General features: G+C 45.0%; 1 protein-coding gene, 1 long non-coding RNA gene, 1 other non-coding gene and 2 pseudogenes across 11 annotated transcripts; 4 read left to right on the forward strand and 1 right to left on the reverse strand.

Annotated features, from left to right (window-relative positions):
* Nucleotides 1-9,569: 9,569 nt before the first annotated feature.
* LOC101275321 (spliceosome-associated protein CWC15 homolog) lies at nucleotides 9,570-10,394 on the forward strand (annotated as a pseudogene).
* A 15,830-nt stretch (nucleotides 10,395-26,224) lies between these two features.
* ELOVL5 (ELOVL fatty acid elongase 5) lies at nucleotides 26,225-97,442 on the reverse strand. 9 transcript variants are annotated; one of them, XM_004285616.4, is made up of 9 exons: nucleotides 97,263-97,442; nucleotides 52,867-52,932; nucleotides 49,543-49,730; nucleotides 35,715-35,792; nucleotides 34,747-34,918; nucleotides 32,750-32,874; nucleotides 30,437-30,571; nucleotides 29,008-29,179; nucleotides 26,225-26,455 (listed from the first exon to the last, which is right to left on the reverse strand). In XM_004285616.4, the coding sequence occupies exons 2-8, from the start codon at nucleotides 52,922-52,924 to the stop codon at nucleotides 29,048-29,050; spliced, it is 888 nt and encodes a 295-aa protein (XP_004285664.1). In that variant the 5' UTR covers nucleotides 52,925-52,932; nucleotides 97,263-97,442; the 3' UTR covers nucleotides 26,225-26,455; nucleotides 29,008-29,047. The 9 variants fall into 9 exon arrangements, with proteins under 9 accessions (XP_004285664.1, XP_033272153.1, XP_033272150.1 ...); XM_033416262.2 differs by lacking the exons at nucleotides 26,225-26,455; nucleotides 97,263-97,442 and adding an exon at nucleotides 97,048-97,187 and having other exon boundaries at nucleotides 27,326-29,179; XM_033416259.2 differs by lacking the exons at nucleotides 26,225-26,455; nucleotides 97,263-97,442 and adding an exon at nucleotides 95,283-95,703 and having other exon boundaries at nucleotides 27,326-29,179.
* LOC117198704 (60S ribosomal protein L22-like) lies at nucleotides 87,312-88,609 on the forward strand (annotated as a pseudogene).
* Nucleotides 97,443-97,475: 33 nt separating the features above from the next.
* LOC125965528 (uncharacterized) lies at nucleotides 97,476-108,444 on the forward strand. Its single transcript, XR_007479513.1, has 3 exons — nucleotides 97,476-97,910; nucleotides 103,968-104,103; nucleotides 106,900-108,444. It is a non-coding gene; the product is annotated as an uncharacterized LOC125965528 (long non-coding RNA).
* A 26,128-nt stretch (nucleotides 108,445-134,572) lies between these two features.
* LOC117198705 (U1 spliceosomal RNA) lies at nucleotides 134,573-134,736 on the forward strand. Its single transcript, XR_004479926.1, has one exon. It is a non-coding gene; the product is annotated as a U1 spliceosomal RNA (small nuclear RNA).
* The last annotated feature ends 9,443 nt before the right edge of the window (nucleotides 134,737-144,179 follow it).

Below are 144,179 nucleotides of genomic sequence, written 5' to 3' on the forward strand. Positions count from 1 at the left end.
GCTTACTCGTGTGCCTAAATGGGTGAGGACAAATAAATCTTAAATAGTTTGCTTGACTAACATATATGTATATATGTGTGTGTGTGTATATATATATATGCTTTTTGGTCGCACTGCGTGGCATGTGAGATCTTCGTTCCCTGACCAGGGATTGAACCCGTGCCCCCTGCAGTGGAAGTGCGGAGTCTTAACCTCTGGACTGCCAGGGAAGTCCTTAAAACTATTTTCCTGATAGTCATTTGGCAACCTGAAAATTAGTGGGGGAAGTAATGATAGTTACCGAACAGACTGCCTTTGTTTATCTTCTGTGGATCATTTATTTAACCTGTGAATTGAATGCTTTAAATTATTTTTCTTGGGATAATAATAACTTAAAATAATGAAGACCACATTTATTATGGGTATATGCTAAACATCCTTTTTTGTTCCAAGGGCTACAATTGCAACTCCAAAATGTATCTTCTTCCCCCACCCTGTCCACCCCCAACACACCACACACACACACACACACACACACACACACACACACACACACACACACGCAGAGTCCCCTAGAGCCACTTACCAGATTTCATCTTTATTAAATAGAGTCCCTTAAGACAGATGTTAGCACATTTCCAAAGTCATAATGAATCTTGTAAAGGAAAGCGACAGAAAATGATGATAAAGAGACCCATTCAGTTGGCATATGAGGCTCCCCTTTGACCCCTTCAAACAAACCGAGAAACCAAGAATGAAAAATCCTCTAAGAAGCCAAAACTTGGAATATTCTCCCAGGACCACTAAGTCCATCGCACCCAGTCATGTGGATCCGAGTACAAACTCAGTTCTGCACGTCAGCTGTTAGAAGAGTTATTTTAGAAAGATAATCCCAGGAAGCTTATCTCTACTCTCTTTGAAGTAATGAGTCCAATGAACTCTTGAACTGGAGACTTGAAGTCCCTAATTGTTCTGGTCACTTGGAAAATTGAGAATTACTCTCAATAATTTTCTATGTAATTTACTGGAGAGCAACAAAAGTGGCTGACAATATTATTAGCTGGACTTTTGGCCTGTTTTGATAAATACCAGATAAAACGTTTTAAGGATGGAGCTTGAAAGCCTAATTAAACAACATTAAAAATAAATGTCTCGGGCTTCCCTGGTGGCGCAGTGGTTGAGAGTCCGCCTGCCGATGCAGGGGACACAGGTTCGTGCCCCGGTCCGGGTCCCACATGCCGCGGAGCGGCTGCACCCGTGAGCCGTGGCCGCTAAGCCTGCGCGTGTGGAGCCTGTGCTCCTCAATGGGAGAGGCCACAGCAGTGAGAGGTCCGCATACCACAAAAAAACAAACAAAAAAACCCAAATAAAACAAACAAAAAAAAACACCAAGCATGTATTATCTCTCAGTTTCTGTGGGCTGCAAATTTGTGATTGGCTTGGATGGGCAGCTCTGGCTTAGATTTCTTCCTCTCAGGAGACTGTAAACAGGTATTGACCAGGGCTGCTGTTCATCTGAAGGCTCACCTGGGGCTGGAGGGAACCCTCAGCCCCTCTCACCTGGGCTACTTCCCGGGGCTGCTTGAGTGGCCTTGGTTTTAAATAAAGGTTTTATTATTGCTTAGGTATGGCAAGGCCAACAGATCAGGAGATGACTGCCAATGAAAAGATAGCTTGTTATACTTACAGATTCTGAGGAGGGGTATTTCCACTACATGGGAAAGCACTGGGTCAGTCAGGAGGCAGAGGTTATAAGGGAAACACGTGGGCAAGAGTCTTTATTGTGGTTTCCACAGGAAGGAACAGGCAGGTGGGGTGAGCAGGCTTACCTGTGTCATACTCTACACATCAGTCTTGATTCAGTGTGGGAGGAGACTACACAAAGATGTGAACACCCAAGAGGAGAGGATCATTGGGGACCATCTTGGAGGCTGGTTACCACATGTTTCAGAAGTTGCTTAACCTCCAGGTCTTGGTTTCTTCATCTGAAAAAGATGGTAATGATATTGCGTTAGTCACACTTCTTGGTTGCAAGCAATAGAAAATGACTCTGGCTTACTTAGGCAAAAGGGGAACTTATTGGATGAATTTGGGGCAACTCACATAATAGAAAGGAGGGCCATATACTGAGGCTCATAAGGTGCGTAGGAATCAAGGGAGGCCTGGGAGCAAGAAAGGTCACGCAAGGTTGAAGCCTCAGGATGGGTTTGGTTGGGAAACTGGTATTGACATCACGTCTACTGGACACTGGATATTGTTGCCAGAGCTGAATTCTCAGCACCACGCTGTCACTCTGAGTAACTCTCAACTGCTTCTGTGCCCTGAAAGTTCCACAGCAGAGGGACCTCCTGTCCCCTCTGCTTCCAAGAATTCAACAAATGTCCACTACAAAGACCAGCCTCCTGGGGACTCTCGTGAAACAAGAGTATAAGTCTTTGGAAAACTGAGAGTGATCAGTATTGTTGGTTGTTTAACTGAAGGAGGAAAGTAGGCACCTTGGGACGGCACAGAGTGGGTTTAGAGATCTCAAGTTGAAAGTGATCTCACTTAGACCCTGAAGCATCCTCATAACATTTCCAAACACACTGATCATTTCCAATCACACACTCATCCCAACCCTGCTCTTAAATGCATTTACACATTTTAGGGAATTCCCTGGCGGTCCAGTGGTTAAGACTCCATGCTTCCACTGCAGGGCGTGAGGGTTCCATCCTTGGTTGGGGAACTAGGATCCCACATGCAGCGCAGTGTGGCCCAAAAAAAAAAAAATTTTTTTTTAAATTGCTGAGCTTTATGTAAATCCTATCTCTGCTCTGATCTGGTTGCAATCAGAGTTGGAGGCAAGAGAATAATCTGTAACCAAAGAAAAGTAGAGTGAACGGGGGAGGGATAAATTGGGAGATTGGGACTGACATATACACACTACTGTATATAAAATAGATAACTAATAAGAACCTACTGTATAGCACAGGGAACTCTACTCAGTACTCTGTAATGACCTATATGGGAAAAGAATCTAAAAAAGAAAAAAAGAGTGGAGATATATATGTATAACTGCATCACTTTGCTGTACACCTGAAACTAACACAACATTGTAAATCAACTATACTCCAATAAAAATTTAAGAAAAATAAAAGTGAAGGTTTCCTGTCAAAATTGCAACCGTGGCCCCTTTGTACCCTGACATGAGCCACGATTAACGCTGCTGTCAAGTGGTGGTGCTTCTTTGTGTCGTTACCTTTACTGCTATCTCAGTTTGAGTTGTCAGGGCACGGCAGGACACCTCTTCCCAGAGAGCCTGTGATTTGTTAGATGTTGGCATGGGTCTTACTGTTCAGACGCAATTGTTTTGTTCAAAGTGTTTCCTGCCTTGGGTTTGAACTCACTGAAGGTAACATATTTAACTTGTCAGTGACTCTCAGACTTCAGTGTACCTGAGAATCACCAAGATGGCTTGCTAAAACACAGATTGCTGGACTCCACCCCCAGAGTCTCAGATTCAGCAGATCTGGGGTGGGGCCTGAGAATGTGAATTTCTTTCTTTTCTTCTTTTTTTAAAAATTTATTTATTTATTTATTTGGCTGCACTGGGTCTTAGTTGTGGCACGCGGGATCTTCATTGCCGCGTGCGGGATATTTAGTTGTGATTTGCGGGCTCTAGTTGCGGTATGTGGGATCTAGTTCTCTGACCAGGGATTGAACCCGGGCCCCGTGCATTGGGAGCGTGGAGTCCTAACCACTGGACCACCAGGGAAGTCCCAAGAATATGCATCTCTAGGAAGATGCCAAGTCTGGCTAATGCTGCTAGTCTGGGGTCAAACTTAGAGAACCACTGACTTGGGTGACTTGATGCTGGCGCTGGACTGCTCTGTAAATATCTTATACTCTCCCCAGTAATTGCCTTTCATAAAGAAAGCCAAGACTATACTCACAGAGCAAAATTCTATGAGCCTCAGAAGTAAATATTGAACCACGATTCAGTCAGAAAGATGTTCGATGGCACGGAACAGAAACTTGACCACAGAAGCTTAACCCGACAGCAGTTTATTATTTTCTCATATTCTCCAGTAGACCAGAAGCTGCCCAAAGCTGGTGAGATGATTCCACACGTCCAGGGGCTCAGGCTTTTGCTAGCTTTCTTCTCTGCCACCCTTGGTAAATGGCTATTGACCTCACAGTCACAAGATGGCTGCTGCACCTCCAGGTATTGCCTCTGTACTCTAGGCAGGAAGAAGATGAAAGATGAAGAGCATATGCATGTGGGAGCTTTTCTGGAAGTTCCTCTATAGACTTCTGTTCCCATCTCATTGGCCAGAACTATGTCTATGGCCACATATAACTTCGAAGGAGTCTGAGAGAAATCATAGTTTTAGCTCAACGCTTGTTGACCCAAATAAAATGGGATTCAGTTAATAAGGAAAAAAGGAAGAATGGGTGGTAACCAGCAGTCTGTCTCAGCATTCACCTGCTCAACTCCCAAAGATCCCACACTGTGTACTCAGGCCAAGTCCACATCCTGAACTAAACCAACTACACAATAGCTGAAGGGCCAAAGGAAGCACATGGAGAGACTTTCCACACCAGCATTTCTTGTTGAAGGCAAATGGGTATGATACGAAAAGGGTAAACTCTGGGTTAGAACTTGTTTCTTTTTTTTTTTTTTGTAGTTCGCGGGCCTCTCACTGTTGTGGCCTCTCCCGTTGCGGAGCACAGGCTCCAGACGCGCAGGCTCAGCGGCCATGGCTCACGGGCCCAGCCACTCCGCGGCATGTGGGATCTTCCTGGGGCACGAACCCGCGTCCCCTGCATCGGCAGGTGGCCTCTCAACCACTGCGCCACCAGGGAAGCCCCAGAACTTGTTTCTTTTTACGGGACTTTTGTGAAGTTTTATTATGCTTACGTATATAATGACTTTCCAAGACAAGCTTAAACATGCTGTGTTTCCCAAGTTATTTGACAGCAGAAGCTTTAAAACAATTTTCCTGGAGTATCTCCCTGAACTAATTTCCATGGGACTTTTGCCAGGAAACCCTGATCCATACAGTATCAATTAGGAGCATATTTTCAGAGCCCCCATAGTCAGAAAAAGTAAGTATGCTCTTCTCGAATCAATGAGATAGTCCAATTTTTTTTCCTATGGGGAAAGAAATGAAAATAGGAGGAGTTGGTGAGTCAGGACATGGGGTGTGGTTCTGGTCTGCTGTCTGATAACAGAGTGAACTTGACAAGGGCTTGCCCTCTCTGAAGTTCCTGCTCTCATTTGCTAAGTGAGATCTGTAGGCTATCACCAGGCTGCACCCCAACAAACTAGAAACCTGCCACTTCACAGCTCTTAGAAACATCAGGAAGGAATGTCTGGATAACTCTTTGCTAATGGGAGACAAGAAATAAAAAGGCTTAAGATAGAAAAGTCTTTTAGAAGTCAAGCATAGTTTTAAGAGGAAAGGAATACCTTAATGAATAAGAAGGATGGAAAATGTGGGATTGCCCTAGTTTCCTGTGGCTGCCTAACAATTGCCACAAACTCGGTGGCTTAAAACAACAACAAACTGAGTCCTGGAGATCAGAGCTCCGACTTGGGTCTTACTGGGCTCAACCAAGGTGTCAGCAAGGCTGTATCCTTTTCTGGAGGCCCTGGGAGAGAGTCCACTTCCATGCATCTTCCAGTTTCTAAAGGGCTGCCCACATCCCTTGGCTCATGGCTCCCGCCCACCCCCCCACCGGCCCATCTTCAAAACCAGCAACACTGCATCTCAGTGACCACCCTCCCCTGTCACATCTGCCTCTCTGATCACAGCTGGGAGGTCTCCCTTTTTAAGGAAACATGTGATTGGGTTGGGCATTGGTTGGGCATAATCCAGGATTACCACCCCCCCAAGGTCCCTAACTTAACCACATCTGCTGCTCTGCCATGTAAGGTAACACATCACAAGTTCTGGGGATTAGGGTGTGGACATCTTTGGGAGTCGGGGTGGGCACTATTCTGCCTGCCATATGGATGAAATCTAGTGTTTAAAGAAGTGCAGGGGTTGAGAAACTAAAGGATGTTACGAAAAATTGAAATTAGGCTTAATAATTTGCGGGGTACAAAGAGGTAGGGAGAGTTGATACGAAAAAAAATCCAAGAAAGGAGATAAGTGACAACATGAACAAAAATAGGACAACACTAGTTAACCGTGTTAGAAGCACTGAGCAGAATGGAGGCTTAGCGTGGGATTGCTTTTTTCTGTTACGTATCATCCCTTCACAAAACAGAACTAAACATCTACAACTCACATCATTTAAAAAGCAAGACTGTATTAGCATTAACTAAGTCAGTGCTGCAGGGCCTTGCTTGGCTTTCAGGGGTGGAAGGCTGTAGGGGGAGCCCCAAGCATGGTCTGAAATCATCACAGAGCCCCAGACAGCGTTTGGAAGAATTTACAGGAACCCGGTGAGGTGAGGGCAGCCTTGCCTTTGTTCAGTGGTTTCGGGCTGTGGAGTGGAAAGGTACTTGGTATTTACATCCAAGGTGAGAGTGGGCTTGGGACCACGGGTGGCCGAAGCATCAGTCCAAGGGTCAATAATGATGCCGAAAACGTGACCTCTGTGCGCCAGTGCCGAATGGAATCTCAGAGACAGAGTTTTGGGTAAAGTAGAAAAGAATAGCCTTACTGCTTTTCCAGGCAAAGGGGGCCACAGCGGGCTCCTGTGGGAAGATTTGATGAGTTTTATAGCAATAGTTCAAGGGTGGGATTGCTGACAGGATTAGGGTGTGTGCAGGGCCTGCACTCCTCTAATCTGGTCACAGGTAATCTTCTTGGTGAGCTTCTCTGGTTCCTGGCCTCAGGTGGTTCCTGCCTGCTCTCCCCTTGATTAGCAACTGTTCGAATCGCCCTTTGGAGCTCAGGGAAGGTCGTGGAGGCTGGATTCTGTTCCCTACAAACAAGAAAATGGAGAACAGAAAGGCTTCCTCGCCCAGGAGCCCCACAGGGTCCTGCTCGGTTTCCATAAGACAGGAAGAACCAAATTCCAGTAAACAGATCCAAGTGCAGGTATACACGGAGTCTCTCTCAGCCTCAGCTCTGTTGGCGTTTGGGACCAGATAACTCTTTGTTATCCTGCGACTGTCCTGTGTGTTGTAGGAAGATTAGCTGCATCCCCGCATTATACCCATCTGATGCTGGGAGCACCCTTCCTCAGGTTGTCACAACCAAAACTGTCCCCAGGCATTGCCAAATGTCCCTTGAGGGGCAACATCCCTAGTTGAGAACCACTGGTGTAGACTGGAAACCAGCGAGGAGAAGCAGCGAGCCAGTAGGCGAAGCCCGAGAACGTGCAGAGTTTCTCAGCCTGCCAGGACCCTCAGTGAGGGAGCCTTTGCCAGGTCCTTTGGCTGGAGCTTTCGGGCTATTAAGGAGCCACCAGGAGAGTCCAGCTGGTTTGCATGTTGGTCTCTAACTTGGCCTCCAGGTCAGCAGAGCTCAGGATCATTTGTTCAGGGGTTACAAGCACAGGCTTCAAAAGGCAATTCGCCTGGGCAGGTGGCAGGCTTGTCTGCAGTATAAACAGCTTAGGATCTATTACCTCATTTCACTGCCAGCTCTTCTGACCCCTGGTTTGTAAAGGAGGGAGAAAAGGGGGACGGTGGAGATTCTGGCACCCAAGCAGGGCCACGTCAAGCCCACGCAGATTAGCTGGTTTAGATCGGGAAGAGTGCATCTTTGGTGGGTGAATTAGAATAGCGAGTCCCTCTGGGCGGGTCAGGAGCAGGGCTGGGAGAGCAGATGGCATGTGATCTGCAGCCCTGGGCCCACCCAGCAGGGAGCCCAGCGAGCAGCTGCCCAGCCCAGGGAGGCCAATCTCCACCTCCCACTCTGCATCCCACGTATTCCAGGAGACAGACGTTCACACGTGAAAACCTCGGGACTCAGATGCGGCACTGGGGAGTCCCTAACTATGAGAGATCCTAAACTTTCTTATTTTTTAAAAAATATTTATTTATTTATTTGACTGCACCAGGTCTTAGTTGAGGCACGCGGGATCTTCGTTGCTGTGGGCAGGAACTTCGTTGCGGCATGTGGGATCTAGTTCCCTGACCAGGGATCAAACCCGGGCCCCCTGCATTGGAAGCGTGGAGTCTTAGCCACTGGACCACCAGGTGAGTCCCAAGAGATACTAAACTTTATACCAGCAGAATCAGAATTTCATACAACACATGGTCGAAAACAAAGGCAATGATTCTGTAGGAATGAGTGAAAGGTAGTTTAGAAATATTCTAAGTGAGGAAAGGAAGGAGTAAAATGGGCAGTTAGACGAGGTCGTACCTAGCTGCCTCTGTGCATCCTGCTGGACGAGCCTGTTCATTTATAACTTTAGGACCTAGATGATGAGGGGGCCGCAGAGGTGAACCAAAGCTGTGCGCTTTTACGAGTGAGGGCAGACCTCTGAGGGCTCTGCTGAGCTTCAAGCACCAATGGCCCAAGGCTGCTAGTTTAGGAGATGCCGTTCCCCAAAGCTACCCATGGTCTGCTGCATGCATTTCTGTGAACTTCCTTCGAGGACCCTGGAAGACCAACAGTGCTAATCCTTTTCCTGATGGGCAAGGTGTCATCCTGCCAAAGGGACAAAGAAAGACATTCTATAATTTTTTAAAAAAAAAATATTTGATTTATTTATTTGGTTGCGCTGGGTCTTAGCTGCGGCAGGCGGGCTCCTTAGTTGTGGCATGCAAACTCTTAGTTGTGGCATGCACGTGGGACCTAGTTCCCTGACCAGGAATTGAACCCAGGCTCCCTCCATTGTGAGCTCAGAGTCTTAACCACTGCGCCACCAGGGAGGTCCCAAGAAAGACATTCTAAATCAAGAAAACTCTCATTAAGCGCAGAGGTTTCCCTCTGTTATAGATGGAGACCCAGAAGCACAGTCAGGCAAGCTGCTGACACTTGCAGGGCCTGGGGTGAGAGAGGAGAAGTGTCCTTATAAGACAAACAGAGGAGAGACAGAGGGAGGAGAAGGGGAGGCCATGTGACCAGGGGCAGACATTGGAGTGATGCAGCCCCAAGCCGAGGAATGCTGGCAGCCACCCGGAGCTGGAGGAGAAAGAAAGGAGTCTCCCCTGGAGCCTTCGGAGGCAGCACTGCCCTGCCAACATCTGACTCCAGACTTCTGGCCCCCAGAACTGTGAGAGAATAATTTCCATTGTCTTTAGTCACCACATTTGTGGTAATTTGTTATGGCAGCCCTAGGAAATTAGGACTCATCTCAATGATTACTAATATGTTGAGCATTTATTAGGCCTGATTATGTGCCAGGCACTCTGCTAAGGTCCCCCCACTTTTTTTTTCCAGCATTATCTCATTTAAGCCTCACAACAGTCCCATAAGATACGTACTTTTATTATCCCCATATTACAGATGAGCAAAGTGAGGTTAAAACAGGCAAAGTAGCTTGCATGTCTTGTAAGCTGGGGTTGGACCCAGGTCTTTCTGACTACAAAGACCTCCTTTAAGCACTCATGGAAGCCTCCCTGCCTGATTCATCCAGGCGGGTGGCTTCTGGCTGAGTGTCACGTGCTCTTTGTCCCCATACTTTAAAAGAGGCCCGGCGCAGAGGTTTCTGGGAGCCAAGAGTTATAATGGCGTCTGTATGATCTCCTGAGGCAACTGCAGCGGAGCTCGGCCAAAGTGAGCGGCAGCAGGAAAGCAGACTCGTAGAAGATGACAACAGCAGCTAGGCCAACTTTTCAACCTGCAAGAGGGGGGAGAGGAAAAGGAGAAGGTGATTTGAGCCAACTCTTAAAGCAATATTCAAGCAGAGACCTACCCTCTCATGCAAAGATAAAATATAGACAGACCACTCAGGATGCCCCTGGAGAAGTTCGGAACCGTGATTTCAGGAGCGAGTTTGAAGAGAGAGAGAGCTGCTGCAAGAGAAAAAAACAGAGACCGGCCAACCCGAGAACATACAACCTCCTCTTCAGTGTCAAAGAAGCCTTGGTTGGACCAGATTCCCGCTGCCAACCTCGATGCACACGACCCTCCAACAGGTGAGGAAGATGAAGATTTTGAAGAGGAGAGTGATGATGATGATACTGCAGCTCTTCTTGCGGAGCTGGAAAAAATTAAAAAAGAAGGAGCTGATGAGCAGGCCAGGAAGGAAGGAGAACAAAAGGCTGAAGAAGGAAGGATTCGTATGGAAAACATTCTCAGGGGAAACCCTCTCCTTGATCTCACTGGCCCATCCCAGCCTCAGGCCAACTTCAAAGTTAAAAGAAGGTGGGATGATGATGTCGTTTTCAAGAACTGTGCAAAAGGTGTAGATGATCAGAAGAAAGACGAAAGATTTGTAAATGATACGCTGCGATCTGAATTTCACAAAATGTTCATGGAGAAATATATTAAATAGTACAGTTTTATGTGCTTAATGAAAGGATGTAAAATGTAAAAAAAAAAAAAAAAAAAAGAGGCCCAATTCTTTTAGCACCCTCTCCCCCAACCTTCAGCTCCTTATCACCACCTCAGAAGTGAGGTATAAATTACAACTGCCTATTCTTCTAACTCAGTGGATCATGGGAACACCCTTTCCTGCTATAAAGAAACATTTTAGGCACACACAGTCACACATAGTTCTTTGTACCTCTTTAGCCTCTAGGTCATTGGGGTTTCTTTGCAGATGTTGCCAAGATGAATCAGAGATCTGGGGAAACTATCTGTCCTTGGAGAAAGAGAGCCGTCAGGATGTTTTTATGTTAGTTTCTTTTTGCTGATTTTGAATTTGTGTGAAGACTATCTCCCTGTCCCAGGAGAAATAGTTAGAAAAGTTTATTTTCTTAAGACTTAAACTATATTCTCCAAGCTCACTAAACTATTGAAACATCAACACTGGACTCTGCTGATGGCCTGATCTAGGAAGTAAGCATTTCTTTCCTTCTCTGCTTTTGTCCTATCTTTTGGGGACTAGATGGGATGTTTTTCTCTATCTGCTGATGACCCTAATAACCGTGTGTGTATATGTGTATGTGTGTGTGAGTGTATATGTGAGTGTGAGTTTGTGTGTGTGTATATATGTGTGAGTTTCTGTGTGAGTCTGAGTGCATATGTGAGTGTGAGTTTGTGAATGTGTGTATGTATATGTGAGTGTGAATTTCTGTGTGAGTGTGTATATGTGTGTGACTGTGTATGTGTGAGTTTGTGTGTGTATATGTGTGTGGATGTGTGTTTGTGTGTGTATGTGTGTGAGTTTGTGTGTGTATATGTGTGAGTTTGTGTGTGAGTATATGTGTATGTGAGTGTACATGTGAGTGTGAGTTTGTGTGTATATGAGTTTGTGTGTGTGAGTGTATATGTGTGAGTTTGTGAGTGTATATGTGTGAATTTCTGTGTGAGTGTGTATATGTGTGTGTGTGTTTGTGTGTGTATATGTATGAGTGTGTGTGTATATGTGTATGTGTGTGAGTCTGTGTGTGTATATGTGTATGTATGTGAGTGTATTTGTGTGTGTGTATATGTGTATGTGAGTGTATATGTGAGTGTGTGTGTGAGTGTGTGTGTATATATGTGTGTGTGTGTGTGTGTGTGTGTGTGTGTGTATGTGGTGGTGGTGGTTGGGGGAAGGGGGTCTGGATGAAGTGGTTACTCTTGTTGCCCTTTCTTTTCTTTCACACAAAGCTACCCCGTTTTACAGGTGGAAACGTTGAGTCCTGGTACACTGAAAGGGTTTGCTCCAAGATAACTCCACCAGACAGACTTAATTACAAATGCTGGCTTATCCTCCCAGGAAGCCTTCCGTTTAGTGACAATGGGAGCTGTTATACAATGAATTTTGAGGCTAATTTTAAAGTAAGTCATGTGCCCCTCCCGTTGCTCTGACCCAAATATGAAGCACGGATTCTAAGTTGCACACAAAGGAAACTACAATCAGTCTGGAGGCCCCACAGGAGCAGTTTGGTTGATTACAGGAATGCGAGCCTTGTGTCTCAGCCCCTGAAAGGCTCCATCCCTTGGGATTCACGTGGCGTCCAGTTAGGGCCCTGCCTTGGGGACAGGGCAGAGGGGACCCCAGTCCAGTGCCAGGCCCCGGGACTGACCCTGGGTCATTATCTCTGCCAGATACCCAGAGCCATAAAGAGATGCTCCTCTAACCTCTCCTGTGCCTACCAACAGCAGCTGATAGAGGTTTGAAACCAGTACCAAAATGTCCTCTTGCCCCCTTTGGGGGGCTGATAGTGAAAGGGAAGGACAGAGCCGGGACTGCCCACAATCCTTAAGGCAGCCGGGAGCTGAGAAGCGTTAGTGCAGACAGAGGGCTCTGGTTTAATAAAATGAAAACTTACCCCTGATCTCACCTTTCTGAACCACTTTTTTCTGTTCAAGGCTCCTGTACACAATCACCGGCTCCGGGAGCTTCCCTCCTCTTTCATTTCTCTAAACCAAAACCTGCTTCCAGAAAAGCATCTGATAAATTTATTTGCATCAAGAAGAATGGACAAATGTTATCTTCTGGGGTGCATTTGCATTGTGAAGACTTAAAGCAAAAGTGATTGGTCTCTGTGCAATGTCAGAGTCAAAGAAATTAGCTAAGAGGGGAGGGACCTGCTTAGGGGCAGGCAGTGCAGCAGGGGAAGGTGGGCAGGAAAATGAGTGGGAAAGCAGGACGTCATTTTCAGAAAGGAAGGCGAAGTCAGGAGAAGGGGTCTAGCAGCAGATAAAAGAGGTGATGGGAGCTGAGATGTGAGCATCAAACACCTTGAACTGAAAACTCATGTTGGAAGTTATCTGCTTTTCCCTTCAAATAAAACATTCAAGAAAAGCAAGTGTGTATGTAAAACTCAACTCATTTACTCTTTGATCCATTCACTCATCCAAATGCAATTGTATTTACTATGTTCCATGTATCAGAGGCAGCCAGAAACAAGATACTTGAGGTCTCTCTACACAAGGAACCATGGAACATTCTCTCTAACTAGTGGGTGAGGCTAACAATAAACATAATTTCATGTGGTTGTAAGTGCTTTGAAGAAAATAAAACAGGTAAGGAGATGCAAGGGTGTTGGATCTGAAGGGCAGTTGCCCGGGGGAGGGGTATCTAGATGAGGGGTAAGGAGAGACTTCTATTTAGGGTGGCCGGATTTAGCAAATAAAAATACAAGACAGACAGCTAAGTCTGAGTTTCAGATAGATGATGAAAACTTTTCCAGGATAAGTATGCCCCATGCAATATTTGGAGGCATGCATGTACTACATGTACTAAAGTATTTGTCCTTATTCTGAAATTCAGTTGTAACTGAGTATCCTGCATTTTATCCTGTAATACCTCTCCTCCTCTGGGATCCCCATGGAGAAGTGTTCCAGGATAGAAAACAAGGAGTGCAAAGATTCCCAGGCAGGAATGAGCTTGGCTTGCTCAGGACGCCCTCCGTGGTCAGATTCGAGGGAGCAGGGAGGACAGTGGTAGAGATGACCTCATGCAGGGGAGCAGGGGCCAGATCATGTGGGCCCCAGGCCAGTGTGAAAGGTTTGCATTTTATTCTGATCTGTGGAAGTTTGAGGAGAGCTCTCAGCACTGCAATTATGCATTTTCACGAATACTCCAATTTAGTATTGTGTTTTCCAAAACAGGTGCCACTCACTTCGCTCTAAGACCAGATTTTAGGACTGGAGAGTAGTTGAAACTGAGCAGGATTCTGCAGGGCCTTCTTGGGGACAGACCCCCATGTCCCCTGCCTCTTGTTTGTAGAAAAGCTTTAGCCTCCTTGTCCTTCCCTGAGTTCCAAAGAGCAAATTTAATCAGAGAAATGAGAAAACACAGAAACAAAAGAAAACGATGAAGCAGGACAAAATAAAAATAGTTGAGTCATAAAACAAAGTCAAGGACATTCAGTTCCTCCTCAAGGGTTATAGATAATATCTTGAGCCATATTCTTGAGTTGTTTTACAGATACTAAAACCCTCACCAGGTGGAAGAAATCAATTGCTGACCACCAGCATGTAGACCCCAGACCAGCTGGAACCAGAAGGTTGATAATGTTAACTCCTGAAATACCACCCTGTTACCTCACTACCAACCAGTCAGAAGGATGCCCACGAGCTGATCAGGGATCTGGCAACCTTCGCCCCTAATATTACCTTTAAAAACTCTTCCCCAGGGAATTCCCTTGTAGTCCAGTGGTTAGGACTCCACGCTTCTACTGCAGGGGGCATGGGTTCGATCCCTGGTCGGGGAACTAAGATCCCACGTGCCATGTGGTGTGGCCAAAAATAAAAAAAAAATTTTAAAAACAACCAAAAAAACCCTCCTCCAAAAGCCATGTGGGTGTTCAGGTCTTTCTAGCATGAGCTGCCAGTCCTCCTTTCTTGGTCCCACACTGGGTGCCTTGCAATAAACGCGGTACTTTCCTTCATCACAACCTGGTGTCAGTAGATTCGCTTTACTGCACATCAGGCAAGAGGACTTAAGTTGGGTTCAGTAACATAGGTGACCCTGGCCTGAGGGAAAGTGAGCAATATCTCCCCTAAATTCACTTGACCTCCCCCATCTCCTTCCACCCATTCACTACTGTCTTCAGTTTTCCTAGCACTGGATAGTCTTTTATTATACCATAAGAAATGAGCTTAACATGCTATTGGGAGAAGAGATTTGGGGATTCAAATTCTTACTAGTGTGTAAATGACTACTAGAAAGTGTTTTGAAAGTGAGGATGGAGAGAGCATGTAGGTCAAGGGAAGATGGGGAAAGAATAAAGAAGGGAAATTTGAGGGTGCTGATGTCAAGTGCCGGAGGCTTGACCAGTTTGCCTAGCTGTGACCCTGAAGCTGAGTGTTGGCTGAGTAGAAATACAAAGCAATTCGCCCCCCATCTCTGTTGAGATGGCCAAGAATCTCTTGGAAGAACGAGGCTGGCTGTGAACTGCCAGATGGCAGAGCAGTCAAAATATTTACTGTGAAGCCCACACTGTTTGGGAAAAGGCTGAACTTGCATTCCTGCCGCAGACCTTGGCGGTCTCCTGCCTCCTCTGCCATTGGCCTCTGTGACTCACCGAGTGAATCATGGCTCATCTCCGCAGGGATTTATCGATCTGAACCAGCCTCCCCTCTGGCCTTCCAGTAAAAGTTGCCCTGTGTCGAAAGGAGTCCTGACAGCATTTCTGTGAGAATGGCCCTGCCTTACTTTCCATGTAATGTCGGGGTTTAGGACTCAAAAATATTCTTGTGAGGTGAACAGAAAAGCAAGCAGACTCTACATTTATACATGGGGAAACTGACTACAAACGGACCGTCTTGCCCCAGGTTTCAAGGGGATGAGCAGGAACTTGGACCTTGGACTTGGGTCTTTTCTAACACAGTAGGGGCTCTCAATTCACCTGGAAATTATCTAACAACTCATGCAAGATCGCATAACTTCTTGCTGCCTCTAAAACAAAATGTTTTTCTATTAAACCACAGTTTAGACATCAAGAGCAGTATCCTCAAGGGGAAAGAGGATGTCTTCAATTTTTTGCAAAGCACTCATTTCAGATAGGTTGAATCTCTGGGTAATGGACTGACTGATTCTGTCAAAAAAAATTAATGACTCTCCCATTATACAAATAATAAGTATTTATTGCAGAAACTTTGGAAATTTTAGAAAAACACAAAGGAGAAAATAAAGATCACCTGTAATCTTCCCACTCAGATACAATCGCTGTTGACATTTTGATATGTATCCTTCTTGTCTTTTTACATACACATAGAACCATATTTTAACAAATTGGAAAAAATGTGGTATAAACTGATTAATAACTCACTTTTTCATTTAATATTTCCATGACCATTTTTCTCACACGATTCAAGTTTTTTCAAAGCATGATTTTTTAAATATAACTTTATTTATTTATTCATTTATTTAATTTTTGGCTGCTTTGGGTCTTCGCTGCTGCACGCAGGTTTTCTCTAGTTGCTGAGAGCGGGGCTACTCTTTGTTGTGATGTGCGGGCTTCTCACTGCGGTGGCTTCTCTTGTCGCGGAGCACGGGCTCTAGGAGCGTGGGCTTCAGTAGTGTGGCACGCGGGCTCAAGAGCGCAGGCTCAGTAGTTGTGGCGCACGGGCTTTGTTGCTGCGCGGCATGTGGGATCTTCCCGGACCAGGACTCGAACCCGTGTCCCCTGCATTGGCAGGCGGATTCTTAACCACTGTGCCACAAGGGAAGCCCTTCAAAGCATGTTTGATCCATTGCATACTATCCTATGAATGATGTACCTAATTTACTTAACCCACGCGGACTTTTAGGTTGTTACCTTTTTTTTTTTGGCCTCACTGCAAGGCATGTGGGATCTTAGTTTCCCAACCAAGGATTGAACCCTTGCCCCCTGCATTGGAAAGATGGATTCTTAACCACTGGACTGCCAGGGAAGCCCCACAATTTTTTTTTTTTTTAACTATAAACACCACCACAATGGGCATCCTTGGTCTTATAAAAAGTTACTGATGTAAAGTCACCCAGTGATCCTGTCTGGGCGTTGGCTTGCAAAAAATTTAAAATGAGGGCAGACATAGTTAATAGGGTATGATTTTTGTCAGTTGGAGAAGGGAGAAAAGTGAGGCCACAGGTTTCAGGTGTCTCCTCTATAAAGGTCCCCTCCTTCCCCTGTGCTCTCAGTTCTGCTCCGCTTTCACACTATGTATCATCTCGGCCTCCGCTGCAGCTGCCACTGCTCTCAGCTGTCATCCTCTGCTCCCCTCCTGTCCCCACCTGTGGGTGTGCTCTCATCACAGACCCTCTGGTCGCCCTGGCTGTTGATGAATGTTTTCTGTGTCTCGACTCAGTGCCCCAAAAGTTATTTCTGAGGTCAGCATGTCCTTGAGGGATCCTTGTCACGAGTCATGCCCACAAAGCTCTTTGGCAAATCACTGCACGGTTCTCCTGTGGTTGCAGCCCACGGCCAGCCAGAGCTGCCCTGGCCAGTGGCGGGAAGCTCAGGGGTAACTAACAACGGGGCCACCTCTGGGTTTCTCTCGTTCCCTCACTGGGCCTAACATCCTTCCATTCTCTTCTCATCAGGCACCATGAGTTTGTTAGTTCTAATAACAAGTAGAACAATTGGGATGATCATTATTTCCAAGCTGTAATTCAAGAAAACAGATGAAGAGAGGTCATAAAATCAAATAAGGCCCAACTGAGGCCTCTTTAAATAAAATCTCGTTGGTTGCAGGCTTCTAAAAATAGTTCCCAGCCCCATCCCTCATCTTCACAATTATTTTCATCTTCACTTCTAGATCTGAAGGGCACAGAGCAGCAGAATTTATACATTAAGTTCATAAGAGAACAGACAGCTCGTTAATTCTTAACATTGGTGGGATATGACTCTTCACCATCATATGCTCGATTCCGAAATATATCTGGGCCCGCCTTGCTGACATGACTAAGATATCTTATTGATAACCATGGTGCTCTTCTTTTTTAAAAAATTTTTATTGAAATATAGTTGATTTAAAATGTTGTGTTACTTTCAGGTATACAGTAAAGTGATTCAGTTATACATATACGTATCAGTATAAATATATACATTCTTTTTTTACATTCTCTTCTACCAGGGTGCCCTTCTTATGAGAGACAAGGTCACAGCTCTCCACCCCCCCACCCCCGCTACCAGAGGGTGTGAGCGACGTCCACGATAATCATCTCCTGTCCATTCATTCACAAATTCATTTTTTCAAACATTTGAGGGCTTCCCTGGTGGCGCAGTGGTTGGGAGTCCGCCTGCCGATGCAGGGGACACGGGTTCGTGCCCCGGTCCGGGAAGATCCCACGTGCCGCGGAGCGGCTGGGCCCGTGAGCCATGGCCGCTGAGCCTGCGCGTCCGGAGCCTGTGCTCCGCAACGGGAGAGGCCACAACAGTGAGAGGCCCGTGTACCGCAAAAAAAACAAACAAAAATACCCAAACATTTGAGACTTTCCTATGTGTCAGGCAATAGAAAAAGCCCTTGTCTTCTAGGCGGGGGACAAACAAATAAATACATAAGAGAATGAAACTCTTACACAGGAAAACAAAGCCAAGTAAGAGAGAGGAGGGTGTGGGGAGGTATTTTAGACCTGCTACTTAGGGAGGCCTCTACATTTAGGGAGGTGGCATTTAAGTGCAGAACAAGTCACGGAAATAACTTATCTGGGGAGGAGCCGCACGGACGAGGCCTCAAGATGGGCAGAGCTCGGCTACAGGGAACCAGCGAAAAGGATTGTGGCTGAAGCCAGGAGCCGGGGGTGGGCGGGGAGGTCTGAGGGGGCCGCGACAGCTCCGGAAGAGCCTGCAGGCCACGGAAAGATCTAGGATTTTATTTGCTGCTGAGCAACTGTCCGGAGGCGGCCCTGAGGTGGGGGAAGCTGGTGACCCCGAGGGGACCTTGGGTCAGCTCTTCCATGCGCTATTCTAAATGCCAATTCACAGCTGACTCTCGAGTCCCTGAACGCAGGGGTTCCCACCTTGGGTCCCAACAAGCTGGGAACATTTAGGGATTTTTTGTTTTCAATTGAGGTATAGTTGATTTACAATGTTGTGTTGGTTTCTGGTGTACAGCAAAGTGATCCAGTTATACATGTATGTATCTATTCTTTTTCAGATTCTTTTCCATTATAGGTTATTACAAGGTATTGAATGTAGTTCCCTGTGCTGTACAGTAGGTCCTTGTGGGTTTTCTCCTTTATATATAGTAGTGTGTATCTGCTAATCCCAAACTCCTAATTTATCTTTCCCCTACCCCCTTTCCCCCTGGTAACCATAGGTTTGTTTTCTAGGTCTATGAGTCTGTTTCTGTTTTGTAAAGAAGTTCATTTGTATCAGAGTCCCCCCTGCAGACCCTGTGATCTATGTGTGTCTTCTCCAATCCTGGACAGCCACACTGAGTTATAGGAGGTTGGGTAATTTGACAAGGTCACATTGTGTCTTAGTTCAGGCTGCCATAACAGTACCATAGACTAGGTGGCTTATAAACAAATGTATTTCTCACAGTTCTGGAAGCTGGAAGTCTGAGATTAGATGCCAGCATGGTCAGGCTCTGGTGAGACCCTCCTTCGGGCTGCAGACTGCCGACTTCTTGCATCCTCATATGATGGAGAGAGAGAAGCAAGCTCTCCTGCCACTCTTAGAAGGGTGCTAATCCCATTCACGAGGACTCCACCCTCATGATCTCATCTAATCCTAATCACCTCCCAAAGCCCATCTCCTAATACCATCACACTGAGGGGTAGGGTTTCAATATATGAATTTTGGGGGTGCACAAACATTCAGTCCATGACACATGGTGAGATTTAAACTTGGATCTAATTGGCTGGAAAGCCTGTTTTTCTTACTGCACATCGTGTTGCCCAGCCCTTCCTGATTACTCCATTCATTCGTCAAAACATTTACTGAACATCTGCTGTGTCTGGTTCTGTGCTGGGCACACACTAGGGATTAGACACAAATAAGAGACAGTTCCTGCCCTCAAGTGTCTTAGAATCGAATGGGCTGTTTATAATCCATACTGGCATCTTCCAGAATGGAGTGAGATTATAACACACAGCCTCCACCACCCACCCACCCACACAGCTTTAGTCTTTCTGAAATGGAGATCTGTCTTATTCTTCTCATTAAAGGACACTGGCAACTGCTAGGCAGGATGCGCCACTGCCAGGCATGAAAAGCAGTGGTTGACCCATTGTGTCCTCGGATGACATTGGTACTACCGTTCACAGTTGGATTTTGCTTATATTTGAATCCTTAATTGTTGCTTAAAAAAATCTTCAAAGAGATCACCCTATGGTGCAGGGCTGAAATGACAAGATATCAGTGTACAAGCCTGCCCGTCACGTGGAGAGCAGCAGGAATCCCAGATACTCACAGAACTGTCAGAGCCCAGCATGGGGCTCACTCGTGCTTGGTGAAGGGCCACCGTTCAGGTGGAGAACAGACAGGTCTATCAAGACCTTCCTGACAGCTTCCTAGAGAAGGTGGGAAACTTCCAGTGATATCTTATTCAGCTCAAGAAAATAAGTACCAATTTAAACACATACACAGATACTCAGATATCCTTCCATATGCCTCAAAACCATCTCAAGTATAACAGTGCCTGAGATTATTCTCAATGTCAGTGTCCTGCTTATGTCCTTCAGAACAGTTATCATAATTTGTAATTATTTGGTTTGCTTGTTCTTGTCTTTCTTCCAGGATGAGGTTATCTTTTCATTGCTGTTTCCCCAGCAACTGGCAAAATGCCCAGAACAGAGCAGGAACCTCAGCAGGAGTTGGGGGAAACAGCAAGTTTCTGAGACGCCAGATACTTACCAGTGACCAAAGCAATTTGGAACTGTCTTCAGTGTCTGAGAGAAACTGACTCAAAAGTTTTATTGTAATGCAGATGCAATAAGTGCTATATTGATACCTAAGTAAATATATGCTACTGTCAGTTCTTTAAAAACAGAATAATGAATGCAAAATGGGATTATTTTTCCGACCATTTTTTTTTTTTTTGGCTGCGTCACACGGCACGTGGGATCTTAGTTCCCTGACCAGGGATCATACCTGCACCTCCTGCACTGGAAGGGCGGAGTCTTAACCACTGGACTACCAGGGAAGTCCCCTGACAAGAATTTTTATTAAATTTACAGATATGATTTGGCGTTACCTTTTACGACTTGGCGGTTTCTTTTACTCAGTGGCATCACAGAAGGAAGAGATAGTACATAAGTGTAAAAGTCCCTTAAATATGACAAAGCATTAAATCAGATGGTTTAATATTTGGGGACTTCTGTACAATTCTCCCAGCATCTCTAATCCATTAACTGAAACCCCTCATTAGATAATGTGTACTTTCCAAATAATTTAAAATCACACTGATGTTATCACCCTGGTTGGAAGGGAAGCAGCCAGCATGGGAATAATGGAGCTGTAATCCTGTGCTTTAGGAGCTGGTCTGAGGGGCTGCCTTCTGGGCGGCTCCCTGCAGGGTGAACTCATCAGATTGGAACAGGTGGGCCCATTTGAACTCTGGTGTCACACTCACCTGGGCAGGTCTCGCATGCTCTCTGGGTCTCAGCTTCCTCATCTGTAACGTGGAGACGATAGACGCTAATACCTGACGCGGGGAGGAAAGCACCTGTGTCTCGCGCTCAGTGGTCGCTCGGTACAAGGCACACGTCTCAGTCGGTTGGGGCTACTGTGATAGAACACCACAGACCAGGAGGCTTATAAACAACGAACATTTATTGCTCACAGTTCTGGAAGCTGGCAGGTCCAAAATGAAGGTGCAGATTCGGTGACTGGTGAGTCCCGGCTTCCTCACAGACGGTCATCTTCGCCCTATAAACTCACCTGGCAGAAGGGACTGGCTAGCTCTCTGGGGTCTCTTTCCTTTATTAAAGGCGCTAATCTCAATCACAAGGGCTTCACCCTCATGACCTCATCACCTCCCAAAGGCCCCACCTCCAAATCCCATCGCCTTGGGCATTACGTATCAACAGATGAACTTAACAGGGACACAAACATGCAGACCACGGCACTGCTCCACACCTGACTCCCTTCTGGAACACCTGAACCAAGCTGAGTCCCTTTAGCGATTTGTAAGGCTGGTGAGGGCACCGCAGCTGTTCAGCTCAGATCATAAGAGAAGCTGCTGCCAGATGTAAGCTATTATATAGAGAATGGATAAACAACAGCCTGCTGTATAGCACAGAGAACTATAATTCAATAGCCTATTCTAAACCATAACGGAAAAGAATACTTTAAAAATGTATATAATTGTATAACTGAGTCACTTTGCTGTACAGCAGAAACTAACACAACACTGTAGATCAACTAGACTCCAACAAAATAGAAAGGAGAAGAGAAGCCTCTAGAACAGCGCTCCTTCTCTGGTGCTTTTATTCCATCAGTGTTCCTGTCTTCTTGCTTTCATCTGAACATGGCACTTCCCTCTTTTCCTGCCTCTGCTTCTTCAGAAACTTCATCACAAATCCCACTACAGGTCCTGGGACACAGGCCATGTGCGCTTGGATCTTGGGCCAGTGTGGACACTTGAGAGGTTCTTGAATCCCTTGACCTCCTTTCATAAAGGGCCTTATTTCAATCACCTCCTACCCATTCTTTTCTGTATTGAGATACATTTAAAACATACTGTAAAAAACATAAAGTTCTTTCTCAAATATACTCCCCAAACATTAGGGATGAATCTAAAACAGGCCAAATAAAATTATGCTCTATTAAATCCAGACAAGAAGGTCTGAATTTCACACTGACTATTCCTCTTCAGGGCTGTATTTTCCAAGCAGCCCAGGGTCCCACAGAGCCGGAGAGGTTGACTGTGTGCAGGATTCTCTGCATTGTACACTGTGTGTTCAAAATCTCGCCTTAGAGATGCGTAGGAAGCATGTCAGTGTCCTGGAGAGGCAAGGGGCTCTGTCTGAGTTCTGTTTTGGAATCACAGAATGTTCCATGGAAGGGCCTAGAACACTCCTACAACCCTCTCATTTATAGATGAGACCCAGAGACTTATGATGTGTCCTACCAGAATTAGATACAGTTAGTGCTATAAAGGATAATTTTTGTTTTTGAGTGACCACTTATGATTAGACAAATTCTCCTACTTAAAATCATTTGGTGAGACAACTAAATTTAAGACATCCAATTTACTTCTTTTGAAATCTGATTAAAAAATACAGTACATCAACTATACTTTGATTTAAAAAGTGGAAAAAATACAACCAACTAGTGAATATAACGAAAAAAGAAGCAGATTCACAGATACAGAGAACTAGTGGTTCTCAGTGGGGGGGGGCAATATAGGAGTAGGGGGACTAAGAGGTACAAACTATTAGGTATAAAACAAGCTACAACATGGGGAATATAGCCAGTATTCTGTAAAAACTGTAAATGGAAAGTTACTTTTAAAAATTGTATAAAAAAAATCGAAAAAAGAAATTTGAGTTCCCTTACCAAAAGCTAGTATTAACTGAGCTTCAACCAAGGATAATCTAGTGGAAATAATTTGTGTTGAGCAACAGAATTTAAAATCTGATGAAAAACTGATGAATGTGCAACATTTCCTCGTTTCCTTACCTACATGGTCTTTCATCCTTGATAATAAATGGTGGCTGTTACTGTAAAGCCCTGTGCCAAACACTCTGAATCTCATCTCTGCCTTTAACCTCAGCCATCTGTCACACACCCACAGCGCTCTTCAGTTGAGGAAACTGAGGTTCCGGAAAGTGAGGTGACTTGTTTGCGGTCCCACAGCCAACAGCAAAGCCTGTATTCTAACATGTACTAGGTGCTGGACCACTTCCAGCAGACAGGGGCACTGCTTGTGGCCTAAGACACTGTGCCTGTACCCCATCACACCCAGTTCTAAAATAAGGATGGGATTCAGGACCTAGCTTGGGGTCATGACTTTCCTCTTCTGGAGTCCTGAGGAAAGCTAGACTTGGATCCCCTCTGCTCCCTTGTGTGGGCATGGCCCGACTTTGGGCCTTGGTCTTAAAATACGTTTTACCAGGGGTGCTGGCTCTGCGTGAGCGGCACTGCAGGGTGAGCAGGCAGGTGGGGTTTGGTCACCCCAAGTCACGTGGCCTTACAAAGGACGGACCACCTCGGCGCTTCACGAGGGGACACAGGAGACACGAGGCTGCTGGAGCCTGGTGTTGATGGTTTGCTACAAACAGGCAGCTGTTTCACTGGGAAGGTTGTCAAGGGGAAGGCACACAACTTGCTAAAAAGTGCTAGCTTGGTTGAAACATTGTGAAATTCAACCATCAAGGGAAATCCACATCTATACCCATTATCTGAATAAAGAATGCCGATAGTAATATGTATCGATATAGTCACTTAAGTATTTTTTGTTTACACGCTAACATGGAATCCTACCCACGATCCATACCCTTGGGTGCCCCAAGTTTGGTTTCGAGGAATTTTCAGAAGGGCTGAGGCCCCTTTGAGTCTGCCCCATCTGATAAATGACTCCCATCAGTTTATAACTAAGACACGAGTGCCAATTCTTGTTGCAGTCACCCTTGGAGAAGAGGAGGTCATCTGGGCAGGAGGCATAGCTACAGATGATTCTTTCAAGGCTAATTACTAGGAAGGAAGGAAGGGAGGGAGGAGGGAGGGAGGAGGGAGGGAGGGAGGGAGGAGGGAGGGAGGGAGGGAGGGAGGGAGGGAGGAAGGACTTTCCACTTTACCTCTTAATTTAAAAATAAGCAGTTTCTCCCACACATCCAATAGTTCAGTGAAATGTGCTGTGTCTCACTGTCCCAGCCTTCTACTCGTTTGCTGCATGTTTTCTGAACTTGGAATGCTGTCTCCCCGGCAACCTTCAGCCACCACCTATAGAAATCCAAGTCATCTCTGAAGGCTCAGATTGCAGGAACTCTCCTTCATCACCTTGCTAGAAGAATTCTCTCTCCCTGGACTCTTATGATTTGCGTCAATCTCATGCTCTCACCACAAACCACCCTGTGTGGGAGCCATCTGTGTGTATGTTTGATCCCAGTCTAACAAAGGCTCCTTTGGGGACTGAAGTCTTTTCTCATGGGTCCCTGTTTGCCCAATACACCTAACTCAGTCCTCTGCACCAGGCGCTCAGTGAACCAGGTGGTCAACACAAAGAACACACACGGGCAACAGAGGGGATGGTGAGCACGCTTGAGGAGAGTCTGAATGATCTGAGAAAGGGGACAGCCGCTGACCACCATGATGGGCTCTCTGCCACCACTACATCACCAGTTACTGGGTCCTACTCTGCCTGTTCCTACAACTTCTGCCCCGGAGCCCAAGCTGGGTGCAAACTATAGCAAACGTCAGCCTGGGAACTTTCTCGCTTTGGGTGAGTGCCATAAATATGTTGGAAAGGAGAGAAAATGAAGCTTATAAAAATGTCAAGGGCGACAAAGATGAGTCTTAAATCTATGTCTGGAATGAGACTTAGTGGCTGGTGACGCAATGCTGTGGAAGCAGAACGCAAACTAAGGCAACCACTATTCTGCTGCCATCTTCCTTCTCCACCGAAGACAATATTCTCCAAGTTAACACTGAAGAGGAGAAGCTGCTTAGTATTGAAATCTCCGACTGACGTGGGGATAGTGGGAGACACCTGTTTAAAATCAGTTCACATGAAATACACTGTGTCTGCGGATGCAATCGCAGAACTGCTGTCAAGGATCTGGAGGAATAATGCACCAGACCAGAGACTGATGAACCTGTCCTGTTTTCCCGAGAGGAAATAAAGCAGATTCCAGAAATTCTGAAACTCTGACAAAATCTGGAATAACATAGTCATACACGTTTTGACTCCCAACAATTGCTGGTTTCTTTGCAACTCATGCATTCATTTATTTAGGCTGCGTTGGGTCTTCGTTGCTGCGTGAGGGCTTTCTCTAGTAGCAGCGAGCGGGGGCTTCTCACTGCGGTGGCTTCTCTTGTTGCGGAGCACGGGCTCTAGGCGCGCGCGGGCTTCAGTAGTTGTGGCACGTGGGCTCAGTAGTAGTGGCTCGCGGGCTTTAGAGCACAGGCTCTGTAGTTGTGGCGCACGGGCTTAGCTGCTCCGCGGCATGTGGGATCTTCCCAGACCAGGGCCTGAACTTGTGTCCCCTGCATTGGCAGGCGGATTCTTAACCACTGCGCCACCAGGGAAGCCCCTTCTTTTCAACTCTTGATTTAACCCAAGTAACTTCCTCTCTTTTTTGATAGGATTGTTAGAGCAACTAATCAAGGAAGTAACAGTAAAACAACAGCTGCTCCTTTAAAGAGACCAGCTAGGCGGACTGAGGTGGCAGCTAACACCGAGTTCACTCTGTGCTGGATGTGGTTCCAAGAGCTTCGTATACATTAATCTATTTAACCCTCATAATGACCCCGTAATGTAGGTACTAACATTATTCCAAGTTGACAGGTGGGAACGCTGAGGCGAAGTTAAAGCAACGTGCCTAAAGATCATACAGATAGGATTCCAACCAGGCAGCGTGGCCCCCAAGCTGCGCTTCCCACATTAGGCTACACTGCCTTTCCTATAAATGGCAAGGCTGCTCAAGAGGGGAAGTGGGAAGCCTCCCTTTTCCACCGGGTGTGTGAACTTGCCCTTCCACTTCCGTACAGGAGAGAACACGTCTGGCCTCGCTCAGCCCTCTCACCCACTCATTGCTCTGAGGGGAGGAGGGCGTCTTTTTGGTTGCCAGGATTGGGAGATACTACCGAGCAGGTAAGGTCATCAGGGCAGAACCTGACACGGCAAGGGAGCTTGCAGTCGAAGTGGGTAAATTCCAGGACTGATACTCAAAATATTTTAATAATCAGTTCATCACCAGACCAACAGACTGGGGGCAGCCACAAACCACTGGTGTGCCAGTGCCGACCGTGGTACGTCAACAGGGTCAGTCAGCAACCAGGGTATTCTCAGAGCCCTACCGTGGTCTTCGTATCACCAACCAGTCTTCTCAGTGACAGATGAGCTATTCCGATTTCCACCAGTCTGGTTTTCTGACGTCTTTTCAATTCGTTCTGGACCCAGAGGGGAAGGACAAGGATATAAATAATCTTCACCACCAAACCCTAAAGTCCTCTGCATTTTTCAGGTGATATCCCTAATACTAAGTTCAGTTTCTGATGATATTTTTAAGGCGATATTGACAAACCAGAACACACTCAAAGCCAGGGTCATGCCTGCACTGGGGACTCTGTGGTATGAAGTGGAGGGAAGGAAGAGGGGCTGTCCGTGTCCTCATTTCCATCGTGGATGTGGACGGACCTGGTAAGTCAGAATGGGGGAGGCCTGGGGGGGGCAGGGCCTGGGACGTGAAATGGTCTTTGGCAAAGAATGTGACACAGGTGGGCCCTCATTACTCTAGAGTAGGGGTCAGGGAACTATGGCCACAGGCCTTCAGTTTTGCAAATAAAGTTCTACTGGAACACAGCCACGCCCACCCACTTACATATGACCTGTGACTGCTTTGGAGCTCTGTACGAAAGGCAGCTGAACAGTGTGGACAGAGACAGGGTGGACTGCAAAGCCTAAAGCATGTACTATCTGGCTCTCTACAGAAAGAATGTGCAGACCTCTGGTCTAGATCTAGGAAAGTAACTCTAATAGCCTGGGGCAGGGAGGGAGGAAGGAAAAAGGAGTGGACTTCGAGCTGGGGTCTTTAGTGGGGAAACTGGGAAAGGCTCAGAGGAAGGAAATTGGGGTTCAGCCACCACCATGTCTTACGATGTGGGGATCGATCCCTCCTCCTGTGAGCTGAGCCACAACATAACCTTCCAAACTGAATTATTTACATCTGTTGGGGTGAGTTCCTAGATGGTGAAGAAAGCGGATTTTTCTCCAGTCATTCAGAATTAGCAGCGCATAAACAATGTAAAACTAAGCACAGGTAATCAAAAACATTTTAATGATTAATGTTTAGACATTATTTAACATTGTGGGTATATCCAGATGAGCTAAAGCACACTTTGACAGCACACTATTGAATGTTATACTTTCTGTATTGAAATATGTAGACATTTGCAAACTAGTACCTAGGAAGACATACATTTACAAATATACACATTCTAGATCTGATAAGGTAAATGTAAACAGATGCTGTGACTCCTTCCAAACAGAAATCCCACAAGACTAATTAAGAGAACCAACTGGCTCCCTATAATATGAATGTGCAAAATTAAAGCATGATAAACTGATATTTACATAAATATCAAACCAACAATTCGTTCATACATTGTCATTGACCTTCTCAGATGTGTCACGAGTGGTTCAGTGAATGTTTTTTTCCTCCAGACGGAGAAGGTTATTCCGAGGCTAAATTCCAACACTTTAAGATGACACACACAACAGTCCTTATCTGTTTGACCACTGCCTCTAGGGTATGAGACATGATTTTATGATAAGCAGACTTATTTTTAAACAAGTATTTCTAAACAAATCTTTAGATTTGAAGCGGGATAAAAAAATTACAGGTGCTATTAGATTTACATTAAACAAACCATCTCTATCCAATCCCCCAGTTCTCTCATGCTGCAGCTATCTGTTTAATTTTACCTTAAATTTTTCTAAGGTCCTTTCCCCACCTTTAATTCATTTTGGTAAGCTAGGCACATTTTCAAAGGAAGTTTGTGTCAAAACAAATAGTACAGAAATCAACCCAAATTTGGACCCTGGCAACCAGTTCCCCACTGCTCATCTATGGGACTCTGTCAAATGGTAAACATTTAATCATCTCTCTTGAAAAGTATAAATCTTCTCTCACAAGTGGAAAGCAAAATGGGCTTTGTTTCCTGTATAAAAACACTTAAGCAATTCTGGAATTTAAAACGGCCTACTCATCCTACACACTTCCTAAAATCCTGAAGACAAAGAATATATATTTTAAGTTTCATCAAGACTGCTTTAGAACCCCCCCTCCCTTTTTACATTATTAATAGTGGCACTCAAAATAAAAAAATAAGATCTGTTAAAAAGTTAAACTGACTGTTCCACTAGATTTGAACCTGCCTGATTTAAAGCCGATATTACAAAACTGAAGGTGCCGATTTCACATGTACAAGTCACTTGAAACTACGTGTCACACGATAGTTTCATAAGTCATGGTCTTCGACTTTTCTGAACAGAGCTATTAGAAATGAATAAAAACTTGAAACATACCCTAATTTAAACGAATATGCTTTGGGCCCTGTTTTTTAACTTTTAAGGCATGTGTGTTTCTCTACTGTAACACCATTATTATACAAATTTACAATCACATGCATGGTCTACAGTTAAAAAAAAAAGTGTGGATTACAGTGTTATTAAATTGTGAATCACAATTCAGCACCTATCATGTTATAACTAATAAGGCAACAGCAGTGTTGTGTACTACAACAACACGCCCTCCACAGTCTAGCGCAGGGGTCGGTGAGAGCCCAGAAATGTTAAAAATCTTATGCCTACTTGGGTAATCTGTCTACATTTCCTAGGGGTTTGGAACTGATGGAAGAGGTCCTACGTGAGTCACATTATGGTAGGCCGACTAGTTACAGCAGCTGTTAACGAGCATTGGGCACAATTCATTTGTGCTTACAATCAGACGACGGGGTTCAGAGGCTGTCAACCCTTGGGCCTCAGTCCTTACGCTGCTTCCTCGGCTTCACACTGTTTTCCAGAGAAGAAAAGCTGCTGGTGTGGCCGTTCACGGCCGTCACGGAGCCGTTCTGGTGTTCTCTCCTCCGGGAGGCCCCCTTCTTGTTGTAGGTCTGCAAGGCATAAGGGCAGATGGCAACCACGGCGGGGGCCCAGCTGCATCCCTAACGTTAGAGCCTTTGGGGACCAGTGCTATCATATCAAGAAGCAACGTCTGTGGTCAAGCGACCAGGAAAATGTTTTTTTGCCACTGGTTTCAATCACTCTTCCATTTCTTTGAGGCTCAGCCTGGGTAAGTTCAGTGAGTCACAGGCTCACTGTATCAATGTTAGCTGAGAGTTAGACAGAAAACACAATTTACACTTCACTCAGCTCTGCCCTTCCACGCTCCCACTGCGGTACCTTCTGTCACTCACATCCTCTGCCTTCAAAACTGCCTCATGACTTCAGCAACTATTTCGGCCCTTTACGTACAAAGTGCTCTGCTACGAGGGCAGTCAGAACAGGTGTGGCTTCAGCTTCGTCGGGCCCTATCCTTTAACCTCCCTCATACCTGGTGACTGCCCCAAAGTGCAGCATGAACCACCAGCCCAGCAAGATGTGAATGCAACTCAAAGCCGCCACCCCAGGTGTGTCTGGGGAAAGGTGTCTGCCTGCATGGGGCGCAGGGAGGGGCAAACATGCTGCTCTGCCCCTCCCCGCCCCGGGGGGAGGGATGCTCAATGTGACCCGGCTTTACTCCCTCTGTCCTTGCTCCTGACCACCCCCTATCTGCCTGCCCAGAACCAGGCCCTGCCCGTGGAGCACGAACACACGAGCCCCAGGGGTGACGGGACACAGGGGAGTCAACTGTGGCCGCAAAAGGTCAGGCTCCCCTGCAGGTAACCTGCCCTAAACAGACCCTTCCACGAGCAAAAACCTACATCACATCATGCACTTGGGAACGACCCACACCCCCAAATCTGAGCAGCGGGGAGAGAAAGTGTAAGAAAACCAGGACGAAAGGCTGATTTCTGTCTATAACTGGGGTCTGTGATGGAAATTTCTTCAGACATTTAGTTAAGCCCCAAAGTTTAGGGCAGTGGGGCTGAGGGACATGGCGTTGAGACTCACCTATGGCGGGTCTGCAGTGGCCACGAGGGAGGCGGTACGGGGCCTGCTGGACAGCTCTGCTTTCCCACAGGGACCCCGAGCCTCCCTCATCGAAGACCTGGAACTCCAGAGGCCTGGACAGACTTCAGTACCTCCTCCTACATTGGCAGCGACCCCCACCCCAGCCCCACCAAGGCAGGGGCTCCCCATAGGGAACGAATGAGGGCCTTGGCTGCAAGGACCCCAAATCTCAACCGCCACAGAAGAGTGAGATTTACCTGAATATAGAAGTTTGTGAAGAGGGCAATCAGAGAAATCATGTATCCAATCTGGAAATACAACCAACCAAGGGGGAAGGCGCACGGCCAGATGACCCCGCAGCTGGTCTGGAGGATGGTCAGCACAAACTGTACCTGGTGGGGGAGGAGGCACAGCTGAGCACGCGGCCACGGCCCAGGGCCAAGGCATCCGCCAGATGGGCGCTCTACCCCGCACCCCCAAGATTGGGAAGGAACGCTTATTAACCTTTCTGTAGGTACAGAGGTCATTCCAAAAACACGGGGCCTACGCTAAACGTACCCAAACTCGTTATACATCTGAATGGGTCCTACGTATACACTCCTCCCCTTCCAACTACTGAAATCATCTTCTCTAAACCTTGGGGAACAGCCGGCAACACTGCCTTGTACATTCGGCAGTTGCTGAGGGTAGATTTCACAACAGATACATATATCAAGTCATTACGTTGTACACCCTAAACTTACACAATACTATATGTGAATTACATCTCAATGAAGCTGGAGAGAAAAATGGAAAACGCGTTTAAAAAACTTAATACACACACACACACACACACACACACACACACACACACACACACACACACACACTTCAGGAATACAGTATAGGAGATGCAAGAGTTTTGTTTTTTGTTTTCTTTGTAAAGGAAGGATGGGCGTGGGATGTATGTTTAGAGGGACCAGGGACCTCACCGCAGGACGTGCAATCCCACGGGACACTTTCCCCATCCTTATCCGTGGACCTTCTGGTTTGGTGAAGGCTGAGGCTGGCAGACAGACTTATACTCTGACTGGCATATAATGCTAATTCCCTAGATTATTTCTGACAAGTCAATCTTGAGAAGCAGGGGAAGGGCCGAGGGAAATGGGGAGAAGGGGCTAAGATAAGGCGTGGCTGCTGCTTCCTTTAAGGAGTTAACAGCGGAGGGCAGGGCTCTGCCCACTGGATTTCGGGCCCACCTTTCAGTCCTTCCATGTAGGGAACTGTTTTTTGCTGTTGTTTGTTTCCTTTTTTAAGGTTAAGTATTCTAGACTGAGAAAAAACTGTAAGTGGTGTGCAGAATAAATCTAGGCGAACTGGGTGCAATCTTCCACCTCAAAGGGCAGAGCCTAATGGGAAACCGACTCTCCAGGCTGCTCTAAATTCTGCTTCTGCAGAGCCACGCCGCGTGGAGCAAATCGATCTCTGCGTCGCTTCTCAAGTGTAACAGGGAGGCTGAAGAACAATTATCCTTCCTCACAGGTGGGTAAGGAGAAAATTAACAAGGCCTGTCCAGCCGCTGGCAAAGATGATAACGAAACGCCAAACACATAAGCAGCTCAGGTCTCCTCGGATTTTTTTTTCCCAGAAGGTTATCTTTCAACATTGAAAAATTGCAGTTGGCTTGGAGGGATCTGAATCAGCTTGGTTTCCTTAGAAAAAAATGTACCAATAAGGCAAGGCCAGGGCCAAGAGTTTAATACCTAATATCGACAGGTTAGCTAGCTCTGGCCTATTGCTCCCATGTCCTCGTCTATAAAACAGGGGTAATAACACGAAATCAGGCTACTGGGACAATCCATGTAAAACTGCTTAACTTGATGTCAGAGCCTGGCACGTAGTAAACTCAACAAATGTCAGGATTTTAACGTGAGTAGTAATAGTGTTAATAATTAGTTTATGAAAGAAATCAGGAAGGGAGAGGAATAGGGTATATAACATACTGACAGCTGAGGAAAGCTTTAAGAAGGACGGTGGGAAATAACCACCAAGTGCGAACAGCTGCTGGGTGGCCCTGGCACGTGGGCCCAGGAAGGGGGCCGCCACCTGAGGCACAGCAGTGCCACCCTCACCACCACACAGGCTGAGAGGTTGCCCGGCACCTGCATCCTTGCTGCCTAATAAGCTAGCGCCCTGGGCTCACGCTCCTCCCAGCAAATCCTGGAAACACATACACAGGTTTCACCTTGGATTTGGGTTCTGATTAGAAAACATGTGCACACACATATGCTCTGTGCACAAACTCAGAACAAATGGCTGAACTTGAAGTCAGAGAGTTCGATTTAATCCTTGCTCCGCAATCCAACTAGCTGCACCCTCACAGGCACGGTCTCTCCATCGACTGAAATGAACACGATGCCCTGCTCTGCCCACTTCAAGGAGTTTAACTGGACCGAGAGAGAGAGGGTGGGAAAGCCACATCTTAGGTGCTAGTAAACAACAAGGAAGCCAGGAGGGCAGCAAGAGCGCCCCGGGAAGAGCTTGGCATCCCCAGGTGGCAAGTCCTGGGGGAAAGAGGCCACGTCACTCACCAGCTGCCCCTGCGTGATGTACTTCTTCCACCAGAGGTACGGCCTCATGGAAGGGACGGACGACAGACCGTAGTACGAGTACATGAGGACGTGGATGAAGCTGTTAAGTGTGGCACCAAAATAAGCTGCAGGAACAGAGGGAATTGGGGAGGAGGATGCCTCAATGTTTTATATGTAACAGGTCACAAATAAAATCCAAGATTCCTTTTAAATCAAAAAAAAACACAAAGTGTTTTTGAACAGGGGCCAGCAGACACGGCGGCAGCAATCTGGCACTGCACGGGCATGCAATCAGAATTCAATTTCCACCCAGGGAAGGCAGTCGTCATGATGCTTTAAGCCCAGGGTCTGCTGCGCAGCTACCAGGTGGGCATCCAGCACAGGAGTCAGGAGACCACCTGCCCCACTCTGGCACCTAAAGGTTTTGCTGCCAGGCCCCCAGTGACTCCCAGAGGCAGCTGCCCAAGTGCCTCTGATTGCTGCGTTGAAGATGTGGGGAAGACAGCCGATGGGCGGTACGTTCAAAGCTGGCCGTCTCTACACATTTGCTGAGGTCTGGAGAGGTCTTTGAAATCACCTCCTAATTATTCCCCAGGACTGCAGTGCGGAGGCCATATATTCTTATCAATAATAGAGTCCAGAGCCTCGTTCCTTAGAGATGAGAGACCCATTATTTATGTCTTAATTTATAATTTCCAGTAGAACCAGCAGGTCTTTTTTCAGACTCTCCGCCCTCTGCCCCCACAGTGAGCAATCAAGCAAAGCTACCAGTTTTCCCCCTCGTGCCGTCAGACACACAAGGCTGGGTCGTGCCGTCAGACACACCAGGCTGGGTCGTGCCGTCAGACACACCAGGCTGGGTCGTGCCGTCAGACACACCAGGCTGGGTCGTGCCGTCAGACACACCAGGCTGGGTCGTGCCGTCAGACACACCAGGCTGGGTCGTGCCGTCAGACACACCAGGCTGGGTCGTGCCGTCAGACACACCAGGCTGGGCTATGACAGCAACTGGCCACGTGACCTTGGACAAGTCACGTCCATTCTCTGGCTGTTTCTCATCGGCCAGGTGGGGCTGGTGATGATCTGTCATCCTGTGGGATCTTTGACATTTAAAGTCCTCTTCTAATGTGGGGAGGTCCCGTTTCTATTAGAAAGTTAAGTCAGGTAACCCACGGCCATGAGGTGTGAGCTCTACCAACCCTTCTTTTGTCTCAGGGTTCTCCCAAACTGGAAGGAGCTGTACTTGGAAAGTCCCTTCTGGTTCTAAAATCCTCTATGTGAATCCTGGCGGGCCAAGTTAATCAAGGGTGGTGCTATCCTGGGGAAAAACATATTGTGAATAGACTCAAGGGGTCCTGGTCAAAATCTGTTGGTGATGGATGACAGAAATTTTGACTGGGACATGTTAGAACTCCTGGGCTGACACTGACGGGGACAACTTAAATCTCTGGAAATTACAGGACACTTCAGACTACAAGCCGTCCACATCCTTCTTAGAGAATTTACTTCAAACGTTGGTGCTTGTCACAGAAGCTGCTCAGCTAAACACGCTTCAGGAAGGCGAGGGTCACTATATCAGAGTAGGTGCAGACTCCCTGAGGTACTACAGCTAAAGCTTGTTCTCCGGTGCCCACTCCATGGTGTGATTCCATCTTCCTGGTCTGTCCCTGTCAGTCAAACGTCTTCCAAATTATAGGGGAACACGGATCAGGGACAATCTGGAATAGAGGACTCTGTCCTGATTTCTTCATGTGCCCCAGGCTGGGAATCTGGTCTTTCCCTCATCTTGCCAAATCAGCACAGAATGTGCACCAAACTAGAAAAAGGTTCTGTCAGCTTGCTGAGTGCACAGGCCACGCAGACTATCGTTAAAGGCAACCTGGACACCACGTTCAAAGGCTTGACCTAGATATCTACAGAAACAACACCTTTTCTCAAAGCCTTAGTTTCAACTCAGCCTTTCCACTCACACCTGTCCCCAAAGATGCCCGACTCACAGTGGCCACAGGGGACCCAGTTCATCACGAACCACCAGATGTTGAGCATGGAGGCGTGGTGGTACACATGCAGGACTGTGACCTGGTGGTTGTTCTTGCGCAGGATGAAGAAGAAGGTGTCCATGAACTCAATGAGCTTGGAGAAGTAGTACCACCAGAGCACGCGGATGATCTAGGAGGAAGGGTCCGTCAGCATCTTCCGGGTTCTGCGCTCAACCCCAGGATCCCACCGCCCCCGCTCCCCCCAACTGGCCCTGCCAAAGCGTCACTCTGCAGTGCCTTTAGCCAGAACACCAGGGGCTGGGTGGGGGGCTGGGGGGAGTGAAGGCAGGGAAAGCTCTCAAAGGTCCACCAACCCTTTTCAAGTCTCTAACAGATCCCCGCCGGCCTCCTGTTCCCTCTGGAAGGAGCCTACAGAGCCATCGGAGGAAGAAAACCACATGAAAGGCACTTCTGCTTTCAGGGGCTGGCGTGGGGCAGGTGACAGACACGAGGCAGAGGAAGAAAGGAATCAGGGTATCCAGTGCCAGGTTCTGCCCAATTAAACGTGCCACACGGGGTCTCTAAGGAAATGACTGCCACGCTGAGGGTAGACGGCAGCGTTTTGTTAAAAACAAAACCCAAAAAACACGCCAGAGTGGAAGCTGGAACCGGCAGACCACACTCAGAGGCCACTTAGAGGAATGATTAAAACACTTAAGACATCCTTCCGATCCCGTTTATATAAGTAGAGCACAAATACTGATAAACGCATGCACATCTTTTTCCCTGGAAGCTGTCAACAGGACTTACTTTTTGCAGAGAGGGAGATTTTAGTTTCCATTCTATACTTTTCATGCTGCTTAAGTTCTCGTACCATGTGCACATACTGCTTTTAAAGTTCTTTAAAAAATGTCCACAGGGATTACGTGGATGGCCATCTTGTCTTTTGAACAATTTAGTTATTAAAAAAAAAAAAAAGACAATACCTTCATGTCTGCTTCTCCTCCACTGCGTGTGCCCTGACAGAAGAAGTTGTACTGGCCTTCCCATACTCCCGTCACTAACTGGAAAAAAAAAAGAAAAAGGGAAAAAGCTAATCACCAACAAAATAAGAACCAGGAGAAGTCCTATTCAATTAAAGTTCATTAATTTGAGAATCTGTGCAGACTGACCTTGGGCTGTGCTGAGGCAAGTTTGGTCCGGGCAAAAAACCATAATGACAAGGGAGTGTGAACCAAGGGGGGTTTAAATGACTAGGGACTCAATTTCACAAGGGCAGGCCCTGCTTTGCCAGGCTGCCTCTCTCCAGAACCCTCAGTTCCCCTGGGCCCGTCACAGGCACCTCGCCAATTCCGAGGCCCAAGTTTTCCAATCATGGGCTTGGGTCCTGCCCTGCCACGGCCTCAGGGGAAACCACAGGCTTTCTCAAACCTGAGTGTGTAGGACCAGAACCACCTCAAGGGCACAGTGAAAGGCAGATTGCTGGGGAGTGTTTCTGGTCTGGCAGGTCTGGGGTGGGGCCCAAGAATTCCTACTTCTAGCAAGTTCCCAGGTGATCCTGATGCCGGTCTGGAGCCCCCCTGCTGCAAGCCTGGGGCAACCGAGTCCAGCCTGAGCCTCTTCACTGTTTTCCGCTGCTGTGTCGTCTCCGGATCCATGAATGAGACCTCTGCGAACTGAGGAACTGTGCCCATGCCTCGGAACTCACCTGCGGCAGAGTAGGCACTGTGGTGGCACAGTAAGGACCCCGGACTTGGGGTGCAGAGCTGCAGGGTCGCCAGTTCTCCACGAGGGCCTCAGCTGCCTCACCCGCACATGAGGGTGATGCCCGGCTAAGGGGAGACCTAAGGACCTGCTCCAACGGTCCAGAAGGAAGGTGTGATCTGACCACCCTGTGCGTGTCCACTATGTTCCAGCCAGCCAGACACCCACGAGATGCGCCTTTCTCCATGGAGACCGCAGCTCACCACCATCTCCTAAAACCTTGGCATCCTCAACTGTTCCCGGTGGCTCTCCCTCTGGTGGTCAAGTGGGGCCATGGGAGGAGAAACCTCAGGTGGTCTGTCTTGTCGTGCTTGAGCTCATCTGGGGAGCCAAGACAAGGAACCGGCCACTGGGCCCCCAAGTGTGGTTCTCAACGTGTCCCTAGTCCAGCTGCACCAGCATCATGTGGGAACTCAAAAGACATGCAAATACCTGAGCCCTGCCTGGAGCTTCAGAGCCAAAACCCTAGAGAATCCAATCCTGTGGTTTATAAAGTGTGGTCCCGATGCAGCAGCACCATCACCCAGGAGTTAGCTAGAAATATAAAATCTGAGGCCTAACCCCAGACCCACTGAATCAGAAATTTCTGGGTGTGAAGCTCCGTGGTGTGAAAACTGGTTGTTTCACAGGTGATTTTTGATGCCACTGATGTTTGAGAACTGTTAAGCTGTGGTTCCCATTCCAGCTGTAGGACAGGCTCACCGGGGGAGCTTTTAAAAATTGCTAATGGGGGCTTCCCTGGTGGTGCAGTGGTTGAGGGTCCGCCTGCCGATGCAGGGGACACGGGTTCGTGCCCCGGTCCGGGAGGATCCCACATGCCGCGGAGCGGATGGGCCCGTGAGCCATGGCCGCTGAGCCTGAGCGTCCGGAGCCTGTGCTCCGCAACGGGAGAGGCCACAACAGTGAGAGGCCCGCGTACCGCAAAAAAAAAAAAAAAAAAATTGCTAATGCCTGGCTTCCCCCAGACCATTAAACCAGAAGCTTGCAAGGCAATTCCAGTGTGAAACTAGGAGTGGGGACCACTGGTTTCATGCTACCTGATTCACGTAAGAAATGGTTCACCTACCAGCGCTGCACGAAAGATGTAACCGAGACACAGGACTTTAGAACCTCGCACTGACCACCTTCCCCTACACTGTCCTCCAACAGAGTTTGGCTGGGGGGGAGGGCAGCGGCGCACAGATACCCTCAGGGAACATCAGCTGATCACAAAGGTCTGAAGACAAACGGTTAAACTTCCACCCTCAGAGACAAAAGCCAGCACACTCAACACCCTGCTTCAATCTGGTTTTCCTTCTACTAACTCCTTTAAGAGCTAACATGGTTTTTGCGGCCAAAGACCAGCCCAACATTTTATGATGAAAAGAACCCAGGATTAGGGAGCAGAAGTACCAGGGCTAGTGAGCAACCTGGGACACGCCAGCTAATTCCCTTGGACCTTGGTCATTCTTTACTGTAAGCAGATGAGGCTGTATTAAATTATTTCCAAAGGTTCTGTTTTAATTTTCTACAGTTACTAAGATTTTTTTGAAAACAGACCACACATAAACTACACTATACTATCTTTGAAAAACCAGACCCACAGGTAATTTGCTGGAAGGTATATTATCTTTCTGGTCTTCCCCTTCCTAAAGTCATGCCAGTTAAGCACACCGCATGCAGACCTACCAGAAGTCCCAACGTTGCATCAAGATACAAAGCCTGAGTCTAAAGTGGGCTGCGTGTGTGCGTGTGTGCGCGCGCGCGTGTGTGCATGTGCGCGCGTGCGTGTGTGCGTGTGTGTGCGCGCGCTGGGGTGGAAACCTGAGGGAAGAGAGGTGTCATCTTGGCACAATGTTCTTTGCTGCCCTTCCTTCTACCCCATGAGGGCGCTGATAAATTTTCTTCTGTGGCTGGAGGGTACAGAGAAAGAACTTTTTGGAACTCCACTGGGTTAAAGGATGGAGATAAAGAAGCCTAGATCACAGGTGTGAGCCTCTCCCAGGTGAGATACATTCTCCAAGGGCAAAATCTGTTTCCCTTGTAGGAAGTCCCGCCCCTTGAGCCCAGCTGGCTGTTGCATGCTTCCGTGTTTCTGGTCACAGGAGCAACTAGGAGAGACAGTGTGAAGACTTCAAAGCAAACGCGTCACCACTTCTGGGCATCCCCTCTAAGCACATCTGCTTTTGCCCCTTGGCAGTAAAAAAGGGGAAACAACTTTCAAAAACACCAGAAGAGAATGTAAAATCTGTATTCACAGAAGCCTTTCCTTAGAAACAGAAACTTGCAGTTCTGTTACATCACCAATGGGAGGGAGGGAGCACAAAAAATACTATGAAACAGCAAACCATGCCTGTTCCTTTATTTACAAAAACAGATGGCAGCTCTTCAGGCCTCATTTTCCTCACTCTTCAAACAGGATAAAAATAATACTCTGGCCTGTTCAGGCTGCCGTGAGACGTTAACAAGATGTGTGTAATGCTTATCTCACCCAACCTGGTATAGAGGATAAGCACAGCAACTGTTAGAAATGACCATTACTTTATCCTTTTCAACTGCAGTGCTCTCTGCACCCATGGACCCCCACCTCCAGCTCTCAAAATCTTATTCATCCTTCAAAGGTCAGCTAAAATTTTATTGTTTTTCATGATTGCTCCCTTGAGCACTCCAGCTGAAGCCCGTCTCCTGCCTCTGAGCCGCCGTGACTTACACCTATGTGCTTACATGCTCCTTTAAGACCCGTCACCGGCTCTGTCTGAAGCTCCTCTGTAAGCTCTCAGAGGTTGTGTCTGCACATCTGCAGCCACAGAATCCATCACGGGGGTGGGGGGAGATGGAACGGGGACTCGTACATAAGGGATGTTGAACAAATATTTGCTCGATAACAACAAACAAAGTGTTCAAGGTGCTGCTTCTTGCCCCTTAAATCTAGGCCCAATGTTTTATTTGCAGGGGAAAATAAAAGTTTCCGTCCACAAGATGAAAACCAGTCCTCATTAAATGTCATACTGGTGACATGGAGTTTAATTCTTAAATATCCTTGGCTTCAAAAGGGATAGGATATTTAACACATGAGGATCAAGCGCCCGAGTTCAAGTTTATTCACCTAAGCTTCTCAGCCACCCTCCGTACAAGTGGCCAGTATCAGGGTCCTGCTCTCTCCATTCCCATCAGAAGAAAACGGCATGTCTGAGTACCAGACCCTGGAGGCTCTCAGCCAACGCCCGGCCTTCCCTCCAAGAGCTGCTCTGGGCAGCTCATCACACTGCAGCCCCAGGGAGGGCCCAGGAGGTGGGACCAAAGGGGAGGCACTGGAAGTGAGGGCAGGGCTCTACCCTGACTTCTGGAAGTCACCCCGACAGGGCAGGTCTGTGCTCCAGTGGAAAAGCAGGCCACAGCAAGCAGCTGGCCACCACCGCCCCAGCTCCGGATCCCACCGGCCACTCCAAGAACCACCGAGGGAGCACTAAGTACCCTACACCTGGCTTCTCCCCAGTAACCAAGACACACACAGCACCGCTGTGAACCACCACTCCTTCTCTGGAGTAAAGCAAACTTCAATTAGGCCATGGGCGTGTGCAGAGCTATAATTAAAGCCTAGCTAGAAGCTTTCTTCTCTCCTTATGAGACAAATTCAATAACCAAAAGTGGTTTCATGCATCTTTTCACTTAAAGAAGAAAACTGAGGTGAATATCACAGCTGGGTCTGGATGATGCAGTTCACGGAGTGATTCATCTCTAGTTGATTGTCTAGGTGAGAGTTGACTTTTCTCATCTAACACCACAATTTAACCACAAATGTATACCCTATAGCATGATAACCACTTCCAAGGCACTTTCTGTAATGCCACCAAAGCATCTCAAGAAACAAGATCATTTGAAACACTTTAAGCAGAAAAATGTCATCCTGTGTGGCCCTCATCAGTTCACTCAACCCAAGATGTCAGAGCAGTAAGGTGACCCCTTTCCAAAAGGGGCTAATGGATTTAGTGAAGAGGGTTTGATGAGCTGTGTGGTTATTTCCCCCTAAGCAGAAATGGAATGAAAGGTAACGGGAACAGACACTATCCACGCTGAAATTCAACCATCCCAGGACCCGAGGGACTTTGCTAAAATAAGCGCCACCACCAAAAGCGTGTGAGGTTGACATCTCCCTAGACTTGACTGTTCCTGTGGCATCTACAAGTGTGTACTTTTTAGAACCGGTACAAGGTCATGTTTTTTATTAAGGAAACAGAGACGAGTACTGATATGGCTGGTCCAAAGTCACACAGCTTCTCAGTGGCACTGCCGGGACCAGCACCTAGGAATCCTGACTCTTGGTCCAAATGCAATGTCTCTAACAGCACTTCCAAGCTCCTCTGACCTTCTTTGTCTGTTTTTGTGTCTTTAGTAAGAACACAATGGAGATACTCTATTCATGAAGAATTCTATGGAAAAGCAGACCTTTCGCTGCATCTTTATCTTCAGCAGATGTTTGGTTTCAAATGAACCATCAGCTACTCCCAAATTAAAAGCACCTCTTTCTCCAAGGTTTAGCTGGCCAATATTGGCAGTGCCATTATGGAACAGGGTCAAGTCAAAGCATGTGGTTTTGAATTTCAAATCTTTCCTGTCCAGAGCAGAAGGATGCCCATTAAGATAATTTCATACCTGTGGCCTCCCAAAGTGTTTTTTTCCACTGAGGCCCAGGAACCCCTTGGGTTACAGCTGACTGCAATACTCTTGGTTACGTCATAAGGCCAGGCTCTGTACACTAGAGAAGGCTTCAGAACAAAGCACAAAGAAACAGCTTGTCCTCAGCCCAGCCTGACACAGGTATGTCTGGCATTCTTCCCTCAACCCTGTCCACTTACGCTGGCAGTCCTTTTGTCTCACTATTCAGCCTCCTGAGAGGTGGTTTCTGGTAAATTGCTTCCACATACCCCACAAGAAACACTCATTTTATATTTTATGGGACTGGCTGGGAGAGAAAACCCAAGCTGAGGCTCAGTGTTCTGAGGCAGTGACGCACAATGGCCTGAAGCACAGACTCGAATCCCAGGTCCACCCGGGGCTTTGCCTCTGCAGAAAGGGGACAGTGACAGTGTGATGAACAGTGAGTGAACCCAGTACCTGGCATAAGGCAGGCACTGTATATGTAAGTCTTTGCTATGACTCTACACAAATGTCTGCTCTTTCTGCCCCAGCGCTTGAAGGCTCGTGACTAGGTCTGCACTGCTGCTGCTCCTATTGTATACAGAAGCCCCACCAGAGCATCCTCTGCGGAATTTAAAGAGAGACCTCCAGGGCTTCCCTGGTGGCGCAGTGGTTGAGAATCCGCCTGCCAATGCAGGGGACGCGGGTTCGTGCCCCGGTCCGGGAAGATCCCACATGCCGCGGAGCGGCTGGGCCTGTGAGCCATGGCCGCCAAGCCTGCACGTCCGGAGCCTGTGCTCCGCAACGGGAGAGGCCACAACAGTGAGAGGCCCGTGTACCGCAAAAAAAAAAAAAAAACAAAGAGAGACCTCCAGCTTACCTACTGACTCCTGCTTTACAAACTGAGTCTGCTTTAGTTGAGGATTTGTAGACTGGTTCCTTTTTACACCAGCTGTAAGGCTCAGTTACCAAGGTCTGTAGGGTCAGTTTAGAGGAGTCAGGCCTGGCTCTGGACCAAAGCCAAAGCTTCCTCTCTACTGGAAGGCATCCCTTCCCTGTCCCCTGGGAGTGTGGCTGAGGGGAAGGCTGTCTGTCAGAAGGCTGAATCCTTCTCTCCATCTTCCCACTGCAGGCATTCCCTCAGGGCAGTGCCAGGTAAATGGACAGGCAGGTAACTGAGGTGCTGCTTCTCCCTGAGAGAAGCTTCTTTCTGAGCAAGGAGTTTCAGTGGTAAGGGAACTGTGAGTGAGAAGTGTTTTAGGCAATAGTTGGGCCTTTCCTATAAGTATTAATCTCACCAGAGTTTCAACCTCTGTTCAATGCGGAAAGGCAGAATAGTACTAAATGTCTTTTTCAGAGTATTTTGGGAAACAAAATCATTTCTAAATAAAATTCAGTAATTACTTGCCAGGTCCTTTAAGTGTTTTTCCAAATCCTATTTTTTTCCACAATAACATATCTATTTTAAGAAAGCCTGAAGGGAAAGAAAAACAAGACCGTTTAGAATATAATGTCTCCAGAACAACTGCTCTGCAGCTCTATCGAGGACATTCAAAGCCAGAGCCAGGGAGGCAGCGCTGTCGGGGGCCTGGGGAGACGTGCTGACAGCACCCACGCCACAATTACAGAGGGGGCGGAAAGCACAAGCAAAACACCCTTCCCGTCAAATGCTCAACTTCTCTCATCCTCCGCATAAAGCAGCATCGGAAATCTTCAAGAGAAGATTCAAAGAAGAAAACCACTGATGTCTGGTCCTGGCAATGCAGCAAACGCGCGAAAGCTGAACCACCTCCCCACCGTTAACACAAGGCAGAAATGCTATATGAAATTCCAAAAAAAACTCCAACACCACTGATGCCTAACTGTAAGGTGAGGCTTCCCCTAAAAAAATAAGTTAGAAAAGAGGAAGTGAGCTTATATTCTAGTTCTTTTAAAAATCTCTTTTATTTGGGGCAGACACGTTTACCTGAGATGACCCCAGCAATACTAGCTTGGGATGCTTACACGGGACACCCTACAAACTGTCCTGTTTTTGTTTTTAAAAAAGGTAAAGAAATTTAACATAGGGTCTTCCCTGGCGGTCCAGTGGTTAAGACTCTGTGCTTCCAATGCAGGGGGCGTGGGTTTGATCTCTGGTCGGGAAACTAAGATCCCACATGCTGTGCAGTGTGGCCAAAAAAAAAAAAATTAACATTGATATAATAATTATTCCCAGAGGCATGACCTCACAGATATAGCTGGAAGAAAATTTTTTAAAGGATATTTTCAAACAGCAATACAGCAAATGGTTAAGTTTGAGATCACAGTTGTATCTAACTAGGAAAAAAACCAATGTTTCCATGTTATGAAGTGAAAAAAAGAACAAGCAGTGAATTTTTATAAAGAAATAAAAAATGTATAGTAACTGAAACTAAAAATGGCTGAAAGAGCAGATTAGACACAACTGAAAATACGAGTGAATTAGAGGAATGCAGGAGAGACATAAAGATGCAAAAAACACGAGAGAGAATACGTAGGGGTGAGAATGTCCAACACACGTCTAATAGGAGCTCCAGCCAGAGCTGGTGAAGGAGGAGGAAGCATCGAGGATATGATGCCTGACGACTTTCCCAAATTCAGAAACACAGAAATTCTCAGCTTGGATGCACACAATCCTGAGTGAGATAAATAAAAGTGGACTACTATCTAGGCACACTCTGTTTCATTCTTAAACAATTTTAGAAATATCTGGAAAGAAAAAGACTACCTACAAAATGAACAAAAATGGGAGTGCGGCAGACTTCTCTGATAAATCTGCAAAGTGCTGGGGGAAAATAACTGCTAATTTAGAATTCTACGCCCTGCTAAAATACTATTCAAGCATAAAGTCACATGAATGATGCTCAAACAGAGACTGAGTTTACCCTTCCCAGAAAAGGAACTACTTCAGAAGAAAACTGAATCTCAAAGGAAAGAATGGATTTCACAAATGAACAGTGTGCAAAGAAAATCAGTAAGCACAGACTGTATTGATGACTGTTTAGGACCTCAGAAAGAGGTGGAATGAAACACGTGCCAACAATAACATGGAAGATGGGGGATCAGAGCCCAGATCTTCTACGGTCCTTGTATTGTTCAGGAGTAGAAACAGTAATTCATTTTAGACTTCATTAAGTCAAGGGTGCATGTTAAAAACTTATAGGTAATTACTAAATAATAGAATTAGAATAACTTTTAAATCAGTAAAATGAAAAAAAATGCAACAGAAAGCAGGAAAGGAATAAAAAAAGAGCAAAGAAAACATACAAACACACAAAGGTGACAGAAATTATTCCAATATAACGATTATACTAAATGAAAATGGATTAAAATTTCCCCACTAAAAGACAAGAGAGTGTCAAGATTCAGTCATTAACTCCTAAGTGTATACCTGGCCTAAATAAATAAATAAATAAAATTTGCACACAGGGACATGTCCAATAACATTCAATGCAACATTGTTTCTGTTTGGGGAGGAAGGTTTCTGATCAAGAAAAAAACATACTTTTTAATTCCTTCTTAACTGCAAAAGCTTTTTACCTCAAATGCCAGCATACACATTTATTTCTAGCTAGTAAAGCACATGAGAATTGCTGCTTTGGAGAATAATTATGAAAATAATACAATTTTGTTTCTGTAATACATTAAAAAATGCAAAATGCAAAACAAGAGTGAAGTTTCTGCAAAGGAGAAAGATAGTGTTGGGAGATAATTCTCGAAGGATCTCAATGCAAAACTGTTACATTGGAAATAACGTACATGTCCATCCAAAGAAAAATGGATAAAATGGCATAATAAACTCTAACACTGAAATAATACAGAGAAGTTAAAACTAATGAAATGAAATCCATAAGATTCAACATATATTCTCAAAATATAATGCTGACTGAAAAAAGCTATTTGATAAAGAGTATAAACTGTACACCATTTATGTGTAAGTTAAAAAAATTGTCTCAGAATATTCTGTAAGTTGTCACATATACATACATGTTTAGTAAAAGTATAAAAACATATCCAGGGGCTTCCCTGGTGGCGCAGTGGTTGAGAGTCCGCCTGCCGATGCAGGGGACGCGGGTTCGTGCCCCGGTCCAGGAAGATCCCACATGCCGCGGAGCGGCTGGGCCCATGAACCATGGCCGCTGGGCCTGCGCATCCGGAGCCTGTGCTCCGCATCGGGAGAGGCCACAACAGTGAGAGGCCCGCGTACCACAAAAAAACAAAACAAAACACCCCAAACATATCCAGAAAAGAAGCGAACTTCAGAAGAGTCAAATCTGTGAAGGGGCTGTGCTTTAGATGCATTTTTGTCATTTCTTCTTTAAACAAAAAATTCAAACCAGTAATGTCAATATTTGTTAGGTACATAGATAAATATATTTCTATGATTTTATTTTCCATATTCTGAAGTAGTTTTGGACTTACAATTTTAAGTAAAAATTGCAAAGGGAAAGAAAAAATAAGTTTTGAATCTATGCCAATTCAGGTCACCTATCGAGTTAGCTCTCAATCATTCTCTAAAATTACATTTTAAATGTTCTGAATGTTTGAATCATTTCACTGAATTTTCTCACACTACTTCACAACACACAGTTCTAACTGCAATGGAATAAACAATCAAAATAATCTTGTTTGTAATCTGTGATTTATCTTTGTTAAATAAAGTAAAACGTCGTTCTGGCATTTGCTTTTTTATGTCTTAATGCTGAAGCCATGCTAACAAGGGGACGGAAAAGATGTGGAAGGAACATTGTAACTACAGCCAGTGAGGTGCGTGTGAGAGACGCAAGGCTGGGGGCACCGTGATGGGACAGAAGGCGTCAGGCTCCTCGGGACCACGGGAAGGCAGGAGAGGCTGGGATCACTGCTCTAGAGCCAAGCCCTCTCAAGGTGTCACAGAGCAACTGACCTTGAGAAGGGTCCTCAGAAACGAGACGGGGACTGTCAAACCGAGGCAGGCTTAGGTCTGAAGGAAGTGGAGTTTCTAGGTGGGGCAGAGACCCAAAGAAAGGAAGAACCTGGTCTTGGGGGTCTGAGTGGATGGGGCACTGGGGCAGGCTGCTAAGGAGGGCAGCCAGCAGTTCTCTCCATTCAAGTTCAAGGTTGACGTGCTGTGCGTGCTGACGCTGCTTCCTGCTGCTACTGCTGAGCCCCGCGATCCCTGCACAGGGATGCTCCCCTCCGGACCGTGACAAACCAAGCAACTGGATCCTCCCTGCTTTGCTGACGAGAGGCCAGAGGCCAGGAGCAGGGCGGATATACCAAAAAAGTTCCAGGTCAGGACAGAGCAGCCCCCTGAGTGTCTGACATGTTAACTAAGGAGTTATACTACTGGGTGAGCGAGGGGAAACCTGAGTCCAGCCCAGGTACACCCTGCACAATCAGGGAAAAGTCACAATCTGGCATCTGGTGGGTGGGGATTCTCAATCTTGGGGACAAAGGGAAAGATGTGTGGATAGTCTGAAAACACAGTGGGGCTTCCATTCAGATGAAACATGCCCTGGAGCTGGGAGGTGGGGGGGAGGGAGGGGGCTGGAGGAGTAGGGGTGTGGGTAGAACGGCACACAAGGTGTTTATGTTTGCTATGAGGACACCGTTTTACAAAGCTGAGTGAGTAATGCAAACTAAGTTGTTTCTCTTCTATAACTTGACATTTTATTTTCAAGGCTTTACCACTGACTGTGATCTTAGACAACACCTAATTTAATAAATGAAAAAATGCTTGCCGTGAAGTCCTCTACTCCTAAGCTAAAACATACCACTTTCAAACATACTTCTATTCAGGGATTATGACCTCTTTCCCAGAAATAAACACCAAGTTCATGAGGCAATCAGAAGTAAAGCCATGTCTCTCTTTTTAATTTTCTTTCTACCAAGTGCAGAAGCTATGACCAAGCTCTTTCTATACCTTAAACTCAGTTTCACAGTTACAAGACAGTCATTTGGTTACTTTTCTTCTTCTAGTCATTTTAAAACTTCCTGACTCCTCTCTCATTTCCTTTTTATCTCCCTCTTTCAAGATTTCTCTTATCTCCTTGCAACAGTTAATTTTCTTTATATTAACCTAGAACTTTGCCAAGGCAGCTGAGAATTCATACCACAGGATTAAACAAACAGAAATATCAATGGCTACATATTTATTTTTAAGATTCTTTACAGACCCAAATATGCAGATAAGCAGGTGGGTAAATAAAGACTAATCGTTGTGACCATGCCAATGGTGTGACCACAGGCAATGGCTCCAACTCTTGGGATGTTTCCCTGAAATGAGGGGCCCAGCTGGGCTCCATGGTCCCCTCAGTTTGTTCTGCTGTAAAATGCCATGACTGCCCCGTGTTTCAGTACTCATTGGACTATAAATGCTAAGCAAAAAAAGAGGAAAAACCAGTAGCTAAAATGAAATTTAAAACTTGACGAAAGATATGTTATAAGGGTATTCCTGAGGGGTTTATGTAAGTACAGGAAAAAAAAAAAAGTCAGACAAAATCAAAAAGAAATATCATCTACTGTGGGTACTAGGGTTTATTTTCAACTCGGGAATATCTGATTTGGGCCTATTTTTATAAACTTGATTTAATTTAAAGATTATTGCCCCCTTATCCATTACTTCCCTATGTACTCTAAATTGTGGGTTAAGCACGTTATTTTCCTCCGCTATTTCCTGAATCTCTCTATTCAGGGCTTAGATACTGCTCAACATCTTCCAATGTTTTCGCCAAGCTGTCTTGAAGGGAAATCTGTACTTCCTATTACAATGCTTTTAGAACCCCCCAAATTCAGCCACATGCACTTGGAAGCGATCTACCCAGCACTCTTCTTCCCCTCTTTACCAGGGAATTACCTGTTTGAGAGGTTAATTATGAAGTTGTAATTATATCTCTAGGGCTTGAGAAACATATAAGACAGATAGATACTTAAGTTCTGTAAGATTTAATAGTCTTAAATACTTTTTCTCTAGAATGTTGCCAGGCGTAATAATAAACTCTATAAGAGCCTTCTTAAGGAAATGGCTCTACCATCTATCAAGTAGGGGAAAGTAAACGGTTCGCTCTAAGACACCTGACAGCTTGCTGCGGCTTTGTCCCTGGAACACAGAGATGAGCACAGTGCTGGGCCCACTCCTGTGCACTGCCCTTGCCTCCAGGCCCGCAATCTCCACCTCGGAGGCTAATTAAACTGCTTTCGCTCTAGAACAGGCCAGAAAGGAAGCAAAATAAGAGTTGTGAGCATTTCACAGACTGTCAGGCATAAAAGCAATGATAGTAGCATCTACCAGCCTAGTCATAAAACCTTTACCTTGGCTTATGAAGCACATGTGGGGGGGGACCAGACCCAAACCTCTCCCAGTGGCAGTGCCTCTGACAATCAGACACACGCTTCCCACCAGCTCCTGCATCACGCGCACACCCCCGCACACACACGGGGAGACTCCCGTCACAGCCCGAGGCTGCTGGGGAATTCACTGCAAGATTCGTATTGATTTCTCCCCGTTTCTTCTCTTTTACTACTCCTTGGAGAAGAAGCCAAAATGAAAGGTTAAAAATCCAAACAGGAGTACTTGCAAGTGTTTGTTTTATGTATGGCTTGAGTCTCAGCCCCAGAGATTTAGCAGTAGTTTTGTGCTATAAACCTGAACATTGTAGTTCTGTCCCTAAAAATGCATACAAATCGTACTTATCACGGAGGGAGCTTTCCTCCCCTTCCAGCTTTAAAGGCTAAGTGACTATACTGTCAAAATAGGAGGCTTAAGTTTTGATTCCGATGGGTCTTTCACTCTTCCTTAAGCCTTCAAGATCATCAAATTTGGTTTTCAACATCCCTGTTTTATAGAAAAAATAATCTGGCCTGAACTTAGACCATTCCAACCCTAAACGCAGACCTCACTATCTACTCTTCTTAGCTTTGAAAAAAATAACCTCTCAAAGCTCCAAGCTGTCTACAGTGATCAGATCAGGATGGAGAGGGCTGACCAACCACAAACATACCAAATGCAGACTCCGCCCACTTCCTTCCCCAGCTGCCTCCAAACAAGAACCAGGCATTTATTAAATGCTTCATAATAAAATACTCACAGATCTGTTCTTTGCGTTCTGTTCATTTTCTACTCTGTGTTCTGCTTGCGTAAGAGTATTTCTGAAAATATTAATTTTAATTCTGAGTATAATACAGAACATAAATAACAAAAGAATCCATAGCAAAGCCTTCTACTTTAGATAGATGTGCCCAGAAGGCACATTTGTACAAATAACTCTGGCGTTTTGAAACGTCGATTTTATAACATCCTCAAAACGCATTACTGTACCTGCCCTCCCTGTTCTCTCCCCCCACGCAGCTGCCTTTCTCCACTTAGGAGCACAATTCAGGACGGTGACACGAGTACATTTAAGTGAGAAGAAGCTGTGTTAACCTCTGACCTACCTCACAGAACATATAGAGAGACAGCAGCGTGAGTCCAAGGTTATACAGCACTAAAATCCCCCGACAAGAGAACGGCGGCCTATTCTTCATGTATTTTGGTCCCAGCCACACAATTAGCAAGTATAGGATGGAGCAGAGCAAAGTAGGGATATAACTGTCCAGAAGAAACCATCCTTTTACTCTGGGATCTGGAAAATATTAAAAGAAACAACATTTAGTGATTAACAAAGTAGATACAAAAATAGTAACAATGTTTTTCAAACATTAAAACATTAATTAAAATTTCCCAAGCCAGCAAAGCAACTGGAAGAGGAACTGTGAGTCTTCAATATACAGCCTCGAGGTGAGGCTCACACTCATGTTCTGAGTAACGACACACGTTATTAGTCACAGGTTTTGCTAAATAATTTTAAAAAATCCTTTCCAAAGAATCTTAAAGAAACCAAGGAGAAAGCTCAATTTTCCATTAACTGGATTGATTAACCAGGCTTGCTGAATTATGCATGGGACAAGGAAACCCTAGACACGGCAGTCTTTGAGCTCCAAAGCCCTCCATCCCAGCCCAGTGTCAGCCAGTCTGCCCAGCATGCGCAGACTCAGAAGACGTGCCACTCAGCCAGCTCAGAGATCGTCTGATTCAACAGGCAGCGTCTGCCACGAGTGCCATGGGCAACAGCAGCGGGGATGATATTTTAAAAAGTGAGGGTGAAGCAGCAATGACCAGGTAAGTGAAGAACAGAAGCTTGAGAGGGAAGACCTATTCTGATTCAAGGAAATTACTGGCACAGGAGGGACCTCCCTGGCTCCCCTCCCCTCTCCTAGGCAGGAAGGAGGAGGAAAAGGAAAATGCACTCCAAGTGGCTGCCTGCGGCAACCTGACAGCCCTCCCGTGGCTGGGAACAAACTCCCTGGCAGCCGGATCCCTTGGGTGTTATATGTCCCCTGCAAGACTCAACTCCATCCTCTGGCTGACTCCTAGGAAGCCACCTCTGCAGCACGTCCCCCTCTGCATCCTGCTGCAGTGAGCCCCCAAACCTGTAGCCTGCCCTTCGCTCTACATACCCTCCAAGGCCCCCCCACTGTGGAGCTCAGAGGCACATGCTGGTTTCACTTCCGTATCCTCTAAGCAGCAGCAGCTAAGTGGGGACAGGGTCTCAGCCCCTTCTTTGAGCTCCTGGCTGGACCATCCTGCTACTCTCTCCAATGCTCTCTCCCTTGACCTTGTAGGACAAGCACAGGTTAAGTGGAGCATACATGCACTTGGGGAACCACTGTCAGTCTCCTTTCTTGCAGACACCCTAAATTCCCGCAGTGTTTCTTCTCTTGGTTTTAGAGGGAGATGCCCTCCACCCTCTCCCCACTAGTGATGCTAGGGTGGTGGCTGCCAGTTTCTGCCGAACTGTGCTTCTCAGAAGCCCTTCAGGGAAGCAGCCCCCCCAGTGAACTTAACAAGATGATTCTTAACCCCTTTTGTTCTCAGCTCTGGGCTGGAAGCGGTCAATTCTGAGAAAACAAGTTCCTCCGCAGCAACTAACATCAGACTGTGACAAATGTTGATGTGTACATAATCACAAACATAATAAATGCGCCCACAAAAACCTCCCATTTCCTTTTACTTAACGCTGTTTTGCACCATGCTTTTTAAATTTTATCACAGATCTTCATTCTTCTATATGACCAAGTATCCAAGTACTTCCTGGGTGGCTGGCCCCAACCCCAGGCGGTAAATCCTTAGGGATCTGGTCAACTGTGGAGACCTAACCTACTCCCTGGGGGCTGGCTCAGACATAAGCATGTGGAGCAACTGTGGCCACTGAACTCTGAGGAGATGACAGTTTGTGAAGAGCTCTGGGGAAGAATTTACTTGTTCTTAAAACTGTGCAAATGATCAGACTTCTCCCTCCTCCTCTGGAGGTGCAGCCTAGAGCTGCAGCAGCCACCTTGCAACCACGAAAGGTGGGAAAACCTATCCTGAGGACAGAGCTGCTGACATACCGAGGATGCAAGGTAGGAAATGACAAGAACGGGGTCCTTGGGTATCATCACGGAGCCCCTGAAGTGACTCAGATCACATCATGTAAGCTAATAATTTTTATTATTGTTTCAGCCATTTAAAATTGGATTTTTGATCCAGCAACACTCAAGGAAGGCATCGTCCCAACACCAGCACAGAGAGATACATCTGGCTCGTTCTTTTCCAAGGGCTGCACACTAATTTGACTTGTCCCCTATGGATGGGCTTCTAGATTATTTCCAGTTTTGACAAGCGATGCTGTTAAGGACCTTCCTTATACATACCTTTGCTGAGTCAAAGGACACGAGCATTTTAATTTCAACAGAAACCACAAGTACCTTCCAGAGAGGTCACCCCAAGTTAGACTCTTTCTCCACACCCTCACTATTATCACAGATGGTATCAGCCTTAATTCATCTCTGCCTTACTAACAGATGAAGTTCCTTTTATTGTTTTCTTTTGTATTTTAAAAACCACAAGTGAAACAGAATCTTTTCATCTGTTTAAAAGCCTCTTGTAGTTTTCCTAAGAATCTTCCTGGGAACTCCCAAAGTTCCTTCTTTACAACTAAGACATTATAGATGACATTAGAAGAAGGTGTAATATGGAGCTGACCTACTTCCTAAAAGGTAATGAAAGATGAAGAGCAAAAGAGCTCAGGTGTATATATCTAGCCATTGACGTGACACAACACCAAAGGACAATTAAAAAGCCCTTAGGGGCTTCCCTGGTGGCGCAGTGGTTGAGAGTCCGCCTGCCGATGCAGGGGACGCGGGTTCGTGCCCCGGTCTGGGAAGATCCCACGTGCCGCGGAGCGGCTGGGCTCGTGAGCCATGGCCGCTGAGCCTGCGCGTCCGGAGCCTGTGCTCCGCAACGGGAGAGGCCACAACAGTGAGAGGCCCGCGTACCGCAAAAAAAACAAAAAAAACCCCTTAGAATTGTAAAAGGGGAAGAGTTTTAAACTCCTATTGCAGCAGTGCATTTTGGAAGTCAGTTTCAGCTGAAGACTCACAAGAACTGAGGAAACCATGTCACCAGTAGTGGTGAAATCTGTGGCATTCTCAGGCTGCAAGCTTGACGGCAAAGCTGAGCTCCAGCCAAAGTCAGCAGAGGGTCACAGCACCTGTGTCTCTGCGCCAGCAGCCAGGGGACCTCAGAGGACTCCAAGCCCCTGGTATCCAGGACAAAGCGTTAGTCTAATCACTGGAAAATGCTCATGTTTTCTAGAATGTCTTCGTGCAATATTTACATGTGCCTGTAACAAGGAGCAGGGGGGAAGGAGGGGGGAGCAAAACCCAAAACCACCTTACCTCGGGGGCCGAGCAATGCCTGGAAATAGGTACTAAGTGATGCATCAAAGTGTTCCATTTTAAAACCTATTAAGAAAAAGAGACATTGATTAAATCTCTACTCAAAATGCTTTTTGTATTTTTTTCATAAAACAACAAGAACAAATTCTTTTCAGGGAACATGCTCTGGACAAGGTTAAGTTCCTCATGTTCAAACAATTTCTTTTTAAACTCACAAAAGTAACTTATGGGCTAAGTTCTAATTTGAAAATCAAAAGAAAGACACAATCCCGTGAATTCACTTTATAAATGAAGCACCAGTTTTCTGTGCTTCTTTTCTCAGCTCTGTAAAAACTCTCTCTGTGAAGCTGAAATCTCAGTGGGGAGAAGGATGGAACTGGATAGAAAGGAGGCAGACAAGGAAGAGCCCTTCGGGGCAAATAAGACCGCCACAGGGAGAAGACAGTTCCTCTGCTGGGTACTTTTATTACTTACTCTTACTTAACGTACTCACGTCCATAGTAAAAAAAATTCAAACATTTAAAATGAAAAGAGGAGGTAAGAAAAATCTCATCACTTTGCTCCAACATAATCCCTCCACCCCACTGTTAGAAGAAGCCTACCGGTACCATTTCTTGGGTATACTTCCAGAGATTTCTCTCTTTTGAGCACAAAAGAAGTCATGCCAAATGGGAGTTTTTACAATTGTTGGTCACAACCCATTAATAGATGATCAAGTCAACTTCGCATTAGAAATAATAAACTGATCATAATAATCACAGTGCTTTGCCCTTAGTGAGAATGAATACTGTCACGAATCTTCAGTGTTACTGTACCATACTTATGAGTATGATGTACTCAGCTGCGATGTGAAATATATTCTTACCGTGGTAACTGCAAAAAAAAAAGGCTTGGAAAAATATTGCTGATTGTTTTCACTGACAACATCTTGGAGATGATCTCCTATGACTGGTTACAGACCTACCTCCATCTTTAAGACTTTAAAACTCCCTATTTTCCCCCCATTTAAGATTTACATTTACAGGGTAGCGAAGCATCTTTTCATCTGTGTATTGACTAGATTTTCTATATTAAAGTTTGGAGGCATACGTTTAACTGTCTTGGTCATTACTCTCATAGAAATAACCACAAATATTTTTGCTTCCAAGGGCAAAGGCAAAATTGGTTTCAACAACTAGGCAGTTAATCATTTGCCGTCGATGACACCTTGAAAGCAGCAGCGACCAGGGTTCCGTTCCAGCATCTGTCTGCCCTGGGGGGAGACTTGCAGGGCGCGGACTCCCTCAGCCAAGAAGCCACCAGCTCCCACACACCAAGTGCCAGCAATTAGATACGCACCTTTGTCATTCAACAGTTACACAACTAGGTAGAAAAGCGGACAGGCTGGCAGGTGATTAAGAGGCTCCACGTTGGGCTCCTTATCAGACAATTTGGGTTTGAAACCCATTTTTTCCACCTAATAGTAATATGGCCTTGGACAACTTATTTAGCCTCCTACCTGTAACATGTGGGAAATAATAATTGCCCCTCAGGCTGTTAAGAAGAGCAAATGATCTAATACACCAATACGCCTAAGGTCCTTAGAGCAGTGCCTGGCGCGCAGAAAGCCCTCCCATAAAGGTTTCCTGCTGTGTGTCTGCCGCAGGGTCCACTCCACAGTGGATATCACCAGCGTCCGTGTGCCCTGCCCACTAAACTCCCACCAGTGAGCCCACAATGTCCAATGCAAGTCCTCACACCCGCAGGGGGCAGCAATGGAAGGTGGGACAGTTGACAACATCTCAGGAGACAGGCACCTGTCAGCGTGAAGCATTATCTGAGCATGAAAGGTGAGGCTGAAATGAACATACTAAACCTACTGTGTACAAAGGATTGCTGAATAGGGAAAAACACAAAGAGTTCGCCTGGAGGCCTAGAACAGACTAGATTTTCACGATGGGGGAGAAGGCACGTGCTGAACACCAAAACCAACCGAGTTTGCCAACAAGCAGATGTTGGAAATGATGCACATACGCATTAACAACAAGCTGTAAAAGTCCTAGCAAGTAACAGCATTCTGGGATCCAACGTCGGGAACACACCTGACGGAAACAGTAAGAACACCCTTCTCATTTTTATCTAAGAGCCCTTTCACGGGAGCCTGCAACCAGTTTTGGTTTCTATGTAGGGAGGATGTAGAAAAGCTGGAAACAGAAGTAAAGGAATGCTCAAAAATGACAGGAAACAGACCTGTGGGGTGGAGGTGGGGGGAGAACATTCGTGGACTTAGGGAAAAAATGAGGCCCAGGAATGGGTATAAATGACCCATCGTTACAAAGATGACAACGCTGACATCATGGCAACAGAAAAGCAGCCTGGCTAAACACAAGGTAAAATTTCAGTCCAATTGCACTGAACCCAGCAGCAGGCCCCCAGACGAGACTATGGGATCTAGTATGTGGTGCTACTGAAGACTTCTGTTACAGGCCATCTGTCCTGAACGATCCGAATCTGAACCTGTCCTGAGCCCTGCAGGGGGTGGCAGCACAGGGGCTCATTCTAAGACGGAACATCTCCACACGCTTCTGTCAGTAAGGGCCCAGCTGTTCTTAGACCACATTTCTTCTCAGCTTGAGAATTCTCTCAGGCTTGCAGAACTTTTCACCATCCAACTTAGGAACACGTGAAAAAGCTAGCCGAACAATCACGACAGCAGTAATTTTCAGAGAGAGTTGCTCATAATTCCTGAAACGTCTATGTTGACAAGGGGGAACATGAGGCCCTAACCAGCAGAGTCCCTGGCCGGGGAATCGGAGGCCTGGTTGTGGGCTGGACGCGGCCACGTTTGTGGCTTTCCCCATCCTCTCTCCGGGCCACGCCCACGACTGGACACGTCCCGTGACCTGCTCAGAAGGGGCTGTTTTTACACTGGTCACCAGGAGGCTTCTCCAGCAAAGGTTTGCTTTCATCATCTCAGCACAGTTCTGAGTTCCTGTCCAGCCGGCCACACGTCCAGATCCCTTAATACCACGGATTCATTTCTCATTCATACCACACGCTTACCAAGCACCTGCCCCGTGCCAGAAGCAGAGGCAGGACGGCCCTGATGGGTGCAGCAGGGAACAAAATTCCAGGCTGGGCAGGAACACACACGTAAAATATGGTACGTTAAGTGACTGTCAGCAAGAAAAAATAAAGCAGGGTAAAGGGGATGGGATCACGGAGCGAAAATTTACTTTGGAAAATGCAGTCGCCACTCGGAGAAGGTGACCACAGAGCGGAGAGAAAGGGCACTCCAGTTTGAGGGCCAGCTGGGGGCAGTGGCCTGGGGCCATCTCCCCTCTGTCCTCCCCTCCCCGCCCACTGGGGTTCACAGAAATCAACCCCACGGCGCGGGGAGCTCGTGGCCACCGGCTGGCAGGGGAGGCGGCTCCTTAGCTGCACTCACACCAGTCCCCACGTCCCCTTCGCAGCTCCCTGGCTGGCCCGCCTGGCAGGAACAGGACAAAAGGTCCCAGCAAGTGAACTCCTCCCGCCAGGCCGGCCCGCCCTGCTGGGCGAACTGCGCACTTGCTGAGCAGCCTGTGGGCTGAGCTGTACTCTTTTGTACTTTTCTAAAGGAACGGGAGAGGCACGGGGCCCTGCAAAGCCCTTGACACTCTGCCTGGCGATCTAGGATCACGGGAATGGCATGACCCACTTTGCACAAGGTGTCCAACTGCATGGCCAGGTCTGTGGCCTGCCTGACTGTGGCAGATCCCATCTTCCAAGCTGCACGTGGGCTGGGAACGTCACTTCTTAACAACCAGGCAACCTACTGGCAGCTTGGGCAAGCTGGGCCACTCAGGCACACAGCTGCTCTGGACAATTGTACTAGCAGGGACCAAGCCCATGTGCTGGGCCCATGCAAGAGGAGCTCTGGTCCTGAGTGCAGCCAAAGAATAAGCCATTCTTTGATGTGACTGGTTCCCCACACTCAGACAGGGAAAAGGGAGAGTCAGCACCTCCCAGGGGCCAGATCACGCTGACACCTAGCCAAGCACTGCCTCCCCACCCTCTTTAACCAGGAGTCTCTGGCACTCGCTCAACCTACGGGGCCTCCCAGAATGACAGGTCACGACAGGGAGTAATCAGATACATTAAGGAAAATTCCAACCACAACAGCATCCAAAAGCTCTTCACGAGTTCAAGGGCCACACACAGAAAATGACAACAATGAAAACAGGATAAGGGTAGAGAACACGGGCAGGTAAATCAGAATAGATTTTAAAGAACTCCTCTGTACGCACATTTCCCAAAAGACACTCTTAGTTGAAAGCCACTTCCCACTATCAAATTCTGGAGTGTTTCTGGTAACCATGCAGCTGTATTACAACTGCGCCTCATTGTAAGTATCTCACTAAAAGAAATGATTAACTAGGGCCAGTAATTACCCTGTATTAAAAGAGGATGAGAGAGCATTCAGTACACCTTCATCTAAATCAAGGATTAGTTCTGTGACGTGGCAAGTTCCTGGCACGTGTACTACGTATTTTAGGGTTGAGGTGAGCCTCAGGCCTAAATTCAAGAGAAACGTTCAAACTACCACAGCTCAGAATACACAAACCTGGAAATACTGATGAAAACAGGGCACAAAAGGGCAAAACCCGAATCCCCCAGAGAGCCGGGCTCCTGTGGAAGATCCATCTGTCCATGAGCTGGCTCTCCCCAGGAGCAGGCCCAGGTGAGTCATCTGCGTGAGGCCCAACGAGCATTCGTTTTCACTGTGATCTAGTATCACAGAGAATTTGCTGGAGGCTCGAAACAAGACACAACAAGCTCTGTGGCAAACCAGTGCCCCCCCTTTCCACGTGGCCCCCAAGAGAGACAACAAACTGTGAGCAAACGGGGTGGTGGGGTGACCACAGGGAAGGTCGCTGGGGTTAAGGAGAGCTGCTCCCACCGCGATTCTCAAGATGAAGTTATTGGTCTTGGTAAGAACACAAATGCTGAGCCTCTTGGCCATTTATACCTGGAGCAGAAGAAAGTGAGAAAGCTACTGAGCACGTGAAAAGTACTGAGATCTTAAGGCAAATTTGTTTTAAAGGATAGTAAGATTTAAAAAAATTATAAAGGAAGTTAATTACCTAAAGGAAGTTAATTACCTAAACCCACAACCAGGCTGTTTGCTGACTCTCAAGCTTAGCAGTGACGATTGATTTTCAGGGTCAAGCCCTGGTTTTTCTTGCTGCCAAGGCAATGGTGGCAGGGAGAAGTCAGCTTGCTCTGAAAGCCCCCTTTCCTGTGAAATCAGTCAAGTCACATTGCTTTTGGTTTAAAGATGTGTTTACTGCAGACATTTAACTACTGTTAGCTTCCTCATCGTGTCCCGTTTTATTTATTTATTCACTTAGAATTGTCACAGTTCATCTAAAAATGAGTCAGCTAAACTGAGCTTCCAGCTCCAAGGGGTCAGGAGGAAATCTCCCTCCACTTTCTATTCCCCAACCCATTCATCCCCTTAACAGTCAACTCCTGTTAAGCAGGCATGGGAACATTCCAAGTTGCTGCCAATAACACAAAACATTAAATGGTGCTTTAATTTGGTAGTCACAACACTGTTTCTTGAATTTAAAAAGGTTTTTCTTGGTTGGAGAAAATCAGCTTGGGAATAAGAGGAGGAAAATGACCACATCTGCTCAGAAATGTTAAAATATACAACTGTCATAGAGACCCTAAGGAGAAAAACATCTAAGCACTAACAAGCTTCCAGATATTAAAGCAAGTTGACAAGAGAATCCCTTTAGAGTGCTGGCACTTAAAAAGAAGATAACTCTGGGGCTTCCCTGGTGGCGCAGTGGTTGAGAGTCCGCCTGCCGATGCAGGGGACACAGGTTCGTGCCCTGGTCCGGGAAGATCCCACATGCCGCGGAGCGGCTGGGCCTGTGAGCCATGGCCGCTGGGCCTGCGCGTCCGGAGCCTGTCCTCCGCAACGGGAGAGGCCACAGCAGTGAGGGGCCCACGTACCGCAAAAAAAAAAAGATAACTCCGGATTAAATCTTGGCTCGGGAGAAATTATCTGCCACATCAACAGATAATTGATGTGGTCCTCTCATTCTGACAATCCAGGAATCTGTGCTTACTCTCATTCCCCCATAAGCTTCTCATACTTTCTTACCCTCATTCTAAGGGCACATCCCACTCTCGTTAATACTCTGATGGAGTCATTCTCTCCTACTGTACAGCAAGCACGTGAGAAAGGACACAGCTCTGGCTGGGCTTCAGGCCAGTCACTGCAAAGCTGGGGCAGCGCCAGGCACCACCAAGTCCTGCTATAGGTCAGTGCTGCGGTTAAAGGCTGAGCCCCTCGTTCTGGTGTAATGGACAACTGGGGCGTGGGGGGGGGGGGCGGGGACTGTAAATACTGCCACACTCAAGTTTTCCCTTATCCAAAAGTTAGATGAGACAGGTTGAAAGGGAAGCCCACGTCACCTCCAACTCCTTGGTCGCCACCAGTTAACTGAAAAGCACTATTCTAACCATTGCCGAAGGACATTCTATTCTTCTAAAGCGGTGGAGGGTCACACCCACTCTGTTCTTAAATGAATTATCTGTGGTCCTTCCTCCCTGTTCATTCTGTCTTCAACCTTTTCTCCAAGTCCCAGGTTAGGTGTCAAGTGACTCCCCCTTGGCCTCTAGTAGCTTCTAGGGGAATTCTTATTCAGAGCTAAGGAACAGAACATATCATCAAAGTTCTTCCCCAGTGAAGACCCCACACACCAACCCACTTACCCCACAAGCATCTGGAGAGGGGTTCACTGTAGAAAATTACTCTCGGACGACTCAATTCTCATTTGAAATCAGAAGAATAAAACCAGTGACACTTGGCTTCGGTTGAAGCACACTGTCATGTGGAAGAAGACGAAGCGAATATAGACACAGAAAGCCCCTTGCCGGTGGATGAAGGCCAGACTGCTGTGGACGGATGGAGAGCTCTGCTCCCACAAAGAGCTTTGCTGACAGTAACTCATCGATCCACACGAGGCGGTGAGACGAGGAGAAAGATCCGAGTGCCGGGATCAGGTCTTCCCATGACTGGCTTTCTCTCTGTGCTCCTGGTGATGCTGAGAGTGGCTGCCCTTCATGCTACCAGTCGTCGGAAAGGCAGCTGAATATTTAACAAGCGCCTGCTATGTGCCAAGCAGTATACAGTACTGCTCGTTAGGAAAACGACTGACAGAGACAGACATCACTCTGCCCTCCTGAAACACAGTGGTTGGCAGTGTGCGAAGACCCTGTGGCGAGCACTGGGCAGGAGCCCGACAGCCAGGGTTCCAGCCCCTGCTCCACCACTTACTAGCTGTGTGAGCTTGGGCCAGCTACTTAATTTCCTCACCTGTAAAAGAAGGGCCATTGACAGTGCCTTCTCTATGGGATTAAATGAGTCAATAATATACGTAAAATATTTACAATCATGCGTGCACACAATAGATGCAAACATATCTGTGTTATCATCATCATTACAAAGACCTCTGGCACTGACCAATTTCACATTCAATGTTCATGAGAGTTTTTGCTAAGCCATAGACTGGGGTCCCCTGCAAAGTCCATGGGCAAGGAAACCTGCCCACATCCACACCTCACAGCTCTGGCATTCTCTACTTTGGATGGGATGACATAATATGTGCAAATCCAGGAGACTTTTAAGTCTCTAGATGAATTCTCTGGAATGTTAAGGGGACACTGGTCACTGACTTCTGAGTGGAAGAGAAGATCAGTGTTCATACCATCAGCACAGAGCAGAAGTCAGTCTGTACCTGACATGCCTTTTGTACTCCTAGCAACTAGCACATGGTAGATGCCCAATGAGTTCATTCGTTTACTACAGCTGCAGAGGGGGCTGAGATGCCAAAGGTCACAGACTTTGGGTGGAGCCGAAGTTTGAAGCCAAGTCTCCCACCCCACAACCTACCTCTCTTAAAATACCCGGTATGGCCTTTCAAGGGGCATGTTCATAAGATCATTGTGAAGAGGATGGTGACAATATGTATGAGTGGTTTTGAGTTCACACAGCTTTATCCATGAGAATAAATGCAGAATTAATTTTAAATAACACTATCAAGTCAAAAAACAAAAACAAAACCAGTTGTATTCACAGTGGGATATTACTCAGCCATAAAAAAAGAATGAAATACTGCCATTTGCAGCAACATGGATGGATCCAGAGATTACCATACTAAGTGAAGTAAGTCCGACAGAGAAAGACAAATATCAGATATCACTTATATGTGGAATCTAAAACATAACAGCAATTAATTTATATACAAAACAGAAACAGACTCACGTAGAAAACAAACTTATGGTCACCAGAGGGGAAAGGGGGGCGGAGGAGGGATAAATTAGTACTATGGGGTTAACGGATTAACGCATTAACGGATACAAATTACTATATGTAAAATAGATATGCAACAAGGATTTACTATACAGCACAGGAAACAATACTCAGTATCTTATAATAACCTATAATGGCAAATAATCTGAAAATATATAACTGAATCACTTTGCTGTACACCTGAAACTAATACAATATTGTAAATCAACTATACTTCAATTAAAATTTTAAAAGATCAGTTGTAGGGACTTCCCTGGTGGCACAGTGGTTAAGAATCCGCCTGCCAATGCAGGGGACATGGGTTCAATCCCTGGCCCGGGAAGATCCCACATGCCGCAGAGCAACTGAGCCCGCGTGCCCTATAGCCCACGCGCTGCAACTACTGAAGCATGCTTACTTGAGGGCCTGAGTGCCACAACTACTGAGCCCGTGTGCTGCAACTAGTGAAGCCCATGTGCCTAGAGCCCGCGCTCTGCAACAAGGGAAGCCACCGCGATGAGAAGCCCGCGCACCACAAAGAAGAGTAGCCCCCACTTGCTGCAACTAGAGAAAGCCCTGCGCAGCAACGAAGACCCAATGCAGCCAAAAACAAACAAAATGAAAAAACACAAAAACCAAAACCAACCAGTTGTATTCACTCATGATGCTTGGTAAGAGAGACCTTAGGAATCTCCATATTAAGACCTATTTGGGAAGTCAATGGGAAAAGGGTGGCAATCCTCCTTGGCCTCATTTTCATACGCCCATCATCACTTCCACCATCTCCATCAGTGATAAAATTATAGGCTTATGTTTAAAGTGCTGTGATTGTCAGTTATACTGTAATTATCTGCTCATTTGTTCATAAGCCCCATTAAGCTCCAAGCCTTCAAGGGCAGCACCTCTGATGTTCCCATCTGTGCCTTCAGAGCCTGGATCTGTGCCCGACAGACTGCCGATTACTGGCTGAGACTGTGAATGAATGAATGAATGCCTTCACGTCGTTCAGTTTCACATCAGTGGGTCTTCCAATCTGTCCGCATCTCACAATCACCTAGAAGCTTTAAAAAACAGATTTCTGGGACCCACTCCTAGAAACTGATTCAGTAGTCAAGAGGCTGAGAAATTTGTTTTTTTGTTTTGAAAAGTTCCTCAGGTAATTTTGATGGGCAGCCAGGCTTCTTTGGGAATTACTGCTGTGTACATAGCTGGGCTTTGGGACTAATGAAATCTGTTGCAGACAGTATCCATGTATTGTATTACAATGACAAGAGTCTAGACTAGGACAGGGGTCAAGGACAAAATGTTTTTCATTCCTACAAATTAGGCTACAATTCCCTGTTTGCTCTAACTCCACCAGCCAGGGTAGGGAACAGGGGGTGGGGGGGGAATCATCTCTTAAGCTGAAATAAACCTCATTAAGTCAGAGATCAGTTCTCCTACCTTTTAAACACAGTGTTACATAGCACATATAACATAGAGCCAGCAGGCATTAAGTAGTGTAAGCCCTTCCTCCACTCTGGAATGTTGTTGTAAGGAATACAACATAATATAAGGAGGGACCCCTTACCCTCTGTCAGCGCTTCCCAGGCTGACAGGTGTCAATGGAGGCCAGGGCTGTAAAGCACAGCGAGGGAGGGTCTATCCTGCTCTGTGTCATCCCCAGCAGCTGTTCTCGGGACACAGGAGGGATTTAGTAACCGCAGGCTTGGTCATACCAAGCTGGGGACGTGTGAGGTACCACCAAGTGGCTGCCAACGCCAGAACTCACAGCACATACCTGCCCACAGCCAACTGGACGTGCTGCTTGGAAGGAGGCAAGGTGGACGACAGGAAGCATCCGGGCACTGGCCAAGAGGTGGGCTCTGGCTCAGGCCCCGTTATTATCAGTCCTACACTGAGCCACTTCCTATCAGCTTCAGTCCCTGGATTAGAGGACAGAGGTGTCTTCATGTGAACTTGGCATCTGTGGAAGGCAGCCTCTAAGGTGGTCCCCAGGGATCCTCTCCTGCACTGGACCAGGGCTGTGTGTAGGGCCAGTAGAACACAGCAGAAGGGATGGTGTGTCACTTCTGGGATGAGGTTATAAAAGCCACTGTGACTTCTTCCATCATGGTCAGTATGCTTCTCACATGACTAGCTTCGGCGGACACCAGCTGCCCTATCGTGAGCCATCCTATGGGGGGGCCAAGGCAGAAAGAAACCAAGGCCTCTGCCAACACCCGAGTGAGTGAGGAAGCAGCCTGCAGGCCCACCGGCACCTCAGCACAGACCCTGAGGCAGGACCACCCAGCTAAGCCTCTCTGGGTCTCCTGACCCTCAGGGACTGTGTGGGATAATACATGTTTGCTGTTTAAAGCTGGTGAATTTTGCAGTAATCTGTTACTTAGCAATAGACTAAATTAACAGGTTGCAGGCGGTTAGAGGGGGCTCTTCAAAGCCAACTCCCCTTTCCCTTGCTTCCTGCTGCTTACTACACTCAACCAAGGCACCAATTAGAAGCACGGCCCTAAAAAATAAAAAATAAACACACACACACCCTTGATTTAATTGGAACGGGGAAGGAAATGAAAAGGCTTGTAATCGAAAATATAGAATTTGGTTATAAAAAGAATATAACTTTCATCTATAGTCTGAAGCTTAAGACAAGGGAGCTAACATTTATTGAGCGTCTATTACATACCAGATTTTCAAAGACTCAGTAAGGAATTATCCCGATTTTCCGGATGAGGAAACTAAAGTTCAGAGACTTTAAGTAACCTGGTCAAACAACAAGCAGGTCCATTTCGTTATCTGCAGGTTTATATGACTTAGGGTGGCCAAGTGTCCTGATTTATTGGAACTTGGTTTCCTGGGATTCAATATCAGGGAAAAAAAAAAAGTCAGGCAAGTCCCAGGCACACTGGGAAGAGTTAGTTACCCTACTATGTACAAATCTTGTGCTCTCTGCTAACTACTACACAGAATTTTTTTTAAAGTACATTTTAAAGCTATCATTTTGGCAGCTTGTGATCTGCAATGACTTTTTTTTTTTTTTGCTGTACGCGGGCCTCTCACTGTCGTGGCATCTCCCGTTGCGGAGCACAGGCCCCGGACGCGCAGGCTCAGCGGCCATGGCTCACGGGCCCAGCCGCTCCGTGGCATGTGGGATCCTCCCGGACCGGGGCACGAACCCGCATCCCCTGCATCGGCAGGTGGACTCTCAACCACTGCGCCACCAGGGAAGCCCTGCAATGACTTTTGAAATGTCACCTATGAAAATGGAAACCACAAGCCTTTCTAGCCTTTACCCACAGTATCCAAGAAAGGGTGTTTTTTTTCCCCCCGAGAATGAGTAAAACAATTGCTGTTATGATAAAAGCTAGCAAGGAAATTTTTCAGCCTCAGAGTTTCTGCAATTGGGTCCCCAAAGGATGAGTAGGTAAACCCCCATCCCACCCAGCTTCCTGGGCCCTCGCTGAACTGCATCCAAGTCAGGGGCTCTGGCATGAGGCACAGGCAGGGCTACAATCTCCTCTTCCTCTACAGAAGCCCAGAGACAGCCCACTGACACCACTGGGAAACTCCATATTAGCAGTGCCCGAGGGCTTTCCGTAGCTGGTAGGTCAGGGTAGTGTTACCCCAACAGCTCTGGCCCTTTCTCTTTTAGAAAGATCCATATGACACCCACTAGGAATGCTATCATCATAAAGAAAGACACAGTTGTTGGCGAGGCTATGGAGAAATTGGAACACTCATACATCATTTGGGATTGTCAAATGGTACATCTGCTGTGGAAAATCGTTTGGTAGGTCCTAAAAAAGTGAAACGCAGAGCTATCATATGACCCAGCAATTCTACTCCTAGGTATATGCCCAGAAGAAATAAAAGCCTGTACCCAAGTATTCACAGCAGCATTATTTATATTAGCCCAAAAAAGGGGGGGAGGGGTAAAACCCCAAATGTCCACCAACTGATGAATAAATAAAAGGTACTACATTCACACGATGGAATGTTTTTCAGCCATAAAAAGGTATGAAGAACTGATACACGTTACAACATATTTGAACCTTGGAAACATCATGCTACGTTAGAGGAGTCAGACACAAAAGGTCACACATTACACGATTCTATTTTATAGGAAACGTCCAGAATAGGCAAATGCATACAGACACAAAGTACATTAGTGGTTTCCAGGGGCTGGGGGAGGGGAGGATGGGAAGTAACTGCTGAGGTGTATGGGGATTTTGAGGTAATGAAAATGTTCTGGAATCAGATGCACTTAAATTAAAAATAAACGTTAAAAAATGAGAGATACTTAAAAAAAAAACTTTTAAATTCTGCACACTCAAGCTCACTTGTAGAAATCCTTATACTAAGGAAATAAAAGCAGATGTGCATTAAGATTTAATGATAAGATTGTCATCAGTGATATAAGCAGCAGAAAAATACCCATCTGAAAGTAACTTGCTAAACAAATTATGGTACAGGCATACAAACAGTATGCCATCATTAAAATAAAGTTACTGGGCATTTATTCCAGAGAAAAGACTGACATGCACTCAAAAACCTATACATGAATATTCACAGCACCTTTATCTATTATAGCCCCAAACTGGAAACAACCAAGATACCCTTCAACAGGTGAATTATTAAACAAATAGTGGTACATCCACACCATGGAACACTTCTCCGCAACAAAAGGAACACACTTCTGATACATGTAACAACCTGGATGAATCTCTAGAGACTTAGTAGAAAAAAGCCAATCCCTTTATATAACACTTTTGAAATGACAAAATTATAGAGATGGAGAAGAGATGAGCAGTTACCAGGGGTTAGAGATGTAGTGAAGGCAGGAGGGAAGCAGATGTGGCTATAAAAGGGCAACATGTGCTGATGGAAACGTCCTGTATCTTTTCTGTAACAATGTCAGCAACCTCATTGTGGTACCAAACTACAGCTCTGCACCATGTTACCAGGGAGGGGGAACTGGGTAAAGGGTACTTGGGATCTCTGTGTTATTTCTTAGTTATGAACCTGAAATTACCTCAAAATAACAAGTTACATTAAAAAAAAATCCACAAAAGTGGAAAACAAACCAATAAACAAGACTAAGCATTTGACTTTTTAAAAAATTCAATCTCCTCATGCCCCCCTTGCACCTCCCACTAACACACAGTTGTGACTTTTTGGCATCTGTTAATGAATTCTGCTGGAAAGGAATAGTGTGAACTATAACCTCATTCATGAAAGCTTAACCCTTCACCTAAATGCTAGAGTTTTCACTACTTTAATTTTCAGAGTTGTCTGATTTAGCCTCCCAGTAAACGCTTATTTACCCAGACTACTCAGGCGACAGGAATACTGTTTGACCAGCCTAATGTTCTGATTGACTTCAAGGGACCATACCTCTCACATAGGCCAGTTTTCAGAGAGTAAGAAAATCATTAAACGTATCAAATAAAATCTTCCCGAATAAAATCAAAGCTTTGATGATTCAGGGGCATTCTGTGATCTTGAAGTGTTCCAGAGTCTGAACCAATCCCATTTTACAGAACCATGGATGGAGCAGGCATAGATAATTGGGATAAATCTGTAAATCTATTCCGCCTCTCTGGTTTAAATAAGAAGTTCCTGCCATCCGTTATCTCCGTGCCGCTTTTTATTCTACACAGAACATAGAAAACTTTAGGCATCATCAATAGTTTTGAGTTGTCAGATTCTAGATGTTTTTTTGATAAATGAAAAATATGAAGAAAAGCTTACTTCATTATGAAAAATAAAAACTGTTTTCTTCTACCTTTTGGGTCACTTTCTTGTCAATCCGATGAAAAACAAAGTGGCGAAGAAGCACTTTTATAAAGTGGAGGAGTCCTACCGTTCTGTGATTCCGGTTTCCTGGGTGTGTGCAGTGTCGGCACAAGTTGTGCCCTGCAGGGGGCCTTGCTGCCCTCAGGACGGGAAGGAGCCTTCCACGCCCACAGCTGCCCAGAGCACAGACACTGTCTAGCAAGGGCTGCGGGGACTTCTGTAACCCTCTCTCAAAATTCTCCAGTAAGATTAGATCTCTTCCTAGCAAAGCTTTTCTCCTTTTCACCTAGTGCTACTTTCAACAACTGTGCCACTGTGTTTAAAACCCCCTTGACAACCATTAAAGGTGAAATAACTGAGAATTAGGCCCTAAAGTGATTACATTTTAGTGGAACTCCAAGTAGTTTAGCAAGTCACATTAATGTAAATGAATATTCTGACTGGCTGATAACAAGAGTTTCCCTTCATTTCAATTCTCCCCAAGTACCACTATCCAACTCCAAGCTGTCATAAAAGCCATTTTGCCATAACAAAACGAAGAAAGGCAAGCCAGTGATCAAATTAGCATGAAAATTAGGTGCCCACCTACAGCTGGAACACCAAGGGAGAGACACCAACAGATCTGAAAATGAAAATTAAGGACACAGTTAGGAGGAGCAAAAATATTTACGTATAGAACTTGTAAGGCACTGCAAAGTAAAGGAGCTGTTACCGTGGAGGATTCCTGGACTGAATGTCAATGTTATGACACAGTATGAGTGTGTTTCGTGTTTGGTAATTGCAATTGTTGCTTTTGTTGTGGACATCCATTTACAATGCTTGGTGTCAGTCTATTTATCTCTTGTAAAAATAAAATACAGTGTGTGTGTGTGAAAAAAAAGAAAAAGAACTTGTAAGGTATCTTTCCTGAAGAAGTCAATCAGGTGAAAATTTTAGGAAAAGAATTGAGGCATATAAACCGGCATATACTGTTTAACAACATGCCTTTCGTGAGCAGCGAATGTGTTTTAAGGCATCGCGGTAGGTGGCAGAGATAGGGAATGTGGTCCTTCCCCCTAAACTCAGAAATCTATCACCCAGCTGGAACCCACGTTCTTAGCTCACTTAAAAACACAAATGTTCCGAAACTACGTATAAAATGGATAACCAATGAGAACCTACTGTATAGCACAGGGAACTCTACTTAATGCTCTGTGGTGACCTAAATGGGAAGGAAATCCTAAAAAGAGGGGAGATATGTACACAGATAGCTGATTCACTTTGCTATACAACAGAAACTAACAACACTGTAAAGCAATTATACTCCGATAAAAATAAATAACCCCCCGCAAAGAAACCCCACAAATGTTCCAAGACAAGAACATTTAATTGGGGGGTGACAGATATAAAAGGATACATAATACCCTACTTTGATTTGGAAAAGCTATCACATATTCCTAGGCAGAACCAAATAAACACACTTAACTTGAAGAAAACTAACGGGACTACAGAAGCAGGGACATGTTTAAAATGTATTACGGTTTTCCCCAATAATTTTCTTCATATACATGAACAATTTAATATATGCCCTCAGGTTGGAGAAGGAAAGGAAGAGTGTCTTGGTCAGCTTGGGCTGCTGTAACAGAATACTATAGACAGGTGGTTTAAACAACAGACATTTATTTCTCACAGTTCTGGGGGCTGGCAAGACCAAGGTCAAGGTTCATCTAACCCTTCCCAAAGGCCTCACCTCCAAACATCATCACACAGAGAGTTAAGGCTTCAGCATATGAAATGGGGGGTGAGGGCACACAAACGTTCAGTGTATAACGGAAGGGTGGTTTTGAGAGGGAAAGGGAATGACCGTAATTGCTACTTTTAGAAAACCTAGTCTCTAAGGTGAATCATTTTCATTCATTTACTCCCTCAAGTTATCAAAACATATAATCTCTACTTTACAAAAGGGTTGTGTTCCAGATGTTACATTGTAAACTAGTCATCTGGCCTTTGGAAAATTCTATTTTCTGTATTCTATTTTCCATAGAAATAATGTGAAATTAGCAGTTCTGGACCTTTTGGGGATCCCACTCCAATTGTAAAAATATGATGAAAGCAAAGGTTAAAAAAAAAAAAAAAGTGAAGATGACCCTCTTTCTATCCCCAGATGACAGAGAATTTGGATAAAATTGACAAACTCCCCCAAATCCTAAGGACCCTCAATCCCCAAATTAAGAACCCTAGCTATAAGTAGTTGACAGATCTCCAGATGGGCCCTAAACTACTTAACTCATAATGAAGTGCTGCCTATGAGTATAGATTCTCACTATTTCTACACGAAAATAATTTCATGTAATATGTATAATGTGAGCTACTACCCTCTGGGCTCTGACACTTAACACTGTAATATGATCTTTGGTAAGCTGTACAGACCCCGGTTCCCTGGACTTTAAACACGTGTGTAATGATGCCTACACCCCACGGGGTTGTTGTGAGATGATATGACACGCTTGGGGCAAAGCAGGGGCACTTCGATTCGCGGCAGCTGCTTTTATGATCCTGGAGCACAGTCACCGCACCGTGGGAGGCACTGGGACACAGAGCCACAGGACACACACCTGCCTCCGGAGAAGTCAGTCTCACTAGGGAGAAAGGATAACTAGCAAGCTGAGGGAGATGCCTCGACAAAGGACGTACCGATTCTACGTAGGGACCGGTGGGTCACAGTCACGTGTAAGGCTTGCCAGTGGGGGACGGGACAAAGGGGAGGGGAGAGAAAAGTGAAAACCCATGTTGGAGAAGCAGCTAAGGGCTCTACTGGTTGATTTTAGATTGGGGGTGGGGGGTGAGAGTGAGGGTGGGCGGGAGGCTGGAAAGAGAGTGATATCAAGGTCAAGTCAGAAGACTGCCACAATAGTCCACACAGGAGATGGAGGACACCGTGAGGCCACGGCAGGGGAGGGAACCAGGGGCCACAGGAGGGGTGGCAGGAAGGCGAGGGAAGTGAGAGGAGGAAGCCCCAATTCTGGTTCTGACTCTGCACCCTGCACGCAGTGCTATCCTATGAGTCACGGAGCACAGGGACAAGTAGGAGGGAAGAAGGGAATAGGGAAGGTTCTGACCATCTAGAAATGTACCGCCTGGCCACCGATTCTGTTCAGCATAGACGCATCGTGCCTGCTGAGTCAACAGGCAGGCCATGTGTTGTGAATTACTGGAGTGCAAATTAGTGAACATTCACTGTAGTGATGTGTTCCCTTATAGGGAAAAATCTGCAAGATGAACTGTGCACTGAGTGAGTAATGTTAAGTATAAGAAGTTCAAGCTTAAGCTAGGACCTAAGCCACGCATTTGTTTAGGGATTTATGCTCTTCTTGTCCTAAGAAAACACTAAGCCAGCTACACTCCAACATGAATTGCACACTTCAGGGGGTTGAATTATTTAGCAAATTGCTATTTCCCTTCACTAAATGGTCTGCTAATGACTGCCACAAAAAAGCTTTCCGAAGTCACCCTCCCATCAAACATCTCTGCGAGAATCTGAAAACCACTTAGGACAGCGCAGGCCACCATTTCAAATGATTTTTCTTATTTTCAAGTCCTTTTCTTTGAAGAGCATCATGATGATAGCAAGAGCAACTAACACTCAGTCCTCACTACGTGCCAGTCTTTCTGCTATGAATTTACAAGGATGATCTCACTTGACCCTCACACCAGCCCTTTCACACGTCCCCTTTTCACAGGTGAGCACACTGAGGCAGACAGCAGCTAAGTCCTTTATCCAAGGTCATGCCCGTAGCAGGCAGAGTGACTCCACAGCCTGCTCTTTTAACCACTGCACTCTAGTTCCTATGTTACCCTGAAAATAAAAAAGGGATGTTTATTGCAGGAACTTGAAAAAATAGAAGAGGTTTTTTTTTTTTGGTTTCATTTTAAGGTAAAAACAAAAAGCCTCTGAGAGTGTGGTAGAATCCATGTCCCTCCTCCTGCCATTTACAAGCAGAGTGATCTTGGGCAAGTTAACCTCTGAAAGCCTCAGTTGCCTCACCTGAAATATTCCCTTCAAATGGGAGTAAAAATAATACCTATGTACTCAGATGAAGTGGTTCGCGTACAGCATTTAGCACAGAGCTATGCTAGTATTATATAATAAATATACAAATAAAATATATTCCACTACTCTATATGCTTTTAAAAAGCATATACTTGTATAATCTTGCTTTTCAACACTGCAGCAATTACTATCTTCATGAACCTAATCTAAGTTTTGGAGCAATATTTATATAAATGCTTTAATTATTCCCCCATTATTAGTCATTTAGTCTGTTTCCAAGTTTTTACTATTCTTTTTAATAAATTAATAAATTTTAATAAATTAATAAATAAATTAATAAATTTATTTATTTATTTTTGGCCACGCTGGGGCTTCGTTGTTGCACACTGGCTTTCTCTAGTTGCGGCGAGCGGGGGCTACTCTTTGTTGCGGTGCGCGGGCTTCTCACTGTGGTGGCTTCTCTTGTTGCGGAGCACGGGCTCTAGGAGTGCGGGCTTCAGTAGTTACAGCATGCAGGCTCAGTAGTTGTGGCTTGCGGGTTCTAGAGCGCAGGTTTAGTAGTTGTGGCACTCGGGGTTAGTTGCTCCTCAGCATGTGGGATCTTCCCAGACCAGGGCTTGAACCTGCGTCACCTGCACTGGCAGGCGGATTGTTAACCACTGCGCCACCAGGGACGTCCAAGTTTTTACTACTCTTAAATAATACTGTGATGGCCATCTCTGCACGTAAAACTTTAGCTGTATATTAAATTACTTCCTTGAATGAGATTCCCAGAAATTGGCCAATCATGTCTAAGGGTCTTCATATAATATATATGGCAAAATTTCTTTCCAAAACATTTTCACCTATTAACATTCCTACCAGCAGGGACTATGTGAACGGCCTATATAGACTGCACCCTGGCCAGGACTGGGTAATGTCATGAAGGAAAAAGAGATTTTATTTTTTAGTCTAATACAAAATGCTCTATGTATATATTAGAAATATAAATCATACAGAAAGCCCAAGAGCTGAATAAACATTGAATAAATGTATAAAGAGTCATTTCTGGCTAATGGTCATAAAAGAAAAATGAATAATAAATTCTGTGTATCCTCTACTTAAGAATTGATTTGTGAATATAAGCTGCAATTTAATTGGTCACTTATGTTAAGAGTTTTTCCTTCTCTCAGGTTATTAGTAAATGGAATTGTCTGCATTCCACAAAGATCCCCCCTCAAACCCAGGAACTCAGTCTAGTTACCAATTTTTAAACCTCTAAGAGAAGCATTCGTCTTACATACACAGTAGTGATCCTTGAGGACAGCATGGATTTAAAAAGCACAGTCCAAGCATTTTTTTTTTTTTTTTTTTTTGCAGTACGCGGGCCTCTCACCGTTGTGGCCTCTCCCGTTGCGGAGCACAGGCTCCGGATGCGCAGGCTCAGCGGCCATGGCTCACGGGCCCAGCCGCTCCGCGGCATGTGGGATCTTCCCGGACCGGGGCACGAACCCGTGTCCCCTGCATCGGCAGGCGGACTCTCAACCACTGTGCCACCAGGGAAGCCCATGGACTGTTTTTTAAAAAGTGGACTCTACAAACCCAACCACAAAGGAAGGAGCCCCGCAAAGCAACAGTAAATCCGGGTCTAGTAACAGAGGCTCATAAAACTAGCTTTTAAAAAGCCAAATGTTTTCTGTATTTAAGAACTTGAATTAAGATGATGCTTCCAGGTGGTTTTTAACTGTGTACGTAACATTTTGCAGAAGACAGGGCATTGTTTGCTCTGCAGCAGCCAAATCCAGTTTATGTCATTAGTATTACTATCAATAAAGCAGCATAAAACAGTTTGGTTTTTCCAATTCCATGTGGAGGCACTGAGTGAGCAGTTAGAAAAATATTTTGACTTGTTCACAGAGAAAGTTCATATGCATTTCACAGGATACAAATAAGAAACCCCAAGGTGTCCTCTCGCCTGCACTTTTCAGCTCAGTCACCTGCATCCAGAACAAAAAAGGTTGAACCCAAAGCTTCGATTTAGAATCAACCAACTGCTACTTGGATCATAAAAATCCTCATAACGACAAGTGGTCCACCATCGGGGGAAAGGAAATTTTGATCAGCAAAATGTCAGGCAGGCAATGAGATAAGCTATACAAAGTCTAACAGGATGAAATGGCATTAACTCTGGCCCAATTTATCCCAGCATCAAACAAATCTCAGATCATTACAGACTGTAATGCCTCATTAATGAGTTAAGAAGACTTCGTTATGAAATCATAATATTCTTCCTTTAGAGAATCCCTGGCTTCAGGGTGGTAAGATCATTAAAAACCGAAAACACAATGATGATTATCTGAATAGTAACTAACACTGAACGCTCAGTGTGTGCTAAGTATCACTCCGAGCACCCTCACGTGCACCACTTAATTCAATCTTCTCAGTAACCTTGTAAAGGGTCTTTTCCCTACTTTACAGAGAAGGAAATGGAGGCTCGCATACTAGAAGGTACTGCACACGATGACAGAGCCTGTACTTGGTTCGGGGGTTCAAACAAACTAAGCTCTTAGCTGCCTCTCATGCTAAAATCTGACTAAGTTTAACTCTGCTAGGAAAAATGAAAGTACATCCAACTGGCCACCTACAAATACACACTACTGGGTTCTAAGTAACAATCTAAGGTTTTGTAAGGAACGATTCATGCCCAAGGCATCCTAACACCAAGACAATGGTATACAAAACAGAATGTCACTGGACCCATGGTTACTACTGGCTACAATGTTTATGGGACATACACTTGATTTGGTTTTTCTTCCCCCTTCAAATGAGTCCGAAAGAAGGTTGGTGTCCTGCTCACAGCATCAATGAAGTCATATTAAATCTCAGGTGGCAAGCCTGCTTAGAAATGACAGAAAAGCAAATAATGGTGATAATGTAATTTCAGTGAGGCTATAAGCTGAAAAGAATCTCAAGTGGAAACTTCTGGTTTAAGTGCCCTGGAGGACAACATGATACGGAACGAGAAATGTGTCCACCACGTAGAGCACTGGTCAGTTTCTAGAGCCAGGATGAGTAATGAAATGAGCTCCCAAATCCCTTTAAAATATGGATATGCAGCATATAATTAAATCAGTATGGATCTATCTCTATCTCTAGATATTACATCAACTGATGTGATTAAAAATACACAATTTTTTTTTAGAACATGGATATATAGTTAAAAGATTAAAAAAATAAAGAGACCCATGGCAATGAGTTTGGGATAACGATCTAGTCTTAAACCAAGACAGAAAGTTGAGGAATGGGCTATCATAAAATCAGAATGTCTCCAACTCCAAAGAGTATCAAGAAGGAGAAGCATTAGCTTGAGGTTTGACATAGAACTTTCAGAGAGTATGAACACCAGAGAGGGCCTGTGGGGATATTGCATAAATAAGCACCTCCCCTCACCCAACAGCTGGGAGTACAGATTAACCTGAGGCCAAGGACTTTTTTTGGACGCTGATAACCCCGTTCCCACACAGCCTGAAAAAGGTAGAAAGGCACTGTGCCAAAGGTCGCTGGGTCTCCTGACTCTGCCCCGCCCCTAGGCCCAGTTCCAAGGTGAGGATCCCATCCTGGGGTTAAGTTCCATCAGGAAGGTCAGTGCTCAGCTCACCCTCCAAAATGCCATTTGCTTCGCACTCTATTTACCACCGACCAACCTCCTCGGGGTTGGATGTCCTGTCCAAGAACAAAACAATGTATGGAAAGCTACAGCAGAGGAGAATCATGTGGGTATTTACTCTTCAATCCAAAACAAATTCTAGGTTAAGATACCCATTACTGTGTCATAAACCAGCATATGATACTTACATCCAAGTGTCACATCTATCCATTTCAGTACCCATATCTTATCTATCACTTACAGGAATTTAGGGTGGTTATAAGTCTGCTACGGATACTATGCACAAGTGCTCTTCTTGATGGAGGGGACAGGAAACAGTCCACAACTGTCTAACCTATCTGGAATCACACACACATAGAAAGTTAATACCACAAGAGCACCCAGTAAAAGAGAAGAAGCACCAAAGCACTGAGCACTGTGGGGAGGAGGGAGAGATCTGGGGCTGGGATGCCCAGAGAGACTCCCCAGAGGAGTGGGGCTTGGACCAACCCTTAAAAGAGCAGTAGGTATGGGTAGGCCAAGGGATTTGGGAAGGACAAATGAAGGACAGCATCCAAGGAGCAGAGGGGGAAGGGGGCCGCCACACTTTGGGAAGAATGAAGGGGTCACATGACTGACTGGCATGTGATATGATTCCGCCTTCACCAGAAAAGTGTCGGCAATGATTTAAAACACATTAAAACATGTGAATGCTCCATAAATGTTAAATGAATTTATTCCGAGCAGCGGATCAGGGCAGACTTCGCACAAGTGGCATGGGGCCAGGTTATTAAGGGTTTTTACCAGGTAGAAGGCCTAGGAGGCAGAATGCTGATGGGTGTTTCAAGCTGAAGCACAGCCTGAAAGGAGGCGTGGAAGCGTGGAAGGCTACGGCAGGTAGGGGGCAGCGCACCTGGGCAACAACATCATCTCTGAGCATGCCGATGCTCTCCCCTAGTACCTTATACACACCCACCTCTCCCGTCCGCACCACTAGCCCAGGCCGTGTTCTTCCACGTGGACTCCCAGCTGGCAAGTCCCGAGCACCCAGCCCTATCCCCTCCCATCCATCCCCACACACTGCACCACAGCCACCAAAATCTGCAGGCCCACTCTGCCTGAAGCCTTTCAACAATGGTGTCCCTTGCTCTCTGGATACGACCTACAATCCCTCATTTGCTTAGAGCCCCTCCATCACTGGCTCACACCTGCTTCCAGCCCAAGACTGCCCTCCCCTCGCGCCCACTGCCCCGACCACACCCACCTCCCTCCACCTTCTCCTTTCTGCAGGCACGTCCTGTGCAGGGAAAGCTCCCTCAGCCTCCTGCATAAAGGTCCCTCTGACCTCACCTCTGCATAAAGGTCCTTCACTCAGACAAACCCTCCCTGACTCCTCTTCCCCAAAGCCCCAGGTTTGGTGAGGTCCCTCTGTTTACACTCTAATCACAGCCCAGATATGAATGAACACTGAGGACCTAAGTCCTCGAGGACAAGGGCCGTGTGTGTCTGCTTCACATGGACCATCAGCTCGGTGCTGGGCACACGGGGGTGCCCACTGCATATCTGGGGGATGAATGCTGCAGGGTCAAGAGGCTGGAGAGCAGACTGGGGACAAGATGGGGAAGACCTTGAAAGTCCTCTGACCTTTATTCCACAAGCAGTGGGTGAAAACAGCCGGGGCCCTGGGCAGCCTTGCCAGCAACGCTGCTGCCTCCATCACTGCTCCTGGCACCAACCAGGGGGGCTGACTCCCTTTATGACCTTTATCAAAGGAAGCAGCAAGAAAGGCTGGGGCTGCTTCCCACGCCCCACCCCACACCGCCCCCCGCTTCTGAGGAAGTCCCCAGCGCAGCAGGGCTGCCTTGCCACCCAGCGGGGCAGGAGGACACGGCTTCCACCTCACCTGCCTCGGACGTGCGGTTGGTCGGTTCATGCAGCAGGCGGCACGGTGCCCCCTGATCTGCAGGCAGAAGATGCTCCCTCCGCTGCAGATAGGCTCTAACTCAGGGCCCCAAATTTACCCCAGTCGGAAATAGGACATTCCTCCCCCTCTTAAAGGAGGGTCCTCCCCCGCCTGCCCCCACTGGCAGCCAATTCGCTGTGGTGATTACCATCACCTGATCTAGAACTTCGATGTCCATCCCCCCCAGCGCTGGCTCCTGGGGTGTGTTTCCCCTCAGCGTGGACCTCAGTCGGTCATCCCACAAATACTCTTGACGCCACATCTGCCCCTGTGGAGCCTTAATCCTCGGTAAATCCAACTGGCTGAACTGACTCGTTTTGCTGAGATTCAAGGCTGTCAATATGAATTCCCGGAAACTCCCTCGCCTTCAAATGTCAAGGCGCTTGTTACATGCTACAAGTGGATGAAACTCCAAACATTATGCCAAGAAGCCAGACACAAAGGGCGACATACTGTATGATTCTGTTTATATGAAATATGCAGAATAAACAAATCCATAAAGATAGAAAGATTAGTGTTGCCCAGAGGCTGCAGGGAAAGGGCGGGCAGAGAACAGCTGATGGGCACAGGGTCTCCTGTGGGGGATGAAAATGTTTCAAGATTAGACACAGGTGGCTGGAGCACCACACTGTGGGTGAACTACATGCACTGAACTGTCCACTTCAAAATGGTTAATTTCAGGGACTTCCCTGATGGTCCACGCTTCTACTGCAGCAGGCATGGGTTTGATCGCTGGCTGGGGAACTAAGATGCCGCATGCTGCACGGCCACAAAAAAAAAAAAAAAAAAAAAAAAAGGTTGATTTCGTAGACTTTTGCTTGGGAAAAAAAAAAATCAAATACTTAAAAAAAACCCCGAAAAACAACCTACTCTTTCCCCTCCCAATTCATAAAGGGAGGCTTAGCATCTCCTACTTTCCTGCCTCCTTCAAGAATTGACTGTTCAACTCCACTTCCCCCTTTACCTTCAATTTCCTCTCTCTGTAGGATCCTTTTATCCGCTGACAAATCTGTTCAAGTCTCCCCAACCTAAAATCTTTCCCCTTAACCCTATTTACCCTTGAATCTCACCTAGAACCACCTCAAGATCTCATAAAAAGCAGCCAACATCAAACAGCCTTCACTTTTTTAGCTCCAATATTCCCTCTAGTTCTATTTCCGGCAGTAAGGCAGTCTACAGATGCTGAAACCTATGTGCTACTTCTAAAATTGACAGATAAAATATACACAAAACTTATAAAAATGAATAGACGAACCTGCAAGAGACTCTGAGGTCAAGACTGAGCCGGGCATGAGTCAGTAAAAGGAAGCTGTCAGACACCCTGGGAGTTGCATGGTCTAGAGAGACCTGAGCCACACATGGCTATTTAAATGTAAATTAAGTAAAAGTAAATGAAAAACCTCAGTTCCTCACTTGCATTAGCCACACTGCAAGTGCTCTGTGACTGGTGACTACTATACTGGACAGTGCAAAATATATCCCAGAGAGACACCTCAGCATCTGGAAGTGAGCAGCTCAGTGTGCACTGGCACCTCATTCAGACATCACAGAACCTGAGGTTATAAACATCCTGAAAGAAGTCCCTAGAGTAAAGGAAAGGGGAGGCAGATGCCGGGTTGACGAGTCCCCAGAGCAGAACTCTACATGATCAGACATACAAAAAACGCCAGAAGAACCTTTGTGTAACACAAGAATATAAAGGTTAAATGGTTAAAGAGAACAAGGTGATGTGGGGATGCGATGCAGCAAATTTTTATTAAAGCAAAAGCGCTGTCCAAAATCAGCAGTAACTAAAAAGAAAGTTAAGTAGTATCTATCAAACAGGCATGAACAAAAAGGAAGTTAGCTATTTTTAAACTGTTCCAAAAGACAGCCAATCTGAAGGCCCCAATACGATAATGTATAGATGGCAAAGAGAATGGCGGGGGAAGAAATGATCATCTCGAACATCTAAAAAGGTATTTACGGGATTTCCCTGGCGGTCCAGTGGTTAAGACTCCATGGTCTACTGCAGGGGGTGCAGGTTCGATCCCTGGTCGGGGAACTAAGATTCCTGTATGCCGTGCCATGTGGCATGCATGCATTCATACATACATGCATGCATGCATGCATACATAAATAAATAAAAATTTTGAAAAAGGTGTTTACACCACACTGAGACCTTACTCTTGATTAACTCCTTTCTGCTCTGGATTTTTATTTTACAAACTGACCACTAGGGCTTCCCTGGTGGCGCAGTGGTTAAGAATCCACCTGCCAATGCAGGGGATGGGGGTTTGAGCCCTGGTCTGGGAAGATCCCACATGCCGCGGAGCAACTAAGCCCACGAACCACAACTACTGAGCCTGCGCTCTAGAGCCCGCGAGCCACAACTACTGAAGCCCGCGTGCCGAGAGCCCGTGCTCCGCAACAGAAGAAGCCACTGCAGTGAGAAGCTCGCGCACCACAGGGAAGAGTAGCCCCCGCTCGCCCTAACTAGAGAAAGCCCGCGTGCAGCAACAAAGACCCAACACAGCCCAAATAAATAAAATAAAATAAATTAATTTTTTAAAAAACCAACAAAAAACCCTGAACACTACAGTCCTCCAGTAGAGCACCTATGCAAGCCACCAGCATATTCAGACGACATAAATTTACTTTTAAATATTATCCTACCGAAGTATGGTACTTACAGACCTACAGATACATTTATTTGATAAAATGACCAAAACCAGTCCACCTGATGAAGTTCACGTACAAAGGTGACATTCAGAGATCCTCCTGTGACATAAATCAAGAAATTTATTCAGGCAGAAGGACTCAGGAAGCAATAGCTGATGAAATAAGACACCACCACCCACCCCCATGAAGGATGTTTTCATAGCCAAGTAGAAGGTTGGTCCTTATTTAAAAACACAATAGGCTCTAGTTAGAACAGGGGTTCTCAAAGTGTAGGCCAGACACCTGAAGGTCCTTGGGTCCTTTTCAGGGGTTCTATAAGATCAAAACTATTTTTGTAATGTTGCTAAGAGATTACTTTTTCAATCTCATCTCTCTCTTCACTGTTAAGTGACCCAGAGGCTACATAATGTGTGATATCTCAAAAGACTGAATGCAGAAGCAGAGAAGAGGATCCAGCTGTCTTTCATTAAGCCAGATACCAAAGTGATGGACAAAAACAGTCAAATGTCTGGTTTCACTCATTTCTTTTTGTTTGGAAAAGAATATTTTTCATAAAAATATAGACAATGTTATCATGTAATGTGCTAATTATTACTTTTAGATGTATTACTATTTAAAATTATTTAAAAATAATTTAAAATCAATTTCTAATAGAATAAATACCAATAGATATAACCCACATAAACAAAAGCTCTCAGGTTCTCAGTAATTTTTAGAAGGGCAGGTCCTAAGACCAAAAAGTCTGAGAGTTGCTGTATTAAAAACTGCATACAGAATTTTTTCCCCTCTGTAAGGTTTTATCTCTAAAAAGACATTAATTTAGCTTCTCAACTTAAAGGCAAAATTCCCAAATATACCTCAAAAAGAGCCAGCTAGCAGTAATGAATAAAACGTACAATGAATATATTTTAATTTAAACCACTCTGTGAAATAATTACATTCTTACCGGTTTCCCAGTAACTCAAATTATATACAGCAGGATGAGCTGATTTTCACATTAGTATGTGGGCTAAAACCTCTGAACGTTTCTTTAGCATGATACTTCCCTTTCAAATGAAGATACTCCTCGTGGAAACTCTTATTCACCAAAACCTAAAACTTTAAGTCATAAGTAATAGGACCTAAGTATCCTGTGGCCAAGTCACATTAGGTAGTACTGCAGCTAAAATGTTATTAACTCACCAGCCAGTACACAGATGCTGAAGTGCTTATGTACATATACATATACATATACATATACATACACACACATACATATGACAGAAAGAGAGAGAGAGAGCTCAGAATCAGTCAAAAATTCATTTTCCGGCCACTACAAAACATCTTTTAAAACAACACACTTTCCATTTAACTATCGCCTCAGTTGTCCAATTGTCACTGGGTCCTCCGTTCTCTGATTCATGCTGCTAATGAGTCCAACAGAGCGTCAGGCAGGAGGTTTCCCCAAACTTAAAAGTGCAGCCTGCTCAGGGGAGCACATCTGCCCGGTCAGGGGCTCACCTCCTTCTCCCTCTAAATGGGGTGTCAGTGGCAGGTATGTCCCTGACATCACACAGAAATACAATTACCAACAGGAAAGCAGAGTCCCCACTGGAGGAAGAAAAGCAGGTCAGCAGAGACAGACAGAATGAATATGAATAAGAGGGAGAAAATTACAGGACACTCCCTTCTCCAAAATAAGAACCTGAAGGTGACATTTCAGAGCTCCAAGCATGACCCCCCCCCATCATTTATTCCTTTGACAGAGAGCAGTGTCAACGGGAGAACAAATCCTGTGTGAAGCTTAACACTCACTTGCTATAAAGGTGTATTATGTCCTCCCATCCGTTGTGAAGAAACCCAGTGCTTTCAAACAAGAGCTCAGGGTGTTCACCTTAGGTCACGGCCACAGTGCAGTTATCTGCAGGCTTCTCTCTACAAAATGTGTTCTCTATTTGCTTTCTTAGTTTGGAAAACATTACAGAGAAATGCCTGTACGCCAAGCGGACTGTCTCATTAAGGGAAACAACTTGATTTCAAGAAAGAAAAAAATCATGACTGTTTCCTGGGGACAGCACAGTTGAAATGTCAATAATGGGCACTGGGGTCCAGACCAACACCTCCTCCCCCACCTCCTGCTCAACACGGCTTAACCCTGCTGCACTTGGTTGCCGGATACTGTGGGGCCTCTGTCTTACAGGGATACCAATTGATGCGAAAGACAACTCACCAGGTAGCACCCACAAATCTTATTTAATCGAATCAAAGAGCAAAGGGAAGGGAGAGCAGAAAGTTTAGTTGGTTAACTTAGAACGAATGACATCTCGTGTTAATCTTATTTTTTCTGGAGAATGAAATGTAAGTAACTCATTGAAATTAAACTGATTTTCATGTGTGGTTTATGGACATCATTATTAGTCATAACTCATCTTCAAAGGCTTTTTTTTTAACTTATATTCAGTACAATCTTCACTGAAAACTTTTAAACTTGTATTACTCGATACACTGCCACCAAGTAGAAGGACAGTGATCAGAGTGCTAAGACGGCAGCAACAGACAGGTAGGAAGGCAATGCGGTGCCACAGTGAAGCACCTCTAATGTCAATACACTCTACACAGCTCCTCGGAAATGGTCCCTCTCCCATTTCTCGGGAAACAGGTTGTAACTTCAATCATTACAACCAAGTTCATTATGAAGAAGAAAGGAATTCAAAAACCAAGAACTTTCAGGACTTTCAGTAACCAAGTCTAAAATAAGTATATATATAGTTCAGTGGCAAATTGATATTTTTAAAAAACAGATGTGGAAATGTTCTAGCAAGTACCATCCATTTCCCTTTTTCCAACACAAGCCAAGTTTTGTTTAGGGCTCTATCCTCCCCAGTTCAGTGGGTGAGATCTGATAGGGACAGGACCCGGGGGCAGGTTGGGGGTGGGTAGGGAAGCGTGTGACCTTGATGACCAGCTGGGTGATAGACCAACCGGAGCCAGAGAGGCTTCTGGGAAGATGACCTGCAGCACAGGGTGAAATATGCAAGGAAGGGTCATGGATGATGTTATTTTTATTTTTTAAAACAAGTATTTAGTATTAACTTATTTTTATTTAGTAAAAAATTTTTTAAAGATTCACAGAATTGGACTTCCCTGGTGGCGCAGTGGTTAAGAATCCTCCTGCCAATGCAGGGGACACGGGTTCGAGCCCTGGTCTGGGAAGATCCCACATGCTGCAGAGCAACTAAGCCCGTGAGCCGCAACTACTGAGCCTGCGCTCTGGAGCCCGTGCTCCCCAACAAGAGAGGCCGCCTCAACGAGAAGCCCACAATGAAGAGTAGCCGCCACTCGCAGCAACTAGGGAAAGCCCGCACACAGCAACAAAGACCCAACGCAGCCAAAAATAAATAAATGAATGAATGAATGAATAAATAAATAAATGGGGGGGGGGAGAGTCACAGAATTCAAATGGCCGCAAAGAAATTTAGGCAAAAAACACTAAGAAAAACTTCTTAATTTTAAGGAATGTGACATACTGGATTCTTCAAAAGGGCTGCTGAGTCTCTTCACCAGAAAAATTTAAAGACAGGGTACAGATGAATCATGACCAATGACACCCAATCCTGTATCCCCAACTCCACGCTCAAGGGCCAGTTTCCATCTGCTCTCTCCACCTACATGCATGAGGTGCTTCTGAACCTTAACCCAACAAGCCAAGCCTCCCTTCCTCCTGACTCACTCCAGGTGATTTCCTGCCCAATCACCTTCCCAGAAACCCAGCCTGAAAGCACACTCCACCCCCCCACCAAGAGTGGATCCCAGGCCAGCCAGGGCTTCAGGCTTGTTCACAGGCCCTGCGAGTCCAGTCACCCACTCCCCCACAGCGGCCTGCCTCAGCCTCGTCACCTCTTTGCCAGAACCATCTTCTATGAACTCCCTGGCCTCCAGAACCTCCCCTCATCCAGTCCACCTAATGCATGAATCTGTCACATTGATCTCTTAAAGCACAACTCATTCACTCAGCAAACAAGTACTGACCGCTGTATCAGATAACCAAGGACCACAAACTTAGTGGCTTGAAACACCACAAATGCATCTTAGGGGTCAGAAGTCCAAAACGGGTCTCAATGGGCTAAAACCAAGGTGTGGGCAGGGCCGCGTTCCTTTTTGGAGGCTCTATGGGAGAATCCTTTTCTTCGCCTTTTCCGGCTTCTAGGGACTGCCTGTATCACTCCATTCACAGTCCCCTCCTCCATCTCAAGGCCAGCAACACTGGGCCAGGTCTCCTCACACCCCACCCTTCTACTTCTCTCCCGCCTCCCTGTTCCATACTTAAGGACCCTGGGGGTTACCCTGAGCCCACCTGGATAACCTAGGACCCTCCCTGCTCCAGTCAGCTGATTAGCAACCTTAATTCCGTCTGCAACCTTAATGCTGCTCTGCCTATAACCCCACATACTCATGGGTGCTGGGGATTAGGACACGGACATCTCTGGGGGCCCTTATTCTGCTGACCATAAGCGCCTGATACAAGGCACCGGGAGGGGCAAAGGTTAAACACAGACTTGGCTGTCAAGCTTGTGTTAGTCCTTTGATACCAACTGTTAACTGGCTCCCGCTGCTTAAAGAATTGAGCCTAGGGCTTCCCTGGTGGCACAGTGGTTGAGAGTCCGCCTGCCAATGCAGGGGACGCGGGTTCGAGCCCCGGTCCGGGAGGATCCCACATGCTGCGGAGCAGCTGGGCCCGTGAGCCATGGCTGCTGAGCCTGCGCATCTGGAGCCTGTGCTCCGCAATGGAAGAGGCCACAAAAGGCCCGCATGCCGCAAAAAAAAAAAAAAGAATTGAGCCTAAACCACTTAATCTGCTATTAAAGCCTTCCATGATTTCGAAACACTCCTGCAGGATTATCTCACACTACTTCCCTGAAGTACCCTAGCGCTGTCCTCAGCCTGCAGAACCCGGAGCACCCAACACACCGGCTTCTGCTCCACGGCCACACGCACGCCGCGCTCCAGTTCACACGCCACCTGCCCTCTCTCTGCCTTCTCTGAATGCCCACAAAGCCCTGTTGCGCCAGTTGGCCATTCAGCAGTGACACAAAGGGTTCAGGCAGAAGGATGACCCTGAGCCAGCTGTGTGGCCCGGGCATGCCACTTGACAGCCTTGCTTTCATCATCTGTCAAGTGAAAAGCAGCCCAAATTAGTCTAAATCTGTTCCCAGTTCTACGAACTGGGGGGGTTTGTATCCATTTTTCTCTCAACCCCCAAAGTCACTGTCCAGTCAAGGTCACCATCACGTCAACTGGATTAGTGCACTCCCTCCCGATAGAGGGTCCCTGCCTCCAGCCTTGCGTTGCTCCCCACTCCCCAAAAAGCGTCTTTCTAGGTTACTCACCTCAAAACCAGTTAAAGGCTCTTAGGAAAATGTCCAAACTCCTCAGGGTGGCCCCAGACCCCTGCTTCCTCCTTCGATTTTCCTATCAGTTCCTCACGTGCTACCTGCTTCCTCGCCTCAGTGCCTTTGCCTGAATGCCTACTTCCTCTTTCCACCAGGCAGATGTCTGCTTGTTCTCCAGGCACCCTTCCCCGGCCCTCCCGGTCTGCTTTACGGGTCCTTCCCGTCTGCGCCCATAGCACCCCACACTACGCTCTCCGTTCTCATCACCGTGGTAGTAGTGTCTGTTCCCCGTCAGGATCCTCCACACTGCAACTTCCACACGGGCAGCACCGTCAGTCAACCTCATCCACCACCCTAGGTACAGACTGGGGGTGGTCACCCAAATTCTGGATAGAGCAGAAGGACCTGCTCACAGCCACCCAGAATCAAGATGAGATTTCCCGGTCTGCCTTGCAGCGTCATGTGGCTGCACGTTTAAAGTTCTGGTCAAGCAGACATAAGCAAAATTGTCTAGGGGCAGCTTCTGGGAACTTCCCTAAGAGAAAGCACGAATGAATCCTCTGTCCTTTCTGCCTCTGTCTCTTCCTCCATCCTGCTGCCTCTAAGCCTTACACACAGTGAGCTAGGAGCCTACAGTTGGGTCATACCTGTACCTTTCTCCAGCCCTTTATGGGAAATACAATACCTTGTTTTGAGATGCCATTATTGGAACCATTACTATTTTGGAATCCCTGTCACCTGCACTCAAATTTAATTGCAACACACACAGCCACATCCACAGCACCAATAATTATCTGTTGCATCAAGTACATACCTCACCTCTTCTACTGGATTATAATCTATTTGTCAGTAGGTGTATTGTCATGTGTCTCTGCAGGATTCATGCACCCGAGCAGAGGGCAGCACACAGAACTCCTCTATGGTGAATAAGTGTGGATGGTCAATGAATTGATGACCACGTGGTTACTGATGCAGACAGACTCAGTCCAAGCTACACGGGGCTACCTTAACCTTGGCTCACCGCTGCGGCCAACCAAAATAAAGTTAAAAAAAGAGTGTCTACACCACTATGTATAAAATAGATAACTAATGAGGACCTCTTGTATAGCACAGGGAACTCTACTCCGAGCTCTGTGGTGACCTAAATGGAAAGGAAATCCAAAAAAGAGGGGATATACGTATACGTATGGCTGATTCACTTTGCTGTACAGCAGAAACTGACACAGCAGTGTAAAGCAACTCTACTCTGATTAAAAAGAAAAAAAAAAAAAGTGTCAGTTTCTACCATTATTTGATCAGGGAATAGTTCAGAGCCTAGACACCAGAGTTCATTCTCTTCCTTCCTCGGGCACAGGGTCACCAGTGTACTCTATCACTGGCTTACTCCACCTAAAAGCTCTACAAGGTAATATGCAAATAAGCAAGGTCCTTTAACACAGACATTAAAAAAACATCCTCTGCTCCTGGGCAGGTGGGATGTCTAGCAATTTGCTCTACTCCCTCAGCCTGGCTGGGGGAACAGCAACCCTAAGCAGGGAAACCAGTGCCACAGAGCCCGCTTCCTCAGGTGGGCCCCTCATCTGTGCAGTGTTACGAAGTCTCAGGCCTCTCAGGCTACTGAGGCATAGTCACCTTCACACGGCCATAAGCACAGGTTACAGAACTGATCGTACATGAAAGGTACATATGTAGAGACATTTGTGCAAGTAATTGGCAGATACCTACTCCATGCCAGACAGTACACAGGTTCCAAGGATACGCGGGGAGCGTGCCAGGCGCTGAGCAGAGACAGAAGGAAAGCACTCGTCATCCTCACTTGACGAATGAGGAGACTGAGGCACACAGAGGTTAGTCAGTCATGTATAACCAAGGTTACACAAGCCGGAAGGGGTGGGAACATCTAATTGAGTCAAATGCATCGAAGGTTCTAGGCTGTATGAGTTTGACTTACAAAGAACAGGGCCTTTTCTGTTATTTAGTTTGCTTTGCTTTTGTGTTTCTGTCGGTGCAGAGCAATTGAGGAAGCGTCCAAATACAGCCTACAAGGCACATCTGGGGAGATGTGAGTCTGTGGTGTGTGCAGAGTGAAAAGTGCCGGCAGAAAACGACGCTGGATCAAGGATGGCCCTAACAGGGAGTAAACGAAGGTGTTAGGGTGGAGCGCATGATCCCATTAACCTGTCACAAGACCTCTGTGACAGCACAGCTGGGAGCAGAACACAGGGAGGCAGGAAGGAGGAGGGGGAAACCAGGCACCTAGGAAGGACTGGTGGGCTGCGGACAGGGCAGAGCCCGAATGGACACCTGGTGACTTGACGGTTGGAGGGAGCGGGGGAAGGATGCAGCTGACAGGAGAAGGACCCAGGCAGTGCTGCCAGCCTGACGGCCTGGGCACACAGGCGATGGCGGTGCTCCTGGCCATGCTGGCCAACAGGAGACAGGTTTGGAGGGCAACCAGGTGAATCAGCGGATGAGAAGTTCTGAACCTGGAGCCGTGCGGTGCCCTCATGTCACTCTGGCTGCAGATCGTTCTCCTCCCAGGTCACTGTAAGAAAGTCTTCCTACCCTCCTCCTTTGTTGGGATGCCCTTGTTAACATTGTCGGCTCACCTGCATCTTTCTGCCTGGGTGGGCTTTTAAGGCTTCTAGGCGTTTGTACGCTTTTGGTTTAAAACCATGGGGGGAGGTATGGAGCCCATTGCTGGCAGGTCTTTTACTTGCTGATTGTGTATTTCTGGGGCTAGATTTTAAAGCAGCCCTTTTGGTTGTTACTAGGAAGACATGTTAGGGAAAGAAAAAAAAAAGTGTCTTTTGTCAAAAGCTAAATGCTTGAAAAATTGACCCAATTAATACAAGTTTTAGGTGAAGTTCTTTGAGACATGAAGGGAGGTAGGATGTGTTCTTGGAAAGGTCTTTTCAGATTCTGAAAGGCTTTTCAAAGTGCAAGCGTTGGGGTATCCCTGGTGGCACAGTGGTTAAGAATCCGCCTGCCAGTGCAAGGGACACGGGTTCGAGCCCTGGTCCGGGAGATTCCCACATGCCACAGAGCAACTAAGCCCGTGTGCCACAACTACTGAGCCTGCACCCTAGAGCCCGTGAGCCACAACTACTGAGCCCACATGCCACAACTACTGAAGCCCATGCACCTAGAGCCTGTGCTCCGCAACAAGAGAAGCCACTGCAACAAAGAGTAGCCCCTGCTCACCACAACTAGAGAAAGCCCGCGTGCAGCAATGAAGACCCAACGCAGCCAAAGATAAATAAATAAATAAATAAATTTACTTTTTTTTTTTTTTTTTGCGGTACTCGGGCCTCTCACTGTCGTGGCCTCTCCCGTTGCGGAGCACAGGCCCCGGACGCGCAGGCTCAGCGGCCATGGCTCACGGGCCCAGCCGCTCCGCAGCATGTGGGATCTTCCCAGACCGGGGCACGAACCGTGTCCCCTGTATCAGGAGGCGGACTCTCAACCACTGCACCACAAGGGAAGCCCTAAATAAATAAATTTAAAAACCAATAAATAAATAAAGTACAAGCGTGGAAAAAGCTTGTGGCGAAGGGGGACAAGAAAAAGCAGGTCCAGAAGTTTACTCTTGACTGTACTCGTCCTGTAGAAGATGGAATCATGGATGCTGCCAATTTTGAGCAGTTCCTTCAGGAAAGAATGAAAGTGCATGGAAAAGCTGGGAATCTCAGAAGAGGTGTTATAACAATCGAAAGAAGCAAAAGCAAAATCACTGTAACTTCCGAGGTGGCTTTTTCCAAAAAGTATTTGAAATATCTCACCAAAAAATATCTGAAGAATAATCATCTACGTGATCGGTTATGCATAGCTGCTAACAGGAAAGAAAGTTATGAGTTAACGTTACTTCTAGATTAATCAAGATGAATAAGAGGAGGAAGATGAGGACTGAAACTCAGTTATCTGGAGTATTTTATATGAATTCTTAAATAAAATTTAGGAAAAAAAAAAGAAATGTCTGAGATGGACAGTGGGTTGGGTGGGTGGGTGAATACTTGAATCCATGGGTTAAGTAAATCACCGCTGAGATTGGTTTTCCAACAGTACTTTGCAACTATTCACCTACATCTTGAATTTCGGGAAGCACTTTAAAACATGCCAGTCCCATTTCCTAAAAGACGGTAAACTCAAGCATGGAGCTCTGTACCAGGGCTCCATGTAGAGCGCCCACCTCACTCTGTACTCGCAGCCACCTTCCTCTGGGTCGCTGAGCCTCTTCCAAATCTATCGCGCCTTGCAAAGAAAACAAAAAGGATCTGCCATAACAAGCCCAGTACATACAGCATTCTCCTGGGTTCACGAAGTCCTGAAACACTGTCTTGAAGGGGGTATTTGGAGAAGCTCCGACCTGTTTCACAGGACAACCGCCTTCCTGGCTGAAACAAACTTGCAGACAATGGAAGGCCGCACAGATCTGGATATGAGATCCTCTGCAAGCCTCTAACTGGTCCCTTAAAGACCCAGCTTAAAGAGGCCGAGCTCTACTTCCACCCCATTTCTAACATACAAATCAGACTGCAGTTGCAGATAGCTGGGAGATAAACATTTCAGCGGCTTTTAAGCAACATTAAGCAGCTACTTATAATTCTAAATCTGACTGCAGACTGATATGATTACTTGATTAACTGACGTGATTACTTGAATATTCAAAATAAATTGTCATGGTCTCCAAGCTAATTCATACAAAATATACACAGCGTTACAGCCTTGGTTGAAATTAAAAGAGGGTGGAGAAACATAATTAACAAAGATAAGTTATGTACCCCCCCTGGAGAGAAAATGTCTTAGATTTTAATTCAAACCTGTGTAACATAAATAAGGGTGTGACACGAAAACACATTTCTTTTTAAAAACTCAATCTAAACCTCCATATTTTATAACTGTTGTTCAGGTGTGTGTGTGGGGGGTGGGGGTGGGAATGGGAGGAACAGGCAGGGTTAAAATGTGTTTCCAAAAGAAAAAAGCCTGGTACGATCTGGCATTTTTAAAAGCAAACACAACCCAGCAATCAATCTATCATGTCCTCCACAGAGTGTCTAAAGCCAACAGTTATTTTATCACCTGGTAACATTCCATGTTAATATATAAACAATTCTGTGAATTTTGTGATCCTCGTATTTTAGGAATTATGGTACTTAACAGCCATCATAATGTTGTCAGACCTAGTGACCCACACCCAGAAAGAAAACGAGGAAGTCCTAAAACAGTAAGAATCCCAAGAGGACTGAAGGGCTGGGGAAGATGTTATTCTGAACAGCCCGAACAAGCAGCCTTTAACCAGCCCTGTGTCAGAATGACCCAGATGTTCTCAAAACACACAGGATGCACACCTCTACTCAAGGGAGACCAGACAATCCGCAGACGGAGGCTGCCTGGAGGATGTGGGTGCCCTTCCCTCCCAACCCACACCCCTCAGGTCTTATATACCTTGTAGATCAAACCCAGGCGGCGCTGGGGTCAGACAAGGAAACCGACGCTGGATGCCGTCAACCAGTCTGGGTTTGAACCCGGCCTCTGTCACCTGCTAGCTGGGAGGCCTTGAACAAGTCACTTAACCTTTCTGTGCCTTAGTTTCTCATCTGTAAAACTGGGATACCTACCTCATGGGGGGATTTGGTGAGGCCAAAATGAATTGACAGATGTAGAGCACCTTAGAAAAGCGCCTGGCATGTAGTGTATTTAGCACCCACAGAACAGCCTCATTCTCGTCATAAGTTGCAAACATTGCCCAACTGCAGTGTCATTTATTCTTCTGAAGAACATTATAACAGAAGATTGAGTCAGCTGAGTAAACAATGCTTCAGTGAACATCCTATCCAATAGAGGGATTATTTTTTAACTACGCTCATCAAATTAAGTCAGTCCCCTACTTAACTTTTATGTATAATACCAATAGTCTGGACACCCTCCAAAGGAGGCACAGGTATTATCACCTGCAAGTTCTACACAGAAGTCTCAGAGGTGCAGTGACTGGCCTGCTGGAGCCTGCCCAGCCTTGTGGGGCAGAGCTGGGTCCCTATCCTGTGCAGCTGCTAACCTGAAAGGCCTCTTCGCCAATCCCCTTCCTGTAGCTTTGCTAACTTTAAAAAAAAGCACAGTAGATGCTCTTAATAAATGCACCTCAGATCCACAGTAAAGCTAAACATTCGGAAGTTTTGTAAGAAGTAAGCTCAAATTTTCACAGAGGTAGGTATCAGCTCACAAACAGGGCAGACAGAGGTGTCAACAACTCCTGTAGATATTAAGGTAATGTATTTCTTCTGCCAAAACCTGAAGCAGAGGTACCCTGTACGCTACCCTCAAGGGACGTACAGCGCACGGCCAAACTTCCCAGGGAAGCAAATGAATAATCATTGAATTCGGCGTCATAAGAACTCTTCTTTGGGGAAGGAGAAATTCACATTTACTCTGTAGGAGTGTGTGCTATCCCAAAACAGAAGGAACAGGTACTCTGGGGTTCAGAACAACTCAGATAAAATAAGGACCAGAGTGGCCAATTCTCCAGTGTGGCTTTAATTAGGTCTGTTTAGTATACACTTATCAGAGATTAGCACTGACACAGTAAAACTGTTGACAATGGGGAAAGAAAAGGGCAGAGGGCGTGTGCTAGCAGGAGGGCGTGAACCTAGTGTCAGGACTGTCCTTTGAAACTGCAGGTGTTTCAAGAAGATGGTTATTCTAGGGGCTTCCCTGGTGGCGCAGTGGACGGGTTCGTGTCCCGGTCGGGGAAGATCCCACATGCCGCGGAGCGGCTAGGCCCATGAGCCATGGCCACTGAGCCTCCGCGTCCGGAGCCTGTGCTCCGCAACGGGAGAGGCCACAACAGTGAGAGGCCCGCGTACCGCAAAAAAAAAAAAAAAAAAAGAAAATGGTTATTCTAACTGCAGAAAGCATGAGAGTCCCAGCACTAAAAATCTTAAGTGAAAAACTATTTCCTAAATCCCAGTCAGCAAGAAAACATTCATCAAACAAAAGGTACCAAAGTCTAACTTAAGATACAAGGAATACTGAGACATCGCACACAACTGTGCTTTAAATAGGAAGCATGAGGATTCAGTCTTCCTAAAAACTCACCAAGTATGAATATTTTCAATCCAGGGGCCACACAATTCCAAAAGCAAATGCATAAGTCAAATAAAAGTGTCCCCGTAGAGGAAACGTGCCAGTGGGAATCAAAGAGCTTGGTAATGATAACACTTATGGGTTGAAATCGGGATCAGGTGGGAGGAGGGATTCTATGACAGAAACTCAAAATGAGGTCAGTCCACCTTCCTGAACAACTCACTCTGCTAGGCTGGAACATCTCCAGCGGTTACGATTAACCTCTTAAGGAGAAAACTGTAATTTCCATCACTGATTCTGACATCTACCTTACTGAGACCTAAATGACTTCAACTTTCATTCTCTATCCCTGGTCAAACAGAAACAAAGGATTTGCTCTCGGCAAAAGTGAAAATAAAAAATTTTCGTTCTGAGACGGACTTGAAAATCACCTTGGTGTAACTGTTTATTTTTAAAGAAAGGGACCAATGCCCAGAGTTGATTTTCTTAAGGCTGATGGCAAGTTTAGGATAGGGAACCAGGGCAGCCGGGCTCTATACAAGGATGAGGCACTCTACCTGAACCACTGTGCCTTCCAAACCTCTCAGATTACTTCCGTTTTAATAACAAAGAAATATGCGTGTGCTTTACCATAATCCTGTATTAGGAGGCAATGTTTATTTTAGTATCTCTTACGTGAGCTGAGGTAACTCAGTGGGTGAGAGGAACCCAGAGGCCTTGGTTCTCACTCCTGGCTCTGCCAGCAACTGGCTCCATGAGCTTCAGCAATACTGAGACTTTACTTTTCTCACCAACAATACGTCATTAAAAGCTGGGAAGCATCCTGATTTCAGTAATATTAAAATGCGAAAGACAGCTTGTGTGATTTCACCATGCCACTGACTGTAAGCTGCATCTCTACCCAGATATGTGAAAATGTGAAAAACTGCCTGAAAACGGATGAAATGTGGTGGAAACACACACCTGTAAAGTGGAGGACAAACACCAGCTGCAAAGAGGACTGTGGGCCCGACAGGGGGAGAAAGGGTCTGTCTGGATGGAACGTGGGCCCTTAAGATGTTTCCACCTGAGGACAAAGCCTCCTCCCTCTTACCCCACAACACCGCATTTCTTCTAACTCCCAGGCCTGAGAGCGCCCTTCCTCTTGCTGGCCCTCAATCCAGCTGGTCTCCAAGTTGCGTAGATCTTGTCCTAGAAACAACCTCATGTGATTAGCTCGCTGCAGTCTGTGCTCATGGCTGTGGCTCCAGGTGAGGCCTCACCACTGCCCTGGCCTCCAACAGCCTCCCAGTCCACCCCCACACAGCCCCGGTGTCCGTCCTCGCCAATCCCCGCCACGTACTCTGATCACACTCATATTCTTGGAACACAGGATTCACAACGCACTCCTTCTGGTTCAAAAGCTTCAGCGGTCCTGTTACCCAACATCTCAGGAAAGACAGTAGGCTACTGGGTCAAGTCCACCCAGGCTGGAATGCTTTGTGACCTTGGGCAAGTCTAAAACTTCTGAGCCTCCATTTCCTCATCTGTTAAGTGGGAATGCTCACAGTACCAATTAACAGTACTTGAGATAAACCCACATAAATGGGCTCAATGCACAGTTTGATATGTATTAAGTTTAATAAAAGTGAGCCCCCCCCGCTTTTTTTTTTTTTTGCGGTACACGGGCCTCTCACTGTTGTGGCCTCTCCCGTTGCAGAGCGCAGGCTCAGCGGCCATGGCTCACAGGCCCAGCCGCTCTGCGGCATGTGGGATCTTCCCGGACCGGGGCATGAACCCGTGTCCCCTACATCGGCAGGCGGACTCTCAACCACTGCGCCAACTTGCCTTTCTAACCTTTCTTTCCACTTCTGCCCTATTAGCTTCAGGCAACTGGGCTACTTGCTTTAATGCCCAATGATTCACTTGTTTGCTCTCCAAACTCCCTCTCCTAGAATGCCCACCCTCTGACCTCTGTGCACCCATAAGATTCCTCTATGACAGGTAAAGTGAAATTCAAATATTGATTCAGTTCTGTTTCATTTAATCCAATCATCTCTTTGATGGGGCCTGACATCCTTGGAGGCCCTTATAGCCGACACACCCCCATGTCCACAGAGGCCCTTCCTGAAAGTGTAGTTAGCAGCCAGGTAGGTGAGATGAGATTTAAATCCACTTCCTCAGTTTGGGATGGGCCCCAGGTTATCAGATTTCATTGCTTTAGTTATTACTTCAAGTAACCAAAGCCAAAATCAATCACCTCAAGGCCAAGGACCCTCTTTGGAAGGTGGTGGGAAGGGAAGTTCCCACATGAGAATATGGTAACAAGGGGTCCAGACTAGCTGGCAGTCATCTTGCAAAATCAGCCTATGGACATAACCAACATCTGAGGAGACTTCAGAGAAACAGAGCAAAAGTTCTGCCTATGGGACTTTTCAGGTCAGATGGTCATTTAAGCCCATCTGCATTGGGTTTTCTGTCTCTTGCACGAAAAACAGGCCCATCAGTGCTAGGCACTGATACATCTAACATGGTGAGCTCTGCCATAAAGCTTTCCCAGAAACAGTGAGACAAGCCCCCTGGAAATCTGCTTCTGATACGCTTCTAGTAGAAGGTGCAGATTAAGTATGGGTATAAAAGGATTAAAGTTGTAAACTCATTCAGGAAGCCCTTTGGAGTCAGAAACTGTCCTTCAGCTTTGTATACAACCTCTTCCCCCAAGACACACACACACAGTACACACTCAGTAACTGACAAGTCAATTAATTAATAAAGAGAGTAAATCAAATGTGGGCTAAAAGGAAGGAACAGACTTGACACAGATTTAAAAATGGCAAATTGTTAATCCTGGATGGCTCGAAGATGGACCTTTAATCATGAGGTTAGAGTTTTAAGTTACAGAGTAACAGAGTTACATAAAGGGCAGAGCCCACTGACCAAATCCTCCCAGCAGCAAGGACAGAGGAAGGAGCATGTATGTTACAGAAGACAGAGCTATGTGATTTGGACAAGTCACTTGGCATCTCTAGGCCTTAGTTCTCAATTCTTTATAAAAGAGGTAGGGGATAGCACTTCTCACAGGGAGGCTGTAAGAATTATGTACGGAAAGCAACTATTAATAGGAAGGTGCTCACATCAGTAATACCTGAAACTGAATGCATGCAAAGACAGACCTATTTTGGGAACTAACTAATGGAAAGATTATCCCATCAGTAAAAGAGTTGGTAGGCATAAAAGAGGTATTAGACTTAATTACAAATTTTCTTAGGGGAAGGATGTGGCCCCTAGTAAGAAAGAAATAAAACCATCACTCACACTCTCTACTATCTACTTAGGCATCAAAGTCACCCTAAAGGAAAGTAAACAGTTTTGCCTTGATTTGTATAATTCAAGTTGGAAATAAGACACCCAAGTACTGATACTCACTCCTACAAACAGGAGGGCAATCAACCGTTATGCTAAGAGGAAAAGAGGGGGCAGTGGAAAAAAGTTCCTTGCAGACATCCAAAAATTAAGAATTCTGACACCCCTCCCGCACAAAAAAGAAAAAGGAAGCTCAGTCGATCCCCGGGAAGGAGATAACTCACCTCATTTTCAAAAGTGACTTTGCAGGAATGCTGGCATTAGTGTCTGTGAAAACCTAGTTTTGAATATTTTCCCAGTTACTTGAGATTCTCCAGCTGTATCCTTGGCCACATCCCCTAAACCTCACTCCCCCTTCCCCAAGAAGAAAAATAAGTGAAGAAGAAACATTTATCAAACCACTATTTGGCAAGCCCCATGCTGGGCACTTTCAACTGTGTCATCTCTTGGAATCCCTAACAATTCTGCAACGTGAAACCTGTGGACAGACGAGGAAATTGAGTCAAGAGGGTGAGGACAGTGTCTGAAGTTATGATGTACTTTTCTTGAAAAAAATCTGGCCATCAAATCTTAATACACTTTCTACTTTCACTTTCCAGCCCAGTTCTGTTCTATATTCTGTAAAATTAACCATCTGTAACTATCAATAACACTCTCCCTTTTGTCTTCAGTTAGAAACAGAAAAGAAATACAAAAAAGAGGAACTGTACAGAAAAAATTCCTGGCAATGAGAAGTTATAATCTGGGGTCAGAATCTAAAAGGGACATGAGTGACATTTCTCTTTCAAGTACGGAGCTTTCCTTGGAGAATCCCAGGCAGCTTCCGAACGAACTAAAAAAGTGATCCGCTTCTCCCTAACTGCAGACGGAAAGTTAAAGTGTTTGTCCACAGATAGGCTGTGTCCCTATCTGAGATTATGCACCGAACGCTGTTGGCTGAGAGGTGGTGCAAGCAAAACAAGTGCACACCAACAGGTTATCTACGGAATGGTTAGGCGAACAAGTTACAAAACCTAACAAGCAACGTTAGCTCTTCCGTCCTACCCTATAAAGAAAGCACTTCCTGCCACGGGGCCCGCTATTAAAGAATTAAGGCTGCTCGCTCCCCACTATTCTCCCGCCGCATGCCTAGGTTCCGCAGCCCAGCTCACAAGTCATGCACTGGATTCTTCCATACGGGACTCCTCACCCCTCACCCCAAAGTGGGCCAAATGCATTATCCAGTTTGCAATCAAGAAGCCAGGAGCTGAGCTGAACTACAATCGTGAGCAGGGGAAACCATCAACCTAAAAGTGCAAGGGCACGGAACGGTTGCAAGACACAGTTTAAAAGAACAAGCCTTGCTCCAGGCACGACTCCCTCCACCCCGAGGCGGGCGTGCAGACAGCGGGGATGGGGTGGGGGCCGAGTCTTATTGCGTGTACACTGTAAAAGAAGAGCCTTTTCCTTGCCACTCGCAGCAGACGCGACCCCAGGGCTTCCCCGGCCGGCCCCGCGCTCAGACTCCAGTTAGGGTCTCCCAGGTGGCTCTCCAGTCCCCTCCCCCGCGCTTCCCCACCGGCCTCCCCGAGGATCCGCGGGCTACAGTTATCTGGTTTTAATAAAAACCGAAGCGTTCCCGGGCTAGCGGGCTCCCACTCCGAGGGGCAGAGGCGGGAGGGTAAGAGAGAAAAGGAAAGGCCAGAGGCGCCGCGCACCGACCCGCGCATTGCGACCCCGTGGCAGCTCTCCCAGCTCCCTCGGGTTTTGTTCTCCCCTGAGGAAGCGCGATCGCTCTCGGGGCTCTTCCCCGGACCTCCGGCCGCGCCTTCATCCCGCCCGGGCGGGCAGACCCGAGAGCAAGAGCCCACCCGCCCTACTTCCCGTCGGCGCGCCGGGTGCGTTCCCGCCGCGCCCGTCAGCGTGCACACCGCCCGCCGACTGCTTCCACCGCCGAACAGGTGAGACAGCATCGCGCGTAAACTCCTGAGACGCCCGCACAGCTCTCACCCCGCCCGCCATCGCGCCCGGGAGCGGGCCAGCGCCCCCGGAGCTGCCGAACTCCTCTGCCACGCGGGCGCAGCGCGGGCCGAGCCGGCAGTCGCTCGTGCGCACCGGGCTCAGGACCCAATGGTGGGTCGCAACCCTCGGTCCCGGCCGCGCGCCGGCGCGGGTGTCATGGCCGAGCGGCGGCCGGGCGAAGTTTCCTGGAGCCGCGCGCTTACCTCTTAGGCCGAAGGTGGCTGCGGCTCCAAGAAGTGGCGAGGCGGCGGCGGCAGCGCCCGGGGCCAGCCGAGCCAGGAGGAGGCGGGAGGGAGTGCCGGGCCAGCCGCAGCCGCCGGGACGGGAAGAGGAAGGCTCCGGGTATCTACAATCTGAACGTGGGCTGACCGTGACGTCACAATGGCGCGGCCAGCCAATCGCCGCCGTGAGGCCGAATCAAGCGCTATGATGTCATGCGGCTCCGGAGCCAATCGCGAGACAATAGAACTTTCGTGATTGTAAATTCCAGAATCCGACGCAGTGGGGAACCGTGGTCTGGGTTGGTCCCCTCCGGTTCACGTGTCTCTGGGCAATTTTATCCCCTTTCTTCCTAATAAGCCTGCGTGGAACGCAGAGCCTGCGCAATAGCACCAGTGAAGTTCCCGATGCCCTGAACTCTGATTCTTTTAGTGCCAGGCGTGGCGAGGTTGTGTGGCCGCGTTTGGACAGCAGAAGCCAACTCTGGTGCAGTCTCCTCGCGGGTTCTGAAAGGGAGCCAGTTCTTCTTGGTTTTGGATGATAGGGTTAAATGCCTGCGGAGATCACCGGCGCGAACAAGATAAGGCAACAACAAAAAAGCGCTCAAAACTGATGCTATAGCTTAACTCCTGGTGGGTAGATTTACCGTGATTTTTCTTAGGGATTCTGATTTTCCCTTAGTGATCACTACCAACTCCGTCTCTTCTCAAGACTTTTTGTAGAAGGAGAAAATGTGGTGGAGTAAGTGACGTCTTTTCAGCTAGACAGGTTTAAGCACATAAGACAAAGTGCTTTGTGCTCAGGGCACAAGTGGAAGATCCTTGCTGTTTTTCATTGATATTTGGATAACTTAAGGCCTTCATCATCCTAGTATCCTATGCTTTCCCCATATCCAGCCCCAGAAATTAAGCCTTTCTCCCAGTGCCCTCTGGCTGTATTTCTATTACCCCATGCCCACGGACCCAACATGGTCAACTGTTTAATGTGGGCAAGTTTATTCATTTACGTATTTACAATGTTTATCATGTGCCAGCCGTTCCAGGACCTCGGCCATTGCCCATTGCCTTAAGAATACAGGTGTACAAACTATATACAAATGAGATAATGTAAACATAAACAAATAAGATTTTTAACAGTCGATTGCCATTCAACTCCACAAACACTGACTTCAGTTTGACAGATACTATGCTAGGTGTTAGAAATAAAAAACTGCAAGGATCCCCTCCCCCTGTGAAATGATATAGTCAGGAAACAACCATGCAGAATGGTAAACACTACGATGGAAACCAAGATAAGGAGATTAATGAAGAACTGTCTGTCAAGGGGCATGTGAAAAGCATATGCCAGAGGCCTAGAAGAGTTGGGCAAATGTATCTCCTTTATTCTTCACTTTTCTGCCCGAAGTTCAAGGCCAGAGCTGGTTCAGCTCTTCATCACCCTAACAAGTTCTATCCTTCCAGGTTTTAAAAGTTTCAAATTTAACTTGATATTCCAAAAATCTCCAGTTTTACCCAGACACAATTGTTTTTGCTGTGTTCACCTATCAAAATGTTTCGGCCATACTACCAAAATATCTGTATTTATTTTAAATTATGGACTTATATAACTGTCAAGTCATACATTAAATATTAAATAATTTTTCGTATTTTAAGAGAAAAGTAAACACAAATTTCTATTATTTTATTCCTAGCCTTCAAAGGACGCCTTTTGGGCTTCCCTGGTGGCGCAGTGGTTGAGAGTCCACCTGCCGATGCAGGGGACACGGGTTCGTGCCCTGGTCCGGGAAGATCCCACAGGCCGCGGAGCGGCTGGGCCTGTGAGCCATGGCCGCTGAGCCTGCGCGTCCGGAGCCTGTGCTCCGCAACCAGAGAGGCCACAACAGTGAGGGGCCCGCGTACTGCAAAAAAAAAACAAAAACAAAGGACGCCTTTTCATATGCCCTTGACAGATATGCCTTAGTTATTGTCTGTGTATCTTGGTTTCCATTAGAGCATTTTTCACTCTGCATTGTAGTTTCCTGACTGTCCCATCTTGTTCAATCCATGGGGTGCTTGTACCTTCACTTTAAAGAGCCCTGGCGTTAGATTGTAAACTCCATTGGAGGGAGAACCATGTTGAATTTTGCTCATTATTTATCCCCAGATCTTACTACAGTCCCTGATATATAATAAGAGCTTAGTAAATATGTTTTGAATAAGTGTGTGAGCTCTTACTCCCCCTCACCATCATCACACTGGTGCTTCCATTTTCTGCTCCAGACCTCCAACCCTCTGTCAGATAGTTATGTCCCAGGACTATTGACTCCTCTCAAACCTAGGTTAGTAAGGTCATGTTCTCATTCTTTACCCATCCAGAGACTTAGGGTTCCCAATACATATATGATTTAGGGAGAAATTTCTGTCCCCCAGACAACTCATCTTAACCCTGCAGTGTAAACTGACTACCATGACTTCGGTATGAGTTACTCCATATGGCAACACCATCGCATTCATGGATAAAGTTGCAAGAAATGACTCTTCAACTTAACTGTGGGTATTTTTTTTCAAAATAGATCAAGAGAATGCCTAGGATTCCATGCCAGGGTTCAAGGAAAGTGTGTTATTGAGTGTCAGAATCAAATTCCTGGCCAGTTGGGTTCTAGACCCTGTGCTGGAGCCATCCCAATCCTTACAACCAGCCTGTCAAAAATGAACCCAAGGGGCTTCCCTGGTGGCGCAGTGGTTGAGAGTCCGCCTGCCGATGCAGGGGACACGGGTTCGTGCCCCGGTCCGGGAAGATCCCACATGCTGCGGAGCGGCTGGGCCCGTGAGCCATGGCCGCTGAGCCTGTACCTCTGGAGCCTGTGCTCAGCAATGGGAGAGGCCACAACAGTGAGAGACCCGTGTACCGCAAAAAAAAAAAAAAAAAAAGAACCCAAGTAGGTGCAGTACACAGCCCTGTAACTCTTACTTGTTTCCCTATAGCAGTGGTCCCCAGCTTTTTGGCACCAGGGACCAGTTTCATGGAAGACAATTTTTCCACAGACCAGGGTAGGAGGTGGGGGCATGATGGTTTCGGGATGATTCAAGCACGTTACATCTATTGTGCACTTTATTTCTATTATTATTACATTGTAATATATAATGAAATAATGATACAACTCACCATGATGCAGAATCAGTGGGAGCCCTGAGCTTGTTTTCAGTTGCCACTCACTGATAGGGTTTTGCTATGAGTCTGCAAGCAATTGATTTATTGTGGTCTCTGTGCAGTCAAACCTCTCTGCTAATGATAATCTGTATTTGCAGCCGCTCCCCAGTGCTGACATCTCCACCTCAGCTCCACCTCAGATCATCAGGCGTTAGATTCTCATAAGGAGCGCGCAGCCTAGATCCCTCACGTGTGCAGTTCACAGTAGGATTTGCACTCCTATGAGAACCTAATGCCGCTCCTGATGTGACAGGAGGTGGAGCTCAGGTGGTAAGGCGAGCGATGGGGAGCGGCTGTAAATGCAGATGAAGCTTCTCTCGCTTACCCACTGCTCACCTCCTTCTGTGTGGCCCGGTTCCTAACAGGCCACAGACTGGTACCAGTCTGTGGCCCGGGGGTTGGGGACCCCTGCCCTATGGCATCCATGGTAGTCCCCTGAGAAGTGATTGTTGAATTGTCTTCACATAATAGTTACCTATTTTATTTCTTCTCCTCTCCCTCCTCCTGCTTTTCTTTCTTTCTTTTTAAATTCTGGCAGCATTCTCCCTTCTGTGATCCCAGGTCTCCTCCAACCATACACTTCCAACTGTATCAGAAGGTTGCTTCAGTATTAAGAAATATTGGGAGATTTGTTCTATTGTTGTAGCATCTGAAGTTGAATTAAGAAATATGATTGAAAGTTTCATTAGAATGCTGTTCTAATGAGTGCTGTTTGATTTAAAGATGAAATACTACATGTGCTTAGGAGGTATTTGCACAACCCAATGAAACCTCTCTTTTGAGATAAAATACAAGCCTATGTTTGCCTCTGGACATTTGAATGTTGATTAAAATATAAACCAAGTATAAGCTAGTTTATGCTAAGGGTAACACTATTCAGTCTCTGCCTTTTGTTTTTCCTCCCCATGATCTTACTTTTTTCTTCTTTTCTAATTTGTGTTTTCTGTTATCTTGTTGCCAGGGGCTCCCATTGGCCTGGCTTGTCTTGCTGGAGAGAGAGAGAGATTAAAGGGCAGTTTTCTTTCCTCCTCAGACCTTGGGGTTTGTTCCATGCTTCCTTTGTTACTTTGCTGCTACTCCTCCTTGTTGCTGGTCAACATGTAACCAGGTTTATCTCTATTCCTGTCCTTGAGTGTTCATCCTAATGGATGTGAGCTACTGAAAGGCACTGCCCATGCCTGTCTACCATGTTGTTTTCCCAATGGCTAGCAGAACCTCTGGTAAATAGCGGATGCTCATAAATATCTACTGAATGAGTGAACAATTTGACCTGTTTCTGGATTCTCTGGTCTTTTCTTCTCCACTTCCTTTTATAGTCTTTAGTACTCTATCTGGGAGCAACTGGGCAATGAAAGGCATCTGTGTCCTCACTTCTCTCTATCTATATTACTTCCTAGGTGTATTATCACCCCCCTTTTATGGCTTTGGATTCCATCTACAATCTGCTGACTCCCCAATGTATTTCTCCAGCCCAAACTTTCCCCCTGAATTCCAGACTTATATACTTAACTGCCTATTAATGACTCCTCCTCTTGGGTGTCTGTCTAAAAGGCATCTCAGACTGAGGATAAAAAGTGAACTCTTGATTTTTTTCCCCAGACCTGCTCCCTCTGTGGTGTTCTCAAGGCAAACACCTTAGAGTTATGTTTAACTCCTCTTTCTTTCACATCCTATCTTCATGCATCAGCAAAATCCTGCCTCGTCCATCGTCAGAGCATATCTAGAATCTGTTTACTTTTCACCCTCCTTATGACAGCCACTGGTTTAAGTCACTATCAGCTGTTTCCCAGAATTTTGCAATAGTCTCCAACTTGACCTCTACTTCTGTGTTTTCCTCCTACAGTCTATTCACAACCCAGCAGCCTGAGCAATCCTCTTAAAACCAATGCCAGATTAAGTCACTTAAAACAATCTATCAAACTCTTAACTCAGTAAAAGTCAAAACCCTTAAAACAACATATAAGACCTTTGTCATTTCTTGGACCTTCTAAAGCTACTCTGTCTTCCACCTGCAACGGCCTCCTTCTTATTCCTTGAGCACACTAAGCACTAGAATTGCCTCAGGGCCTTTGCACTTACTCTCCCCCATGCCTAGAATAATCTAACCCAGAAATCTCCAAGGCTTATACCCTTGTTTCACTCTGATCTCTATAAATGTCATCTTTTGGGGAGTTCTCCTTGATCACTATCTAAATTTGTAACATCTCCCTCCTTGCCTTCCTTTTACTCTGCTTTATTTTTCTCCTTAGCACTTATCACTGTCAGACATACTAGAGATTCACTTTAAAATTATTTGTTTATTTACTTGGCTGTTCTGGGTCTTAGTTGTGGCACGTGGGATCTTTGTTGCCGCGTGCGGGATCTTTAGTTGGGGCATGAGGGCTCTTAGTTGCGGCATGCATGCGGGATCTAGTTCCCCGACCAGGGATCAAACCCAGGCCCCCTGCTTTGGGAGCATGAAGTCTTAACCACTGTACCACCAGGGAAGTCCCTATAGGCTCACTTTTAATCTTTGTTTATTCTCATCCCCCTGTTAACTCACCGAGGGCACAGACTGTTCTGTTCACCACTACTTGAAACCCCAGCACCTGGAACATTGCCTGGCACCTGGTAGGAGCTCAGTCAGTACTTATTAAATGGATAAATTAATGAACAAATGAATGGAAAATTGAAATGCAGATCAGTAAGATATGCTTTTACTAGGAACCCCTTGGCCAAAAATTAAGTCTAAGAGAAAGAAAATAACAACTATAATAATTTAAAAAATGACTATCGATGGGTAATATTTTTCTGTTCCCCATTAATGATAGTTTTTCCTGCCACCTTTCTGAAATGTTAAAATCTGAAAAGTTAACACACTCCAAGAGAATACTTAACCTTTTTAAAGTGCTATAAAAGAAGAAAGACTATAACTATGGTTACGATGAAAAAGACATACCATTGTCTTAAATTGGTATGAATTCGGGATGTCTTACTCTTCTATAAATGCATCAGTTACCTTTTTTTAAGAATTAATTAATTTGTTTTTGGCTGTGTTGGGTCTTCGTTGCTGCGTGCAGGCTTTCTCTAGTTGAGTGGGTGCTACTCTTCATTGTGGTTCTCGGGCTTCTCATTGCAGTGGCTTCTCTTGTTGCAGAGCACGGGTTCTAGGTGCGCGGGCTTCAGTAGTTGTGGCAGGCGGGCTCAGTAGTTGTGGCTCGCGGGCTCTAGAGCACAGGCTCAGTAGTTGTGGCGCACGGGCTTAGTCGCTCCGCGGCATGTGGGGTCTTCCCGGACCAGGGCTCGAACCCATGTCCCCTGCACTGGCAGGTGGATTCTTAACCACTGCGCCACCTGGGAAGTCCTGCATCAGTTATCTTGAATATCAAGCACTTTCTCTTGAAATAGAGACTGTTACATTTATTTAGATGATAAGTCAAATTTGGCACCAGTTCTTTTTCTTTTTACTACTTATAAATTTCTAAAGCCTTTCCCAATACACTCTCCTTTTATCCTTTCAGCACTATAATGAGATGAGAAAATTGAGCCACAGAAGGGTTAAGTGACATCGCAAGGCTGCAAAGCCAGTAAGTGAAAAATTAAGATTGAATTCAGGTCTCAGTCCTCAACCTCTTTACGGGCTGAGCTTTGTCAAAGGTAAGATCTTAAATCAGAAGAGCTTCTCAATGTGTCTTTTACTTTGCTGGTTATCGAAAGAGAAATTTCTCAATTGATATATTTCATTCTATAACATACGAAGAAGCTAAAGAATTCTAGGAAGTAGACAAAAGCAGATGATAACCAAAATTCTGGCTAAAAGCTATGTGCAACTGGCAAAGAGTAGTGACATGGTTCTGTTGTTAAGAACATGCTTGTGTGGACTACGTCCTGGTCGAGCAGTGTGTTCTATAAGTGCTCTGGATGATTTTGGAGTTGGTGATATAGCACAGAATATGCTTTGCCCTAATGCTGTTATTTATGAAACAAGTTTTCCAAATATTAGCCATAATTGGTTTAATTATTCTAGGTTATGTGATGTATTAATTATATGCATAACGTGTCATAAAACGCCTTGCTTTTGTACACCTGCAATTTATTTTATTTTATTTATGTTTGGCTGTGTTGGGTCTTCATTGCTGTGCGCAGGCTTTCTCCAGTCGAGGCGAGCGGTGGCTTCTCTTGTTGCAGTGCGCAGGCCTCTCATTGTGGTGGCTTCTCTTGTTGTGGAGCGCGGGCTTGAGGTGCACGGGCTTCAGTACTTGTGGCTCATGGGCTCTAGAGCAGAGGCTCAGTAGTTGTGGTGCACGGGCTTAGTTGCTCCGCGGCATGTGGGATCTTCCCAGACCAGGGCTCGTACCCGTGTCCCCTGCATTGGCAGGCAGATTCTTAACCACTGCGCCACCAGGGAAGTCCTGTACACCTGCAATATTAGACATTCTATATTACATGTCAAAAACTGGCGGTGCCATTTCTTTTCACAATCTCAAATTCCCTCTTTGCTGAAAGTAAATGTGGCATCTAAAGTGTCAAGTGAAATCTACAAGTGTATGTTGCAGTTCTATTATTTCTGCAAACTATTGCTTGGCATGTGTTGGTGAAGCACATTTATTTTTTTTGAAATTCATATATTCCCTGATGTCAGGTTCACTCAGTCAATTCTCTTTCAGGTTAAATAGCTTTATAGTATTGTCTTCCAATCTGAATGATTAAATAATGCACTGCCCTCCATCAGATGTATTTCAACAGAATGGACGCAGGTATACAACTTAAAAAGCTGTCAGATATCCCACGCTTCCACTGCAGGGGGCAGGGGTTCGATCCCTGGTCCAGGAACTAGGATCCCACATGCTGCATGTGCGGCCAGAAAAACAAAAGAAACAAAAAACAAAAACTGGGGCTTCCCTGGTGGCGCAGTGGTTAAGAATCTGCCTGCCAATGCAGGGGACACGGGTTCGAGCCCTGGTCTGGGAAGATCCCACATGCCGCGGAGCAACTAAGCCCGTGAGCCACAACTACTGAGCCTGCGCGTCTGGAGCCTGTGCTCCACAACAAGAGAGGCCACGACAGTGAGAGGCCCGCGCATAGCGATGAAGAGTGGCCCCGCTCACCGCAACTGGAGAAAGCCCTTGCACAGAAACGAAGACCCAACACAGCCAAAAATAAATATAAATAAATTAATTTAAAAAAAAACTGTCAGATACCCTATACACATAAAATTGTTTAAAGTCTAGCAAATTAAAAGTACAATAATATGTTATTACTTGTGCATTTTGCTAATCAGGAAGATTAACTTCTACATAGTCTTTTGTTGTTGTTGTTGTTGTTTTTTGTTTGTTTTTGCGGTACGCGGGCCTCTCACTGTTGTGGCCTCTCACGTTGCGGAGCACAGGCTCCGGACGCGCAGACTCAGCGGCCACGGCTCACGGGCCCAGCCGCTCCGCGGCATGTGGGATCTTCCCGGACCGGGGCACGAACCCATTGGCAGGTGGACTCTCAACCACTGCGCCACCAGGGAAGCCCCCAGTCTTTTTTTGTTTTTTTAGAAAATGTTGGGGGTAGGAGTTTATTAATTAATTTATTTATTTTTGCTGTGTTGCATCTTTGTTTCTGGGCGAGGGCTTTAGTTGTGGCAAGCGGGGGCCACTCTTCATCATGGTGCGCAGGCCTCTATCGCGGTGTCTCTTGTCGCGGAACACAGGCTCCAGACACGCAGGCTCAGGAGTTGTGGCTCACGGGCGTATTTGCTCTGCGGCGTGTCGGATCCTCCTAGACCAGGGCTCGAACCCATGTCCCCTGCATTAGCAGGCAGATTCTCAACCACTGTGCCACCAGGGAAGCCCTCTACATAGTCTTAATTTATATGTTGTCTTTTCGTTTTTCTCTCCACTTCCTCCCACCCTTTTTACTTTCTGAATGTAACCTAGAACAGAATGTTTCTTTCCTATTCTCCCTGTAACCAGAGCACTCTGTACAGGCCTTTGTTTTATCACTTGTGATATTAATGTTGTAATTATTTGCTTTTACTTCTCTAACCCAACTCAAGGCTGGAAGATGTGTCATTTATCTTTGTTCCTCTAGCATTATGCTATACCAGATACGTAGTAGGCATTCAATGAATGTTTATTGAATCAGATTTTCAAAGGCCATTTACTTTCTTCATGATAAGGACAGCAAATAAAACATAGTAGGCTGTTTCAGGATATGCATGAAAGGTTTTTGGAGCCCCAAGTTTATTTCAGCAGTTTAATGTTCTTTAATAATGCTAGGCAGCTTCTGAAAGTGCCACCAATGATCTCTGGCACCTGATATTCATGTCCATGGATTAGACCTGGTAACTTGCTCCTAATAGATAGAAAGAACATGGCAGAAATCATGGGAAAAAAATGATGGAATGACATTTACAAGATTAGGTAGAAAAAAGTGACTTCTATCTTATTGGCTCTCTCCATATAGCTTCTTGACTTGCATGCTTTGATGAAGCAAGGTGCCATGTTGGAGGTGCTCACATAACAAGAAACTAAGGGTGGCTTCTAGCCAATAGACTGCTAGGAACTGAGGTCCTCAATATGACAGCCTACAAGGAACAGAATCCTGCCAACAAAGTGGATCCTTACCCAGTGCAGCCTTGAAATGACTACAGGCCCACTGGGCATCTTGACTGTAGTCCATGAGAAACCCTGGAGCAGAGAACCCACCTAAGTAAGTGATGCCCCGATTCCTCACCTACAGAAGCTTTGAGTTAAAAATGTTGTGGCGGACTTCCCTGGTGGCGCAGTGGTTAACAATCCGCCTGCCAATGCAGGGGACACGGGTTCGAGCCCTGGTCCAGAAAGATCTCACATGCCGCGGAGCAACTAAGCCCGTGCGCCACAACTACTAAGCCTGCGCTCTAGAGCCTGCGTGCCACAACTACTGAAGCCCACGCACCTGGAGCCCGTGCTCCGCAACAAGAGAAGCCACCGCAATGAGAAGCCCACGCACTGCAAGGAAGAGTGGCCCCTGCTCTCCGCAACCAGAGAAAAGCCTGCGCACAGCAGCGAAGGCCCAATGCAGCCAAAAAATAAAATAAATTTATATAAGAAAAAGGATCTTCCCTGGTGGCACAGTGGTTAAGAATCTGCCTGCCAATGCAGGAGACATGGGTTTGAGCCCTGGTCCAGGAAGATCCCACATGCCGCGGAGCAACTAAGCCTGTGCGCCACAACTACTGAGCCTGTGCTCTAGAGCCTGTGCTCCACAACAAGAGAAGCCACCGCGATGAGAAGCCCGTGCACGGCAATGAAGAGTAGCTCTCGCTAGCCGCAACTAGAGAAAAACCCCGCGCACAGCAACGAAGACCCAACGCAGCCAAAAATAAATAATTTTAAAAAAGAAGTCACTAAGCTCTGAAAGTGTGAAAACCTGGGAAGTTGCGTTCTGGTTAAATAAATTAAGAAAAATTCCCAAAGACTAGGGATAAAGGGTGCTACAGTGAGTGTATAGGAGAAGCACAAAAAAGACAAAATGAATATTCAGGAAACATTCATGAATAGTCTATTCACTTCTTAAATTTACCTGGGCACCTAGCCGGGTATCTGCAAGTCAGTTAATGCTACGTTGATATTTCCTGAATGTTCTTTGGGGACCTGGTGTGTGCCAGGAATTGAGATAATAAAACTACAATACTTGGTAAAAAAGTGATGTACCTTAAGAAGTGCAGAAAAAGGTGCCCCAGGAATTCAGGTATTGGAGAGGATGAGAAAAGGGTTTTGAGGCAGCAGGGCCTTTGCAAAGGCTATACACTCCACTTAAAACTGCCCACCTCCCCTTTTCCAGGTCTCAACTTAAAAGTCACCTTTTCAGGTAGGTCTCCCCTATTACCCCGGCTAAAATCAGTTCCTCACCTCCTTTCCCTCAGCCACTAGTTTACGCTCAATTCACAGCACTTGACACAATCTGCGACTGTTTCGCTTGCTATTTTTATCCCTACCTTCCCAATTAGGCTTTAGACTTCGTGATGGCAGAAACAAGTCCGCCTTGTTCACTGGGGTGTGCCAGGCATAAAGTATGCGCTCAACAGATATTTGCTGGATGACCCAATGTAAAATGCGAAGTCAAAAAAGGGTGCTGGTCGAGGGATGGAAAAAAGCTGCGTGTCCGGACATGGATTCCTGTCATAGCTCGTCCTCCGAAGAGCTCCGGGCCATCTTTGCACCAACAGGCTCCGAGAGCCCAGGAGGGATCCTCATGGGGTGGGGACGCCCTTTGCGCCGGCCGGAGGGGCGGGCGCGGCTTTTCCTCCCCCACTGCAACCTCCCGCGCCCGAGTCTGGACCTCAACACCTCCGGGGCCCCCATCACTTCCGGGCCCTACAGCCACGCCGGGCCCTGGGACCACAGCCCGGCCCCCGGACCCCTCCTCCACTCTCAGGGCGTGGGGACCGTTAACCGCCTGCGGCGCAGGGCGGTGCCACTCCGGCCCCGCGCCCGGCCGCGCTCCACCACCCGGCGCCCTCCGCGGCCCCGCCCCGCTCCCCCGCTGCGGTCACCCCATTCATCCAGCGGCCGTGCCCGCCAATCACCGCGCACCCACAGCTCCGCATCTGGCGATGGGGCGGGGCCGCGCCGGGCACACGCTCATCCCTTCCCGGCCCCGGGCTCGGGCCCGGCCTGGGTCAGTCCCTAGCAGTGACCTGCCTCGGCCTAGCGCTGACCTGGCGTGCACTTGGGTGAGGGTGGGGAGACGCCGGGCGAGGGGTCGGAAAGCTGTGCGGGCCGGACGGAGGAGTCCTGGGATCTGAGGGTGGTCGGGAAGAATGGAAAGTGGTCTTGACTGCAGCGGTCCCACTCCCCTCGGACCTAGAGCCCAGAGCATCCAGATTGGCGCGTAGGAAGCTCCCGGTCCCGAGCCGCGCCCTGGGTGGAACTGGGTGGGGCAGGAGAAAAGGGAATATGAAGCAGCAGGAAAATGTGGCTCTGGACAGATCAGCCCAAGTGCGATGCTAGGGAAGGGCTGTGGAGAGAAGCCTGAAGTCCTTACTCATCTCTCGCAGTCATCTTTTATAATCCGGGAATTACCCCGCAGTGGTAGACTTTGTTAATGCTTGTCCAGGCTGCCGAGGGTGGGGATAAAACAAAAGGCTGCTTCTGTAGAGGTAAAATTATATTTACTCTTTGTATCTTCAAAAATTGTGTGATATTGAAAATATCTGTCCTACTATGTTTCATAAATGGGCTTTTGTTTTTTCTTCTGAGCTATCTACCATAATGTCTTATTCATCAGGAAGGATTAAGAGGAAACCTAGTGGCTTTTCTGTTGATGGCAGAGGTCACTCCCTTCTTCCTCCCCCTCCCTTCTGCCCCCTCCCCAAACCGTAAGGCACAGAAAACAGTTTGACCGCAAACTGCTGCTAGATATTTTCACTTCTCACCTAGTCCCCCTAACCAGTCTGTAGTAATAGGTATTATCACCTGTTTTAGATGTCAAAACAGGTTCAGAGATTAATCTGGCCAAGATCACAGTTTGTGTATCGCAGAGTTTGGGCCCTTTCCACACTTCTTACCCCCGGATCATGGAATCCACAATAAATGGAAGGTAGAAAGGAATCTAATGCTTTTGGCACCCTTAGCTAAGGACGGTGCATCTAGCCCAGTGTGCAAGCACTTCTTGGAGATGGGTTTGTATTTCTTGAGAACTCTGTCAAGTACATAGTTTTCATGCCAGAACTTTGAAGGGTAGAAGGAGAGTTCCTTGAAGCTCTGAAATGCTAGGTCACATATGGGCTGATGTCTTTTGTAACCCTAGCCTGACCTGAAACAAAACCCCTTTTTGTAATTAAGTATTGCCTGCCGGGATGCTGGAGGGCTGCCCAGGTCTTGTTCAGGGACTTCATTCTTTGTGGCAAGCAGAGTACAGAAAAGTTGGATCAAAGAGTTAATTAGGTCACAGAATGCTTTTTGGAAGGAGAAAGTAGCAAACTATGATTAGACTTTGACCTCAATCCAATTTAACAGATTGACTGGGTCTGTCTGCTCCATACTCCAGGCTGTGGACAAACAAAGATGGGTGAGAAGCTTTTCCACCTGCTGGAAAAGATTACAGTTAGGGTGAGGTGCATTAGTGACCTGAGTGTATGAATAACAGTGAAGGAAGGCAGTACATACAATGACAGTAGATAAATACAAGCTAAGAATTATGGTTCAGCTTTGACCAAGCAGCGTAGGTCAAAAGGCTGAAGAAGGAAAGAAGGGCCCTTTTAAGAGCCAAGCTGCAGAGTCAGGACTTTTCTTCACCAGTCAAAGTGGCCTTTAAAAGAAATGCCAGCCCAACATTCTTAACTGTTCTTTAATAGCTTTCCTGTTGCATTTGGTACAAAATCCCAAATCCTTACTATGATATAAAAACCTGCCTAAGCTGGGTCCTGCTTACCTGCCCAGCCTCCCCACTGTCTACACTGAGTCCTGCTTATGTACCCATTTGCGGCCCGGCTGTCTACACTTGCACCATTCTACTCATCTCTGTTTCTCAGAGACGAAACTTTTTCTCACCCCAGGCCTTTCACACGCGCTGACCCTCTGCCTGTCACTTTACTACCCTGTCCCTCTTCTATACCCCGTTCCCCAGCTCATCTGTCCTTCCTTCTCAGCTTCAAGTTGCTTCCTCTGAGAAGCTTCTCTTCTACATAAAGCCCACTATTATAACTCCCATCAGATCTTTTTTTTTTCTCCAGGTACTTATCAAAAATTTTAAGATACTGTTATTCATGTGATTCTGTTTGACATCTGCTTGTCCTGTCATCACACCCTTTTTTTCCATAAGGTTTATAACTATAAATATGTGTGTGTATATATATATATGTATATGTATATGTATTTATGCAATCACTTGTTTTTAATGTCTGCTGGCCCCACCTGGTTTGGGGCTCCATGCATAGATGTGTTTCCCGTTATATCCAGTGGTTAGCACATTGTCAGTGCTCAATAAATATTTCTCGAGTTAATGATCAGGATCAGTTGTTGGGAAATAGTGGGAGGCAGGCTGAGTAAGGGAGGATGGAGTGGATTGTATAGCACCAAAAGGAGGCGTTTCTACTCAGTTGGTTAGACCTGCCCTCTTCAGTATGGGAGCCACTGGCCACACGCGGGTATTTAGCACTTGAAATGTGACTAAGGAACTGAATTTTAAATTCTATTTAATTTTAATTAATTTACATATTCTAAAGTATATTTGGAACAATGTGGGCATGTGAATCTACTTTTTCAAATATATATGTTATGAAATCTAAACAGAGATCAATTTTTTGTTGAAAATTTATCATCTGAATTGAGAAGAAATACGCTGGATTTTGAAAACCCCATACAAAAAAATAATGTAAAGTATCTCATTTTTTCCTACTGATTACATGTTGAAATTGTAATATTTTCGATATATTAGTTTAAGTAAAATATATTTTTAGAATTAGTTTCACTAATTCTGGGATATGCCCAAAGAACTGAAAATGGGGACTCAGACAGATACTTGTATACCAGTGTTCATAGCAGCATTATTCATAATAGCCCAAAGATGGTCACACCCAAATTTCCATCAACAGAGGAATCAATAACCAAAGCACGATATATATAATGAAATAGTATTCAGCCTTAAAGAGGAATGAAATTCTGACACACACTACTACAGAGATGAACCTTGGAAACATTATGCTAAGTGAAACAAGCCAGCCACAAAAGGACACGTATTATACGATTCCACTTATACGAATAGTCAAATTTATAGAGACAGAAAGTATAATAGAGATTACCGGGGCGCTAGGGGAAGTGGGGGTGGAGAGTTAGTGTTTAATGAATACAGAATTTCTGTTTGGGCTGACGCAAAAGTTCTGGAAATGGATAGTGCTGACGGTTGCACAGCATTGTGCAAGAACTTTAATGCCACTGAACTGTACAGTTAAAAATGGTTAAAATGGTGAGTTTTTACCACAATACACTTTTAAAAATTGATTTCACTTATTCCTTTTTACTTTTAAAAAATGTGGCTACCAGGACTTCCCTGGTGGCGCAGTGGTTAAGAATCTGCCTGCCAATGCAGGGGACATGGGTTTGATCCCTGGTCCCGGAAGATCCCACATGCCGCAGAGCAACTAAGCCCATGAGCCACAACTACTGAGCCCACGCGCCCGCATGCCTAGAGCCCGTGCTCCGCGGCAAAGAGGAGCCACCCCGACAAGAAGCCCGCGCACTGCAACAAAGAGTAGCCTCCGCTCGCAGCAACTAGAGAAAGCCTGTGCACAGCAACGAAGACCCAACACAGCCAAAAATAAATAGAATTTAAAAAAATGTGGCTACTAGAAAATTTAAAATTGCATAAGTGGCTTTCTCATTATGTTCTATTGAATGGCACTGGGTTAAACAATTGGGAACCCTGGGGGTGGATGAGCAAATTTCTGAGATGAAGTTTTCTCTAATGTCCCTGGCACCAGGAAGTCTGCTTTACAAGGAGGGTAAGAGGGTAGCAGATAATGAGGAACCCAAGAATTTAGGATTTGGTGGAATACGCTCTGTATAAAAAGGCATATGGGGAAAAGCCTGGGGGGTGGGGAGGGACACACAGTAGGATTTAATCTGGGAAGGGCTTTCTTTGTGGCTGAAGTGAGAACCTTCTAGAGATAGTGTTATCTCTACTGTAATGGGATAAGTTGGCAGTAAGCCCAGCATGATGTTCCTTAATTGTTGTGGGATCACATGACTACTGTGTGTGAAGAGCTTTCTAATCTGAGGCTAGAGGCACAGGTGGGGTGAGAGGCACAGGTGAGGCGCAGGTAAAGTTAATCACAGGTATCAGATTTTTTCCATTGTGATCAGGGTGATGCTTTCCATCTGCTCTGGCTTCTGCAGAGATGCTCGAGCTTTGGGGCTATTTCTACGAGTGCCGCATATTTGATGAGAAGATGAGAAACTGTGAGAAGTTTCATTTGTTATGACTCCCTGATACCTCAAGTATAGAAACCCACTCTTCCAAAATTGCACTGTCACCAGTTGAAGAATGTTGTTCTTGGAGAATGGTTGTCTTCATGTGTCCAACATTGTCCTACTTGTGAGGTTTTCAACCACCCAGAAGACAGGCAAGTACTGACCCAAACTTAGAATGTGCACTGTGCCCAAGGATAAAAGGTATGGGAGAAGGTGGCAAGACAGCGGTCGGAGACTAATTCAGCTGTTCCACGTTTTCTGACGCTCAGAGAAGCCAGTGGGAGATACAAGTTCCAGAACTGATGCAGGGCTGATCTTGTGGATTCTCAGGGATTTGAGCCTGGACCCAACACATCCTTACAGCCTTCCACACAGTTTAGGAAACAGCCCAGCTCTTTGGGCTTGCCGCAGATTAAGAATGGCCATCACTGAGGTTGGACACGAGGTCCAGCTCAGTAGGCATCTCCAGAAATAAAATTTCACCTGGGTTGGGCTGAAGCTGACTCTGACCCTGGGAATGTAAGGGGGGAAAACCAAGCTCACTGGGGTACAAAATCTATACACCTAGAATATGAATTCAGTACTTTATAAAACAATGCAGGGTCAGTCTCTGCCCAAATGAAATGAAGCATAATAGAACTGCTAAAAAGTTTGTACCAGCTAAGTGTTTAACCTATGTATCTATTTATATTTATTGCTGTTTTTCGATTAGTGTAGTTTAGTTCTTTTTAAAGATCTCTGTGAGACCTAAGATTATATCCTGGTCTGACCATTCCAATAGTTATCAAAAGTCAGTCCCTGGACCAACTGTCTCCAGCATTGTTGCTGGTATGGGGTGAAGGAGTATATTTTTAATACCATCCAAATTTACATATCCTAACCCCAGTGAAAATAGTGTCTTTGATGGACTTTACCCTTAACTCCTATCGTAATGGCCAGATCATGGCTAGGACTTCGCATTATGTTTTTAGATATCATAAGTAATTGAGTTTCTAGTGTGAATTATTCCTTTTTGTCAGTTCTGAAAAGAAAGCTCTATTTCTGTCCTCTACTATATTTAAGACATTCCATGGCTATGTTTGCTCTTGACCAAGTAAGAATTAGAGGTAGTTATCTGAAAATAGAGGAGGATCTGCTTTGGCCTTAATCTCTTAAGTAACAATTGGTTTAACTTAACTTGGTAATGATTGTAGCATCCATCAATTCCCACTTCAATGGGAAATGTGATCATAACACAGGTTCCCAGGGAAATGAAAAGGCATGGGGAAGAAGTACTCATCTATTAAATGCTTCGATTGTCTGAGATTAACTATACAGATATGGCTCCAACAGGAGACTATGAAAAATCACTATTTTATAAATTAGCAAGTTTCTTGACTCATTTCTTCTTATCTGTAATGCCAGAGAATGCATTTCAGCTACAGATGCTAAGGGATTAAGAGATAATCTAAACCTTTTATTCTAGCAATAACTATGTCATATACATGTCTCGGTTCTTTAATCTTTTGGATGGTTCTGAGAAAGCCCCAGTGGTATTATATGTAATGTGATTATAGTGTCTGCACACTAAGTCGTCCTGGTGTGGACATTTCTGGGTTCTAAATTTGTAGTAGAAGTTACTGTAGTTGTTGGTTTTTATGAGAGTGGTTAATGGTTATGGTTCTGTGTGTTTCTTGTGCCTTTGTTTGTTGACAAGTCTAAGCTATCTTCCTAAAGTCACGTAAGTATTTACATACTAACATTAATTAAAACGTTAATGGGAAAGGCAGAAGCCATCGTTTTTGGCTGTTTCTGTTTTCTAAAGTGTTCATAAATTCCCAAATCCACATATTGGTTTTAATGAGTACAGATTTTAAAATCAGCTAAGCAACAGCCCTCAAAATAAAAGGAAGACAATAATTAACTCTCAGTTATTCTAGATTAACAAATCAAATTGTTCTTTAAAATTGATCTTGTCCCTCGTCAACTTGAACATACAACTTTTACACAGTTGTGCAATTTTGGTTCTGCTTTTTCTTTTTTTAATATTTATTTATTTAGGCTGCACCAGGGCTTAGTTGCGGCATGCGGACTCTTAGTTGCAGCACATGGACTCTTAGTTGCAGCATGCATGCGGGATCTAGTTCCCCAACCAAGAATCGAACCCGGGTCCTCTGCATTGGGAGCGTGGAGTCTTACCCACTGGACCACCAGAGAAGTCCCTGATTTTGCTTTTCCTTAACCTCCTAGTTAATTATAATGTTTTTCTATTGCTACATTATCTTTTATAAAATGTCCATTAAATGACGGTACCACAGCCATTGCCTACACCATTGATGCTCAATGCAAATTTCTAGGCATTGAACCAAACCTACTGAATTCAAAATACAGTTGACCCTTGAACAATGGGCATGTTAGGGGCACTGATGCCCCGTAGTCCAAAATCCGAGTGTAACTTTACAGTGGGCCCTCTGTATCTGAGCTTCCTCTTCATCCTCGGATTCAACCAACCTCGGATGGGCAGTACTATAGTATTTACTTTTGAAAAAAATCTGCATATAAGTGGACCCGTGCAGTTCAAACCTGTGTTGTTTGAGGGTCAACTGCACTGGGGGGTGAGCTCAAGAACCTCATTATACAGTTTGCTTTACCAAAAGCAGTCATCCTGAGGTTAGAGGACAGCAGGGCCTTTAGAGCTCTGCTACAACTGGAGAGGAAAGTCATTCTTTTCCACTGTTGTAAATTAATGTTGCAATAAATATCTTTGTGAACATATTTTTTTCCTTCTTTGAATAATTCTCTTATTTTTGGTATATCATATTGAACCAAAAGTATGCATACTTTTTTTTAATCTCTCCTGACTTTCTTATATTCTTTCCCCACATTAATTAATCAATAAACATTTCCAACAGCAGTAAACCCGATTTTAGCTACCTGTTGAATTCTAAATGTGAGACAGCCAATAGTTTAAATCTAAGGAGGTTAGTGGATATAAGACAAAATTCTTCCATACTCTACCTGGTTGACTAACTAGTTTAGGGAAGAAGGCAGCCACACACGGGGAACTGATCAGTGGTAATAGTATTAACTAATGTTCGTGAACATTCTCATACTTAGAGAGCAAGTTCACATCCATTATCTGATTAGTTTCTCTCAACCCTGTGAAGTAGGTTGATTATTCTCATTGTTTTTGAGGAGGTCAAGACAAAGTTGCTAAGCAATTTCCCCAAAGAAGCTATTCATTTTCTGAATGTGCAAAGTTTTCTGCCTTTTCTGTTCTGTGCTGCCTCACATCATACGCTGCGATCTGTTTATTGGTGACATCCTATTCTTTTGTGTGTGTGTGTGTGATTTTTTTTTTTTTTTTTTTTTTTGCGGTACGCGGCCTTCTCACCGTTGTGGCCTCTCCCGTTGCGGAGCACAGGCTCCAGATGCGCAGGCTCAGCGGCCATGGCTCACGGGCCCAGCCGCTCCGCGGCATGTGGGATCTTCCCGGACCGGGGCACGAACCCGCGTCTCCTGCATCGGCAGGCGGACTCTCAACCACTGCGCCATCAGGGAAGCCCAGTGTGTGATGATTTTTTAAAAAAATTTTATTGGAGTATAGTTGATTTACAATGTTGTGTTAGTTTCAGGTTTTCAGCAAAGTGAATCAGTTATACATATACATATATCCACTCTTTTAGATTCTTTTCCCATATAGGCCATTACAGAGTATTGAGTAGAGTTCCCTGTGCTATACAGTAGGTCCTTATTAGTTATCTATTTTATATATAGTAGTGTGTATATGTCAATACCGATCTCCCAATTTACATATTTTTACTATAATGTGCAGAGAGATTTTCTTCTTTATCTCTAATTTTATTTCTGTTTTTAAAATTAGACAATTGCAATCAGTTCAATTAAAAAAAAGATATTAAGCAACAATTAGTTGCAAGGAATGGTACTGGCTTCTGCAAGGAATACAAAGGTGAGAGGGCACAGCCCCGCGCCTCTTGGAACTTTCATGTAGGAAATGTCAACGGCATACTTCAGACAAGAAGGGCCAAGGGACTGCAGAGAGTTTAGTCAACTTTTTTCTCTGATGGTTGGGGAGACCACGGTCAAACATTAAAACTCCCCACCTGAGTTATTCCGAATAGTCCCCTGTGCTGGTCGCCTTCTCTGGGCTATAAGCTCTTCGTGGGCAGGGCCTGGCTTCCTTTGCCCATTTCCATCCCCATTGTCCGTGCACTGCCAGGTACAGACTGGGCACACACGAAATGCCTCTTTGTCCTCAATTTCTTCCATACTGAATATGCCTCCTGATATATTTCCTCATTCAACAGGTATTTATTTAGTTTCTACTATGTGGTAGGCACTGCTTGAGGCTCTTGGGAGATCAGGGAACAAAACAGACAAAAAGCCCTTCCCTTCCAGAGTCAAAATGTATCATCACCTTTTTGCTTTCCAGGAGTTTGACACCCATATGGTATATGTTGCAGGGATGATGTTGAGTGTCTCTGCTTATAGCTTCAGTTCTTCTGTCCTCTTATTGCAAAAGAAATGCGTGACCTCTAATAGCTAAAGAAATTTCAGGTACCTCCCTTTTACCTGTTTCTGTTAAACTTGAGTCTGCATAAATCTGAGCTTCAGAAGAATTTTTGAAATTTTAGGGAAATAATTAGGCAACAGAGAGTGAAGAAAGTGTGTAAAATTTGGGGAGCAGGTCACTGACCCATGTGGCCAGAGTTGTGGGCCTTGTGGAGCTGAAAGCTGGAAATTTAGGCCTGGCTTGAGATCAGAGTAGAGGGCGTCGGGAGAAGCCATTTAGGTTTTGGGTACCTGAGAGTGTTTTGAGGTTTTTGAGGGAGAAAAATAAGATTTTACCTGGGTTAGGAAGGTTACCTTGGCAGTGGTGAGAAGGATTTGCCAGATGGGAATAAGAGAAATCAGGAACAGCTTACACAGAGACTGTTATGAAATAATGGACCTATAGTCAGACAGAGAAGAGAGGGGAGAGACTGCAAAAGGAGAGAATTCATGAGGACGGGCATCTGGGACATGGTTGGTGACATTCATTATCTGAAATTCAGGGCAATAAGCAGGCTTTTGAGTGATGGATTTGAGTGATATAATGAATGCAATTTTGGATATTTTGTACCAATTATCTAGGACAGTACAACTCCTATCATTTATGCCAAGTAATTACATTTAATTCAGCTCAACACATATTCCAGAGTTCCTACCACTTGTAAAGTGTTAGAGATCATACAAAGACAAATAAGACAAATCTTGCCTTAAATGGCTTTCACCCAGATGAAGGAAATAACTACAAACAATAATAAAAGGTAAAATACAATATTTCGTAAGAGGGGTACAGAAGCCATCAAAACCTGAAGAAGGAAAAGCCTATAATCCTTTAGGGGCAAGCTCTAATGGCTAGAATAGGATAGACTAGGAAAATACGTTTTTAATTTAAAGACATTTGTTGGGACTTCCCTGGTGGCGCAGTGGTTAAGAATCTGCAGGGGACACGGGTTTGAGCCCTGGTCCGGGAAGATCCCACATGCCGTGGAGCAACTAAGCCCATGCGCCACAACTACTGAGCCCGCGTGCCGCAACTACTGGAGCCTGCGCACCTAGAGCCTGTGCCCTGCAACAAGAGAAGCCACTGCAATGAGAAGCCCGCGCACCGCAACGAAGAGTAGCCCCCGCTCGCCGCAACTAGAGAAAGCCCACGCGCAGCAACGAAGACCGAGCACAGCCAAAAAAAAAAAAAAATTATATTAAAAAAAGACATTTATTTCTTAAATGCTAAAAATATCTATCGAAATCATCAAACGCAGACACATCTAATAAATGTTGACTCAGTGTGCACTTGAGTATAACGAATATAGAACGAAAATCTTAGTGAATTCCCTCCAAGGGAATGGCATGAGCTCTGTGGGTGAAAATTCATGCCTAAAAACAGCTAAGAAAAAGAGATTGGCAAAGACAATTTGGGATATTTTGACATACTATAGACTATACTTATAGACTGGAGATGTACACACTTTGGTGATCTCTTGTTTCTGCTCCCAGATGATTTGGCTGAAATACCAAGTCAGTAGGCTTTCTCTGGGGTGGTCAGTTCCCAGGCAACTTGGCTGTTGAGGGCAGCTTCCTTAAGTACTACAGTGGACACTATGAGCGCTTGGACAAACCTCTTTTGCAACTCTTAGATTTTTCAGTACTATTTTTCTGAGTTTATTGATAAAAACGAATATGCCTTTTCTTCCCAACTGTCAGTGGTAAGTTCTCTGGTAAGCAGTAAGTGAGAGCCAGGCTATGCTGCAGACTGGCCAGTGTCCATCTTCCTTCCACATGCAAATATTCCTTCCTTCGTTGGTACAGTTACAAATATGAAAAAATGCGTTTTTCGTATTTCCTTAAAATATCTAACCATTGCCTCAGAGGAGGCAAACGCTTCCCTGAATGTCAAGTATTACACCGGTTCCTGCTCTTTCTGACCACGAATATAAGTTTTCATCCATGTGCCGCCTTCTCTCATCCTTTTTTTGCAGTTTCCCCTTTTCTTTGCATAGTAACAGGCTGCTTCCTGTCTTCCAGCTGGGCAGTATTTTTTCATATCTCTAGTATCAGAAGAGTTAGGAGTATGGTCCATGATTCTATCAGCTCTTTTTCTTTGTTGCAGATGATAAACTTTGTTTTGTTTTCAGCATCTTTGCTTTATTTAATAATTGTGAGGCTGGCTTCTAATGGCACATCATCATTAATTGCAGAATGAGACAGCTCAGGAGGTGTGACTCTGTGTTCTTTCAATAGAGCTGACATATCATCGCTTTCAACTTGAGTGTTCTCTGACCACCAAACAGGAACAGCTGTATTCTCCTGTTTTTTGTCCCAGGACTAGGAGGGTGACTGGAACCACCAGCTACAGCAGACTTCCCAGTATCTCTCAGCCAAAGCCTCTGCCCCATCCCAGACAGGATGCAGAGATGGCCTAGGATCAGGGTCAGATCTGCTCAGCAGGGAGTGTTAATTTTAAGTCTGCTTTTATTTTTAAATTTTATTTATTTAAAAAAATTTTTATTGCAGTAACATTGGTTTATAACATTACATAAGTTTCACGTGTACAACATTGTATTTCCACTTCTGTATACCCTCTGGCATGCTTACCACCAAAAATGTAGTTTTCATCTGTCACCATACCACTGGTCAACTTTACCCACTTGGCCCTCGCCCTCCTCCCCACTGTACCCCTTCCCATCTTGTAACCGCTACTCTATTCCTGTATCTACGTGTTCGTTTTTGTTTGGTTTGTTCATTTGTTTTTTGTTTGTTTAGATTCCACATATCGGTGAGATCACACAGTGTTTGTCTTTCTCTGTCTGACTTGTTTCACTTAGCATAACGCCCTGTAGTTTCATCCATGTTGTGTGCAAATGGCAAGATTTCATCTTTTTAATGTCTGAGTAATATTCCATTACACATATATACCACAGCTTCTTTATCCATTCATCTGTCAATGACACTTAGGTTGTTTCCCTATCTTAGCTATTGTAAATAAAGCTGCTATGAATATAGGGGTGCATATATCTTTTCAAATTAGTGTTTTTGTGTTCTTTGGATAAATACCCAGAAGTGGGATTGCTGGATCATATGGTAGTTCTATTTTTGATTTTTTGAGGAAGCTCCAGACCGTCTTCCATAGTGGCTGCACCAATTTACATTCCCACCAACAGTGTATAAGAGTTTCCTTTTAAATATATGCTGGTTCCAGCTGTTTGCATTACAAATCTAAGTTTAAAAAAATTCTTACTTTCTTTTTGTATATGTTTCTGTTTATAAAAGTAATACAGATTCCTTGTAGAAAACTTGAATTGTAGAATGCTAAAGTTCGAAGAAAATAACCCAAACTACCCATCGTATCACAATTCACGATTAATGTTTTATTTTATTGCCTTCCTGTCTTTTGTTTATAAAAACACCATTTATACAAATATGCTTTAGTGTATATATATATATATATATACATATATATAGCATACTTAATTTTTCACTGTAATTTTGCTTAGAAAATTTTGTGTTTTTTTATGTTTAAACAAGAAATCCTTTGTACTTTGGAGCTGTCTTTGTTTCCCTCTGTTACACATTTACTTGATACAAGAACCCTTGTGTCTGGTCAGCATGGGACCTTTGGCCACATTCTTAGCACGGCAGATGAATATAAGGAGGGAGAATTTTGCCACTTTACCAATTCTGTTTAGAGTATCCTAGTGCATATGCATTCATTTCAGTAGCTTAGTGTATAATTTGATTATTCTAATGCAAGACAGGATAGAAATGAGCAGTCCTAAGTTGTGCCAGGAGCTGTTTCATAAAAAACTTGGATTGACCTGGGGCCATCCCATTAAACATACCTAATGCAATGGTCTATGCAGGCCTTAAAAATTATTTTCAGGGCTTCTCTGGTGGCGCAGTGGTTGGGAGTCCGCCTGCCGATGCAGGGGACACGGGTTCGTGCCTGAGTCCGAGAAGATCCCACATGCCGCGGAGCGGCTGGGCCCGTGAGCCGTGGCCGCTGAGCCTGCGCGTCCGGAGCCTGTGCTCTGCAACGGGAGAGGCCACAACAGTGAGAGGCCCGCGTACCGCAAAAAAAAAAAAAAAAAATTATTTTCAGAGAATTTATCATTTGGTTAGATGCTCAGAATCCCCAGTTGCTGCAGCTGTATTTATATAAACCTGGGTCTCTAGGGTTCAAGACTGGCTGCAGCTACAGGTAGAGACTAGTGCATTCAGGGAGTAGGAAGTTAAGAGTGCGAATCACCACCCCCCCCCATCTCCTCCACCTCCTTTCTTTTTTGAAACCTTGCTTGTGGCCACTTCAGTGGAGCCCAGACCTAGAACTTCGATTGTGTTTCTAGAAAACCATATGTAAGTGGCCACTCTGATAGGTTCTTTTCAGGGTCAGCTAGGAAGAGAGAAGTAACATTTCTAAGCTTTACTGACATCTGTGGAATTCACTAAGCAAGGTGGGTCAGTGATTAAAGACAAGTATCTGAAAATTCAGAAAGGACTCCATTTTTGTTTTAGTCCCTTGAAGAACAGCCCGATTAGCTGAAACTGACTGTGATGTCAGCTACGACCATTGCCAAATCCATACCCCATGTCAACTCAATTGCCAGCTGTAGGCGTGAAGTACCCTCATAGTTAATTTAGGCAGAAAAGCTGTGTGTGTGTTTCAAACATCTCTTGATTTAATCACCTTGTCTTTCTGTGTAGTGTTGTGTCAAAAGCGCTTCAATTTCTGACAGAGAAAGATGTTATCGTAGCAAAGGACAATATTCCATAAATTTCTATAAATTTATTTATAGAATAAATATTCTATAAATATTTAAAAATTCTAAATATTCTAAATACAATATTCTAAAATTCTATAAATTTGGAAACTTTCTGAGTCAGAATGCCTTAGTACTGAATTTGTGACCTGCTCCTTGAGATACGGTTAACCAAGGTGGGTCAGAGGATGAGGGCATAAGTGTTTCGGTGTGAGGGTACCTATAGCATGTGAATTTCAGAACTCTTTAAACTTACTTTAGATGATTATGTAGGAGAATAGCAATAACCATTTATTAATCGTTATTAATAGCTAAATTAATCAAGCATATCAACACACCGAGTGCTGTGTTAACCACTGTATGTGCTTTACCGTATTTCATCTTCATCACAGCCCTATAAAGTGGCTGGAGGGATAGTTCCCATTTTGGAGAACAAGAAACGTTAAGGGCTTTTCCAAGGTCACAGAGCCTGAAATGACAAAGTCAGGACTTGAAGCCAGGTCTGGTTGACTACAAACATAAGCTGTCAAGCTTTACGCTGTGTGCATTACTTCTTGGTGATTAGCCCTTACATCTTGGCAAATCAAAGGCGAGGCTATTTTGCTGCCTTCAGGTTCATGGATAATCTCATAGAGCAACACCAAGCCAAGACTTCAGGTAGAGGGTGTGAGCCTTCTCCTGCTGTTCTTGTTTCCTTCTCCAATCGGGATTCTGCAGACACAAGAATACGAAACTGTTGTGTTTTTCACTCTCAGGGAGTGCATGCTTTTCTTATCATTTAAATCATTTTAAAAACTACAGACAGATCTCGCCTATGCGAAAATCCTGCACAAAATATTAGCACATAGAATAAATTACTACATTAAAATTACAACGGGACTTGAAATATTGGCAAGTAGAATCTAGCAGCACATTTCAACAGAGAAGAAATGCGAAAATAGTTGTAAAATGGGATTAATATTATATAATCAGCCATACTAGTTGGTTAAGAAACGTATTGTGATCATTCTAATAAATGCTAAAAAGGGATTTGACAAAATTCAACATGTATTTTTAATAAACATTCTCATAATAGATAGGTATATATTAATATATCCTCCACTTGATAAAAATATGTATATTTCAAAGCAAATAACATTTCACATTTAATAGTGAAGCACAAAAACACTACTTATTGTATGAAAATTAAATGAAAAAGACCAGAAAGCTTATTATTGCATGCTATAGTGAACACAGTTCTGAAAATAGTATCCAAACATTTTAGATTCATAGCCTAGCCCAGCACTGGGCATACAATAGAAACTCCATTATTTGTTGAATTAATTAATTAATGACTGATAAAATAAGGTTCTGTTTTGGAATAGTGGAGGCAAAATTATCATTATTAGTAGATAATATAGCTTTATTCCAAGAGAATCAACTGAAACATTTCTAGAAGCAATAGGAACATTCAGAATAGTAGCTGGTTTCCAAATTAATATGTAAAAATAGAAAATATTTAGAAAGTGTAATGGAAGGAATGATCCCTTGTAGTCTAACAGAACTAACTACCATAACAAAAAATACCTATCCTATATGAAGACAACCTTACAATTCTACTGAAGATATTAAAAATGTACATACTCCGCTCTTAGATAGCAATTATCACAGCATCAATCCTAAATTAATCTACACAGTAATAAAAACCTAATAAAAATGCCAGTAGGAATTGTCAAAACCACCCAACTGATTAAAATTTTGATAAGACTCAATATAGGCAAGGGATTTGGAGAAAGAGTAATCCACTATGGTGAAGAGCTATTTATGTGAAAACTTTTCTTTTTTAAGATTTTTTAAAATATTTATTTTATTATCATTTATTTTTGGCTGCGTTGGGTCTTTGTTGCTGCACGCAGGCTTTCTCTAGTTGTGGCGAGTGGGGGCTACTCTTGCGGTGTGCAGGCTTCTCATTGTGGTGGCTTCTCTTGTTGCAGAGCACGGGCTCTAGGCGTGTGGGCTTCAGAAGTTGCAGCGCGTGGGCTCAGTAGTTATGGCTCGTGGGCTCTAGAGTGCAGGCTCGGTAGTTGTGGTGCACAGGCTTCGTTGCTCTGAGGCATGTGGGATCTTCCCGGACCAAGGCTCGAACCTGTGTCCCCTGCATTGGCAGGTGGATTCTTAACCACTGTGCCACCAGGGAAGCCCTAATTATGTAAAAATTTTAAAGAGCAACTTAATAACACCTATCACAATAAAAAAATGCATATATCTCTTGACCCAATATTTTCACTTTTAGAAATTTATCCTCTGGGTAATTCACAACATGCACCAAATTAAATATGTATATAATAACACATATGTCTGCATAAGAAAAGATATGTATGTTTGTACAAGGATTTTTTTTGCAGCCTTGATTCTTTTATTGCTTAAACAGTGATGACCAGAATTTATTACTTTTTAATGAAAAAGAGGTATTAAAGTTTGTCTTACAGTCATATGTGTGTGCATGGGCACACACATGCATACACACACACACACACACACACACACGGGACCTTATCTATTTCTGAGCATTCTTCCTAAAACCACCTTATAGGGCAGTGGTTTTATTTTAAAAAAAAAAAAGGCTTGTTTTTCCTTTTAATGTATATCTTAGCCTAGGTCCTCTAGAAAGCAGCCTGAGGCAAAAATAAAGTGCTGACACTTTATTTGGCAGGTCCCAGGGCTTGTGGGTGAGGAATAAAGAGAAAGCAAGGCCAGGAAAATTGAAAATTGTGAAGCAACACAGTGGTTCCTCACTGGCTGCTGTTTCCCAACAAAGTACAAAGGGACTCAGCTGGTGGCTGGCTGGGTGGGCACTTCAGGCAGGACGTCTCAGGAGGAGCTGAGGGAAGAACTGGGCCTCCTAGTTGTCTGCAGAAGAGACAAAAGTTGGGGGAGTTTTTTTCCCATCTACTCATCTCTCTTTTCTTACCGCTTAAGGTTCACCCCATCTGGACTCCCCATGCATCTGCGTTGGGTGATCTGACTCCTCAATGGCTGCCCGAAAAGCCAGACCCCAAACCTCAGAGTGTGGGTCTTCGAGTCTGAAAGTGAAGGCCAACCTGGTGGGTGGTTTCAGCCTAAAGATGGGAAGAAAGGAGGCAATCAGGGGACTCAGAGAAGACAGGGCCTGTGCCCAGGGCAAACCAGGAGAGAGTACTGCCAGGGGTGTGTGTGTGTGTGTGTTGCTCCTGATGGCAGCAGACCCTCCAGCCCATCTCAGAAATGACTCTAGAGCTGAAGGGCTCTGAGAAATAATCTCTTAACCTAGAAATGAGTGCAGAAGACACTTCAGCCTCCGCGAAGCCAGGTCAGCAGGCCACTCCTGAGTTGGTCTGTCTTCGGATGCCCCGAACATCAGATAACCCTGCTGGCTGGAGACACCCTTGAACCGCAGGCAGTTGCTGTTTGCAGCTCAATTTGCAATAGCAAAGCATTGGCAACAATCCATTTAGGTAAAATATAGGACACCAGAAGAAAGAATTCTACCCAGTAGTTGAAAAAAGAATGAGGCACCTCTTTATGTTCTGACATAGGAATGTATTTAAGTCTTTTTAAATCAATAACAAAAGAATAGCTTATATAATGGTATATATATTATAATTCCAGTTGTGGGGGGAAAAGAATATATGTATATGTTTGGACCTGCATAAAATATTTTCTAAGGCTATGGAAAAGGCTGTTGAAAGATACTTGTTAGTGTGAAAGCTCTGAGGAGAGAAACCAGTGGGTAAGGGCAGGGGAGATGTTTAGTTTTTACCTTCTGCACATCTCTGCTATTTTAATTTCTTTTGGTTTATTTGAAGTATTTTTAATGCACACATATCATTTTAAAAGTGAAAATTAAAATGAAACATTGTGCCTATAGTTAACAATATTGCATTGTACCCTTATTTGTTAAAATGTTACATCTCAAGCATCTTAGCACAAGTTAAAAAAAAAGTAAAATGAAAAAGTATAAGTGAGACATGCTTGAGGTAGAAACTGTTAAAAATATTAAAAAGTATAAGGAGGAAAATAAAATCCACCTGTAATTCTACCAGCTAGAGACACTATTACTATTTTGTGATAGTAAAAGAAGTGCACACACGTACGTAATTATAACTTTAATTCAGATGAGATTATACCTATGTATAGTTTGTTGCTCATATTTTATTGGGTCAGAGATTCTCCAAGTTTAAAAAACATCTTCAAACCACCATTTATTTATTTATTTTTTTTATGCGGTACGCGGGCCTCTCACTGTTGTGGCCTCTCCCGTTGCGGAGCACAGGAGCACAGGCTCAGCGGCCATGGCTCACGGGGCTAGCCGCTCCGCGGCCCATGGGATCTTCCCAGACCGGGGCATGAACCCATGTCCCCTGCATCGGCAGGCGGACTCTCAACCACTGTGCCACCAGGGAAGCCCCAAACCACCATTTATGATGATAGATAAAATAAGAGGTTCTATTTTGGAACAGATGATGACTATACCATTTGTTTACTCACTTATGTGTTTGTCCACTGACCTTCTTAAATGTTTTCACTTTGTCAGGTAAACAATCCCGTCTGCCCCATTCTTGGCAAAGCTCTGGGCTGTAACCATACTGTAGTGCCTTCCTCCTAAGACAGCTGTGAGGATAGTCTTGGGGACCCACAGCAGTGTTTCCTGCACATGTTAGCAGCCCCTTTGAGAGGCTTCTCTGATTGTCATTCCTAAATATCACTGCCTTTCACCACTCTGTAGCTCCTCACCAGCTTTATATCATCGTTGCTATTGTTAGCAGTGCGAGTGTGGTATTTTTGTTCATAGAATCGTTGCCACTTGACGGTACCATGTACGTCTTTGTTTTCTGTCTCCACCTGGATTGCAAGCTCCACAGACGGCAAGGCCTTTGTGTGGTTTTGTTTCGTTTTCTGCTGTATCCCCAATGTCTAGATTAGTGTCGGGCACGTAGTAAGCCATCAATAACCAGGAGCATGCAGGAGGAGGATCTTCATTGATTCTATGCCTCTTTCCTACTTAAAAAAGGTAATTACTGTTCAATTCCTAAGTATAAATACCACTTAAGCAGCCCTTGTATAATCAGTATGATGTATTTCTTGGGTTCCTCCTGTTTGCTCTCAGAATTACCAAATGTTACATCAAGATACAACCCAGTAGGTGATCTAATCTATCCTTTTACAGATAAAAGGATAAATTAGGTTCATCACAAGAGTAAGGGTTGGAAAAGTGAAGGAGGAAGAGAAGGATTTAACTCCTCAAGAAGTTTACAATCTAAGATGGAAGGAGAAGACATGAGAAAAAGGGAAACAGTTTGAGACAGTATGTCATTATGTGTCAAATTATGTGTGTAACTTCATTTCTACCTTTGAGGATTTTATAATCTCATAAAAGACTATTTAAGCAAATGACAATTTTACAGTGTTCAGTAAAGACCAAAGCAATGAGAATTTACAGTAGGGGGATTGGGTTTGGGGAGCAGTCTGGAGGGAAGGATTCATTTTGTCTGAAAAAGTTGCTGTGGTTCCCAGAGGAAGGGACAGTTAAGCTGGAGTTGAAGGTATATAAAGAGTGCTGGTCAGACATGGGGGTATAAGGATGAAGGCATTAGAGCAGAGGGAACCATACAAACAAAGCCATGGAGAAACGAAAATGCTGGGCACCATTGAAAAATGGCAACTCTCTGGTATCTCAAAGCCAGGAGAGGGATTCTGGCCAGAGAGGGAAGGAGGCAGAAGATCTTGGGACATACTGTGCCTCTGTGCTGAGGGTTTGCACTTTATCACTTAAGAAATGGGGAGACCCTGAGGGTTTTTCAGTGGGGATGTGATAAGATCAGATGTGTCTTAGGTGATTCTGATAAAAGGTCCATGACATATTGGATAGAGCTGGAGAGGAGAGCTAGAAACAATGAAGAAACTTCTGCAGTTGGTGATTACAGTGAGAGTTGTTGGAGATTTGAATTAGGAAATCTCTAGAAATGAAGTAACCCCCTTAATGCGTTTAGAGATACTTTAGAAGTAAATTGATTGGAAGGACTCAGGGACTTACGAAAGTGCTTGGAGGAGTGTTTATAGATAAGTGCAGACTGTGCTATCACGTCTGGGAGAAACTCAAGGTTTTCAGGCTGTGGCCTTAGCCAGACAAATTAGGAGAGGAGCAAACAACAACAACAACAAAACCCCAATCCAAAACAAAGATAACAAAACCCCCTGAAAGCTAAAAGAAGACAAAGTGAATCTCTACCTCCACCCCAATCCTCAAAGTGACTCAGGTCCTTTGTGTTCCAAGGGTCTCAGCACAGAGGCTGCACATGGATGAGCCCCGTTATGCTAATTCAGTATTTTTAAACTCCTCCCTTCCTCTCACTCCATGTAAGAGTCTCTGCCTGAGGCAGCAAAGCCTTTTCTGGTTTGCACACAGTCACCCTGTTGTGCTGGAGAGAGCCTTTCTTCGGGCAAGTCGGAGAAGAGGCCCTTGTAGCTAAAGATGGCGACCACTGTGATATGCTCTGTGACAACCCAAAGCAGGTGTTTCCCTGGGTTACAGACTCTCTAACCATCTAGATTACTCCCGATGCTCCCTTGTTCCTTTGTGATCCTCACCCCTCCACTCTCACTACACTTGTCCCTCAAACAATGTCCACACCCACTGCTGATTTCCAACCCTAACAAGACTACATCAGGCGGATGTGACCTTTGGCTCTTTTCTGAACTGTAAATACCCTTTCATTGCTTTCTCAAAATTTCTCCTTTCCAAAAGACTTCCTTAATCAAATACTATCATTCTGCTGCAAATCTCTGACCTCCTTTTTTGTCACTCTAGAAGCTGTGTTTGTATTTGTTGTATGTGGGCCCTGTCTGTTATTTGATTGTCGACCCCTTGTAGGCTCTTCTCTGCTCAACCCGTTTTTGGTGACAGCTAATAGACAAAGCTGGACACTAGCTAAAGTGGTCAGGGCAGATTTTAGTTAGGAATCTACTATTACAATAGGGAAAAGGGTCTAGTGTCAACTGAACTCAACTTTGACTTAAACAGAGGTGACTGGGCATTTTAAAGAGAGAATGAGAGGATACAGGGGAGGATGACTGGGGGCTCCGTAGAATCAGGGAGGTGAAAACTTATAAAAATACGAGGGGAAAAAGGGTTGGTCCATGTGAAACCCATCTGTGTTTGCTAACTGGCTCCTAGTGAAACCAAGCAGGACCCTGTGGGGCTCCCGGGCACGGAAGCCTGTCTGTGTCCCCCGTTTCTTGTTTGTAGGGAATAGGCTTTAGCCCCCATGAACTTCTCTGAGCTCCAAAGGGCAGCTTCAAACAGTGGCTAATCAGGGAAGGGGGGCGGGATGCAGAGACAAGGAGGGAGGGAGCCGAGAAACAAGAGTGCAGCCTTGGGGCAGGACCTTAGTTCCGCCTCAAGGGATACACATAACAGTATCATTGAGCTCTTCTGCAGAACTAAAACTCCCAACAAACGGAAGATGTTAACTACTTGATGAAGCATTCTTCAGAGAATATCAGACCATCTGAGGCCAGATTAAAGGAACCACAGAAGCTCATCAGGAGATCACCTGAGGCCAGATTAAAGGAATGCAGGCCCTGCACACACCCTGATCCTTATCAGCAATCCTGCCCTTGAACCATTGCTATAAAACTCCTCATCAAATTTCCCCCAGGTTGGGATACAGTTTGTGAAGGGCACAAGCCCGCTGTGGCCCCCTTTGCCTGGCAAAGCAATAAAGCTATTCTTTTCTACACGCTGTCTCCGAGATTCGACCCTGCACTGGTGCACAGAGGTCGAGTTTTCAGCATCACCCCCCTCCAATAGCGACTGGGAGACAGGAGCTGAAACACACAGCAAATTCTTTTGACAGCCTTGAGTTTTCTCAGGCAGGCCTTTTAAGGGGGAATGGGTCTTCCTAGGGATTCGGCCTTGAGCTGTTAGAACTATGTTGATGTTTGTTCCAGTCTTTACAGGGCAAGGTTGGGGCCTAGTGGAGAAGAGGCTCAGAGGAGCTGGGCTGGAGAGTGGTCAAGGAGAGACCCTTTGTCAGTACAGGTGTACTGGCTTTGTGTTTTTTACAAATTGAAGGTTTATGGCAACCCTGTGTCAAGCAAGTCTATTGGAGCCATTTTTCCAACGGCATTTGCTCACTTAGTGTCTCTGTGTTGCATTTTGGTAATTCTCACAATATTTCAAAATTTTTCATTATTATTATATTTGTTGTGGTGGTCTGTGATCAGTGATCTTTGATGTTACTACCACGACTTGTGAAGGCTCAGATGATGGTTAGCATTTTTAGCAATATTTTAAAATTAAGGTATGTACATTTTTTTTTGGACACAATGCAATTTCACACTTACTAGAATACAGTATTGTGTAAACATAACTTTTAAAGGCACTGGGAAACCAAAAAAATGCGTGCAACTCATGTTATTGAGATAATTGCTTTTTTGCTGTGCTGCAATATCTATAAGGTATGCCTGTAGGTCAAGAAAAATCAAGAACAGGTGGGAAAATGTCCACTTTGATCTCAATGGAAGGTTCTGAGACAAGGAGAAGAATATTACAGGGCAATGAGGTAAGGGATCATTTTATACACTGCCCACTGAAAAGACTGCTGAATTCCAACCACCAAAAACTAGATATATTGTCCATAAAATGTGCTCCTAAAGTCCAAACAAAGAACTATTTACTTCATCTATATCTGGTCTATTAGGGTAAACAAAAATTAATATTATGAGTTGGATTTTAGTTTAAATATCTTGGACATTATTAACTACTTCCTAATGAGGCATAGAAATAGCAATGCAGATTGCCTTGTTATTTAACACACTGCTCTCTTGGAAATAAAGGAATGTGACTCTTTCGAATATCTAGCATTATCACTTGAAAATGGTTAAATATTACCCTTTATTATGTACCTTTTGTAAATGTAATATGTTCCCTTTTTACTTTATGCCTGTTTCTATTTGAAACTGGTACTGTGACTTATTTTACTTGGTATTCTGGTCTGCTGCAGTTGATGACTAGTGACATAGTGACCCCTATTTTCCTGTATGATATTTATGATAACTCCCTCCATCACAGTTCACAAGGCTAAGAGATGAGGCAAACATGTGTGGGAATAGACTCCAAATCTTAATGTGCTCTTTATCGAAAGTGGATTAAAGGGCCAGAGATGCACAATGCAGTTGTTTGCAGGAAATAAGTTGTTTTTTAATTTAGATGTAATTCACATGCAGTGAAATACACAGATCTAAGTGTACAGTTGAGTCAGTTTTAACAGAGGCATGTACCCTTATAATTCACATACTCTATCAAGACACTTGAGATATAGGTAGACTGTATTTCCATCAACCAGAATGTTCCTTCACACCCTTTCCCAGTCAATCCCCACCACTTCTAGAAGTAACCGCTATTCTGATTTCATCATAATTTTTTTTTCTGCTACAGAGCATCACATACCTGGAATTACACACTATATACTCTTGGGTCTGACTTTTTCACTCAATATAAAGTTTCTGAGATTCATTCAAGTTGTTGTATGTGTAATAGTTTGTCACTTTTTTTTTTTTGCGGTACGCGGGCCTCTCACTGTTGTGGCCTCTCCCATTGCGGAGCACAGGCTCCGGACGCGCAGGCTCAGCGGCCATGGCTCATGGGCCCAGCCGCTCCGCGGCATGTGGGATCTTCCCGGACCGGGGCACGAACCCGCGTCCCCTGCATCGGCAGGCGGACTCTCAACCACTGTGCCACCAGGGAAGCCCTCCGCTTTCTTGATGGTATAATTTGCCACACAGAAGTTTTACATTTTGGTGAAGTTCAATTTATCTATTTTTTCTCTGGTTGCTTGTGCTTTTGGTGTCATATCTAAGAAACTGTGGCCTACTCCAAAATCACAGAGATTTACACCAAGGTTTCTGTCTCAGAGTTTTATAGTTTCACCTGTTTTGTTTAGGTCTTTGTTCCATTTTGAGTTAATTTTTGTATATGGTGTGAGGTAGAAGTCCAAATTCATTCATTTCATGTGGATATTCACTTGCCTCAGGACCATATTTTGAAAAGACTATTCTTTCCCTATTCAGTGGTCTTGGTACTTTTGTCTGAAATCAATTTCTGGACTCTCAATCTATTCCATTGATCTATATATGGTCTATATATCAGTCTTTATGCAAGTAGCACAATATTTTGATAACTGTTGCTTGGTAATAAGTTTTAAAATCAAGAGCTATGAGTCCTCCAACTTTACTCTTCTTTCTCAGTGGTTTCCTTCTTTTTTTTTTTTTTTGCCTCTTTAGGGTCCTTTGCATTTCCATATGAGTTTTAGGATCAGCATGTCCATTTCTGCAAAAAAAGCAGTTGGAATTTTGATAGGGATTGCACTGAGTTTGTAGATCCTCCTGCATATTTAAATGAAGAGCAATGTCACGGCTAAAGTTTAATGATATTGGAATATGACTGAAAGACATTACCCTATGAATGCATGGAGCTGATGGGACTTTGTATGTTCCCTTTGTTGGGGACACAAATTTCTCTTCTAAACAAAGGACAAAGTAGATGCTGAGAAGTAACATGGGTGGATAGTGCTGGATATTTCCTGTTTTTCCCTCTTGATGCACTCTTTGCCTTTCTCCATACTGCTCTGGGCTCCAGGGGGGTGAACTTTGTGAATCACAACAATCTTCCTTGCCCTCTGGCTTTTGCTTGGATTTAGGAAATAGGAGGCACCAACAGGAGATTGGAGAATAGGAAGAAAGTGATTAGGATATTCCTCAGGCTCCCTTCCCTAATAAGGTGACGGTTGGAAGCTATTTTTTAAATCAAAAGCCACACCTCTGTTGGGTTGCCCTGTCCTGCAGCAACAGATCTCTCTGAGTTATGATAACCAGTCCATCTACTTACCTTTTCAGGCCTAAGGGTACTAGTGGCTTCCCACTCTGGCTTCCCCTTCCCTTACTGGTTTCTCCTAACCCTGCCCAAATCTTTATAATTAGTCCTCTTATTTTTCCCTTAACACCTGTTTGTAGTGTGCCATCTACTTCTTGTCCTCCCTGACAGTACGAAATGGAAAGAGCTACAAGATAAATTGCTAAGTCAAAGAAGCAAAATACAGAGCAATGTAATATTGAATTATGTAATATTCTATTATTTTGGTAAAAGAAGGGGTAAGGGAGACTATATCTTCATATTTTTAAAAATATTGTGTTAGTTAAGAATTAGGTTTAGCTTCCAGTGATAATACTCAAAAAGAACAGTGGCTTAAAAAAGATAAAAGATCATTTCTCTCTGTAAATATCTAGGGGAAGGCAGTCCAGAATGGAGTCAGGGCTGTGCTACGTGACACACTCACAGGGCTAGTTTCCTTCTAGCTCACCTGCCCTCCATTCTTAGGGCATGGCCTTGTCCTCGGTCCAAGGAAGCAGCTCCTTTCCAGGCAGTGGGATGGAAAAGGAGAAGAAGAAGGGACAAAGGGCATACACCAAGGAAGGTTCCGGAAAGCTGCCACACCTGGTCACACCCAGCTATAAGGGACCCTGGGGAATATAATTTTGATTCCTGGCAGCCATTTGCTCCAATAAAAATTCTAATGCTATTTAAGAAGAGAATTGATATTGGGAGTAATTAACAGTTTTTTTGGTCACATATATGCATTTAAAATAACTCAGGAAGGATATCAAGAAACTAGAAGCAGTGGTTCCCTGGGGAGATGGTTGGCAGGTGATAACAGGCAGATGAGGGATAACAGAACAGGCCGACGAGGGATTACTCTCACTGTAATATGTAGAGATGTTACATGTTTTGATTTCTGAACCATGTATTTCTGAACATATTACCTATTTACAAACTTAATACATTAACTTAAAAATTCCTCCTTAATACTTACCTGGCAGGGGAGATACCATGATCACGAGGGTGGTTTTCCCAGGGCGAGGCTTATCCATTGCACTCGGGATGTGCTGACCCCTGCGATTTCCCCAAATGTGGGAAACTCGACTGCATAATTTGTGGTAGTGGGGGACTGCGTTCGCACTTTCCCCTGGAAAAAAAAAAATTCCTCCTTAAAGATAAGTAAATAAAAAGAGAAAAAAGAAAAAGGTTTCATTCAGTCTCAACTTTGGTCAGAACAAAGGAGGCATGGAGTCCAGTGGACTAATGGCCCCAGTGATTAGAATGACCTCATCAAAAGAGGAAGGTGTGACCTGGGTATGTTAGTTTCCTCTTGCTGTGTAACAAATACCACAAATTTTGCATCTCAAAATACCAGAAATTTACTATCTCACCATTTCTGTATGTTAGCAGTCTGGCACGTTTTAACTGAGTCCTCTGTTCAGGGTCTCATGAGGCTGAAATAAAAATGTTGAATCAGCTGTGTTATCATCATGAGGTTCGACTAGAAAAAGATCCACTTTCAAGCTCATTTAGATTGTTGGCCGAATTCATTTCCTTGCAGTTGCCAGCTGTCAACTGGGGCACACTCTTGACTCCTAGAGGCTGCTCTCAAGTTTTAGCCACAGGTCCCCCTTCATCTCAGTAACATGCCTTTGTCAAATCTTGCTCGTGCTGGTTTGCTCAAGTGACCAGCCAGAAAAAATTCTCTGCTCTTACCTGGCTCATGTGATTAGGTTAGGCACACCCGAATAATCTTGCTTTCTGAAAGTCAACTGTGTCCACATAAACCAATAAAATACAACAGAGAGCCCAATATAAATCCTTGTATATATGAGCAAATGATTTTCAACAAGGCTGCCAAGCAGCCACTCAATAGGAAAAGGACAGTCTCCTTAACAAATGTTGCCGGCAAAACTGGATACTCACATGCAGAATAACAAAATTGTACCTTTATCTTTCAATACATACAAAAATTAGCTCAAAATGGATTAAAGATCTGAATGTAAGACTCAAAATTATAGAATTCCTAGAAAAAAAACAGGGAAAACTTCATGACCTTAAGATTTGGCAGTGATTTCTTGGCTGTGACACCAAAGGCACAGGCAACAAAAGCAAAAATATACATAGGGTACTACTCCAAGCTCAAAAATTTCTGTGCATCAAAGGAAAAAAATCAACATTAAAAGGTAATCTATAGAGGGACTTCCCCTGGTGGTGCAGTGGTTAAGAATTCACCTGCCAATGCGGGGACACGGGTTCAATCCCTGGTCCGGGAAGATCCCACATGCCACGGAGCAACTAAGCCTGTGCGCCACAACTTCTGAGCCCGCGTGCTGCAACTACCGAAGCCTGCACATCTAGAGCCTGTGCTCCACAGCAAGAGAAGCCACAGCAGTGAGAAGCCCGTGCACCACAATGAAGAGTAGCCTCTGCTCGCCACAACTAGAGAAAGCCCATGTGCAGCAACGAAGACCCAACGCAGCCAAAAAAAAAAAAAGGTAATCTATGGAATGAGAAAAATATTTGCAAATCATATATCTGATAAGGAGTTAATATCTAGAATATATAAAGAACTCCTTCAACTAAATCATAGCAAAATAACCTAATTAAACAATGAATAAAGGACCTGAATAGACATTTCTTCAAAGATGATATAAATGGCCAAAAGGCATATGAAAAGATGCTCAGCATCACTAATCATTAGAGAAATGCAAATCAAAACCACAGTGAGATATCATGTCATACCTGTTTGGATGGCTACCATCAAAAAACAGAAAATAACAAGTGTTTACAAGGATGTGGAGAAATTGGAACCTTTGTGTACTGTTGGTGAGATTGTAAAATGGTGCAACTGTTATGGAAAACATTATGGCAGCTCCTCAAAAAATTAAAAATAGAACTACTGTATGATCCAGTAATCCCACTTCTGGGTATGTATCCAAAAGATTCGAAAGCAGAGTCTTAAAGAGATACTTGCACATCCATGTTCACTGCAGCATTATTCATAATAGTCAAGAGACAGAAGCAACACACATGTCTACCAATGGGTGAATGGATAAACAAAATGTGGTATATACATACAATGGAATATTAATCAGCCTTACAAAAGATCGAAACCCTGTCATAGGCTACAACGTTCATAAAACTTGGGCACATTAAGAGAAACAAGCCAGTCACACACAAAAAGATAAATACTATATGATTTCACTTATATGAAATATCTAAAGTTCTCAAATTTATAGAAGCATAAAGTAGAATGGAAGTGGTCAGAGGCTGGAGGGAGGGGGAAATAGGGAACTACTTTTCACTGGGTACAGAGTTGCAATTTTGCAAGATGAAAAAGTTTTGGAGATCTGCTGCACAACAATTTGGTTATAATTAACACTACTGAACTGTACACTTTAACATGGTTAAGATGGTAAATTTTATGTAGTGTTTTTTACAATTAAAAAAAGTCAACTGTGCCATATAATGTAATCTAATCACAGGAGTAATAGCTCATCATATTCACAGATTCTACCCATATGCCAAGGAGAGGGGATTACATGTTATTTGGGGGTCATCTAAGAATTCTGCCTACCACAGAGTGGGACTAAAACAAGTCACTTTTTCAGAGACTTTCCTATCTGGATTTTCACTTCCCACCTATGAACTTTGGAGGTTCTGGATTCTGTTTTGTTTAAGAGAGACAGGATTTCCTTCTTCTGTAATACTGGATGATGCCTGAGTACCACTCCTCTTGGTAGAAATTTATTTTCCAGAGTAGAATCACCACTCATTTATGGTGTGTCCTTTGTGTTAGACTGACCTGCTTGTGGCACCTCTGGGTTTGTCCACCTCAGATGACCATCAAAGCTTGTCTGGGAAAACATTTTTCGTGAAGAAATATTTTCTTAAGAGTTAATGGTTTTGGGCTTCCCTGGCGGCGCAGTGGTTAAGAATCCGCCTGCCAATGCAGGGGACATGGATTCAAGCCCTGGTCCAGGAAGATCCCACATGTTGCAGAGCAACAAAGGCTGTAAGCCACAATTATTTAGCCCGCGTGCCACAACTAGTGAAGCCCGCGCGCCTAGAGCCCACGCTCCGCAAGAAGAGAAGCACTGCAATGAGATGCCTGCGCACCGCAACAAAGAGTAGCCCCAGCTTGCCGCAACTAGAGGAAGCCCGCGTGCAGCCACGAAGACACAACGCAGCCAAAAATAAATAAATAATAAATTTATTAAAAAAAAAAAAAGAAAGACTTAATGGCTTGAACACACATAGGAAATAGGGAGAGGTAAGGACTTGGAAGCATTGTTTCTAGCACATTTAACGTTGTCCCAGATATCAAGGATTGAATAATCCTCGAGATTAAAAATGGAAAAATCTGAGTTTGAATGACATAATGGCTAAGTAAATACTCCTAAAGGTTAGAAGCTTAGAAGATTGTGAATACAGTATTTTATGAAGCAAAGATACACAAATGAAGGCATAATGGCTGGTTTACAAAGAGAGCTTAATTTATTTTTTAATTTTTTTTTTTTGGCTGCACTGCTTGGCATGCAGGATCCTAGTTCCCCAACCAGGGATTGAACCCATGGCCCCTGCAGTGGAAGCATGGATTCTTTTTTTTTTTTTTTTAACTTCTTTATTGGAGTATAATGGCTTTACAATGGTGTGTTAGTTTCTGCTTCACAACAAAATGAATCAGTTATATATATACATGTGTTCCCATATCTCTTCCCGCTTGCGTCTCCCTCCCTCCCACCCTCCCTATCCCACCCCTCCAGGCGGTCACAAAGCACCAAGCTGATCTCCCTGTGCTATGCGGCTGCTTCCCACTAGCTATCTACCTTACGTTTGGTAGTGCATATATGTCCATGCCTCTCTCTCGCTTTGTCACAGTTTACCCTTCCCCCTCCCCATATCCTCAAGTCCATTCTCTAGTAGGTCTGTGTCTTTATTCCTGTTTTACCCCTAGGTTCTTCATGACATTTTTCCCCTTAAATTCCATATATATGTGTTAGCATACGGTATTTGTCTCTCTCTTTCTGACTTACTTCACTCTGTATGACAGACTCTAGGTCTATCCACCTCATTACAAATAGCTCAATTTCGTTTCTTTTTATGGCTGAGTAATATTCCATTGTATATATGTGCCACATCTTCTTTATCCATTCATCCGATGATGGACACTTAGGTTGTTTCCATCTCCGGGCTATTGTAAATAGAGCTGTAATGAACATTTTGGTACATGATTCTTTTTGAATTATGGTTTTCTCAGGGTATATGCCCAGTAGTGGGATTGCTGGGTCATATGGTAGTTCTATTTGTAGTTTTTTTAAGGAACCTCCATACTGTTCTCCACAGTGGCTGTATCAATTTACATTCCCACCAACAGTGTAAGAGGGTTCCCTTTTCTCCACACCCTCTCCAGCATTTATTGTTTCTAGATTTTTTGATGATGGCCATTCTGACTGGTGTGAGGTGATATCTCATTGTAGTTTTGATTTGCATTTCTCTAATGATTAGTGATGTTGAGCATCCTTTCATGTGTTTGTTGGCAGTCTGTATATCTTCTTTGGAGAAATGCCTATTTAGGTCTTCTGCCCATTTTTGGATTGGGTTGTTTTTTTGTTATTGAGCTGCATGAGTTCCTTATAAATTTTGGAGATTAATCCTTTGCCAGTTGGGAAGCATGGATTCTTAACCACTGGACTGCCAGGGAAGTTCCAAAGAGAGGTTAATTTAATCATAGTATATAAAGCATATTTTAACTACAATAAACCAAGCAATTAACACTTAATTTATAGCACTAGCATTCTAAAAGCAAAGGAAAAAAACAATTTGTGTATATATTTAAAGATATAATTTGTGTGCAGAGAGAAGACCCCTGTAAACGTTCTTCCTCTTGAATTAGAACCTGAACTTGTTTAAAGAGCATACAAGCTGCCCACAATTTTTCCCATCTCAACTTCTGTTTCCTAGTGCCCTCATTTTTAGAAGTCAAACGACTGACATTGTTCTTGTGGGAAGGAAGATTAGTGTAGCCCGTTTAATGATTCGGATCATTAACCTGTTAGATGACCCCAAATTTCACTCAGCTTAATGCGCCCAAAATGTCACAGATTCTGAAGGGCCATTTTTCTCAGCAAATGAAAGCCTGAAGAGACTGTATCTTGGCTGTTTGCCTCCCCAGAACGCCAGAAAATACCTTAGCTAGAAAATAGAAGTAATGCCTCTTCCCCAGACAAAATGCTTTCAGTTTTTCAGGAACACTCGGTGATTTGTTGCTGAGAGCATAACCCAGTTTCAAAGCTATTCTCGCCAAAGAACCACTACGATATTTCCAAGCAGTACACTCATTGGTACCTTGGGTTGTCAACGATAGCTTGTCCCATTTCAGACCAGTTTTTCACTCTGAGAAATAGAAATATACTACGGAAGCATCTTAATTGGTTATAATCATGGGGGCTGCTATGCGAGCTCCTCCTGGCAGGTCTGTCTACATAATAGAGTCAGACTGCATGGACTGTGGACATGGACATTACAGGATAAATTCTCTTCCACCCTGAACCCATCTTGGGTAATATCATTTCTCCTTTGGCTTAACCTGAGGGCTCTCTGAGCAATCCCTATACTCCAGGGATATTGTGTAAACTGACAGGCACTTTAATCTGTTTCTTCCCTGCCTTGTCCAAGCCTATGCATATCATATAAGAAAGCAATGAGGCATTCAGATCAGCTTAGAAAATTCTCTAAAAACCATTCTCTCCCAAGTACCACCTTATTATTTGATTATTCTGATTTCTGTCTAACGGATTTTTTCCCCCCTCTCTGCCAGGTCTTTTCTGGTTTTCAGCTGAGAGTTCACTACGTTTTGGGATTCAGCTTCTCCCTGATTTAGGGTTGGGATGTGAACCGGCAGCCTGGAGTCCAGAGCACGCAGGTCGGGGCTGGTCTGGGAGGGAGGCCCAAGACTCGTGGGCTTTGCTGGGGTAAATTGCTTTCTGGAGACAGCACTCACTTTCCGTCCCCAGTCCTATCTGCTTTGGAAGGCAGTTCTTCATGGCATTTCCTATACTTTTTGGACCATTGGTTCAAGGATGTTTGCAGAGCAAATGACCTTGGAAGCTAGACATAATAGAGCTTGTAAATGTCTCCCTCCCTAGACACATTCCAGGTTAGTAAAAATCTTCTTCCTCTCCCTGAAGAGATTTGCTTACACTCCAGAGGAAAAATAAAACCTCTTTATTTCTCTGGAGGGGAGAATGGGCAAGCCAGTAGTAGCCCTACATAAATCAGTTTTTCCTAATTTGGGGATTTCTCTCTTGCGATGCACCCCAGTGACTGCCTAGGTGACATCTGGTCCCCACTGTGTCCCTCTGTGGGGATGGGGGTTTTGGGAACTGATGCAAGATATTGCTTTGGGTGCTGATTTTGTTGTGATTAATAAACAGTTTTGTCTATGTCCAAACGGTGTGTATTCTTCAGTCACTGTCATGTATATACAACTGTATATAGCAGCCTTACTTGTTAGCTTGCAAGTAGGGTAAAATCTCTAACCCTTCAGTTTCTGACTTAATAGTATCCTTCAGTATTCCAAATTCTGAAACAGAAGAATGCAGTGAATGAGATCCCAAATTCTGGAAGAGAATAAAATTCAAGCCCCATTCCAGTTTCTCCTAATATGCATGTTGACACGTAGAAGAACCAGCTGCGATCTAGCCACATTTACTCTAGAACATTCTCATCACTCTACATTAGGAGGTCCACGCTGTTTATGCTTCTCATTTTCTGTAATGAGAAAGAGCTTTTATGAGGAATAACATCCCAGAAATGAATATGGGGGATTAGAACAATAAGAAAACATTTCCATTTAAAGTATGAAGGAAAGGAGTTTACGTCATAGAACTAGGTTAAACACAACACTGCCGTTTTGGGGATATTGCTCAAAGGATTATGTGAAACTGAGTTCAATAAGCCAATCAGGGAAACACAAAGCAAAACAGAAAAAAGCAATAACCTAATGTGAAGATATGTCCAATTAACAAAAATAGGAACTATTTTAGTTTCCTTGGGATAAAAGAATACTGAAGTCTCTGTAGATGGTGAGATATTTTCCCTTCATAGAAATGTTTTGAACACCACCAGGTTAGGTTTGAGAGTTGAATTAGGAGCGACAGAAACAAGCCTCCTTCTAGCTTCTTAAGAATTCACATGTCTTTTGTCTTTTACCTTCTTTGCAAAATAAGTTAGAGCTTCCATTTTGCCTTGAGGCTTTGCACTTCTTGAGCCCAAAGTGAGTAGTAATAATTGATGACACATAAGTTTTAATGCAATTACTTATGTGCATTTGTTGTTACATCCAAGGAGAACAAAGACATGTTTATTAGGTGGTAGGTTAGTAGCTCAGAGCTACAAAAAAAGGATGTTTGAAATCAATACATCCCACCATTGTGTTAGGATATTTTTGGTGTAGTCATGAGAAGTAAGCCTTCTGCGTGCAAAACAAATACTGCACATAGAGTTTAGAGGTGACCGTGACCTTAAAGACCACACAGGGAAAATAAGAGTCAGTGGCTTTGCAGGAGTTCCACAGCTGGAGAGTAGTATGGCCAAGACTGGAAGGGTATGTGCTTCCTACGCTGTGCAGTACCCCTGCACTTGGTCTGTCCTCACTACCCATTAGATGGAACTCTCAGGTTGGCCAGGTGGGACACTTACCTATGAAGAGTTTGCAGAAGAGTTTCAGCACTAATGTTTCTTGGGCAGTTTTCTATACTCGATTTTAGGATAGCATCATGGCGAGGAGCTTGAGCTTTGGTGTCAGTCATACCTGGACTTGAATCAGTTGCTGAGTCCAGGCTTGTACTGCTCACCACACAACAGGCCAATAAGTTGAGAGACAAGTTGTTGGGGCAAGGAATAGTGACTTTATCTGGAAAGCCAGGCGTCAGAGAAGATGATGAACTAGTGTCCTAAAGAACTATCTTACCCAAGTTAGAATTCAGGCTTATTTATTTTTAAATTTTATTTAGTTTTTATAAATTTATTTATTTTTGGCTGTGTTGGGTCTTCGTTTCTGTGCGAGGGCTTTCTCCAGTTGCAGCGAGCGGGGGCCACTCTTCATCGTGGTGTGCGGGCTTCTCACTGTTGTGGCCTCTCGTTGCGGAGCATGGCTCCAGACGCGCAGGCTCAGTAGTTGTGGCTCATGGGCCCAGTTGCTCCGTGGCATGGGGGATCCTCCTAGACCAGGGTTGGAACCCGTGTCCCCTGCATCAGCAGGCAGACTCTCAACCACTGCGCCACCAGGGAAGCCCTCAGGCTTCTTTTATACTAAACGGGAGGGGCATGGTTAGTTGTTGCAAACTTCTTGGTGTCAGAATCCTTTGTTCTAGCAGCTGTCCATGTAGGTCAGGTCATGATGTTCCTGTAAACCTCCAATAAGACAAATGTGCTGTTGTGCAACTTTTTAATCTCTATATCAATGGAAAAGTGTTACACTTTTAAAGGTCAGAGCTTTGAGAATGGGCTGTCCTATATATTTCAGGCTACAGGCAACATTCTTAACTTGTAGCAAAAGCAATAGAAAACAAAGGTTAAAGTAAAAGAAACAGATCCAATATGGAGTGAGATTTGTTCTTCCCTATTACAAATCTTGGCTCTGCCACATATTAGCTTGTGACCTCAGGTGAGTTATTTAACTTCTCTGGGCCCCTCAGTGTTCTTGTCTGTAAAGAATAGTAAGTCTTATTTATAAAGAGTAAATGATGATTCACTTTGCTGTACAGTAGAAACTGACACAATATTGTAAAGCAACTATACTCCAATAAAAACTAAAAAAAAAGAAAAGAATAAATGAGATAGTAAGTGTGTAGTGTTTAACATAGTGCTTGGCAAGTAATAGGCGTTAAAGGAGTGATTAACATTATTACAATGATCAGATACATAGCACTGGACTAGGAACATTCTTCATATTCAACCTACCTTTGAGGTATGCCTCCACACGTGTTCTCTTTTCTTAATTGTTCTGTGATTTCATTGTGTCCCACCTTGTACTTCTGAACAGCAAAAATGAAGTCAACTCTTCCTTTGTTCCATCTCAAGTCCTCCTCCTCCTCCATGACGACTCCTAAGATTTCTTTAGTTCTCAAGGATCCCTTCCTTTTCTGAACGACTGAGTTACCTCTTACATCCAGAAGCCAGTTAATTGATTGCTCTGTACCTTCACATATGCTGTTCAGTCTCCCCAAATATGCTATAGGCTTCTGTAAGATTCCGCTCCTTTTTTTTTTTTTTTTTTTTTGCGGTACGCGGGACTCTTACTGTTGTGGCCTCTCCCGTTGCGGAGCACAGGCTCCGGACGCGCAGGCTCAGAGGCCATGGCTCACGGGCCCAGCTGCTCCGCGGCATGTGGGATCTTCCTGGACCGGGGCATGAACCCGTGTCCCCTGCATCGGCAGGCGGACTCTCAACCACTGCGCCACCAGGGAAGCCCTCCACTCCTTCTTTTGACTGTCATAGCAGAGCACTGAAGCTATCAAAGGATCTCAGTGAATAATTAGTAGGTGAGTTGATATACTGTGCCCACCAATGACACAAGCCTAGTTC

The sequence above is a fragment of the Orcinus orca genome, chromosome 10 (genome assembly GCF_937001465.1).
Source record: "Orcinus orca chromosome 10, mOrcOrc1.1, whole genome shotgun sequence".
NCBI lineage: Eukaryota > Metazoa > Chordata > Mammalia > Artiodactyla > Delphinidae > Orcinus > Orcinus orca.

Coding starts and splice junctions, on each gene's coding strand:
- ELOVL5 (XM_004285616.4), bottom strand. CDS start 52,924: ATGGAACACTTTGATGCATCACTTAGTACCTATTTCCAGGCATTGCTC. Junction 49,731..52,866: donor GGCATTGCTCGGCCCCCGAG/GTAAGGTGGTTT, acceptor AATATTTTCCAG/ATCCCAGAGTAAAAGGATGG. Junction 34,919..35,714: donor GAGGAGAAGCAGACATGAAG/GTATTGTCTTTT, acceptor CCTTCCTCCTAG/ATCATCCGCGTGCTCTGGTG.